Raw genomic sequence first — 144179 nt, 5'->3', positions numbered from 1 at the left:
AGAAGAACAAAAAAACCCCAAAGTCAGTAGAAGGAAAGAAATTATAAAGATCAAAGGAGAAATAAATGAAATAGAAATGAAGAAAACAATAGCAAAGATCAATAGGGCTAAAAGCTGGTTCTTTGCGAAGACAAACAAAATTGATAAATCCTTAGCCAGACTCCAAGACAAAAAGGGACAGGATGCAAATCAATAAAATTAGAAATGAAAAAGGAGAAATCACAACTGACCTCAGAAATACAATGGATTATAAGAGACTACTACAAACAACGATATGCAAAAAAAATGGACAACCACAATCAAATGGACAAATTCTGGGAAAGATACAATTTTCCAAGACTGAACCAGGAAGAATTAGAAAATATAAACAGACGTATCACAAGTAATGAAATTGAAAATGTAATTTAAAATCTTCCAACAGGGCTTCTCTGGTGGCGCAGTGGTTGAGTCTGCCTGCTGATGCAGGGGACACGGGTTTGTGCCCTGGTCCGGGAAGATCCCACATGCTGCAGAGCGGCTAGGCCCATGAGCCATCGCCGCTGAGCCTGTGCGTCCGGAGCCTGTGCTCCACAACGGGAGAGGCCACAACAATGAGAGGCCCGTGTACAGCAAAAAAAAAAAAAAAAAAAAAAAAATCTTCCAACAAACAAAAGCCCAGGACCAGATGTCTTCACAGGAAATTCTATCAAACATTTAGAGAAGAGTTAACACCAATCCTTCTCAAACTCTTCCAAAAAATTGCAGAGGGAGAAACACTCCCAAACTCATTCTATGAGACCACCATCACCCTGATACCAACACCAGAAAAAGTTATCACAAAAAAAGAAAACTATAGACCAATATCACTGATGAACATAGATGCAAAAATCCTGGACAAAATACTAGGAAACAGAATCCAACAACAGATTAAAAGGATCATACAACATGATCAAGTGGGATTAATGGCTGGGATGCGAGGATTCTTCAATATACACAAATCAATCAACATGATACACCATGTTAACAAATTAAGGAATAAAAACCATATGACTACCTCAATAGATGCAAAAGCTTTTGACAGAATTCAACACCGATTTATGATAAAAACTCTCCAGAAAATGGGCATAGAGGGAACCTACCTCTATATAATAAAGGTTATATATGACATGCCCACAGCAAACATCATACTCAATGGTGAAAAACTGAAAGCATTTCCACTAAGATCAGGAACAAGATAAAGATGTCCACCCCACCACTCTTATTCAACATGGCTTTGGAAGTCCTAGCCACAGCAATCAGAGAAGAAAAAGAAATAAAAGGAATACAATTTGAAAAAAAAAGAAGTAAAACTGTCACGGTTTGCAGATGACATGATACTATACATAGAAAATCCTAAAGATGCCACCAGAAAACTATTAGAAGTAATCAATGAATTTGGTAAGGTTGCAGGATACAAAATTAATGCACAGAAATCTCTGGCATTCTTATACACTAACAAAGGAAAATCAGATGGAGAAATTAAAGAAACAATCCCATTTACCATCACAACAAAAAGAATAAAATATCTAGGAATAAACCTACCTAAGGAGGCGAAAGACTTGCACTCAGAAAACTATAAAACACTGATGGAAGAAATCAAAGATGACATAAACACATGGAGAAAAATACCATGTTCTTGGATTGGAAGAATCAATATTGTGAAAATGACTATACTACCCAAAGCAATCTACAGATTCAATGCAATCCCTGTTAAACTACCAATAGCATTCTTCACAGAATTAGAACAAAAAATTTTACAATTCATGTGGAAACACAAACGACCCTGAATAGCCAAAGCAATCTTGAGAAAGAAAAACAGAGCTGGAGGAATCAGTCTCCCTGACTTCAGACTACACTACAAAGCTACAGTAATCAAGACAGTATGGTACTGGCACAAAAACAGAAACATAGATCCATGGTACAGGATAGAAAACCCACAGAAAAACCCATGCACATATAGTCACCTAATTTACAACAAGGGAAGCAAGAACATACAATGGAGAAAAGACAGCCTCTTCAGTAAGTGGTGCTGGGAAAACTGGACAGCTATATGTAAAAGAATGAAATTAGAACACTCCCTAATACCATACACAAAAATAAACTCCAAATGAATTAAAGACCTAAATATAAGGCCAGACAGTATAAAACTCTTAGAGGAAAACATAGGAAAAACACTCTATGACAAAAATCACAGCAAGATCTTTTTTGACCCACCTCCTAGAGTAACGAAAATAAAAACAAAAATAAACCATTGGGACCTAATGAAACTTAAAAGCTTTTGCACAGCAAAGGAAACCATAAACAAGACAAAAAGACAACCCTCAGAATGGGAGAAAATATTTGCAAGTGAAACAAAGGACAAAGGATTAATCTCAAAAATATACAAACAGCTTATGGAGCTCAGTATCAAAAATACAAACAACCCAGTTAAAAAATGGGAGGAAGACCTAAACAGACTTTTCACCAAAGAAGACACACTGTCCTGCTTAAAACCTTCCATGACTTTCAACAGCCGTGACAAAGTCTGAGATCCAGGCCCTCCCCAACCTAAACCCTTAGCACTTCACACTCAAACTTTACACTCTGGCGACACTGCACTTTTAGTCACTCCCTGCTCATGAATTTCTGTCGCTGCCTTCCCTTCTGTCCCCTCTCCCTGACTGCATTAACCAGCCACCACTCCTACCCTCACTAGTTGAACTCACTCATCTTTTAACGACTCAGTTCAAGAAGCACCTCAGGGGGCTTCCCTGGGCTTCCCTGGTGGCGCAGTGGTTGAGAGTCCCCTGCCGATGAAGGGGACGCAGGTTCGTGCCCTGGTCCGGGAGGATCCCACATGCCGCGGAGCAGCTGGGCCCGTGAGCCATGGCCACTGGGCCTGCGTGTCTGGAGCCTGTGCTCCGCGGCGGGAAAGAAGCAACCTAAATGTCCATCAACAGATGAATGGCTAAAGCAGATGTGGCACATATATACAATGGAATATTACTCAGCCATAAAAAGAAATGAAATTGAGTTATTTGTAATGAGGTGGATGGACCTAGAGTCTGTCATACAGAGTGAAGTAAGTCAGAAAGTGAAAAACAAACACCGTACACTAACACATATATGTGGAATCTTAAAAAAAAAAAAAATGGTACTGATGAACCTAGTGGCAGGGCAGGAATAAAGAAGTAGACATAGAGAATGGACTTGAGAACATGGGGTTGGGGGGGAGTGAGGGAAGCTGGGGCGAAGTGAGAGTAGCATCGATATATATACACTACCTAATGTAAAATAGAGAGCTAGTGGGAAGCAGCAGCATAGCACAGGGAGATCAGTTCAGTGCTTTGTGATGACCTAGAGGGGTGGGATAAGGAAGGTGGGAGGGAGGGGATATGGGGATATATGTATGCATATGGCTGATTCACTTTGGTGTACAACAGAAACTAACACAGCATTGTGAAGCAATTATACTCCAATAAAGATGTATTAAAAATAAATAAATAAATGTAAAAATATATAAGCAGTGGTAAGATCTATGAAGGAAAATAAAGCAATGCAGGGGGCAGAGGGTACAATGGGTGCATTCATTAAGCATGTAAGGGCACAATTCACTGAACTAATAATGTAGAGGTTCATATAAATCCATGCCTGACTTCGAGGAATTTGTGCTGCAGGAGGTGGGGACAATGGGGGCAGGGGGAGGAGAACCACACATACAGACTGTTGGCTATACCACCACCTGGTGAGCATGCCAGGCGGGCAATGTACAGGCACTTGGGACAAAAGATGGGGCAGAGATCAGTTCTACTAGGAGGAGAGAAGGTGAAGACTGGTGATAGCAATAAAAGGAAGAAGAACTCACTGACAAAAAAAGCCCCCACTTTGTGCCAGGCAGTTTCAACACATTGTTCTATTAATCATCTCAATATCTTAAAGATGTGGGCATTCTTATCCCTATTTAACATAAAAATCTTGGTCTGTGAAAACCTCGGTACACATAGATTAGTCATTCTATACTAGACACTGTGCTGGGCTCTGGGGACAAAGATAAGATTTCAGGGAGAGTCTCTGTCCCCAAGCAGAAAACATCATTGAAGGAGGAATAGCAAACACTCTACCACCAACAATACAAGGAAGAGTGAGGCGAGGGTTCTGAGAAGACACCATCCAAAGTTGATCACCATGCAGAGCCTGGAGGCATCCATTCTGTGAAGACCAGGGAAAGCTTGATCCCTGGCTGAGAATTTAATATGGAGGAAGCTGACATGCACATCCATTCAGTACATGTTAGTGGTTAAAAGTCTAGTTGACAGGGGTGGGGGAAGTGAGTGATGAATAAGCAGAGCACAGAGGATTTTTAGGGATGTGAAACTATTCTGTATGATACTATCATAGTAGACACACGTCATTATAAATTTGTCCAAACCATAGAATGTATAACACCAAGAATGAGCCCTGATGTAAACTATGGACTTGGGTGATAATGATGTGTCAGTGTAGGTTCATCAGTTGTAACAAATGGACCACTCTGATGGGAGCTGATGATAATTGGGAAAGTATGCATGTGGGGGGGGGTAGGGGTTATATGGGAAATCGCTGTTACCTTCTGCTCAATTATGCTGTGAAACTCAAATTGCTCTAAAAAGTAAAGTTTGGAAAAGAAGTCTAGTTGGCACCCCAACTCTGTCACTTTACAATTGTGTGAACATGAGCAAGTTACTTTAGCTCTTCTTGTCTTAATTTTTCACTCATAAATGGGTATAATAATACATCCTACATACAGATGTTCAGAAGACTAAATGAAAGTAAATGATGTCATATTTAGGTCAAGTGCTCTAGCATATGGTCTGGCTATATTCATGCCCTCAGTAAATTAGAGCCTCTTTTTTTAAGGTCATTCATACAATAGTGAAGAATTGAAAGAGTATAGTCCGAAGACAAGAAAGCTAGCTGGAAAGCTAAAGCCAGGAATCCAGTGGGAAATGGCAGAAGACTAAACAAGACATCAGTTGCTTCCCAAATAGCTCCACAAGGCATGGTGCTGCATGGGAGCTAATAAAGACAGTGTATGTAGACTGAATTCAGTGTCTTTCCCTCAAAACCTGCACTCCCTCTTGCCTATCTTGATAAATGACAAACCCACCCTTCAGTCACCTAAAACGGAAACCTGGAAGTCAACTCTGACTTGGCTCTCTCCTTACCTCCCGGTCACCAAGTCCTGTAGAATCTACCTACTTTGCATCTTCCCTTCCACAGTCTCAGTCAGTGAGAATGAGTCAGTACTCTGTTGGTTTAGTCACCCATCACCTCCCCTGTGGATTAAGGCAGCGGTGGCATAACCAGTCAACCTGATTCTGTAGGCAAGTAGGGTTGGGTTCCCCAAAGAAAGAGAACCTGTCCCAGCTTTCTTGACATACGAGGAGCTGTTTTAGGCCATTTTAGGTCATTTTGGGATCCAAGCCTGGCCACAGGACTTGCACACGCAGAAGAACAGGACTCAATAGTTAATGATTTTAAGGGAACAAACGGATATAGGAACAAAGCAGCTATTGCCAGGCCAGAGAAATAACCATATCAGAGACAATAAAACAGTCACTAAGAATCCCAGTTCTGTTTCAAAGGTAAAGGATAGCCTGACTCATATTCTTGAGCTATTTTACAGGGTCTGAATCCCCTAGAACAATCATCCACCAGACTAACTTGAGCCAGAGAATTGATGATGTTGACCTTTGCTGGCCCTAGTGATTTCAATCAACTAAGACCTGGGCTCTGTCAATCCAGGGTGACTCTTGCCCCAATTCTATGCTAAATTCCTCTTTGCACAAGTCTCTTCATAAATATGCATGCTCCCTTAGCTTAAAACTTCCCCAATTTTGCTGTTGGGAAATATCCCCAGTGTTCTCCATACTCATTGCAAGTAATAAAATCCCTTCTCTTCCTGCTCTTTGGCTTGGTTGTGTCTTTCAGCTTGACACCCCGCAAAAGGCCAACCCCGTTGTCAGGTAACAAATTTCTCTAGGCCTCAGTCCTTCAATTATCACCTCCACACTGAAACCAGAGCAATCCTTCTAAAGCATTAAATCTGATCATTTGTCCACCCACCTTAAAATATTTCAGTTCGTCTCATTGTCTATGATAAAGTCTAAACCGTTTACAGTGCTCCCTGTTATCTGGCCCTTGATCTATCCCCCTCCACACACCACAACTATGGTGAACTACTGATAGGTCCCCAAGCCTGGCAGAGGTATTTCATGCGTCTGTGCATTCACACACACCATTTCCTCCACGTTTTCCAATGGGTAGTTCACGAAATACTAGTCTCCTAAGATGCTCTATGAAACAAGCGATCCTTACTCAAATGAGTTTTAGAAAAACTCCACACTTTTTTCCTCTGGAAAACTCTTTTAGGCTCTAAGATGTCCTATAATCAAAAAATCTATTTAACTTTGTTTAATCCTTGTGATACTGTGATTTACAATAAAAAATATGTATTTGGTCTTTGACCTGTTCCTGGTACAGAGCTCTGAAAAATATTGGAATTTCCTGTGATAAGAGCAATAACAAGTGTCTTTTTAAATGTTAATTGGTGACTTTTGGGAAGCCCTTAGATGACCTAAGTATGAGGGCTGGTTGCCAGGAGAAACAACCACGTGATTAGAGGAATGGAACTTTCAGTCCCACCCCTTCCCCCAGAACATACCCAGAGGGGAGAGAGGCTAGAGGCTGAATCAACAGCCAGTGGCCAATGATTTAATCAATCATGACTGTGTAATGAAGCCTTCATAAAAACTTAAGAGGACAGGATTCAGTGAGCTTCCAAGTTGGTGAACGTGTGGAGGTGCTGGGTAAGTGGTGCTCAAGAGAGCATGGAAGCTCCACACCCTCTCCCCATGCCTTGCCCTATGCATTTACTTCCATCTGACTGTTCTTGAGTTATATCCTTTTATAATAAACTGGTAATCTAGTAAGTAAAATGTCTCTCTGAGTTCTGTGAACCACTCTAGCAAATTAACCAAACCGAGGAGGGAATCCTGGAAACCTCTGATTTATAACCAGTTAGAAGCACAGGTAACAACATGGACTTGCAACTGGCATCTGAAGTGGGGGCAGAGAGAGGGAGACTTATAGGACTGAACCCTTAACCTGTAGGATCTGATGCTATCTTCTGGTGGACAGTGTCAGAATTGAGTTGAAATGCAGAACCCCAAGCAGGTGCCTCAAAAATTGCTTATTAGTGTGGGGAACCCCCCCACACACACAAATTGGAATTGGTACCAGAGCGTATTTAACCCATTATTAAGGTACTTGTTAATAGAACTCTTTTTCCAATTAGAATTCCCAGAGACTTACATACCTCAGAAGAATCATTTTGTGAAACACATCTTAAAAACTCCATCTGAGCCTGATAAATAATTAAAACTTTTACTTCCAGGAAATAATAGTGGATCTTTGGTTGTAATTTTGTTAATTCCACCTATCATCAAATTAAATAGATTTTGCAAAATCCAAGAAAAAGCACATCAGGTTTGAGTGTTGCTAACTCTAATGGTATGTTCTTAAGGTTGATGCACTGATAATTTTTTACATCAGAGAAGCAGTGAAATGCAGAGAACTATCCCTTGCTAAGTATGCACTCAAATCCTCTACTCCAAATTTAGAACTTACTTACTGTGTCATTTGTTTGAAATAATAACTCCATTAACCTCAATAAAACATGCAAATCCAAATCAAATTAGACATTACCTGCTGCTGTTCTGTCCATCAACAATTTTATCTCTCCTTTGAAGAGTGGATAGGGCTATAAGAAGTGAGACTGCTAACATTAGCAAAACAGAGAGAAGCCAAACGCTGAATGTTATAACTGAATTTGAGTCTAAAAAGGATTAAAATATTGAGCCTCTCCAATTCAGCTTAGTTCCCATAGTCAGTATATCTTATTGTGATTAGGACTCAGAAAGAATAAACGGAGAACAAGAAAGACATCTCTCAGTGTGGAACAATGGGGACTGGAATCGGGAAGACTTGGCTTCCAAACCTAGCTTATGCGTCGTGTGAACCTAAATTTCTTAATCTCTCTAAACTCAGTTTCCTCATCTGTAAAATGGCGCTAATAATACAAAGCCTACCATGTTATTTCAAAGTTTAAACAATTAAACACACATTAAACACCTAGAGTAGTACCTGTACCATAATGTAACACAGTAGATGCTTAATAAATATCAATTTTCTTCTTTTCTCTCTAATCTACCTACAACTCCCATTGCTCAGATCTTCATTCTGTTATAGACATCTTTATCCACAAAATACACTTAATTTTGCTGTAGATCATAAACCAGGGGTTAGCAAACTATGCTCCACAGGGTAAATCTGGCAGACCACACTGTTTTTGTAAAGTTTAATTTGGACATAGCCACACCCATTTGTTTACATATTGCCTGTGGCTGCCACAGTGACAGATTTGAGCAGCTGTCACAGAGACCTATATTAGTTGTCTGTTGCTGCTATAACAAATTATCACAAACTTGGTGGCATAAAACATCACATTCATTATCTTACAGTTCTGTAGATTCAAAGTCCCTGACACAGGTCTCACTAGATTAAACTCCAGGTGTCAGTAGGGCTGAATTCCTTCTGGAGCCTCTAGGGGACACTCAATTTCCATGCCTTCTCCAACTTCCAGAGCCTGCCTGCATTCATTGGCTCTGGCCCTGTTTCTCTATCTTTCCTCGGATGGAAAAGTGATGTGTTAAGGAGAAACTGCCCTCCTCCATCCCTGGGGAGTATAACCAGGACAGTCCCCATTCTGGGTTCAAGCTGATTCAGTCACCACCCAGGAGTCTCGAGCTCTAGCCTAGATTCCACTCTGCCTTCTCCAGCAGATGTGAGGCTTACATGGGACAATTGGCCTGGAGGAGAATGTAGCTTCTTTAGTCTACATGAACAATAACCAGCCATAGGTGACAGGGCCCTGAGTGGAAGCCTAAGCCAGGCTGTGGTCATAGTTTGATTCATAACTTTTAAATATTTGGACAGATGGTAGGTGAGCCTCCATTTATATCCTTGCCCTGGACCTTGCCAACGTTAGAGGAACATCTGTTCATCTGTCACCTCCCCCTCACAGCACCCACCTCTGAGTTCCCTTTCTTGGCTGTGCTGCTAGGGATGGATTCTGAACCACCAATGACTACAACTCTGAAACAGGGAGGAAGCAGTGACTGTGAGATCATGATGGTTTTCCAAGGCCAACATTATGCATCTTTGTGGACACATATACCCCTGTAACAAGCATTCTATTATTTAAGAGCAATCCATCTCCTCTTGATGAGGGGACAGAGTAGGGTTGCTACCTTTGCTTTTAGCAAACCTGTAAGAGGAATTATGAATTCACATCAGCTGGAGAGTCAAATACTAAAAGCAAAATCTAATTCAATACAGCCAGACCACAAACATATACTGAAGAAATATGAACAGTTGGATTACTGTGATCAAAAACGTGTTACTTTCTTCCTGAATCCAGAAGTGAGTTTTAAAAGAAGTACCAAAAGATACCCATAACTGAGTATAAAAACAAAGGTTTATACATTTGGGCAGCAGGAAAAAAAAAGAGAACAAAAATCAATATGTTTAAAATAAAAAGCTGCCTTGTACTTTCAGGTATGTCTTCAGCCATCAGTTAATTGTGTGATCAATGCAACAAGATCCAGGCAGCTTAACTGAAGAAAATTAGCCCTTAAGAAGCTGATATCTACAAAAGATTCTATCCTGCTGATAGAAGGTCAACAACCCTTTCAGCTGCAGCTGCCTCGGTGGGTTCAGGAGAGGAATCAGAATGGAACCACATATGAGGGTGTCACAGAAAATTGGCAACCAGAAGATTCCAGAGAGAGATTAAAATGCCTCTGTCTTTGGTCTTAACGATGGTCTGCCAAAAGAGATAGAGCAGTTTAAGGAGAAAATTTGAAAAAATTTTTTCAATGTATTTTCACACTATTAAGATGCATTTAACAGCCCTGGTAGAGGGGTTTTTTAAAGATTATTTTGAATTATACATCTATTTTGCTTTGGTTGTTTCAATTCAGCCAACATCTTTTTGAATACTAACCAGGTGGCTAGTTAAGTTGCCGAACTTTGTGGTTTAAAACATAAATATGTATATTCTACTGTAACTATGGCTACATTTGAAAAATTAGTTGATAAATTACCAAAAAAAAAAAAAACAAATAAATAAATAAGCCCCTGCCTGCAAGGAATCCACAGTCTAACAGGAAGTGAAGCAGACAAGTCCAGGGGTAATTAGAGAGAGAGAAAGAGCAGTTGTACCCCAAAGTAAGGTCATCTAATCTAGTCTGGCTTCTTGCCATATAGATAGAAATTAATACAGGGTTAGCCCAATATTATTTGTGTGGTGGGATAAACTGACCAGCCCTCCTCACTACCACCCATCCACCAGCTTTCATCAGAAGGAGACTTAGAATCAAAAATTTAATCAGATCCAGCCAGTTCAAACTGGCACCATCCTCCCTCCCTTAAGGTAGCAAAAGAATATCTATTAGCAGAGTAAGAAGTCTGAGATTCTTAAAGTCAAGAGATTCTCAACTCAGCAACCAGAGAGTTTATATTTCATAAGATCAAGGACAAAACCCTGCTGACAGGAGAAATATCATTAATATGGGATTGTACTGCATAATCTCTGAGAAAGAATAAGGTTTATATTTACAAGGTCTGCTTACTTCACAGGTGATGTTATAAAGAAAATTATCCAGGTCAAGATTCTCAGTGGTTGAAAGACTAAGCGGGACCCATATTACCCTAATTCAGGAAATCAGATCTCACCTCCTTTCTGGAGCCCTTTTTGGGTTACAAGCACCAGTGTGCATCCAGCTATAATCTGTAGTGTAGCTCAAGTTTGCAAGCTACAGGAAAATACAAATTTGCAAGATCCAAGGAGTTACACCTCATCCTTTGCATGGGATAAGCAGAGTGTTCTGAGTGAGGAGGGTGGGGTCATAAGCCTGAGAAATTTGAAGTTAGCTGCATAAGAAAAGTCTGCCTAAGAGGAGGGTTAGTTCAGGTGTACCCCAAGGAGACATGCTCACCAAGGCTCACACCCAGTAGAAGGGATGATTATGTAATCTGGAATTTCAGTCTCTACTCTCCCTTCACAGTGATACACTTCTGAGATCTGCTTGATTCTTTAATAAGGAATCTTGCATGTGTGCCTTAAAGTCCTGGGTGCTTAGGATGGAGAAAGTAGGTAGACAGGGTGAGTTAGCCTGTGAAGGACATGGGGCCCAATCCTCCCCCACCATCTTGAGAAGTTGGATAGCGGGAGCTTGAGGGGCATTAACCCCTTTGGTTGGAGTAGGGATTGGGATTATTTGGGTCATCACAGCAGCAAAGAGACCTGGGCAGAATGGAAAAAATTCAAGAAGCCCAAGACAGACCACAAATTGTCTGAAGAATGCTGCTTCAAAACTGAAAAAGTGAGTCTTGACTTATCAATGTTACGTTTAGATTTATGCAAAAGTATAAATTTGGCAAATACGAATGAAAGGGCTTTTTTCGCACCCTAGTTACCCAAAGTTACTGGATCCTGGGATACTAACAAGGTAGCCCTAGCCACGAACACCCTGAGTTTGCTCCCGGTAGGTCTGGTCATAATCAGAGCCAAGCTGAGGGTTGGCCAGGTGTCAGGATATATCTGTTGAGCACTTTCAAGACTCGGTCCACTGATTGCCATCTTATGAGGTCTTCCCATTCCATTCCAAGCTAAGATACATGGTATGGTCTCTGTTCCCATAGCAACATATTACATTCTGAATTATTAAATTCTGCACATTACTCTGTGACTATTTCCTGATATGCCCTGGACTCAGGGCTTTGATCTCCTATAGGAAATGATTTTAGTTTGCTCTTCCTGTGTCCCAGACATAACAGTAAATAAAATTTCTAAGGATCTTGAATGGTCTTCAGTAGGTTACAACAGGTAGTAGGAGTCCCTGTTTTGTTCACAGTTCCTTTTCTGACTATAGCGACATTCCACAGGGATGCTATGGTCCCTGTTACAACCCAGGATCCACAGCTAGTCCTGAACAATGTCTTCACAACTAATCCACAACAATGTTAGTCCCTGCTGTCCACCCTCAGCAGGGATATACCTATGGTGGCTGATCCATATCTAGCATCTGGCAGGTCCAATGCCATCTCAGCTCAGAAAGCTTAGACTGTGAGCTCCTTGAGGACAAGGATTTGCTTTTTATCTCTCCATCAAATACTGGGCATTCACTAAACATTTGTTGGCTGAATAGCATCCTTTCTGATGGTCTAGCCTATTTTTAGTTGCATTTATGTATTTCTATGGAACTTAACTACTTAAAAGAGGTAAGTTAACATGCCTGTGGTCATCCAGCCAGTAAGGTGCAGTCCAGGAATACAATTTTATATCTATGTGAGCCAGAGACCATGCTCCCTCTGCTACTTCACATTGCTTCTCACAGAATAATTACATTAACCAGTCTTTCATTCTTGACCACAAAGGAATAAGTAAAAAGTTGGAATAAATAAGGTAGTGAGGAAGAAAATTTTGCTTAGGAGGATTTTCCCTGGTACTTCTCCCATAATAATAACAAGCTTAATACATTTCATAGTGAGCTTACTCTCTTCCAGACACCATGCTAGGTGTTCTACGCTTATCAATCCATTTAATATCCATAGGAGAAAGGCTGAAACGATTCTTCCTATTTTATGGATATGGAAACTGAGGTTCAGAGAGGAAGACTGCCAAAGGCATGAGGCTATCAGAGCTGATGGAACTGTGACTGAATACCACGTTTCTCTGACTCTTTACAATCCTCACAGAAGCCTAAGTACATACTGAATTCGCTTCTCTGGAATAAATATAAAGTTCCAAGTTACTATGAACTACTCTAATGATCAGCGAGAATCAATAATTAAATGCACAGATAATCTTCAATCAAGAGGAATGACAAATACATGTTAAAGAGGTTTAAAAATGCTAGATTCATCCTAACTGATAAAATGCCAACAAACTCACTGGGAACAGTAACAACTGAACAACTTAGAGGTTAAAAGGAGTTGCAGGTCAGAGGGTTACAAAATGAGATTTGCATTCAAAAGCATTGCTCTAGATACTGCATGGAGACGATTTAGAAAGGGGCAAGAATGAGTGCAGGTAGTGCACTGGAAGGTCATTGCCATAATCCTGGCGAAAGCTGACACCATTCTGAACTAGGGCATTAAATTCGGATTGGGTATTTCAGTCTATATATGAGCCCACTCCTGCTCTTTCCTAGGAAATGTCTGATAGAAGACACAATATAACAAACAAATGTTTTCTCTTTCCAATATTTTCTTGGGAAAAAAAACCCCTGAGGAAACAGATCATTCAAGGTTCTGTAGCATCTGGGTGTGTTGGGTAACTCCATTTAGAGAAGCTCCTTAATCATCAACCCATGGCAGCACAGAAGCTCTTAGAAGCAAAACTTGCTGGGGAGGCAATAAAGAGACAACGGAAGACAAGCAGGAGTTATCTGTGGCGCCAATATGCTACACAAGAGAGCTAAATCTAAGGGCCATGAAAAGGACTGCAGACATTGTAACACCAAAGAATGGCAGCCCCTGCCAATAGTCTGTGTGAGAGCAAAGATAATACAACCATACACCTGGGAGCAATTCAGAGTCAATGAGAATGAACCTGGACAAGTGAAAACAAAGTTAAAGAGAAGAAAATATAATGTACTTCTAGTTCTGTTTTTCAATTAATAGCTAAGGAGCAGTAGCCATCAGTACCATTCATCTTATACCAAGCACTTTCCCCATAAAATAATGTGGAAACAGTTAAGATTCCTGTCTTAAGTTTATTTTAAGTTGAATTCAAGAATCTATTAAGAATCCACCATGTCTCTAGGAAACAAAGCAAAGATGAAAAAATGAGTAAAATGTGATTCCAACCCTCCAAGCACTCACAATGAAAAGAGAAAGCAGCGATATAAACTGATAATTATGATAATAGCAGCTATGATTTTTCCAGGCAGTTAACCTGTGTCAGACAGTGGTGCCAGGTGCATCCATGTTTTATTAACTTAATCCTTAAGCAACTCTGAGAAGCAGTTATAATTATTTTCATTTTTATGATTGAGAAAATTCAGACTCAGTGAGGTCATATAGATTGCTCAAGGTCATATACTCAGATGACAACAGAGTCTCACTTATTACAAGGCTCATGTTCTTTCCATTCTGTCACATAGTCTTTCCAAAAGTATAGACCACGGAGTGAAATAGACTACATACAGGAGCAAGGTGTCCAATGTTACCTTGAGGATGTCTGGGACACCAGCTAGATTGGCTAAAAAATTAATTAATTAAAATAAAAATTTTTAAAGAGTGGCATACCAAGTTGGGTCTTATTGAGAACTGTTGCAAAGCAGTCAGAATCTGAAAGAATATGAGACTGAGCCATGATGTGAGGGTTGCCAAGGATAAAACCTAAGGGCCAAATTCTGTCTCTAAGCCTAAAATGCAACCATGGCACTAAGATTGATTAACAAAACAAAATGGGGAAGTATCCACTAGATACCTAAAATGGAGCAGGGAGACATATGCTTAGATTCTTTACTTGTAAAATGGAGATAACACCTCCTAATGGGATTGTTGTGAGACTCAATAATGTGAACACCCATCACAAATGGTAAAGTTCTGTATAAACATTAAAAAATCACTATTATTACAAAGCACTTTGTAGTATACAGAATCCTAAAGTTATCTCCCCCAACATTTCCATTCCCTGGTTACTCAGCCAAACACTAATCTAGGGACTGCTGTGAAGGGATTTTGGAGATGGAATTAGACTTACAAATCAGCTGACTTTAAGAGAGGGACATTAGGGCTTCCCTGGTGGCACAGTGATTAAGAATCCACCTGCCAATGCAAGGGACACGGGTTTGAGCCCTGGTCCGGGAAGATCCCACATGCCACAGAGCAACTAAGCCCCTGCGCCACAACTACTGAGCCTGCACTCTAGAGACCGCAAGCCACAACTACTGAGCCCACACGCCACAACTACTGAAGCCTGCGTGCCTAGAGCCCATGCTCTGCAACAAGAGAAGGCTCTGCAATGAGAAGCCTGTGCGCCGCAATGAAGAGTAGCCCCCATTCGCTGCAACTAGAGAAAGCCCACGCACAGCAATGAAGACCCAACGCAGCCAAAAATGAATTTTAAAACTTTTTTAAAAAAGCAAGAGACATTACCTTGATTATCTAGGTGGACCCAAGGTAATCACATGAGCCCTTAAAAGCAGAAGAGGAATTAGAGAGATGTTATAAAAGAAGAAGGCAGGAGAGATGAAGCAGAAGAGGAGGTCAAAGAGATTCAAAGTGTGAGAGACACTTGATCTACCATTGTCAGCTTTGAAGACGGAGGAGAGAACAAGCCAAGGAGTACAGGCAGCCTCTAGAAGAGTAGAACCCGTGGCCAACAGCCAGCAAGGAAATGGGGATCTCAGTCCTAACTGCATGGAACTGATTCTGCCAACAATCTGAATGAACTTGGAAGCAGATTCATCCCCAGAGCTTCCATAAAGGATTAAAGCCCGGTTAACACCTAGAGCCTTGGGGACACTAAGCAAAGAAGCAGCTGAGCCCCATTGTGCTTGGACTTCTACCTACAGAAACTGAGATAATAAGTTTGTATTATTTTCCGGTGCTATGTTGTGGTAATTTGTTACAGCAGCAAGAGAAAACTAATATACACGTTGATTATTATTTATCCATCTAGCTAATTCGTAATCTAGACAATGTCCTGAAATCATCCTTACCCATATTTTTCCCTAATCAATTCTAACTTCAAGAGTCCCAAAACTGGCCCCCAAAGACATTCAAAAGTTCATCTGCCAATTTGTGCCGACAGGTCTAGACATAAGCAAGTGAATTGTGAGACTGATGATTTACACTGGCAAATACATGGACATTGAATACTAGAATTGCAAAGTTATTTTTATTTTAAAACATTAACAAGAATTAATTATACTTTCAAAGAAATAAATTTCCACCTTAAACAATTTTGATTAATATCTCCAAATATTGCTCAACATTTATGTACAGCTCTTGTGAATATCATGCTGATTCATGACAACCTCTGGGACCACATATTACAAAACAAAAAGAAGCATTTCCTAATGGATGCTGGGCCATACTGGAATACAAATGAATTGCTAGGCAAAAAACCTATTACATATGTTACCTAAGAGGAGAGATGTAACAAGATAGTTACTTTGCCTTTTCTCTTGAAAGTTTCTGCTACTCAACTGTTCCCTGCATTGGAAAGGAGTGTCCATCTCTGACATGAATTGAGGCAAACCCACAAAACTTCAAGTATTCAGATACAGTTGTCTCTTATTTCGAGAACACAGGGCAAGAGATATAAAGAAGTATTTCCCTGGGCCCTGAATGATGGTAATCACAGGAGCTGATGTTTGAGATAATAGGTCACAATATGCTAGTGCTAAACACCAGATTCTACATGAGACAGCTATCCATGTGCTTTTAAATAAGTTTTATTTTGTGTGTTTGTCATCCGCAGGGCCCAATAAAGCACAGGGCCCAGTATAGAGACCTCTCTTGCCCCAGTTTAAGGGTGATAACCTTCCTAAAGATGTTAGTCTGAAACCAAAGATGTGACTTTATTTTACTATCTTCCTGAAGAGCATACAATTGTCAAGGTTAGATAAGCATCTCTGCAATGATACACAAAAGAAATTTAAATCTGTGCTCCTTAAGCCATACATGCATACACATATACACACACACACACACACACACACACACACACACACACACATTTCTATTCATATTCTGAAACCAGTAAGAGGCGCTTTCGTAAAACTGAAGTGCATTCATTGGCTTTTTTAATGTAATCAAAGTTTGCATTATTTTGTGGGGGTCAAGAGGTGGATTCTTTATTGATCAATAAAGGTCAATTGCAATATTACTTCTAGTGCCACCACTTTGTCATTGGAATCAACCAAATTACAAACAGAAGTTGGGAGCACTATGTGTCTAGAAAAAATCTTGAGTTCACAACAGACATAAAACTTGAATAAAAGATCCATTAGAAAAATGTGCCTTCAGATTGATGATAAATGCTTCACTCATCACTTTTATTGCCAGATTCAAATGATTACCAGATGATTTTAGCAATTAATTTGCATTCAGCACACAAGTATTGAGCAGTTAACATGCATCCAGTGCATTTTTCTGATACTTTCTCAATAAAACGAATGTGGGTTTAAATAATCTATGCTCTGTTTTCCTTCCCAAAGGTCATACTCCCCCAAAGACTTACTCTATTTAACTTAATCTTTCTTTTCATCATACATTCCTTCTTCTTCATATTCTTCTCCTCCTCCTTCTTCTTTATTTTTTTTAATTCAAGTATAGTTAATTTACAATGTTGTGTTGGTTTCAAGTATACAGCAAAGTGATTCAGTTCTACATATATATATTATTTTTCAGATTCTTTTCCATAATAGGTTATTACAAGATATTGAGTAAAGTTCCCTGTGTTATACAGAAGGTCCTTGTTGTTTACCTATTTTATATATAATAGTGTGTATATGTTAATTCCATGCTCCTAATTTATTTTTGCCCTACCTTCTTCCTTTTTGAAATGAACGTTTGAGATGGAGGTGTCCATTCAAAATCCCTTTGGCCTGTCCTCCAGCACAGAAGGATGAGATATGAAAAATTATAGCATAGTATTTTATTCATGATATGTCAGAGACTATGTGTACACATATATAAGAAATAGGAATACTCTTTGGATATAGATATTCAAATTCACACTCAAGTTCAAAAAGGAGAAAACACAGCACAATGGAAAGAGCATGAACTTTAGAAACAGCCCTGAGATTGAATTCTAGTTCTTCCACTTGCTAGTTATGTGACATTGAAGAGTTTAATTAAATTCTCTGAAACTTACAGCTTCATTAGTAAGATGTGAATAATTAACACATGTATTTTAAGCTATTTTAAGTATTTAAAGAGACAAAGGTTATCAATCACATAGCACAATGCCTTGCAATACTTTTATTGTGCAATACTTTTAAGTAGCTATGTTGGATACTTAAAAACTGTTGGTTCCTTTATCTAATAGTTATTAAACTGCTATCACATACCAGGCACTCTGCTACACACTTTTATGTGTATATTTCACTGAATGTATGCGTATTTCATGAATATAGCCTGTGTGCAGAGAGTTCCCAAAGCAGCCTGATGTAGGTATCCATTATGGTAGTGGGAAGTTGGTGGGTAAGGGAGGGGGGTCAGCTCAGGGTTCTGCTTGCTGAAACTTGGTATATATTTTAACTCAGCCTTAGGACTGAAATTCATAATCCAATATAGGGGAACAAAAGCCTCCCCTACCTCTCCAAGAGATTCTCAGACAGACAACTGACCTGTCCTGAAATCGGAAGGAGCTAAATGTGGTAAGAGTCAGGGGTATTAGCTAAGTGTAAATGAGATGGGACAATTCCAAGTAAGAGGCCATGTGGTATCACTATCTTACCACCAGTCCTAGGGAGAATTTGTCTCTAGTTTTTGATTGTCTTAGTCTGTCTGTTGTTTTTTTTTTAACCTCTTTATTGGAGTATAATTGCTTTACAATGTTGTGTTAGTTTCCACTGTATAACAAAGTGAATCAGCTATATGTATACATATATCCCTATATCCCCTCCCTCTTGCGTCTCCCTCCCACCCTCCCTATCCCACCCCTCTAAGTGGTCACAAAGCACCGAGCTGATCTCCCTGTGCTATGCAGCTGCTTCCCACTAGCTATCTACTTTACGTTTGGTAGTGCATATATGTCCATGGTATTCTCTCACTTCATCCCAGCTTACCCTTCCACCTCCCCATTTCCTCAAGTTGATTCTCTACCTCTGCATCTTTATTTCTGTCCTGCCCCTAGGTTCATCAGAACCTTTTTTTTTTAGATTCCATATATATATGTTAGCATATGGTATTTGTTTTTCTCTTTCTGACTTACTTCATTCTGTATGTCTTAGTCTGTCTTAGGCTGCTATAACAAACTAGCATTGACTAGGTGGTTTATAAACAACAGAAATTTATTTCTCGGAGTTCTGGTGGCTTAGAAGTCCAAGATCAAGATGCTGGCAGATTCAGTATCTGATGAAAGCCTACTTCCTGGTTCACAGACGGCTGTCTTCTCAATGTAACCTCATGTGGTGGAGTTCTCTAGGGTCTCTTTTATAAGGGCACTAATCCCATTCATGAACCCATGTGGAGCCCTCATGACCTAATCACCTCCCAAAGGCCTCACCTCCTAATACCATCATGTGGGGCACATATGAATTTGGCGGGGGCACAAACATTCAGACCACAGCACTGATATATGGAACTCTTAATAAAAATACAAAAACAGTAAAAACTTAATCAAATAAAAGTTGAAACAGTAGAGGCATTGTAGGAAACAGATCACAGCCTCTCTATTTAGGAAACATAGAAAGGGCCAGCACAGAAAGGATTATTTCCTGGTCTCAGGGAAAGCAATTATTAGAGCAAGAAAGTAGGAGGGATCACCCAGGCCCAGGAGGAATGATGACAGGTTAGCAACTGGAGGAGTGGAGGAAGAGCCCAGGCCTCAGGGACAACGGGAGCCACATCATCTCAGCTACCATTCAAGCCACCCAGGAACAGCAGTGGGAGCCCCAGCCAAGAACAGGAAAAGACCTTACCAGCAAGTGGTCATAAAAGTCCACCCAGTGAGGGCAATTCCCTCCAGGACAATGCCAGGAGAAGGGAAGACCTTCAGCTGAGCTGAAGCTCTGGAAGCTCACTAATAGACTTCACCACACCCCCTTCTCTCCCATTGATTAACTTCACCCAGTTGTTTGGCTGGAGGATGAAGGGACAGCATCAGTTTCAAAAGAATATGTGAATTAGATAATACATACATTACTATAGCAGACAATTCCTATTTAACAAAATAAACATTCATTGGGCAACTACTAAGTACCCAGCTAGGTGGAAAGGATGGAAAAATAGATACATAGACAGTAAACTATGATAATATAAAGAAGTGAAAAAAAATTAGCCTGTGGAGAAGAGGAAATGGGGAATAGTGGGTTTCAGGTTGCAAACTCTGTTGTTATTTACTTCACATGTTTTGGACAAATAAAATATTTACATTTTCATTCAATAATTCCTTAATTTTTTTTATTCTCCTGTGAACTCCATATGCATACTAAATATTGAGACTGCCTGGCCTGTTTCCCCACTTCATATGCAGAACTCTATAAACCAGGCTTATGCCACTGTATTAGACAATGTGGTATGCCACCTAGATGCTTTCTCAGGATTGTAATACCCAAGGTTCTCCAGAGAGACAGAACCAATAGAAAGTACATGTATCTTTGTTATGGGAATTGACTTACACTATTACGGAGGCCAGAAAGTCCCATGATCTGCCATCTGCAAACTGGAGAACAGGAAAGCTTGTAGTATGATTCTGTCCAAGTCCCAAGGCCTGAGAACCAGGAGTACTGATATCTGAGGGAAGGAGAAGATGGATGTCCCAGCTCAAGCAAAGAGAGCAAATTCTCTATTCCTCCACCTTTTCCTTCTACTCAGGCCCTCAACAGATTGGATGATGCCCCCCACATTGGCAAGGGCAGTCTTCTTTACTCAGTCTAGCAATTCAAATGTTAATGTCTTCCAGAAACACTCACAAAAATACCCAGAAATAATGTTTTATCAGCTATTTAGGCATCCATTAGCCCAGTCAAGTTGACACATAAAATTAATCATCTCAAGGACTAAAAAATTTCCCCCAAGTGCCAGAAGTTCTGATGGCAGGCAACTCTCAGCTATCAACCCCATTCAGGAAATGTCTCAGCTAAAGAAACCTCCAAGGCCATGGCCCCATGGCAAGGGCAACTACATTCAATGACTGACCAACATGAGGGTATGAAGACCCAGACACCCTCATACACATGCAGACAATTTAGAAGGGTCATCCCAGTTTCAGAATTCCCATAGGGTCAGCTGAGGCCTTCACTGAGAATGCATTATAGCCCAAATTCTCTTTGTCCAATCATGCTTTTTCCTCTTTACTTCTATAAGTGTTGATCCCAAGGGTATTCTCTAATAAACTTCTTGTATTAATCTCTGCTTCCCATGGAATACAAAATACAATGCCTTTCATGCAATGAATGGGAAGATACTTTTCTGGGGTCTGACCAGTCTAAGGAAAAAGACCTAAAGATATTGATATAAAGGGCTCCCAGTGAAACTGTTCAGCCACATCTCTCAATGGTAAAGCTCATAGTTTACAAAAAACCCACCCATAGTTGAAAAAAAGCCCTACCCATGTGCACACAGCTCATAATTAGTTTTTTGTTTTGTTTTGTTTTGTTTTCATAATTAGTTTTTTACGTCCCACTCTTAAATATGAATGGTCGGGCTTCCCTGGTGGCGCAGTGGTTGAGAAACCGCCTGCCGATGCAGGGGATGCGGGTTCGTGCCCCGGTCCTGGAAGATCCCACATGCCGCGGAGTGGCTAGGCCCGTGAGCCATGGCCGCTAAGCCTGTGCGTCCAGAGCCTGTGCTCCGCAACAGGAGAGGCCACAGCAATGAGGGCCCGCTTACCACAAAAAAAAAATATATATATATATATGAATGGTCAACAATGATCACCAGCTATTTGAGAAAAACATTTAAAATGAAACACAAAGGTCAGAACAGAAATTAACAACTCAATATGGAATCAGATTATGCAGAAAGATATAACCAGAAAAGGAAATATTGGGGTAGAGATAAGAGAAGACATTGCATCCACAAAACAAAAATAAAAGTATATTTAAAATAAAAATGAATATTCAGAGGACATAATGATTGGAAATTTCAAAATAAGATAACAGGAATAAAAAATTCAATGAGGGCTAGAACACAACATTGAGGAACTATCACAAAAAGCAGAATTTCCTTTAATATGAAATTAAAACACTGGTTCCATTTTTTGACGTTAAATACTAGGAGTTCTAGAAAGAAAGAACAAAGAAAATAAAAATAAAGAAATTATCTTAGAAATAAATTGATAATTTTTCCAGAAAAACAGGAGTTTTGTATGTTAAGAGCTCACTAGGTGCCGAGGATAATGGATAAAATAGACCTATACCAAAGCACGCCAACAAGAAAATTCAGAGCTATGTGGATAAAGAGAAGATTCTAAAAGTTCTATACAAGTTTCATACAAGAAGAAACTAAATGGTCTGTACAGCTTTCATACAAAGGAGAATCAGAATGGCATTGGACCTCTCAATGTAAACTAGAACAGAGTAATACTCTCAATATTTAAAGAGAAATTTATTTCCAGCTGAGAATTCTATACCCAACCGAGCTATCAATTAAGTGTGAGAGCAAAGATATTATTTGACATACAATGTTTCAAAATATTCACTGTGATGCACCCTTCTTTACGGACTTTTGGAGGACATGTTAGTTTTAACCAATAAAAGAACAAGATACAGAATCACAGAAATAAGGAAGCCCTCATTAGGGAGAGGAAAAGGGAATGCCCATAATGATGAAGAAAGGAAATACCAGGATGACAACTCACAAGCATAGACTTCAAACAGAAAATTCCGAGGCAAACTTCTTTGAGAGGATAAAGTTAATAAAATATCCAGTATGTTTTAATGTGTAAATACCGAGAAAACTAAACAAATAAAAATCAAGACCTTTATTAACTACACATAAAATAATCATTTGAGCAGGAAAGGAAAAGTTTACCTTATTTCTAAGCTCTGAATAGAATTGACATAGTCATAATAATGTAAACTCTGAATATTTACCTAGCTAAAGCTACACTGTAGTTTGGGAAACTGGGGGATGGTTAGGTCATATGTGTATGATGGGGCCAGGATGAGGATGAGAAGTGAAAAAGAGATAAATTCTTATTTTCTGTAGTGGGAAGTTGATAAATATCAAAAACTAAAAAATTAGAGTAGCAAAATTGGCATCTTATTTAGAAAGCTGGAGGTAAATATCTAAAATCAAACAAAATTGTTAAAAGTGGTTAATTCTCTAAAGTGAGAAAATGGGGGTAGGGTGCAGAGCTGGGACTGTTCTTTTTTTTTTCTTTTTTTTTTAAACAAAAGCATTGTAGAATAAATTAACCCTTTAAATCTTGTGCATATATAACTGGATAAAAGTAAAAGTTATTTGAAAATCTTTTCATGACTCCATTTCTCTAAAATTACAATCTAAATATATGAAAGTTATTTACAAAATCCTTTCTAATCTGGACTCTAATAGACTTTAGTCTCTTTTCTTATCTCTCTCCACACTCACATTCTATGCTCCAACTAAACTATATGACTTGTGTTCTTTTCAGATGAAGAAATAGTTCATATGCCATGAAAGGACCTTTGACTTTATTCTTTAGGTAAAGAATGGGAGTTTCTGAAGGGTTTTAGACAGAGTGGTGTATCAATGTGGAGGCTAGATTAAAAGTAGGGAAGTCTATAAACTTAGAAATCACTTAAAAGGCTGTTGCCATGGCAGTGAAGAGGAGGAAGAGAAAATGAACAATGAGATATACAAAAATCTAAATACTGGTCAGCACTAATTTGCTGTATAACTTGAAGCAACTAATTTAATTCCTCTAATTCTTGGGCTCCTTAGGTGCAAGATACAAATGTAAGATGGTTTTCACGCAAACTTGGTACTTTTTCAGAATCACCATCTCAGGGGATGTCATCATCAAACAAACACCCAACGGTCAGAACTCTGTGACTCATCCTTGACACCTCCCTCTCCTCTCCATCTATACATATCCTATCAATCACCAAGTCCTTTTGATATAACCACTAACATTTCTTGAGTCTAATTCTCTCCATCTCCACCAGTTTGACCCTAGTTCAAGACACTTTAGTCTCACATTTGAACTATAACAACTAGTTTCTTATATCCACTTTTGCCCTCCTCCAATCCATTGTCCACAGTGTATCTGGAGTTGTTTTCAAAAAAGTAAATCTGATCACATAACATGTCAATGCCTTCCTCTTGCTTTCAAGATAAAGATCAAAATCCCAAACATGGACTCCCATTCATGCATAATCTGACTCCTGGGAAGCTCTATGGCTACAATTTTATGCCATTTTTCTTCTCTGCTCTCCAATCACAGTTGTCTTCAAAAGTGGCATGCTTCATCCCACAGGACCTTTGCACATGCTGTTCCCTCTGCTTAGAATGTTTTTCTACTCCCTTTCCCCATTCCCCTTGCTTATTCCCAATCATCCTTCAAATCTCATTCATTACTTCTATAAGAAAGAATTATTTTATCTATTCCAGGCTGGGTTAGTTCTCTCATTATTCACTTTTAGAACACCCTGGAATTTTTTGTTATAGCACTTGCCACCATTGTGAATAATTATTTTTTGTGTGTAATTAGCTATTTAATAACTAGGTCTTAAATCAAAATATAAATCTCCCAAGGACAGAAATCATATATTTTATTTAACACAATAGGTACCCTGCATACCTAGCAAAATAAATATTTGTTATATGAATAAATGAACAAATGAATGAATGAATGAACTGGGAATATGGAATTCTTTCTTCTCTTCATGCAGTTTAGTTATTCTTCATCTCTAACTTGTAGGGAAATGGTTTTTTAGCATCATAACACAACAACACTAGTTTTAAAATGTTGTCAGTATTAGCAAGTAAAAAGTCAGTTTGTCATAGAGACGCTAGACTGAAAAAAAAGGGAAAAAAGGTGAAGATCCACGCCAGGCCAGCCAATTGGTTTCTCTGGCATTGGACAAAGGAGATGAATAGTTTTAGTAATCCCTACCCCTCTCCGTCCCTCCCTCCCCCCCCCACAGCCTGTAGGAAAGGGATTTCCAGGAAACAATGGCATGTCTGAAATTGACCTAAAGAGAAACAATAAGGAAATATTTGGCGCCATTCTCTCGACTGAGGGTAAGTATATAATAAGCTCCAAATAAGATTGGATTCTTTAAGGTAATGGACTATGCCTGATTCTTTTCCAAACTTTGTGTGCATGATGACAGAACTACACATTTTAAAAAATTTGTAAAGTTTACTCAGCCCAGAACTTGAGAATTTTTTAGTCTAGATCCAATTTTAATTTCCAGCCTCCCCCCCCCCACCTAATTCCAGAAACACTAAACAGCTCATTATTTTCCCCAGATGCACCACATACACTCTGGTGCACCACCTAAGCTCAACTCCACTCCCCCTTTGCCTGAACTGCTTATCCCAAAACATTCCTCAAAACCTAGCCTCTAAAATGGTCCCCAATAATCCCTGCTTGTATTCCCCTGTATATTCCCCTCCTCTTGAGTGTAGACTATACTTAGTGACTTGATTCTGATGAATAGAATAAGGCAAAAACTGATGGGTTGTCACTGTCGAGATTAGGTTACAAAAAGACTATGGCTTCCATCTTGCCTTCTCTCTCTCAGTTCTCATCCTGGGAGAAGCCAGCTGCCATGTTGTGCATAGCTCTGTGGAGTAGCCCACATAACAAGGAAATGGTATCTTTTGTCAGCAGGCAATGAGGACTCAAGGCCTGTCAATAGCCATGTGAGTGAGCTTGATAGTAAATCTTCCTTTTTTTGAGCCTTGAGGTGAGACTGCAGCCTTGGCTAAGAACTTGACTGCAGCCTTATGAGAGGCTCTCAGTGAGAGGCACCCAGCTAAGCCAAGCCCAGGTTCCTGACCTGCTGAAATAGCTTTAAAAGTCGTTAACTTTTGGGGTAATTTGTTATAAAACAATAGATGACTAATATAGGGCCTGATGCATGCTTGTTGCAAAATAACTTCTCTTTGGAAATACCTAGATAATTTTCTATTAGTGAGAATCTGTCACACTAAAAGCTTCCCTTCTGCTTCCCCCTCCAGTAACAGCTTCGCTTTTCTCATTCCCTTTATCAACAACACTAACAATGTGTCTGGAGGACTAATGTACTTGAAGCTCTGCAATTTCACCCATTTGCTAGATGTTCACACTGGCTTTGGAGGCAGTTCTCATATGGCAATGAAATCAAGATATCAAGAAAATCCTCTTTAAGCCAATTCTTGTTGGACTCTCAAGTTTCTTAGAACCTTCTGTGTCATCAGCCAATTCATCAAATTTCATCAAGCATCTGCAGAGAAAAATCAGATTCTTGTCTTTTTCTCAAAGACCTTTTGGTTAGGAAGAGAAGCTAAGATATGTTCACACACTTATATTCAAGGCAAGACAGGAAACGAAGATAGTCAACTGGAAATAATGGAAGGAGAAAAGTATTGGGGGTCAAAGAATCTGAATTTAAATCCCAGGCCTAATCCACTGTACTTCAATTAAAAACAATCATCTTTCCAAATAAATTCACATTCTGAGGCACTGGGGGTTAGGACTTCAACCTACGAATTTTGTGGGGACACAGTTCAACCATAACATCCAGGAACCCACCCAGCTGGCAGTCCTCTCAGCCTATTCCCACCTCTGATGGGCCTCTGGCAAGGTCCCCTTTGCTGGTGAGGCAGGTATCCCCCTGGCTTTGCTGCTGGCAGCTGTGGCATGCACACTGCAGTGATGGCCTTTGCCTGATGGGCTGGAGTTGCTGCCAGGGGCAAATGTTCTTCCCCCACTGCCAGAGCCAGCTACATCTTTGTCATCACCACCATGTCTTGCTGACCTGCTGGAGAACCTCCTGCTATTATATTCACCATCCCCGTTTGTTGTCTGCAAAATAGACTCCCAGCCTCCATCTGCGTGCTTCTGTGTCTGTGATGCCTGGGTTATCATTTAATAAATGCTTTTGGAAAATGAAAATCCATCCATCCATCCATCCATCCATCCATCCATCCATCCATCCATCCTAAGTCTGTCACGTATTAGCTGTGTGACCTTGGACAATCATCTGTTCATCTTCCCCTTTAAACTGAGTTATCTTCCTTGCCTATCACAGACACTGAGCTAAGTAATATATACACATTATCTCATTTGATCTTCAAAATTTTGCTATGAGGTATGTATAATAATCTTAGGTTTACATTTAAGGAAATAAGGGCTCAGAGAGATTAAGTTATTTATGCAAAGCCGTATAGCTAATGGGAATGAAGTAGAAATTTAAATCTAAGACTGATTCCAAAGCCAGTGAGTTACAGGTAGAGTAATCAACACATCCTGTTCACCTATAACAGGTTCAGTTATGCCTGTTGTACCAATGTAATTATTAATAGCAGACACTTTTACCTCCACAAAGATTCAGGTTTGGATGATAAATTATGGCACCATCCTAGCTGTAGATATTCAAAGGAAGCTCATTTCAAAGTCAGCTCCTCCTGGACTTTTCTCTGATCCTCCAGGGTAGGGCCTTACATGGAACGTGTGCTCAATCCTGATTAATTGAACTGAATCAAACTGATTTCTCAATGTAACTGAACTTGAAACACTTAGAAAACTTCAGTAGAGCTATGAATTAATAAAATACGTAATACCATCAGAGAGACAAAGGGAAGACTAGACAACTTTCATTCTTTCTACATATATTCATTGAACACCTACATTGAGCTAGGTGCCGTGGAGACGTGAATCCGTGTTTCTTCCCTCAAGGATAATAATCTAGCAGAAGCCTAGGATTCAGTAATACAGGTGATCCATACAATGATAATGTAAATAATTTTACACTTCCCTGTCTTTACCTCTCTCTGTCTAGAATTCTCTCACTCCAACTGCCCACCTACTTGATTGATTCCTAACTAGCTTTTAAAATTAGTTGAAGTATCATCTCCCAGGAGTCTTCCATGACGCTTTCCCCAACCCTCCAGTAGAGTGAGCCATCCCTTCCTTTGTTTCCGGGCATGTTTTATCCTAATCTCTGTTATGTTTATTAGTCTCATACAGCAAGGATTGGCTAACATAGCAGCCTCCCCTACTCACTGGACTTTAAGCTCCTGATAGCAAGGACCCTAACATCTTCCAGAACATAGTATGTGCTCAAGAAATTTCTAGGTTGAACTGAACTAAGTAGAAGGCTAAACATTTATCACTATCATCATCATCCAGTATGGACTGACTTCCACATCCAGGGCAGAACACACTGAAGTGCCCCTTTTTACCCCAAATCTAAAACTACACAGAGTGACTGACCTAGAGCTTTCATCTTATCAGTCAGTTCTGATTAGCTGGAAGTGGCTACTTGAAGTGCTATATTAAGAAAGATTCTGGAGCTAGATCCAGATTCAATAAGGAACAAAGACATAGCTAATTAGCTATGTCTGAGAAAGGAGCAAGAGGAGAAATAATAGCCCCTGTGCCTCTATCAGCAAAACCTGACATCCAGTTACTTCTGTTACAAGAGCACAGAAGTATCCATCTATCTCCACTCACACACACACACACACACACACACACACACACACACAAATATACAGAGAGAGAGAGAGACAAGGAAAGAAGGGAGCTGCTTTTCCAGCATCTGGCTGGTGTGCAGTTAGAACAGTGCCAGGTACTCAATAAATATTGAATGAAGAATATAGTTGAAATTGTACTATTAATTCAATATTTCAGATCCATTATTACTAATATAGAATATGTATCTCCTCTGGAAACTTAAGCAGCATTTCTTTCACACTGAGTCCAAGGGAAAAAAACAGTCTGGGTGCTTCACAAAAAATCTGTGTAGAGGTTTAGGGGATGCTTCTGCGCCTTGGCACATGCTTTTTTTCCCTTGTTTGGAATGTCCTTTCCCTGTTTTCACATAGAAAACTCCTATGCACCCTTTAAGGGCCAGTTCAAATGTCATCCCTGTATGAAACCTTCCCAGATTCTCTCAAGCAGAGTTCATACTAACTTTTCTATGTTCCTATAGCATTCTGTTGACTTGTATACTTCATAAGGAGCCCATGTCTCCAACTCTAGTCAGATAAAATCTTTTTAAATGAACGCAAGTCTTTAAAATGATTCTCCTTTTTCCTTTCAAAAGCACAAAATGCATTAGATGCGTTCCTGAACATGCTTAGGAAAAAAGAAAACCAACTAAAAGCTTTTACAAGATGCCTTTTTATCACTGCATGGCAGAGAATAAAATCAGTTCTTGTTATCCCTTAGACAGACAGCCCTTTTTTGCCTCCTGGGTTCTATAGATTTCAGTTCTCCCTATTGTTATAAACCATGACACAGCATGTGACTCGCAAAGGAAAATTACTTTTTCAAAGAAGGCACCGAAGCTGCCCTTGTGAAAGTGATGCCTCCAGTTTGTGAAGGTCAGTTTACTGAGGGCAAAATCATAAGGCAATCTTCCCAAGCATCTTGAGTACCATCTATCACCTACGTGTTGAGACCATGCATAAAAACCTGGATTTCAACTTATGGACTGGAGAGACAGCATCTGACCAAACCCCCTCAGTGACAAGGCAACAGAAAAGGAAATGGCTGCAGTCTGATTAAAGCCAGCCCATTGAGTGAGTTCTCAGAGTTCTAAAATCCCCCTAAGAAGGCACGACACTGTAGCTGTCCAAAAGAAGAATGAGAATGGCTGACTTACTCAAAAATACTGTATATCTCAATTTCTCAAATGGTTCAATTTCTTCTTCACTATTGTGTTGACATATCCATCTCCCTAAAGTGCATAAGGCACTGTCCTTATGATCAGAATTTTTCTTTGTTTTGGTTTCATCCAGATGGAGCTGCTCAAACCTTAAAAACTTATAGAAGTCCCCTCCCATCATCCCTCTGTTCCTGTGCTATAACCCGAAAAACCTTGGTCACAAAACGTGCAAGACCTTAATGTGGTCCAAAAAGAAGAATGGAGTAAGCCATTCTTATTGTTCAAACGGGCTTGGAAAACTCAGGTCTCATCCAGACTGGCATCAGTAGGAGAAGGGTCCAATTTCATGGGATAGGATACAGGGGCAGGAGCCTACAGTTATTCATGATATTCATTGTCTCTATTTATCTAGTTATGTCTGGGTTGAAGCTGGACTGTAGATTGACCAGTAGAGAATGTGGATCCAAGCCCCAGGTCATAGGTGTTATACAGCATTAGAGATCTAGGGATTTACTTTCTTGAAAGTTCAAGGAAATTCATGGGAAATAACTATCCCTAAAAACGAAATTTTCATTGTATAGTCAGTCATAAAGCCTGATTGTACATACACACACAGGGAATTAAGGAAAACGCCCAATAGACGCGTCTACTTCTGGGCTTCCCTGGTGGCACAGTGGTTGAGAGTCTGCCTGCCGATGCAGGGGACACGGATTCATACCCCGGTCCGGGAAGATCCCACATGCTGTGGAGCGGCTGGGCCCGTGAGCCATGGCCGCTGAGCCTGCGCATCCGGAGCCCGTGCTCCGCAACGGGAGAGGCCACAACATTGAGAGGCCTGCGTACCACAACAACAACAAAAAAAAATGAAATCAGTTTTTGATCTGAAATGACTCCACCATTTATCATGTGATTTTAGGAAACTCAGTTAACTTCATTAAGACTCCCTTTTCCCTATCTCTAAAATGGGGGTCACCACACATTACAAAGTTTTTGTGAGGAATACGTGACATAAAAGATTTAAATGTATTGGAGTCATAACACAAACCCAGTACAAAATCAAGACTCTTGCCAATTATGACTTCTGCCTACTCTAAGGGTTTTGTGACAGGATAAAACAGTCTTCACAGAAAAGAATATTAATGGAGAACCTCTTCTTCACTATCTTGTTATACTGAATAAAAAAATAAAGTGAGATTATCCTCCCCTACAGTTTCATCTGTAGGTCATCTGTTCTTCCTACAGTAGAGCATCAATAACTTGCAGTATATAGGAGCTGACTGAATGAAAAGTTTTATTTAATCGGGAAATCAATGAATAGGAAGAGGTCATCAAGGTCACAGAGACTGTATCATCCTGACCAATCTCGTTCCCTTGCCCTTTCTCTGGGTCTTCCATCATCATATCACAGTTGCCAATTCCTCAGCAGTCTTAATTATGGGCACAGTCATTTGTCTTCAAATATCACAGCTCTGTGAAATCTATGCATCGATAAATACAGCTCAAAAGCTGTTTTCCACACTGCTGGAGAGTTCATTGCTTCTGTGGTTAAAGCAAATGTCATTCTTTACCTTTGAGGGGGACTTTCAAGGTCTCCGAGTGACTGGAGGCTTCCTATAAAGTCAGAACAAAGAACACCTAGTTTTAGGACTTGAAGTTATGCCTCAAAAAAATCTACACTTTCAGATTAGCTCACCGTGGCCAAAAAGTAGCAAGCCAAGCTTCCAGGGTTAAACAGAATCAAATAATCAATTCTGTGCTTTGAAATAAACGTCTTCTTTGTGCCAACCATCTTTCCTTTGCCCACTTCCCCTTTCAGAAAGCATTTACGGGGTATGAGAGACGTGTCATATATTTGGAGGGGAAATAGAGTAAAAATGAGAAATAGCATCTACCCTCAAGATTAGCGGAGGAGGCAAATACACTCAAAAGAATTTAAAGCAAGCATAAGGGCACTATGACAAAAATCTTATCAGTACATAATATCTCAAGACTAATTCAAGTACAAAATGGGCATCAGAGGAAGCACCACAGAAGGTGTGAAACCTGAATTGAATCTCAAAATGAATATGTATCCAGCTGTCAGGAATGGGAATTAAGGAAGAAAAAGCTTGTCATATACATGTAGCAGAATAAATGAAGGGACAGAAATATGTTGAACATATATGACCAATCTAGGGGCTGTAAGTCATTTGGTATGAAGGGCACATGGGGTAGGAATAGAGGCAGAAGGAGAAGGGAGGCAAGAAGGAAACAGATCATAGAGTGTCTTGCATAGTTTAAGAAAGTTTAAGGTCATTGATAAACTGTAAGCATGAAAATTACATACTAAATATATTTTAGAAAAATCATCCTGACTGCCAGCATGGATAATGAATTAGAGAGGGAAGAGGAAGGAAAACCGTTTGGGGGCAGGTGCAATAATTTAGGAAAGAGACCATGAGAACCAAACTGTGGTAGTAGTAGTAAGGATATAGATGAGTGAACAAGCATGAATGAGGATGACAATTCCAAAGACATGGCTGAGAGCTGGCAAAGAATGTTCTTGGTTACCTCTTTCCACAAACAGGTGAGTACAGGCTTGGAAATCAGTAAGATGGGGACTAGTCAGAGCAAAAAGATGGCGAGATAAGAGAGTGGAGAATTTAATTCTGTTAAATGCATCTGATTTTTATTGGACATCCAGATTATATCAGGAACTATGATACATCATGCCTCATCCTGTGCAGAGATGAACAAGACCAGATCTCTGCCTCAAAGCACAGCAAAGACACATGGGCTAAGTGGCTGTATAAGTACTAGGTGACCAGAAGATAAGTACAATTCTCCCACTGCCCTGCTATATTTCACTTGTCTATTGTGTTTATTGTCCATTTCTCCCCACCCTCAACTAGAATGTAAGTGCTATGAGAGCAAAAGTTTTTTTGCCACCTGTAACAGTATTTGGCGGTTCTCAGTAAGTATTTACTGAATTAACAAATCAATTTATCCCAATCAGGACTTAGGTGTTCTCTCAGTTTATAGATTCATATATTTAAATCTGGAGATTCTAAGCTATTGTTTCTTTCAATACTGCCTCTACCCTGTTATCTTCATCTATTACTTCTATTATGTTGGACTCTCTGACTTCCATGTCTCAATTTCCTCATTTTCTATCTCTTTGCTTCTTGTGCTACATTCTGGATAACTTTCTCAGAACTATGTTCAAAATCATTATTTCTCCCCTCACCTTTCAACTGAGTGCTTTATTTTAATGACCTTTTTTTTCATTTCTAGAATTTCACTTTGGTGCTGTTTCAAATCTGCCTGTGATTTTTCAAATTACCTGGCTTGTGCCTTGGTTTCTATTCCTCTTGATTCCCTGTAATCATTTTAAATCTATTTATTTTAACATCTATTTTAGATTGTTTTATTATTTCTCTATCTTGGGTGATATTTAGTTCATCTGTTGATGTTTGTTTCACCTGCTGAATTCTCTCAAGGCAATTTAGTCCATTGTGTGATTTTTAATATGTGACTGTGTGCTCATCTTTAACAGTACTGTGGGAGTCTTGGTGCTCTGGAAATACCCCTGTAGGAGGTGTTAAATCTGCCTCTGTTGGTCTCCACAACCTCTGCTGGTTCTAGACTAGTTTTTAAGTTAACTTTTTGGTTTGATATTCATAGTACCTCGGTACTACTTTGAATCGTATTCCACTGCCATGTGGTGCACATCTGGGGTTCTGATTTCTCATTGGCGTTTTGTTTACCAGGCACAGCCCCAGGTGGATTACAAACTTCCTTGCTGCCTCGCAGAAGAGACAGACCAGGTTTTCCTGGTCCTTATTCCTAGAATAGACAGATCTTCATGGCTCCTCCCTTTAGTCAGATTGTTCATCTATAACATGAGACTGAGATCCAAGGCCTTAAATACCCTCCTGATACCAATATCAGAGAATGCTAGTCCCCAGTCTCCAGACTTTAAATTCTACATATTACAGTAACCACATAGCTTTTTTGGATTTACTGCTCTGATTTTGAGCTCTTTGTTTTGGCATTTCTGTGCATTTTCTGTTCTTGGTTTATTCTTTAGCGATGTATGCAAAAATTCTTTTCTATAATTGTATACATTTTCAGAAATTTGAAGTAGGAAGAGCATCCATTTCACCTCAATCTGCCATATTCATAACTCCATAATCCTGAAACCAACAACTGTAGCTTCAATCTTAGTTATGCAAGTTGCAAAAATTTATATTTACTCTCCTTAATTAAGTCTTTTACTGATATAACCTGGGGTGATGTATTCATTTCTGGATACCAAAGCTTGAGAGGGAAATTGACAATATGATGCACTTCTGGAAAAGATCGAACATGATGAGGAATCCGGAAAATTGGCCATGATAGAAACATTTGACCAATGAAAGTCTGCTTTGTCTGAAGAAGATTCAGGGGCACCAAGCACTGTCACCACATATTTAAAGGGCTGTCATATAGAAGGAAAATTAATCTTTTCTCATGTAGTTCCAGAGGACAGACCCAATATTGTGCTGCAGAGAGCTAGGATTCTGGTGAGCAAACTCTGACACTGATTCATCACATAACAACCTTGGACAAATCACTTTCCCCTTATGGACTCCAGAGTACTCATCTGTAAAATGAGGAGGTTGAATCACATGAGTGCCAGATTCCTTCAGCTGTAACAGACTTGGTTCATTTCTCACCAAAAGTAGTGAGCGGGATTTTTCCAGCAATGAATCAGTGGGCACACTTGACAAATGATCTTGACCTCCTTTGCTTCACCCTCACTCAAGATAATATACTGCTTTTTTTTTGCTCCACCAAGACTACAGACCCCAGGCTAAGTCTCCATAACCCCCCTTCAGGCCAGAAATTGTAGTTTAGGAGCACCTGAAAGGCAGAGTGGGATGAGGAAAAGACTGCGGATTTTGGTGTCATACAGACCTGAGTACCAAGCCAAAGTTTCACCTTATCAGCTCTGTGTCCTTGAGCACCATTTAACTTTTCTGAATAACAATTTCATCTTCCATAAAATGAAATAATATATACCTTAATGGTTTTATGATTATTAAAATTTTTTAAGCCAATATAAATGTTTCTGACACATGGTAGGCATTCAATAAATGTTAGCAAAATCAAAAATCAAAACCAAATGTTCTGTATTGACAAGGGACAGAGTGGTGTCTATGACAACAGGATATATTTTAATCCTTCCAACATGTTATACCATCATGCCCTCACACTGCAAAATATCTTCTATCCCCATCACAATTTGCGTGCATTCCAAATTCTAGTGATTAATTATTTTCATACAAGGTACAGTTATCTGAATTACTCCAACACCTTGGGCATTTCTAGAAAATAATCTTTCCTTGAATTGTTAAACCATGGGTAATCAAATCCCAGTCTCATAAATATTTGATTTAGCAAAAACAATTGCTATGCCTCTTGGTAACCAGTGTTTCTTCCAACTTATCTCTGGCCTCCTTCATTATCTCTTAGCATGGAGGAATTCCAGCTTCTCATATTTCCACTCTCACACCAGAGCTGTACTTTATGAGCTGACATCTACGCATCTATCTCCTGACATCTGAGAGGATCTTAACTTGGTAAACAATACAACTGGATTCATTAAAAGTTTCTGACTCATAGCAACTCCATGAAAACTTCCTCTATTTTCCTGATGAGATTTCTCTCCTGGGCTCCTTTGTCTTGAGGGTCTCACTCTGGTAAAGTTGGTCTTGTCTATGAAAAAAAGGAAATTAAAATCATCTACACTTCCTACATATATAGGAGTGACAATAACTAAATCATGAGGGATGGAATGAAAATGTTTAAGAGAAACCAGTTGAGCTAATATAGTATAGTAATTAACAAATGGGTTTGACCTTGGGTTCTGAAATTGACTGAGTTCAATTTCAAACTTTAACACTCACTAGTTAGATGACTTTCAACAAGTTGAGAAAATATTTAAGCTTCAGTGCCCACATCTGCATAATGGGCATCTTCAAATATGCAGCAGGAGTGGAAAAAGGAAATGCTGAACCCCCTACAGCAGCAGAAAGTACATGAAAGTCTGCCCCTGGAAACATCAAGAACAAGCTGGAAAAAATAAAGGGGTTAAGCTGGAAGTTCCTCAATCATAAGTGGAGAGGATCCAAAGAAATCCGTTTTACTATATTTTTTACCCTTACACTGAAATGACCAGCAGAAAAAAAATCACATTACTATATTAAAACTCAGCCTATAAATTCATAAATAAGATGTGTGATACAGAATTCATGATGTAAGCCAATGAACAGAAGTAGCGATACCAGAAGACCTAAATAGACATTCCTCCAAAGAAGACATATAGATAGCCAAGATGCATATGAAAAGATGCTCATCATCGCTAATTATCAGAGAAATTGAAATCAAAACTACAGTTAGTACCACTTCACACTGGTAAAAATGGCCTTCATTAAAGAGTCTACAAATAAATGCTGGAGAGGGTGTGGAGAAAAGAGAATTCTCCTACACCATTGGTGGGAATGTAAATTAGTGCAGCCACTGTGAAAAACAGTATGGAGGTTCCTCAAAAAATTACAAATAGAGTTGCCATATGATCCAGCAATCCCACACCTGGGCATATATCCAGGCAAAACTATAATTCAAAAAGATACACGCACCCCTATGTTCATAGCAGCACTATTTACAATAGCCAAGACATGGAAACAACCTAAATGCCCATCGACAGATGAATGGATAAAGATGTGGTATATATATACAATGGAACACTACTCAGCCATAAAAAAGAATGAAATAATGCCATTTGCAGCAACATGGATGGACCTAGAGATTATCATACTAAGTGAAGTAAGTCAGAAATAGAAAGACAAATACCATATGATGTCACTTACATGTGGAATCTAAAATAGGACACAAACGAACTTATCTACAAAACAGAAACAGACTCACAGACATAGAGAACAGACTTGTGGTTGCCAAGGGGGAGAGGGGGAGGGGAGGGATGGATTGGGAGTTTGAGATTAGCAAATGCAAACTATTATACATAGAATGGATAAACAACAAGGTCTTGCTGTATAGCATAGGGAACTATATTCAATACCTTGTGATAAACCATAATGGAAAATAATGTATATATATGTATAACTTAATCACTTTGCTGTACAGTAGCAATTAACACAACACTGTAAATCAACTATACTTCAATTTTAAAAAACCCTCCATGATGTATCTCCCACTTACCCCTTCAGTCTCACCTACCTCCACTTTCCTCCTCACCCTCTACACTCCAGCCACACCACAATACTTGCATGTCCTCAAAGAGGTTAAGTGGCTTTCCCAAGTTCACAACCTGGTAACCCTAGTCTGGGTGGCTCCCAAGCCCAACTTCTTATCAATACTACTCACTGTATTTCTGCAGCTTCCATTAAAGCAATCTAAGATTGTATCAGTCAACCGATAGCTTTACATATTTGATAGCTAGCAGGAACCTGAAAATCAGAATGGCTGAAAGTTTCCAGTTACTGGGAGTAAGGTAATTGGGCACCAGGAACCCTCAGTTCTAGTCCTGACTGCCTCTTACTCACTGTGAGATCTTGGGCCTTCCTGCACTGCCTAGCTCTGGGTTCACTGTCCTAGTATCATGAATTACTGAGTTGAAACAAATCCTTGCCAAGGTCCCTTCCAACCATAATGGTCTATGCATCTGAGACTATTATAAAAACAGATCAGAATTTTTCCTTTCATTTTCTCTTCTCATTCCTTTCCTAGAGAATGAGGAAAAGGGGAGGCAGGATAGATAAAACCCCACACTTCTGGCTTGTCCTGGGCAGGATGTCTATGGGCACTGAAAGTCAAGACTGCTGGGGAAAGGCCTGCAGAGTCAGGAAACCAGATCACACCATACCTGAAGTTCATCTCATAAACTTCTTTCCAAATCAGGACAGCTGTCTAATGAAAGCACCTCCTTAGAATGTTCCCACTGTAAGAGTATGTCCCATAGGCACATGGATTATCAGGGCAGGGGGAGACCAAAGAGGTCATCATATCTAAGCTTCTCATTTGACTGGTGAATACTTGAGGCCCAGAGAGAGGGGCATGACTCCATGAAGGACCCATCACGACCTGGTCACTGTGATTAGAGCCCCTGTCGTCTGACACAAGCTGGTGTTCTTTCTACAGCATCACACCATCCCCTTGAGGAACAAGATTGTTACCCAAGATCGTTACTGAACTGGGCATCCAAGACCTGGGTTCGAGTCCTGGTTACTCTACTTTTCAATTATTTGTCCTTCATCAAGTGTTGAAAATGAAAATTATAAGAGAAAGTTATGTGGAAGTGTCCAGTAACCAAACCTAACATATACTGAGGGTTTAATAATAAATGCCTTTTGAATCTCCATCCCTCAAGGAAATGTAGTAAGATTTGGTTGAGGCAATTCATGTGAACATATTATATAACATATAGAGTGGTAGAGCAATGGTAAGAATTGCTATATTTTTCAATAGTAAAACAGAGACCTTTTTAGATAGGATTGCAATGGATTAGAGAAGTTATTACTTTCCAGATCATAGACAAGGTGCAGCACTATTTATGCTCTTAAACTACCAATGCTTACAATTCTGCATCAAACTCTGAGTCTTAGACATAAGCATTCATCTTGACTTGAAGATAAATCCATTCTATCTGAACCAACAGGAAAGGCACAGCACATAGCAAATACACTCAAATGAATAGCTTAAGTGTTGGCTCTTACCTGCTGAATATAGCCAACTGAGCCAGCCAATCTCCAGAAATAATTCAAGATGCCCTTGAAATAAGAAAACACTTCTTTCAATACTCCTATTTTATGGATACCAAAATAAAAGACATTGATGCTACAGTAAAGTCTTACTCCCTTGAAGCTTCTGAAAAATAAAATCTGTGAAGATACCTATTAAGCTCTCATGGGATATGGCAGCTGGGAAGAACTAACCTACAGATGGCTGAGTGCCAAGCATTCTGCTGGACATTTGACTTACACTGTCTCATTTCATTCTCGCTTGAGCCCTGTTATTATCCCCACTTCAGAGAGGTTGTCAAATTTCCCTAGAGTCGAATCCAGGTCTATCTACCGTGTACAATCAACCAACTAGACAACACACAACTTCGCTACCACAGGACATACCTTTCTAATGAGCCAGACCTAAAAGTCAAAGCAGAAATCTAAACCCTCACAACACTCTTTGGGAGTTTAGACCCATCTGGATAATTGGATTTTTTTTCTTTCTCTAAAATAAAAAAAGTAATACCTTGCTATATAAAGAATTTTACAAAGTATTTTTCATAAATGGCATGGCTAAGGTTAAAATCCAAGTTTTCTAACTCAGCATCTAGCCCTCTTCCCATCACAGCCTGTCCCAAGGGAATCTAAACCAGAGTTCAGGATGACAACACAGTCCTCCAAAAAGAGAAGCCTCCCCTTCTTTACTGAGTAAATTATCAGAGAAGAAAACAATTCCAACAGTATCACCTCCAGGATAGGGCCATCATAGAAGCTGGAGCCTTGACAGGATAATTGACAAGCAAGGGATAATGATCTATTGTTTTCTAATTTTCTGTCTATAAAATATATATTAGCCATTTGGTGAAACCATCTCAAGCCATAAACACGAGCAAAAAAAGGAAGCAGATTTACTGACTCATAAAAAAATTTTTAATCCAGTAGAAACACTCTTAGGAATTGTATTACGGAGGGGAAAATCCCTAAAAGAAAAGTTGTATATGCAAAACATTCATTTCAATGACATGTAAACCATGAAACATCGAAAATAATCTACAAATTCAACCATGGGATAATTGTTACATGAACTGTGGTACACCAAGCAGATGGTATTTTATGTAACTATTAACTATAATATTTCTGAACACTAGATAAAGCTAAAAAGTTTAGCATATATTAAATTTAAGAAGAAAAAAATTGCTATGCCATGCAAAAATAACATGAATATAAGCAAAGAGCAGAAGAGAACATTAAAATGACAGCTATTAATTTGTAAGTTGACATGATTACAGATGTTTTTGTTCATTTTTCAATTTCCAATCCATTTATTATAATTTATTTCAAGCAGAGATTAGCATTATTCCAAACTGACTTTCTTTTAGCCAAATAACAGTTAAAGACATTTAGGATCTCTTTGGGGAATCAGTGATTTTTTAATCCACTGGGTGAAAGTTCTTATAATTGACCTTTGTCATTCAGTTCAATGTTGCCCAAATTTACAGATCTTTGTTTCAAGATAATGTAGATAAATGAAGCTCACGTCAGACTATTGACATCATCTCGGGACCTGGGCACATCAGCACTTCGGGTGTTTGATTAACACATAATCCAGGCTCAGGAAAGCTAAGAACTTGGTGTAAGAATTCATCTCTTCTAATTTTCGTGGCAGCAAAGAAGGAACACTGGACTCAGAATTGCGAGACCTGAAGTCTACTGTACCCTGGTTCTATAACACACTAGTTATATGAATCACTTGGCCCCTGGGTGCCTAGTTTGTTCATCTCTGACAGAGCAAGAGTAGGAGTCCCAGCCCCACTCACCTTGCAGGACTATGGCAAGACATAGATTCTCTGATGGGCAAACATGTGCTATGCAAAGCTGTAGGCAGGGGCACCCAAGAGAGAAACAGCTTTCTAAGTGCTTTACAAATAATAAAAACTGCCATTTAATCAATGCTGTCTACATGCCAGGCCCTGTGATCAGAACTTTACACGCATCACTCATTTATTTTAAAAGTACATATCAAGCATCCACTATGTAACAGATACTGGTACAGGCTAGGTACATAGAACACAACAGAGAAGTTAATTCTCTGCCCTCATGGAGCTGACGTTCCTGTGAGGCAAGACAAACAATGAGTAGCAAACATTAAAAAAGTAAATTATGTGGTGTGTTAGAAGATGATGAGAAAAAATAAAAATAGAATTGAGTAAAGGAGGTCCTGAGTAAAGGGATGGGGGAAGAGGATATTTTAAATAGGGTGGTCTGGGGTGGGCATCATTGTGACATTTGAACAAAGACTTGAAGCAGAAGCAATTGGTCGTGCAGTTACCAGAGAGAAGAGCACCTAAGGCAGAGGGTATTCCAGGACAAAGAAACAAAGGTTGCAGCTTGATTGACGTTTGTCAAAAATTAAGGGGGGCAGAACCCTCCTACACTACTGGTGGGAATGTAAACTGGTACAGCCACTATGGAGAACAGTATGAAGGTTCCTTGAAAGACTAAAAATAGAGCTACCATATGATCCAGCAATCCCATTCCTGGGCATATATCCAGAGAAAACCATAATTCGAAAAGATACATGTACCGCAATGTTCACTGCAGCACTATTTACCATAGCCAGGACATGGAAGCAACCTAAACGTCCATCAACAGAGGAATGGATAAAGAAGATGTGGTACATATATACCATGGAATATTACTCAGCCATAAAAAAAGAACGAAATAATGCCATTTGCATCGACATGGATAGACCTAGAGATTGTCATACTGAGTGAAGCAAGTCTGACACAGAAAGACAAATATCATATGATATCACTTATATGTGGAATCTAAAAAAAAAAGGGTACAAATGAACTTATCTACAAAACAGAATTAGAGTTACAGATGTAGAAAACAAACATGGTTTCCAGGGGGTAAGGAGGTAGGGATAAATTGGGAGATTGGGATTGAAATATACACACTGCTATATATAAAATAGATAACTAATAAGGACCTACTGTATAGCACAGGGAACTTTACTCAGTACTCTGTAGTGGCCTGTATGGGAAAAGAATCTAAAAAAGAGTGAATATATGTATACGTGTAACTGATTCACTTTGCTGTACACCTGAAACTAACACAACATTGTAAATCACCCATACTCCAATAAAAATTTTTTTAAATAAATACATTTTTTTAAAAGTTAAAAAAAAAATTAAAGGGGCTTCCAGACTATTAATGCTATGTATGTAAGTTAAACCTCTCTACTTACTATCCCCACCTCAAGGCAATAATCCATTTGCTAAGGGAGATAATAGAATATAAGAAATAAAGTTGGGAAATCTCTGAAACTTGCTATGTACAAACCATTTAGACGTAGGGCAATTAAACATACCACCAAATAAGATAATGCATTCAATTAATATACAGTTTCTATGATAGATCCTTAGTGCCACATATAAAAATAACCTATATATAAAGTAAAATTGCAAATATACATTTCAGAATGGAAAATATGTCCCTCCTGGTAGATGCTAGATTTTTGTTTTATAAACCAAGACTTTAGATTATGCACAGAAGCTAACCTGCCCTGGAAATTAATCCCTAAAGAAAAGTGTATGCTCTTTTATTTAAAAAATATTTACCATAGACCTATAAGTTTAAGGTTCTTCCAAAACGTACATGCCTCTTAATGTCTCAGAATGAGAGTTTAGAAAAAGATGACCAGAAAGATAGCATTGGTGTAGGGCATCGTCTTATTGGAAGGAAGTCAGCAAATATGGTTTTCTCTTACTTAACACCTTTCACACTCTCTGACACATGATTGCACCAAACTGCACCCCCCCCCCGAAAAAAATAAGAGGACTTCCATGGCTGGAGTAGGGTGTGGAGGAGAAAAAGTAATCAGAAATGAAGTCAGAGAGGTAACAGGGAGTCTGATCATATAGGACCTTGTAGAAGACCATGGTAAGTACTTTGGCTTTTATTGGGAGAAAAAGGGGCAGCCATTGGAGGGTTTGATCAGAGAGTAACATGATCTACTTACATTTTAACACAGTCACTCTGGTTAATATACTGAGAATAAACGATGGTGGAACAAGAGCAGAGCCAGAGAAACTAGTTAGGAAGTTTTTACAAAAACAGCAATGGTGGAATGAACCAGGAGAGCAGTAAAGGAGTTAGTGAGAAGTGGCTGGAGTCTGTATTTACTTTGAAAGTGAAGCTAACAATTTGCTGATGGGTTGAATGTAGGATATAAGAGAAAGGAATGAGTCAAGGATGATTGTACAGCTTCTGACCTGAGAAGTTGGAAGGATCAAGTTGCTACCATCTGATATGGGAAAGACTAAGAATGGAATTGTTGGACTTAATAATCCTCATCATAAACCTATGATATAGGTAATGTTATTTGTATTTTACAGATAAAAGAACCGTTTCTTATACAGCTAAGTGACTTATCCACAGTCATACAACTTTTCAGCAGTAGAGCCAGGATATAAGCCCTGGTCCATCTGACCCCTAAGTCTGAGCATTTAAACCATGCATGTTGTTGCTTTCCAAAGTGAAATCCAGGAGCATCTGAGTTTTCCCATAAATGGCCATGTGACCAGAACCCCAAAAATGTGTGGATATATTTTATTGGATAACTGTGGTAAATGGAGAAGTGTTTCTAATACTGGTTATGATGTGAATCAAGTACCCAAAGAGCCTTGACTCACTCTTGTTTATCCTTCTGTCAGTGAGCCTCCACGGTGCCCAGTTTCATGATGTAGCACTCAGGATTGTATATGATTCATGTTCAATTTTAATTACAATAACTAATGGATATTGACGTACTGGCCCAACTAGCAGCAGTTGTTACATGGCTGGGTCCCATTAGGATCACATAGGATGCTTTTTAAAAATACAGATTCCAAGCCCCATCCCTCACCTACAGAAAAAGAATCTCCTGGGATAGATCCAGGAATCTTTATTTTTACAGTTGATTCTTCTGCAGTTGATTCTTCTGCGGTCATACAGGCACCAGTTGGTTAAATTGTGCTTGAGAACTTCTGAGTTAAGCAAGGGCAGTAGAGGACAGGTGAGTGGCGTCTGCTAGCTGCCTAGGTTAGATGTGCTCGCTAAGGTTAAAAAGCATTAGTACTCAAAATATAGTGCTTGAATAGTAGCAGCAGCATCACCTGGGAGATGTTAGAAATGCGGAATCTCAAATCACACTCTAGACCCACTGATTTTGAACCTGCATTTTAACAAGATTCCCAGCTATTCTGTAGACATAGTGCAGCTTGAAACACTCTGGAAAATACTTAGCAACAACCTTAAGTAGGGATCAGGTGGGATGCAGATGGCTCACTGCCATTTGTTGGACGGTTGACATTTATGTACAGCTCATCTGGTACTAGACTTTGCATACATTATCTTACTTACTCCTCACAAAAACCCTACGAGGTGGATATTATAATCCCCAAACTCATCATGATGCTGAAAATAAAACTCCTTATCAAACCCGGCTGCAGGAAGCCTTATGGACACCCCATTCCTAAGCATTGCCATAGAATCAGCTGGAGTCAATAGAGAGAATGCCGTAAGCCTTAAGGGCACGGGATAGAAAAAGGAAAGACAAATCCTGATGACTTGGAGGTTGACTTCCTTCCCCCTTTTGATAACTTACTAGAGCTCTGGTTCAGAAGGTATAGGTTATCTCGCCAAAAAAAAAAAAAAAAAAAAAAACACTGTGAACAGTTCCTGGACTCTTCTGAAGGCTTCTTGATTCTAACAAGACCAGTTACTCCACCATTCCAATTTGCACGAGACTAAGGGCTTTCACAGGATGCAGGACTTTGAGTGCTAAAATCTGGACAGGCAAACCAGGATGGTTGGTCACGCTATTGACCAAGGACCTTCTATCCTAACAGCAATGTAGATGTCTCCTGCCCCCATAGTCTGCAAACATATAGAGCACTTTGGAGGTGGAGATAGGATCCCTCTCTACTAGAATTCTAGCTGTGGAACCCTCTCTGAGCACACCTCCCTGTGGGGTAATGACAGTGTGGGGTGTGGCTCTTCCACAGCTCTGCTTGTAAATTTTTCCCTGATAACATCTCATTTCTATTTGCCCAAAATGGCGTGAGTATGTGCACATCCCTTTGCACATCATTGTTCCTACCAAACGAGCGGGCTTCTAAGATTCTGCCTCTAACTATTGCACAGGCAGCAGGCAAGACACGAAGTCGACAGGTGAGAGCAGTCAAGAAAGAGGCAGAAAGTTGCAGGTCTATCCGAACACAGAGAAAAACCATGTGCTCTACAGGCATGGATCTCAACAACTGAGCACGAATACAGAGCGCAGCTCACAAGCATCTATTGTTCGGGCCACCCGTGGTTTGATTTTTCTCTAATTGACTCTGAAAGTCTAAATGGCCTGGCAAGAGGTCTGCAGGTCATCATGACTCTCAAACCTTCTATTGCCTCACTCTTGGTCACTGCACGCATTCACTGCTCCTTGTAGACACAGAAGTGCACAGCTGGATCCCCTAACCAGTAGCATCAGAGGCACTTCCGAAGAACAAAAGAAGTCTTTAGCTTAGGGTATAGCTAGGAGACGGAGGTTTAGCACAAGGTAAATAAATATAGAAGCCCAGAAGGTGAGGAATAAAGAGTTAAAAGTGCTGCTTGATAGTGTTTGTTCCAGATGTTGTCAGTTCGTGTCAGGATGACTGAAACCTGCTACTCACCTGTCTCCAAGCTTGCAGGTATCCTTCCCCACAACCTGCCCTGCGCACAGCTATTGAGCAACGTTCCTTACGTCACTGCCTTACTCATCTGCACATGGCCCGCTGCCCAGCATATGATAGTGCAAGCGCCCGACGATGATTTATGAACTTAATTAAAGAACTCATCCATTGACTTAAAATTTAATGGCTCCCCCACCACTACTACTGTGATTTTTGGTCTTATTTTTTTTACTCATAGAAATCTTTGGTAAAAGAATTTTCATTTGGAAACCCAAAATGCAAAGAAATAAAGTAGCACCACGCTAGTTAATGTGGTTGGGGAGGCCTGGGAACCTTTCCCCACTGTCCCCCCATCACCCTCATCCTTAGCAATGGTCTTTGACGGGAGGTAGGACACTTCATGAGACATGCTTCGCAAACGACTTGCTTACAGCATGAGAGCTGCATTGGAAGGCCTTTCATAAGCTATATCACATACCTCTTCACTCTCTCACCCCTCTCTAACGCAGACCTTCTCCTCCAGGGTGGTCAGTGTGCTCTGAGCTTGCTCTGTTCATTCTCACCTCTTCCTGTAGTGACTTCCCCAACTGGAAGTCTTTTTGTGCTCCCTTCTGTCTCTCTAAATCCTACCTTATCCTTCAAAGTCCAGCTCAAACCCTTCTCCTTCCCTCATCCCCACCCATTAAGCCCACATTGATTCTTCCCTTTAGGAAAATTACTGTTGTTAGTACCTCTGTCACCATTTTGGAAGATTCAGTACTTAGTCTTATGGGTGTATCATGAATTCAAACCTAATCTATCAGCTCCTGGAGAACAGGAGTCATATCTCACATTTGCACAGTATCCAGCACATGGTAGGTGACCCACACATATAGCCAGACATGTGTGACTGTTAGGTTATGGGTCCTTTTAGATCAAGAGAGAAGAGTCCTATGGTCCAGTCTCTCCCTATTACTGGAGAGTCATGCTACCAGATGGAACCAGGTGTTGGTTTTATAGGTGTGTCTGGTTTGTGGAGCTGAAACACTATGAAAGGCAGGGGATTCGTAGATGAATTTCTGTGAAATTTGGAATAAGTCAGGAACTCTACAGCTAAGTCGCCAAGACCATGTTCTCTGTCCTAAATTTATTTATCCATCTTCTTCCCATCTAAAGGGCTATGAACTGGAACTAGAAGGAATCTGTCCACCAAACAGCTTCAATGACATCTGGTAGAATCATCAGCAATATGATAGTACAGGGTATTACAGCATCATGTGATGCTAAGGCCCTAAGTGTAGGAGATGTTGGTGCTCCGCCCACATTCCCCTCAGATTCCCGTCACTCTTACATTCATTTCAGCACCTCTTTATCTCAGAGAGCTAGCTCAGGCTAACAGAACCCATCCTGTCTGCCCAGAGCACAGGCTGGAAGTGGCTGGCATCGACGACACACACACTCCAGAGAGGAGAGGGTAGGCAGCCTTTAACCAATAGCTACCCCAGCTCCCACTGACTGGGAGAACTGTGAGATGTGTGTTTTCTAACATTTTCCAGAGTTTCTCCATGGAATTAAGCAACAATTGCCACTATGGTAACAGGCTTAACAACTCAGCCTTTAATGGTTGACATCTTTTCTCCCAGTACTTCCCCTCTCACCTTCCTGTTACTTGCACCTTCCAATAAACTAACTGCATACCAATCCTTGTTTCAAGGTCTGATTCTGGGGAACCCAAACCAAAATACCAAAGCCACCAACCCGGAAATAAGAGTCATCAGTGATAGGCCTGGGTCAACATGAATGTCAACATGAGACAATGTGGCCAAATAAACACGTGCCGACCTCCTTCCCTAGAAAAGAAAGCCCATGTTTCCAGACTCCACCTCAGAGACTGCTTATCCCTCTTTCTCCTTCCAGGTAAGGAGAGAAGAGCGTAGCACAGGAGACAGGTGCCTGGCCCTTCCCACAGTGACAGAGACGTTTTGCTCTGACTCTTCTCCTGGCTGGCTTCTACTCATATAAATTAAGTTCTTGGACTTCCCTGGTGGCACTGTGGTTAAGAGTCCGCCTGCCAATGCAGGGGACACAGGTTCAAGCCCTGGTCCAGGAGGATCCCACATGCCATGGAGCAGCTAAGCCCACGAGCCACAACTACTGAAGCCTGCGCTCTAGAGCCCGTGCTCCGCAACAAGAGAAGCCACCGCACTGAGAAGCCCGCACACCGCAACGAAGAGTAGCCCCTGCTCGCCGCAACTAGAGACAGCCCGCATGCAGCAACAAAGACCCAATGCAGTCAAAAATAAATAAATAAATATATTTTTTAAAAAAATTTAAGTTCTCACCTTGCCCCAGACACATGTCCTAGGACGCCTTCTCTGAGCCCTCCCTGCCTCTCCGTCTCCCTCCCAGAGCACCCTCTGCCTGCCCTGTCCTGGCACCAACCGCCTGCTTGTAGCTGCTGCTTGCTTTACTCCACACTCAGCTGTAAGCTCTCGGTGGAGGCAGAGACTGCGTTTCATCTTCATGTTTACCTTTACCCTCAAGATATAACACGGCATCTGGCACAGAGCAAGTGCTCAAAGCATGACTGTTGCATGAGTGAATGAAGGAATGAATGAATGAATGCAACTTTCCAAGTATCTATGCTAATCCTAGTCATTGTTTATGATCTTGGATCATATTCTTTTCAGGTTACCTGAGTGACCGACCTAAACTCGTAGGATGTTTGAGTTACAAAGAATCACAGAGATCCCTTAGGAGGTCATTTTCACAGGTAGAAAAGCTCAGACCCAACACATTACAAGGCCACAATTTAGAAAAATGGGCTTCTCCCACTTTTAGATGAGAGACCTTGAACAAATCTCAGTTTAATTCTCTCATTCAATAAAGCCCCTGGATCTGTTTTCCCAGCCATAAAACTGGAATAATTAAATTTGCCTTACCTACTTCAAAGAACAGTATTCCTTCTTTCAATATGTATTGAGAACGAACTAGGTGCCAGGCCCTCTGCCAGGGACTGAAAATATAACACTCAGGACTCAGACTGTTTCCTCAAGGAGCTGATATCGGTGATGATCCAGTGAGATGAAGATTGCATCCTACAAAGGGAGAAACTAACATTCAGAAAGGTATATCACCTGCCCGAGTTCACACAGCTTGTTAACAGAAGAACCAAATTTCAAACACAACTCAGTTCTAAACAAAACGCTACCTTTCCGTAGCCTAGAGTTTCACTTTCCTCTCTTCCAGCAACCTCCAGTATGAGGTTCATATGCTTCTGCCCTTACTCTGGATTTTAGTGCAGCTTTATATTTCAGCGTACAATATAATTTTGGCAACAGGCTGGGTGGTATGGCCAAAATTAGCTAAATAGTGAAGGAATAAAATGCCAGGCGCTCAACAAGTGCTGGCCACATTGAATCAAATTGAATAGTTTTGATCATTTGGTTTCATGAGACTTGGAAAGTCCAAAGATGTGGACCACATCAAGTGCTCCAGCTGCATTTAATCAGTTCGGTCCCACTCCATTCCATTCCATTCTATAAGCCTTTATTGACTGCCTAGGATGGCAGGACACTCTACCAGGATGGATAATACAAGGATGAACCTGGAAGACCAAAGAATTTAATAGGACTAATTTTAATTGAAAGCAGCTGTTACCACGCTGGTGCTTAGGTGCTGCCTGGTCAGTGTTTAGTGAATGAATGAGAGGATGAGTTCTTACATCCCTATTATATTTGCCTTTCTAAAAGAACAGATGCTCTGAGTCACATAAATCTTTATTTGAATCCTAGCCATGCTACTTACTATTTATTGGCTGTAACCTGGAGCAAGTGTGTAGCCCCTCTGTGTCTCAGTTTCCTCACCTTTTTTTTTTTTTTTTTTTTTTAACAAATAGTCTCTTGAACATTTACAGGAACCAAAGTTTTGAGAAAGTAAGAGAGGGTTTGGTGCTGGCTGCACTACTAAATGACAGTTTTTAAAGCTCCTGTCTGTACCCTTCTTCCTACGTTTTTGGGATTTGGTCCTTGGAACATGTCCTGGGACAGAATCCTGGCTGCAAAGCTGACCTGCCTAGTGACCTTGGGCAAGTGACTTCATCTCTCCAAAGCTTAGTTTCTTTTATTTATAAAATGGGGACAATAATAGCTGCTTAAGTCACAGGATCATTGTGAGGACTAACTAAGACAACGTGGGGAAATCTCCCCTCTCCGTGCCTGGCATAGAGTAGCCATTCAAAAAATAATGGTGGGCTTCCCTGATGGCGCCATGGTTGAGAGTCCACCTGCCAATGCAGGGGACACGGGTTCATGCCCCGGTCCGGGAAGATCCCACATGCCGCAGCGCGGCTGGGCCCGTGAGCCATGGCCGCTGAGCCTGCGCGTCAGGAGCCTGTGCTCCGCAACGGGAGAGACCACGGCAGTAAGAGGCTCGCGTACCGCAAAAAAAAAAAAAAAAAAAAAAAAAGGTTCCCTTTCCTTATGCTGCTTCCTCCTTGCTGCCTCCACCCTAGCACACCAGGGTCTCGTGGTTTATCATCTACTTCCTGCCTTTGCAGCAGGACCTTCCAATCCACAGTTAGTAACTGCTCCTGCCTGCACCACAGCAAAAGCAGTGGCAGAAAGATCTCCACCCCACCTGAAATCTATTACCTGTTACAACTGGGGATGCAACCACCCAACAGTACTGGAGCCCCATCCTAATTGCCAAGGAGAAAGACCATATACCAGATCCAGGTTATGAAAGAAAGAGGGATAACCCAGTGCCTTCTTTAACCCAAAAGAGAGCCAACACTGCTGTGCCCCACCTGGTAGTTCAGAATAAACATAACAGGAAATTCCACCTGCTGGGGGATGCTGATTCTGTACCCAGGTCCCCAGAGGTGCCTGCGGGCTCTAGGCTAATGCTGCTGGAAAGCTGACTCCATTGCTGAGCTCACAGTGCCACCTTGTGGGAATTCTGTGCCACCACAGCTACTTTTAATCCCAAGGTCAAAGCCATCAGGATCTGAAGCCCAGGGGTTCCACCAGGGACAATTTTTATAGCTTTGTACATGATGGTCTATGGAGGGAAAGAGTTACATTACCCCTCTTCTTAATTAATCAAGAACATGCTTATGGACATATATACACTACCAAATGTAAAATAGATAGCTAGTGTGAAGCAGCCACACAGCACAGGGAGATCAGCTCGCTGCTTTGTGACCACCTAGAGGGGTGGGATAGGGAGGGTGGGAGGGAGACGCATGGGGGAGGGGATATGGGGATATATGTATACGTATAGCTGATTCACTTTGTTACACAGCAGAAATGAACACAACATTGTAAAGCAATTATACTCCAATAAAGATGTTAAAAAAAAAAGTACATGCTTAGCTACCAATCAGATCTTCCCCACTGGGGAACTGCAGTGTGGGAAGTACAGGAAAAAAGATTTTTGTGTGGACCTGAGATGAAATCCTCCAGTTCAAACTAAGTGACCTGCGCGTGGCCTAGGGCAAGGCACCGCTTTGCTTTCACATCTTCAGAATGGAGATAATTCTGCTGCTCTCTCTAGCAAGGCTGGAGAAGAATTAAATCAATTACTATAGGCAGAACCCCTGAAACTCAGTAAATGTCTCTTCACTTCCCCCCAACCAGCATAAACTAATGTGAGCTCATTGTGTAGACAGACATTTTACCCAAAGCAAGGGTAAAAATCAGTCCGTGGGCCCCAATTTTCATAAAGCTTTTCAAGTGTTTAAATAACATCTTCCCATCACCATCTTCATAACCCTCTGTCCCCTCAAAGATCCTGGAGACTCAAGTTAGAACCACTTATTAAGATCCTTTTATTTCCTTCTGCCTCACTATGACAGGCCACACAGGAATTTATGTAAGGGACAGCTTAAGCTTTCAGAGTTTCAAACATAATCATTTCATGAAGAAAAAGGTTACAATAAAAGTGATGCAGGCACAGCCCTGGAAGTGGACCCCAGGCACTGGGTGCTAGGTGAGCGGGTCCCGACAACGGGTTGAAAAAGACCCAGGGAGGAGGAGGGCCTGATATCACGATGGAATTGTGGCATCAACTCACAGCGTTAAGATTAGATGGGAATTTAAATATCATCTCTCCCAACCCTTCATTCTACACAGGAGTAAAGCCCTTAGGATGGGGCTTTGTAAAGATCACAAAGAAGTTAGTGACACAGCTGGGTACAAAATCCAAATCTCCTAAGTAGAGAGAGAGAGAACCTTTGATATATGAAAGAGCGGGGATTTCAAACCAGCAAGGAAAAGAAGGATTAGCCAGTAAATAGCATTGGGATAACCGGCTGGCCATTTTAGAAAAGCAAAAAAAAAAAGCTAGATTCCTATATCACTTCCTACATTAAAAATTCCAGAGAAATTTTTTCAAATGTAAAAAATTAAAGAAATAAAATCATAGCAGTAACAGAAAAGAATGGGTTAATCATTTTATGATCTTGGAGTGGAAGCCCTAAAGAAGAGAGTGATAAATTTGACGACATAAAATGTTTATACTTCTGTACAAGAAAACAAAGTTAAAAGAACACAAAAACTTAGGAGAACATTGGCCATTCATTTGCTAGACAAAGGGCCAATTTCCTTACTATAAAATTTTACAAATCAGATTGAGATTTTACAAATCAATAAGGAAACACACAACCCAATAGAAGTGCTAATGTCCAATAAGTAGACTTTAATATGCTCAATTACACTCATAATTAAGAAAATACAAATTAAATCAACTTTGGGATACCACTGCATATCCCTATCAGTTTGGCAAAATACGTAAAGTTTAATAATCCTCACTATTGTCAAAGGTGAAGAGAAATAGGCACATGTCATCCACTGTGGGAGTATAAATCAGTCCAAGTGTTTAGAAGAACAGTTTGGGAAAGTCTACTCCCTCAACTCAAGGTGCAAATACCAGCATCTTTTTCGTTTTTATACACATATGCTCTCATGTGAGGGTCCAGAACCTCCTTCCTGACAGCCTGCCCCAATTTTCTACAAGTTTCAGTCAGAGGGAGAGGATGGCTGTCAGCCCTGCTCACAATTTCCTGCTAAAAGAGTACTGAAAATTAGACGTACCTGCTCCCATGGTTGCTTCTCATTCACCACAGCTCCAAGTCACTGATGAAGGCTAGTTCTGGAAAATTCCTCAGACAGTTCTTCCCCACTGCTCGCCTTGCCCTTGTGGTCCCTGCCTCGGTCACTGGGATTCTTCGAGAGTGGGAGATGCCTGCCTCCATGTCAGCTCAGGGAAGAGGGCTCCTGGTCACACCAGGGCCCTCGAAGCCAAAGCCCTTAGATTTTCCTTATACGGCTCTTCTGCTTCCACAGGGCTGGACGATGCCCCCTTGTGAAGAGGGGGAGGGCCAGGGTCTGTCCATCCTGGGCTGCGTGTGGCGGAGCTTCTGGCACCAGTGGAAACATGTCCCACAGGATTTGGGGCTGAAGGAGGCAGTGTACGGAGTGTGGTGGCAGATCTGGCCCCTACTGGAGTATGTGGTGTTGGACCCTCTTCTAGATACCAGTGATTCTGTGAAAATCTGTGAGCTCCAGTGTTACAGCCAGACCAGAGGGCTCCACCCAGGGCCAGGATCCCAGCTGTTCTCTGAGCTCTCATAGCCACGTCCCCAGAGAGCAAGGGAGCCGCAGGAGGGCTGGATCCTGCACACTCTTACTCTTCCCCATCACTAGGCTGGAGCTAGGGCCACCAAGGTCCACCCCAAAAGCTCCCCTGACTCTGAACCTCAGGGAGAAGATGAGCACAGGATAAAAAGGAAAGCGGAACAGAACCCCCCCTGCCTCCCAGACAGGCTGCCTACATCCTGGCCTAACTCCTCCCCACGGCTTCCCCCCCACTCCCCCCACCCCCTACCCCCCGCTCCATTAGACCTTTCATCCATGGTAGGGACCCAGCCTGGGCCACAACTGCAGATTTCAGATCTGTCCCTCGAGATGTGCTTCAGGGTGAGAGCAACTGGAAGCTGCCTTCACTGAAAAGAGAGCAGTGCATCTAAGACAGGGCTCTCCCTTAAACCAGAAATGTGATTTGTAGCAATTTGCCTTAAAGATACGCTGGAACGACTGCACAAAGATAGCCATGGTAGCATTGTGAGTAAGAGTGGAAAACTGGAAACAACCAGTAAATAAATACGAGAGTGGTTAAATAAATTCTAGTATATCCATACCACACAGTGCCACGCAGCATTCAAAGGAAGGAGGTGGATTTATGTTTACCGATGTGGAAAGATGCGCAAGATACTTTAGTGAGAAAAAGCATACTGGAAAGCAGTATTATAAGATCCTCCTATATTACTTTTTAAGAGATTCTCTATAAAAATAAACACTACAGGCCAGGCAGTCTGAGTGCAGAGCTTTACATATATGAACTCCATTAACCCTTGTAACAACCCCGTGGGGTAGGTGTCCATTTTACACAGAGGAAAACTGAGGCACAGGCAAGTTATATAACTAGGGTAAACACATAAAGCTGCAGGGATGGAGAGTTATTATGGGAACCCAGGCAGGCTGGCTCCGGAGTTCAGCATCTTAGCACCACACTGCGTTTTTCTGGGAAGGTGGGTCTGCCTGCCCTTGTCCGGAAAGAAACCCAAGAAAACTCTTAGCGTCAGTTACCTTCAAGAATCAGGAGTGGGAGGGCTTCCCTGGTGGCGCAGTGGTTGAGAGTCCGCCTGCCGATGCAGGGAACATGGGTTCGTGCCCCGGATGCGGGAAGATCCCATATGCAGCGGAGCGGCTGGGCCCGTGAGCCATGGCCGCTGAGCCTGCGCGTCCGGAGCCTGTGCTCCACAACGGGAGAGGTCACAACAGTGAGAGGCCCGCGTACCGCAAAAAAAAAAAAAAAAAAAAAAAAGTAAGAAGAAGCACCTCAGCCCAGGAGCTTTCCCCAAGCCCCTCACTTCCACTCCTCCCCAGCAAGACCGAGTTTGGTGCCCTTCCTCCGGCTCCCATTAACCCTGCGTGTACCTCCTCCTAGGGCTTCACACCTCGATTTTTAAGTGCCCAGCATGCACACCTGTCTCCTGTGTGTCCATTTTGCTTCCCAGGCAACTAGCACAGGACCCTGCATAGTAGAGATGCTCAGGAACTAACAGACAACATTCAAAATAATAGCAAGCCCTGCCATATGCCAAGGCACTCATCTTAATCCTTTACATGTATGGCTCTCAATGAATCCTCACAGCCCTGTCACAGAGGAACTATAATTATAGTTCTATCCGAGAGCTTTTTTTTTTTTTTTGCGGAACGCGGGCCTCTCACTGCTGTGGCCTCACCTATTGCGGAGCCCAGGCTCCGGACGCGCAGGCTCAGCGGCCATAGCTCACGGGCCCAGCCGCTTACGTGGCATGTGGGATCTTCCCGGACCGGGGCACGAACCCGCGTTCCCTGCATCGGCAGGCGGACTCTCAACCACTGCGACACCGGGGAAGCCCTATCCAAGAGCTTTTTAAAGGCACAATGTAATTATGTCATTTGCCTAAATTCATACAGCTGGAAAGTAGTAGGGGTCAGACGTAGATCCAGGCATCTGACCCCAGAACCAAGGGCTTAATCCTTGTGCTACAGCTGCCTCTTGAACAGAGAAGTAACCTAGCTCCAGGCTTAGTTCTACGACACCCCTCCCCCAACCACTCCCTTAACTCTGACTTAGGAAGGTAGCACCCATGAAACTTATATTTGGGGCCACACACCAATGCCATTTCATTGTTTCATCAAAACTCACATAGAGGAAGCCAGATATTGTTCATTTGTGTTACCCCAGTGATCAGCCAGAGCCGAGAACCCAGGAGCAGGCACTAAGGTGAGTGTTTTCTGAAGGAAGGAAGGAAAGACGGAAGAGAGACGGCTCCGCTATCTCCCCGTCTCCTCCGTACCTGTCAATGGGCGCGCGCGCGCGCGCGCACACACACACACACACACACCCTTAGATCTCACCTCTTCTGAGTATTTTAGCTGTCAGGGGGAAAACAACTTTAAAACAGCATCTCAGCCTCTTTCCTTTGGTTTTTCTTTGTAAAGAGAATGGGATAGTCCTTCGGTATTCCTAGCTGCATCAAAGCTCCTCAAACTGACGCTGCAGCACCACCTTGCGTTCAAAGGCCATTACGCCACCCCAGCTGAACCAGGTAAACAGGGTGAAAGTCTCCTTTTCCCTTCTGATTCATGTTAATGATCACACACACGCTGTCACAGACACCTGCCCCTTATAAAATACCATCGTGTGGTGGGCACAGCGAGCTCTGATTACATTCCCCTCATTAAAGAACTTGCCACCCAGCTTCTGGCAGTGTTCAGCTGTAGACAGCCTCCAGGTGTCAGCCCCAGGAATTGCGTCTGCTGCAGACAATTGCCTGGCCCAAGGTCATGCCCTCCCCAGGGTGACCCACATACAGTGACCAACTGATGCAGTGGGGTAAGGATCTGGCCATCTCTGCCCAGCACAGAATCTGCCTCTGCAACACTGTGCCTCCGAAATGCAGAAGTATTCCTGTTTACCCATCTATTCAAGCATTTATCGAGCCTGCATGTATGAAGGAATGAATTAGAAGATCTAACTCTATTGCTGTAATCTGGAGCCCAAACTAAATGTAGCTCCTGGTTCTCTCAGCTAATTAGTAGGCAGGTGAGACTACATATAAAGTAGGTGAATCCATTAATAGCCCCAAAAGCCTCTTTGAGAGCCTGGAGTAACCAAAAGGAATAGAACATCAGGTCCACATAGCCTTATATTTTACCGGTCATGTGACCTACCACTCATGGGGAAAAGGGCTGTACATTTCCCACACAGATTCAAAGAGTGCATTTTGAAGATATTTATTTAACTTAGAGTGGGCAGCATTTCATAACCCCCTCCTGGCTTTAGTCCCTTTCCATAATCACAGCAACTAAGAGTGTTCTCAGAGAAGTATCAGCTGCCACCAATACCCTGACCCCTAATTCAGAGACGCAGGTCCTGGGAGTTCCCCACCCATCTTCTAAATGGGAGTTCCTCACACCCTGAATCATGCATTTCAACATTAGGGCACAAAAGCATCTTTATTCATGGCCAGCCTTGTGAATACTGATACTGTATAGACTCTCCATACCACCTAAAGGGAGGAGAAAGCCAGGCGTTCTAAGGGCATGCATGTTGTCACTAGTAGCTCTGAATAGCTAACAAAATGCAGAAGTATAAGAGCTCTAACGCTACTGAGTGGACACCCGTTGTTCTGTTTAAATAGACACCCGCCCACTTTACACATTTGGGGCTTCTTCTTCTGGGAAATATTCTCCCCCTGCTCTAACCTCATGGTTCACAGGAGTTGTTGTGTCTGGACATGATTACATCACCTTCATCAGCACCGCCATTGGGGAGCAACCGCACCTTTGCCAGCCGCTTCAGGAGAACTATAGCAGAGTGCCTTCTAGTAAGAAGTAAACATAAGCAGCAGGGGCTGGTTTTGTTACACTCTAAACAAGTCATTTACCTCTCTGGGCCTTCTTCATTTGAACCAAGAGATAAAATTGTAGCCATCTGATGGCCTGCGATGTGTTAGGTGCTGTGCTTGGGCTTTACTTACACTGCTGACCTTACTTCTCTCCACTACTCAGCCAGGCAGCTATTATTTATTCCCATTTTACAGATGAGGAATTGGAGGCCAAGAGAGGTTAGGTAACTTGCCCAAGGTCACACAGCTGGGAACTATCAGAGCTCATATTTGAACCTCAGTTTATGTAACAACAAAACCCAGCCTCCTGATAGCTTACGATATAACTTCCAGATGAAGAATCAGGAGTGATGAGGAGGGCATAGTGACAGATGCTGTTGGGAGTTAACTCAAGGACAAATCCCCTGGATTTTGTTAGCAGAAAGTCACAGGTGGTTTCAGACAGAAGAAACTATTTAGGTGTGGATGGGGAGATTCAGGGATGGCGTGGGCAGGGTCCTTTAAGAAAGAGATGGTGTAGGCGGAGGGTAGACATAGCAGGTAACAAGAACATCTTCAGTGAGTTGTACACTTGAAGGAAAGAGGGCAGTACAGGGCAGCCCACATATAGGTGGTGGATTCAAAAGAATATTTTTTTAGAAGTGAAGAGAACTGAGAGTATTTGAGAGTAGGTGGGAAGCAGCACTTGGAAAGAGAGCTTGAGAAACAATTTAGAGCAAAGGGCTATTTTGAGAAGTGACAGTGCTGAGAGAGCATGAACTTTAGGGTCCCAGAGGAAAGAGTGCAAGATTCAGAATCAGATTGCTCAGTTTGACTCCATTTTGGGAATGCCACATAGGATGTGATTTTTCTGTGATCAAAATGTGTGGTTCTGATTAAATTCCTTCACCTCCCTATGTGTCAATTTTGCTTCTATAAAATGGGCATAAGAATAATATCTTAAAGGGTTATTGTGAAGAATATAAGAGTAAATACAAATAAATACTTTAAAACAGTGTGGAAAAAAAAAAACCCAGCCTCCTTACTCACCCCTCCCCCATTGCTATCTCTTAATAGCACCACACAAGTTCTTGAAAGAGTGAATGTGAAAGCCCTGCTTTCACAGGAGAGTGCCTGCACATCATAGGCACTCAATAAATGCTACAGGGAATGAAGCTGAAGTAGAATAGTAGCTGTTCACTGAAAACTTGCACAGTGGATGGTACAGCACAGCTCACCACCATCACGTGTTTGAATCTGTCAGTCAAGATAGTTAACCTACCGTGAATTTGGAAGAGGCAGTGCGTGCTCCCTCACCAAAGATTCTGTCCAGAATGCCGTGTCAGGTGCTACCTAGACCCCAGCAACCTTGAGAGTTGCTCCCTGTCACTCCCGCACTTTGATTCCTTGAATACCAGCTTCCTTTGCCTCAGGTGCCAGGTTTATAGGCCTCTGTGTCTTTTCATCATATCCCTCCACCTCTGTGATTGATGCTTTTAGAACGAACGGTCCTCCTCTCAGCCACTAATTGCCTGAGTGTCAGGAATCTCTTCTGTGGTCTTGGGAAAGCCAGTGAGTCGTCACTCACCCCCCACCCCAACCTCCTTCTAAGGCAAACCCGAAGCAGTTTCCCAAACAATAGTATTTTATTGACAGGTTTCTGCAACCCAAGATGGTGAAGCATCTCTTAACTGACCTAAGAAATAAGAATAGGGAAGAGAATAGTATTAATGGTCCACAGTCAGCATATGTGACATCTGATGAGGATCATTTTTTAGCACCTCCCTCCTCCATAAAATAACTTCATTTTTAGTAATAATTATGAAAGAAAACAAATAATCAGGATGATCAGACAAGGAATGCAAGCAGTGAAAAAAATTTTGTACCATATATATGTATGTATATTCATGACAGTAAAAAATTTTTAACTGACATAAATATTAAAGTAGAAAAGGAGGATAATATAATGACTTCACTTTCTTTTTAAAGAAGAGGGAGGTAAATGCATGAAGAAAAGTTCCCAGTAAAGTGAACCCCACGATATTCCAAGAATGATTTGCACAGAGAAGGAAAGAAATGAAGTAACTCAAGTTCTTTTTATTCATTTTACAATCACTGTGCTATCTGTTTTTTATTTTTAGTCTACTTGCTTAAGTGCAGAAATATGTAGGACCACAGGGAACTCTGCCCAAAACGGGCTGGAACAATTTCACATCATTATGAATTACTTTCCAAACTCACACCTGTAACTGAGTCCACATGTGTTAGGAGCTGACTGAATAACTGGAAAGTCTCTGAATTAACTTCCATGTAAATTACAATTTTAGATAAAAGATAAATAACAAAAGTATACTAGATGGAGCATAAATATACGTGTGCATACAGCAAAGGAAACCATCAGCAAAATGAAGACAACTAACAGACTGGGAGAAAATATTTGCAAACAGTGCAACCGAGAGGGGTTAATATCAAAAATATACAAATAGTTCATACAACTCAATATCAAAAAAAAAACCCAATCAAAAAATGGGCAGAAGACTTAAATAGATATTTTTCCAAGGAAGACATACAGATGGCTAACAGGCACATGAAAAGATGCTCAACTTCTCTAATTATTAGAGAAATGCAAATCAAAATCACCATGAGGCATCACCTCACACCTCTCAGAATGGCCATCATCTAAAAGTATACAAATAATAAATTCTAGAGAGGGTGTAGAGGTAAGAGGTCCCTCCTACACTATTGGTGGGAATGTAAATTGGTGCAGCTATTATGGAGAACAGTAGGGAGATTCCTTAAAAAACTAAAAATAGAGCTACCATAGTATCCTATAATCCCACTCCTGGGCATATATCCAGAAAAGAAGAAAACTCTAATTCGAAAAAGACACATGCGCCCCAATGTTCACAGCAGCACAATTTACAATAGCCAAGACATGGAAACAACCCAAGTGCCCATCAACAGATGATTGGTTTAAGAAGATGTAGTACATATATACAATGGAATATTACTCAGCCATTAAAAAAAAGAATGAAATATGGTCATTTGCAGCAACATGGGTGGACCTAGAGATTATCCTATTAAGTGAAATAAGGCAAGCAGAGAAAGACAAATACTGCCTGTTATCACTTATATGTGGAATCTAAAAAATAATACAAATGAATCTATATACAAAACAGAAACAGGCTCACAGACATAGAAAACAAATTTATGGTTACCATAGGGGAAAGGGAGGTGGGGTGGGAGTAAATTAGGAGTATGGGATTAACAGATACAAACTACTATACATAAAATAGATAAGCAACAAGGATTCCCTATACAGCACAGGGAACTATCTTCAATATCTTGTAATAACCTATAGTGGAAAACAATCTTTAAAAAAGTGTATATATACATAACTGAATCACTGTGCTATATGTCTGAAACTAACACAATATTGCAAATCAACTATACTTCACTAAAAATATGTGTGTGTGTGTGTGCATATTGAAATTATTCAACCTCCACAGTATCCACAGCAAAGGTTTTTTTTTTTTTCTTTTCTTCCAGGAACCAGTATTTTGTAAGTGACATTGTTTAGAATTGTTAGTTTATGATGACAATAAAAAGCAAACCCATTTCCAGACAGCTCTGTTACTGTTTATAAATCCTCTCCTTATTGCTTACACATGCAGCAGGTACCCAACAGCCCACCTTTGGTACCACTGTCGATGGACACTGTTTTTAGATTCCTGCTTTGTGCCACCAGTGGTGCTACAAACTTTAAATATATTAGCTCATTTAATCCTCACAACACTCATTAAAGGAGTTAATATATTCAGGATGTTGCCAAGCACACAGTGAGACCTCGAAAAATCTTTGTTCTCATCTTCATCATCATCATCATCAATCCCACTTAATCATTTGAAATTGAGTCACAGAGAGGCTAAGTAACTTACCCAATGTGACTCAGCTAATAAGTGCAGAACAGAATTTGAATTTCAATCTACCTGACTCCAAAAGTGAGTCCTGGCGGCAACGCCATTTGGCTAAACATTTGCAGGCTAGGTAGCAGGAGAAGCTGCCTACCTGGGAGTGATTCAATAGATCCCCAAAACTTCAGTTTGCTGCTCAGTCCCTCTCACACTAGCTTTTTGTGATATCTGAAATTCAGCCATTCACCCCTCTTTTCAGTTTTAAGTAACATTCTTAGCATTTATTAGAGTGTGATGTTAAATAAGTCTGTGATCATTAGATAAATGTGTGTCCCCCATAGGCTGACAGCTGAAGAGGGCAGGGTGGGACCACATCTGCTTTGCTTCCAGAGTGTCCCCAGCACCTAGCTTAGGTCCTAAGATATCATAGGCACCAAAAATGCCTGTGTGGTATCCAAACATTGGCATTTAAGTCTCCAATACTGATATATCCCTCATTCAAAAGATCCAAGAGCCTCAATGAACTTCAATTCAGCATTTACAGTGTCAGGTACTGTAAAAGGAGATGAAGGAAGAAAATATTAAGCAAAATTGCTGCTCTTAAAAAACTTGCATTCTAGCAAGAGACAGGAATATAACCTACAGGGCTGGATATAATTTGCTTTCAGTCATTTTCATGTGCCAGGTACCACAACCTAATTTCTTTCCTACACATGGTTCTGGAAGCTGTTTTTGTTTCGGTTTGGTTTGGTTTGATTTTTTATTAAAGTATAGTTGATGTACAATATTATGTAAGTTACATGTGTACAGTATAGTGATTCACAATGTTTAAAGGTTATATTCCATTTATAGCTATTATAAAATATTGGCTATATTCCCTATGTTGTACAATATATCCTTGTAGCTTATTTTATACATAGTAGTTTGTACCTCTTAATCTCCCTAGGCTGCCCTGCCTTTCCTCTCCCCACTGGTAAGCACTAGGCTGGTCTCTGTATCTGTGAGTCTGTTTCTTTTTTTGTTATATTCATTAGTTTGTTGCATTTTTTGGATTCCACATATAAGTGACATAAAGTCTGTTTTCTTTTCTTGCCAGTCCCCATGCTTCTCTCTCTCTTTCAATATGAGGGAAGCTACCTCGAGATCATCTGAAAGAAAAGGCTGAGTGTGAAAATAACACCCTTAATTTGGCATTTGCCTAATGTTCCTTTATTTAATGAAGAAACTTTCATGCAACAAATAATTCAAAATTTCTCAGCCATATATTCTTCCGTTGCATAGAACAGACCCCCTTTTATGGACCCCTGAACTGTTAAAAGAACAAGAAATAAACTTCTATAAGTCAGAAAGAGAAAGAGAAGTACCATACGATATCACTTATATGTGGAATTTAAATTATGACACAAATGAACTTATCTACAAAACAGAAACAGACTCACAGACATAGAGAACAGGCTTGTGGTTGCCAAGGAGGAAGGAGGGGAGGGGAGGGAAGGATTGGGAGTTTGGGATTAGCAGATTCAAACTGTTATATATAGAATGGATAGACAACAAGGTCCTGCTGTATAGCACAGGGAACTATATTCAATGTCTTGTGATAAACCATAATGGAAAAGAATATAATAAAGAATGTATATACATGTATAACTGAATCATTTTGGTGTACCACAGAAATTAACATTGTGAATCAACTATACTTCAGTAAAAAAGGAAATAACTTTTATTACGTTGAACCATCACATGCATGGAGCTTTTTGTTACCAGAACCTAACCTACACATACGAAGTTTAAAACTGACTATAGTATAAAGCAGAATGCAGTAAATGCTAAGTAAGTAGGGATATACGTCATACACTTAGCAGAGGTGAAGAAATGATGATATTTTCTGATCAATATTTATTGTCCAGTGCATCAGATTTTATCCTCACAATAACATCACTGAGTATATTTTATCTCCTTTGTATAGCTTGGGAGACTGAGATTAGAAAAATTAAGGAATTTGCACAACTTCACAAAGCTAACTATTTGTAGAAGTAAGATACAAATTTAAGTGTCACCTCAAAACCCTCAGTCTTTCCAAGACACCATGTTACCCCTTGTTCTGGAGGTCAAGGATGACTTGAAAGGGGGTTGGTATATGAACTGGGCCTGAAACAATGAAAGAAGTGTACAAACCAAGTATCAGAGGGATCTAATTGATAACACACTTTTATGCAAATTAAGCTTTGCCTGAGTGACCAAGAGTTATTTTGTGGTGCTTACAAAATTGGAAACAAAACTTGTTTAATACATAAAGCTACTTTCTGGAGAGATAATCAGTATTCTCAAGCTGAGCATGCATTTGTCCTCTTCTAGGTGGACAAGTTGCTGGGGTGATGGACCATCCACCATCTGTCTGGGTAAATAATAACTGCCAAAAACCAGGGGCTGAAGCTCTTAGCAGAGTAAGGACACTCTAAGAGCAGCAGTCGGCTTGAGCCTCCTCCTAGAGAACATACCAATTAAGGGGACTAATTAGGCTTCTGTTAGATTCCAGTGGGATCCATTAAAAGAAACTCCTGTAAAATATTTTATCCCGGAACATGTATTTGGATAATCCAGAAAAGTAACCTAATTAAGAGATTAAAAGCTCATTGAAGTAGATTCCAGAACAGAATTGTTTCTGTCAAAACAACATGGGGGAGAGAGGATCTTCAAGATGGCAGAGGAGTAAGACACGGAGATCACCTTCCTCCCCACAAATACATCAAAAGTACATCTTCATGTGGAACAACTTCCACTGAACACTGGCAGAAGACCTCAGACTTCCGAAAAGGCAAGAAAATTCCCACGTACCTGGCTGTGTGGCTGACAGGGTCTTGGTGCTGTGGCCAGGTGTCAGTCCTGAGCCTCTGAGGTGGGAGAACAGAATTCAGGACATTGGACCATCAGAGACCTCCCGGCCCCAAGTAATATCAATCAGCAAGAGTTTTCCCAGAGATCTCTATCTCAACGCTAAGACCCAGCTCCTCTTCACAACCAGCAACCTGGTCTCCAGGGCTGGATACCCCACACCAAACAGCTACCAAGACAAGAACACAACACAACCCATTAGCAGAGCGGCTGCCTAAAATCATAATAAGTTCACAGACACCCCAAAACACACCACCAGACGTGGTCCTGCCCATCAAAAAGATAAGATCCAGCCTCATCCACCAGAACACAGGCACCAGTCCCCTCCACCAGGAAGCCTACACAACCCACGGAACCAACGTGACCACTGGAGGAAGACACAAAAAACAATGGGAACTATGAACCTGCAGCCTGTGAAATGGAGACCCCAAACACAGTAAGTTAAGCAAAATGAGAAGACAGAGAAATATGCAGCAGATGAAGGAGCAAAGTAAAAGCCCACCAGACCAGGGCTTCCCTGGTGGCGCAGTGGTTGGGGGTCCACCTGCCGATGCAGGGGGCACGGGTTCGTGCCCCGGTCTGGATGGATCCCACGTGCCGCGGAGCGGCTGGGCCCATGGGCCATGGCCGCTGGGCCTGTGCGTCCAGAGCCTGTGCTCCACGGTGGGAGAGGCCGCAGCAGTGGGAGGCCCATGTACCGCAAAAAAAAAAAAACAAAAAAAAACCCCCACCAGACCAAACAAATGAAGAGGAAATAGGCAGTCTACCTGAACAAGTATTCAGAGTAATGACAGGAAAGATGATCCAAAATCGTGGAAATAGAATGGAGAAAATACAAGAAATGTTTAACAAGGACCTAGAAGAACTAAAGAGCAAACAAACACTGATGAGCAACACGATAAATGAAATTTAAAATTCTCCAGAAGGAATCAATATCACAATAACTAAGGCAGAAGACAGATAAGTGACCTGGAAGATAAAATAGTGGAAATAACTACCACAGAGAAGAATAAAGAAAAAAGAATGAAAAGAATTGAGGACAGTCTTAGAGACCTCTGGGACAACATTAAGTGCACCAATATTAAAATTATAGGGGTCCAGAAGAAGAAGAGAAAAAGAAAGAGACTGAGAAAATATTTGAAGAGATTATAGTTGAAAACTTCCCTAATATAGGAAAGGAATTAGTCAATCAAGTCCACGAAGAGCAGAGAGTCCCATACAGGATAAATCCAAGAAGAAATACGCCAAGACACATATTAATCAAACTATTAAAAATTAAATAAAAGAAAAAATATCAAAAGCAGCAAAGGAAAAGCAACAAATGACATACAAGGACATCCCCATAAGGTTGACAGTTGACTTCTCAGCAGAAACTCTGCAAACCAGAAGGGTGTGGCAGTACATATTTAAAGTGATGAAAGGGAAAACCTACAACCAAGATTACTCTACCCATCAAGGGTTTCATTCAGATTTGAAGGAGAAATTAAAACCTTTACAGACAAGCAAAAGCTAAGAGATTTCAGCACCAAAAAACCAGCTTTACAACAAATGCTAAAAGAACTTCTCTAGTCAGGAAACACAAGAGAAGAAAAGCCCTACAAAAACAAACCCAAAACAATTAAGAAAATGGTAATAGGAACATACATATTGATAATTACCTTAAATGTAAATGGATTAAATGCTCCAACCAAAACACACAGACTGGCTGAATGGATAAAAAAACAAGACCTGTATATATGCTGTCTACAAGAAACTCACTTCAGACCTAGGGACACATACAGACTGAAAGTGAGAAGATGGAAAAAAGTATTCTCATATTACACAAAATAGACTTTGAAATAAAGACTATTACAAGAGACAAAGGAGGACACCACATAATGATCAAGGGATGAATCCAAGAAGAAGATATAGCAATTGTAAATGTCTATGCACCCAACATAGGAGCACCTCAATACATAAGGCAAACACTAACAGCCATAAAAGGGGAAATCGACAGTAACACAATCATAGTAGGGGACTTTAACACCCCACTTTCACCAATGGACAGATCATCCAAAATGAAAATAAATAAGGAAACACAAGCTTTAAATGACACATTAAACAAGATGGACTTAATTGATATTTATAGGACAGTCCATCCAAAAACAACAGAACACACACTCTTCTCAAGTGCTCATGGAACATTCTCCAGGATAGATCATATCTTGGGTCACAAATCAAGCCCTGGTAAATGTAAGAAAATTGAAATAATATCAAGTATCTTTTCCAACCACAATGCTATGAGACTAGATATCAATTACAGGAAAAAAACTGTAAAAAATACAAACACATGGAGGCTAAACAATGCACTATTAAATAAGCAAGAGATCACTGAAGAAATCAAAGAGGAAATCAAAAAATACCTAGAAACAAATGAAGTATGTTGTCCAGCAAAGGACCTGACTTCACTAAGCAATGTCACACGGTTGGGCAGCCAGCAGCAGAGAGTAAAGACAAGCTTCAACTTTGTGCCAGGCGATGTCTAGGAAGAAGCTTGGTGGGTGAGAAGCAGAAAGGCTGATATAGAACAAAGTCACAGACACTGCTCCAGATCCAGAGACAGCCATTGGAATCCACACATGCAATATGGCATGGCAGGTAAGGACACAGTTCACAAACTGCAAGTGCATCAGAGTCCACTGGAGGGCTTGTTAAAACACAGATTGCTGGGCCCCACCCTCAATTTTTCCAATTCATTAGATCTTGGGTGAGCTCTCAATTTTACATTTTTAACAAGTTCCCTGGTGATGCTGCTGCTGCTGGTTGGGATCACACTTTGAGAACCACAATCCTAAATAATTATATTAGTGTTGCACTGGAAAAGCTACCCACTGAGTAGGCACTGTCCTCATGGGGTGGGGGCTTCTCTGAATCATGAGTCAGGAAAAGTAAGAGAGCCAGGGAGTCTCCTTTGCAGTATGCTATCTCTCCCTTCCCATGTATTCTCTCTCCCTACCATATTTATCCTAAAAGGTGTTTGCTGCATTAGTTTGAAATAGACAACTGTTTCTATACCATCAAAAATAAACGATGGAATGGGACTCCCCTGGTGGCACAGTGGTTAAGAATCCACCTGCCAATGCAGGGGACATGGGTTCAATCCCTGGTCCAGGAAGATCCCACATGCCGCAGAGCAACTAAACCCATGCACAACTGCTAAGCCTGCACTCTAGAGCCCACGAGCCACAACTACTGAGCCCACACACCACAACTACTGAATCCCGCGTGCCTAGAGCCTGTGCTCTGCAACAAGAGAAGCCACCAAAATGAGAAGCCCATGCACCGCAACAAAGAGTAGCCCCCACTTGCCACAACTAGAGAAGCCTGTACACAGCAATGAAAACCCAACACGGCCAAAAATTAAAAAAAAAAAAAAATTTAACATCAGTTGACTGTTAAATAAATAAACATGGAAGAGTGAAATAAATACAAAATACTTTTTTGTTAACAGGGAGGAGGAAAGAAAATTGTATCCATAACTTCTGGGATTTCTGACTCTAGATATCATGATAAAAAAACAGGAAAAGAAAGGGCAAGGGAGCCCAAATAGCACACAGGTGAAACAGACTGAAGCCAGCCTAATTTGGTTTACCCAAGCGTGGCACAGGCAAAAAACACATACATACTTGCTTACTCCTAGGAATACAGTAGGAGAAGCAGACTGAAACTGCTCATCTCTGGCCAGTTCCCATGACCTTCCCAGAGTGCAGCTTTTACCCTTGCCAAGCGCCTGCCCCAACCCCTGTAGCTCCACTCAGCTCCCACTACAGCAAAGGCTGTCATTGCTGAGGAACATACGCACTTCGGAGGTATGGAGCTGGCTCAGACCCCGCACTGCATCTGAATAGGGTGAAGGTGGTCATTGCTGGTGCTCATGATGGCAACAGATCAGGAGTCTGGAGCTCTGACTGACATGCTAGTATCATCCCAGTAAGCTCCTTTACCACACAGGGGCCCCACTCAGGTCCCTCATGCCCCAGTACGGCTCCCTTCTGAGGCAAAGTTACCACTGCCAAGAGGGGGAAGAACACACACTTAGAGATAACAAAACCAGCTTGGATCTGACCCTTAGAGCTTCTGCTCCAACCATTGGGAACTGACCCCATTCCCAATAGGGCAGCAACAGCCACTGAGCATAGGAGAAGCCCTGGCTTACACCTGTATATGTCTCTAGCCCCTCCATCTCCAGCCACACCTCCCACCAAGGTGATAGCTGCCAGCCCACACTAGGGGAAGACATGACCCATGTTCGCTTCAAATCCAGCTCTCTAACCCAAGCCACTGGGCACACACAGACTGTAAAGAGATGCTTCCACACAAGACACCCTTTCAAGACTGGGAGAGGTAACTGTTTCACCTAATTTCATAGAGAAAAAGGAAGTTAAAAAAAATGAGAAAACAGAGGAATCTGTTTCAAATAAAAGAACAAGAAAAAAAGACCTGAAAAAACAACTAATGAAACAGAGATATATAATTTACCAGAAAAAGATTTCAGAGAATTAGTAATAAAAATGCTAACTGAACTTGGGAAAAGAATAGATGAGCATAGTGAGAATTTTAACAAGAAAATAGAAAATAGAAAACAGAACCACTCAGAGCTGAAAAATACAATAAATGAAATGAAAAACACACTCAAAAGAATTAATAGCAGATTAGATGATACAGAAGAACACGTAAATGAACTAGAAGACAGAATAATGGAGATCACCCAATCAGAAAAGAAAAACAAATTTTTAAAAATGAAGACACTTTAAGGGACCTCTGGAACAACATCATGCATACCAACATTCACATTATAGGAGGTCACAGAAGGAGAAGAGAAAGAAAAAGCGCTCAAAAATGTGTTCAGTGAGGGCTTCCCTGGTGGTGCAGTGGTTGAGAGTCTGCCTGCCGATGCAGGGGACACGGGTTCGTGTCCCAGTCCGGGAGGATCCCACATGCCGCGGAGCGGCTGGGCCCATGAGCCACGGCCGCTGAGCATGCGTGTCCGGAGCCTGTGCTCCACAACGGGAGAGGCCGCAACAGTGAGAGGCCCGTGTACCGCAAAAAAAAAAAAAAAAAAAAATGTATTCAGTGAAGTTATGGAAGAAAACTTCCCAAACCTGAAGAAGGAAACAGATAACCCGATACAGGAAGTACAAACAGTCACAAACAAGATAAATCCAGAGACACACACCAAGACATATCATAATTAAAATGGCAAAAGTCAAAGGTAAAGAGAGAATTCTAAAGGCAGCAAGAGAAAAACAAAGAGTCAAATACAAGGGAACCCCCATAAGGTTATGAGCTGATTTTTGCTGCAGAAATTTTGCAGGTCAGAAGAAAGTGGCATTATATATTTAAAGTAGTGAAAGTGAAAAACCTACAACCTAGGATACTTTACCCAGCAAGATTATCATTCAGAATTGAAGGAGAGATAACTTCTCAGACAAGCAAAAATTGAAAGAGTTCATCAACACTGAACATACCCTAAAAGAAATGTTAAAGGGTCCTCTCTATGTAGAAAAGAAAAGGCTATGACAGGAAGCAAGAATCTATAGGACAGGAAAAGTTCCACAAATAAAGGAAAATATATAGTGAAGGCTGTGGATCAATGACTTAAATAAGCTAGTACAAAGATTAAAAGACAAAAAAATACAAAATCAGCGATAACTTCAATGAACAGTGAAAGAATAAACATGAAGATGTAAAATATGACATCAAAAACACAAAACATGGGAGAGTGGATTAAAAAAAATGTAGATCTTTTAGAATGTGTTTGAACTTAAATGACTATCAGTTTAAAACAAGTAGATATAGTTATAGATCAACATACCTGATACCCATGATAACCACAAATCAAAAAACCTACAATAGATAAACAAAAGCTAGAGAGAAAGGAACTTAAGCATTCCATTAAAGAAAATCTTCAAACCTCAAGGGAAGAAACTAAATGAAAAAGAAAAGAATAGAGAATAATTGCAAAAACAACCAGAATTCAAGTAACAAAATGGCAATAAGTACACATCTATCAATAATCACTATAAATATCAAGGGACTAAATGCTGCAATCAAAAGACATAGCATGGCTGACTGGTGGGGGAGAGGGAACAAGACCCATCTATTGATATATGCCACTTACAAAAGACTGACTTCAGATCTAAAGACAAAGACTGAAAGTGAGGGCATAGAAAAGGATATTTCATGCAAAGGAAATTGGCAGAAAGCTGGGGTAGCAATATTCATACCTAGGCAAAAGTAGACTTTAAAACAAAGTCGATAACAAAAAACAAAGAAGGGCATTATATAAAGATAAAAATATCAATATAAGAGGATATAGCACTTGTTAACATATATTCACCTAGTATAGGAGCACCTAATTATATAAAGCAAATATTAACAAACATAAAGGGAGAAATTGACATTAATACAATTATAGCAGGAGACTTTAACACCCCACTTACATCAATGGAAAGATCATCCAGGCAGAAAATCAATAAGGAAACAGTGGCCTTAATTGACATATTAGACCAATTGGTCTTTATAGATATCTACAGGACATTACATTCAAAAACAGCAGAATACACATTCTTTTCAAGTGCACATGGAATGTTCTCCAGGATGGCTCACATGCTAGTCACAAAACAAGTCTCAACAAATTTAATAGGATAGAAATTACATCAATTTTATGACCAAAAGGGTGTTAAACTAGAAATCAATTACAGGAAGAAAAATGGGAAAAACACAAACACATGGAGACTAAACAATATGCTACTAAAAACCAATGGGTCAATGAAGAAATCAGAGAGGAAATCAGAAAATACCTTGAGACAAATGAAGACAAAAATACAACTTTCCAAAATCTATAGGATGCAGCAAAAGCAGTCCTAAGAGGGAAGTTTATAGAGATACAAGCCTACCTTAAGAAACAAGAAGCAATTCAAAACAACCTAACCTACCATCTAAAGGAATTGGTGGAGGGAGCCCAAAATCAGCAGAAGGAGGGAAATAATAAAGATCAGAGAGGAAATAAATGAAATAGAGACCAAAAAAAAACAGAAAAAAATCAATGAAATCGAGACCTAGTTTTTTTGAAAAGATAAGCAAAACTGATAAGCCTATAGCCAGACTCATTAAGAAAAAAAGAGAGAGGACCCAAAATAAACAAAATAAGAAGCGAAAGAGGAAAATTAAAACCAATAACACCAAGATAAAAAAAAATCATAAAAGAACACTATGAACAGTTATATTCCAAGAGAGTGGATGACCTAGAAGAAATGGATAAATTTCTAGAAACATACACTCTTCCAAGACTTTATCAGGAAGAAATAGACAATCTGAATAGACCAATCACTAGAAGTGAAACTGAATTAGTAATCAAAAAACTCCCAGCAGACAAAAGCCCAGGACCAGATGGTTTCACAGGGGAATTCTTCCAATTATATAAAGAAAAGTTAATACCTATCCTTCTCAAAGTATTCCAAAAAACTGAAGAGGAGAAAACACTTCCAAATTTATTCTTCAAGGCCACAATTACCCTGATACCAAAACCAGACACAGACACTACAAAAAAAGAAAATTACAAGCCAATATCTTTGTTGAATATAGATGCAAAAATCCTCAACAAGATATTAGCAAACCAAATTTAACAACATATAAAAAAGATAATACACCATGATCAAGTGGGATTTATTCCAGGGAGGCAAGGATGGTTGAATTTCCACAAATCAATCAATATGATACACCACATTAATAAAACAAAGGATTAAAATCACATGATCTTCTCAATAAATGCAGAAAAAGCATCTGAAAAAATTCAACATTGCTCCATGATTTAAAAAACTCTCATCAAAGTGAGTATGGAGGGAACATATCTCAACATAATAAAGGCAACTCATGACAAACCCATAGCTAACATTATGCTCAATGTGAAAAGCTGAAAGAGTTTCCTCTGAAATCAGAAAAAAGAAAAATATGTCCACTCTTGCCACTTTTATTTAACATAGTATTTAACATAAAAAGTTCTAGCCACAGCAATCAGACAATAAAAAGAAATAAAAGGCATCCAAATTGGAAAGGAAGAAGTAAAACTGTCACTATTTGCAGATGACATAATACTATATACTACAGGAAACCTTAAAGCCGCCACTAAAACACTATTAGAACTAATAAATGAGTTCAGTAAAGTTGCAGAATACAAGATTAATATACAGAAATTTGTTGCTTTTCTACACACTAATAATGAACTATCAGAAAGAGAAAGCAAGAAAACAATACTGTTTAAACTTCATCAAAAAGAATAAAATACCTAGGAATAAACTTAACCAAGGAGGTGAGAGACCTATACTCTGAAAACTATAAAACACAGTAAATAAATTGAAGATGATATGAAGAAATGAAAGATATCCTGTGTTCATGGATTGGAAGAATTAATATGGTAAAAATGGCAATACTGCCCAAAGCAACCTACATATTTAATGAAATCCTTATCAAAATACCTATGACATTTTTCACAGAACTAGAACAAATAATCCTAAAATTTATATGGAAACACAAAAGACCCCAAATAGCCATAAAAATCCTGAGAAAGAACAGAGCTGGAGGAATCACACTGCCTGAATTCAGATTATACTACAAATCTACGGTCATCAAAACAGTATGGTACTGGCACAAAAACAGACACATAAATCAACTGAACAGAGTAGAGAGCCCAGAAATAAATCCACACACTTATGGTCAATTAATCTAGAACAAAGGAGGCATAAATATACAATGAAGAAAAGACAGTCTCTTCAATAAGTGGTTTGGGAAAACTGGACAGCTGTATGTAAAAGAATGAAATTAGAACATTTTCTCACACCATATACAAAAAATAAACTCAAAATGAATTAAAACCCAAATGTAAGACGAGAAACCATAAAACTCCTAGAAGAAAACATAGAACACTCTTTCACATAAATTGTAGCAATATTTTTTTTGGATCTGTCTCCTAAGGTAAAGGAAACAAAAGCAAAAATAAACAAAAGGGACCCAATTAAACTTAAAATCTTTTCCACAGCAAAGGAAACCACCAACAAAACAAAAAGACAGCCTACTGAGTGGGAGAAAATATTCATAAATGATATGATTGATAAGGGGTTAATATCCAAAATATATAAGCAGCTCATATAATTCAACATCAAAAAAAAAAAAACAATTAAAATATGGGCAGAAGACCTGAATAGACATTTTTCCAAAGAAGATATACAGATGGGCAACAGGTCAACATGAAAAGATGCTCAACATCGCTAATCATCAGGGAAATGCAAATCAAAATCACAATGAGATATCACCTCACACCTGTCAGAATGGCTCTCATTAAAAGACCACAAATAACAAATGTTGGTGAGGATGTGGAGAAAAGGAAACCCTTGTACCCTGTTGGTGGGAATGTAAATTGGTGCAGTCACTATGGAGAACAGTATGGTGGTTTCTCAAAAACTAAAAATAGAACTACCATAAGATCCAATAATTCCACGCTGGGTATATATCTGAAGAAAACAAAAACACTAATTCAAAAAGATACATGCACCCCTACTTTCATAGCAGTATTGTTTACAATAGCCAGGATATGGAAGCAACCTAAGTGTCCATCAACAAATGAATGAATCAAGAAGATGTGATATATATATACAATGGAATGTTACTCAGTCATAAAAAGGAATTAAATTTTGCTATTTGCAACAGCATGGTTGGACCTGGAGGGTATTATGCTAAGTGAAATATGTCAGACACAGAAAGACAAATACTGTGTGTATAAATGTATACGTGGCATGTAAAAAGTAAACAAACTGGTGAATATAACAAAAAAGAAACAGACTCACAGATATAGAGAATAAACTAGTGGTTACCAGTGGGGAGAGGGGCAAGATAGGGGTAGGGGATTAAGAGGTACAAACTACCACGTATAAAATAAATAAGCTACAAGGATATATTATACCACACAGGGAATATAGCCAATATTTTATAATAACTTTAAATGGAGTATAATCTATAAAAATATTGAATCACTATGTTGCACACCTGAAACTAATATAATATTGTAAATCAACTATACTTCAACTTTTAAAAATGAAGGATCAGCTTTTGAACATAAGGAATCTGAGCCCAGGCCTGGTGCTCTATCCAAATCAGGCAGATATAATTACCAGACTTCATCCTCAGCACCTGTGGAACAATACAGTCTTAATCTGAGTCCACAGTAGCAAAATTCCTTCCTCTCCCTATGGGTTTCCTCAGGCCTAAGATCTAACATCCTCTCTGTGTATAAGGAGAACACAAGAGTAACAGCATCTCAACAAACTATGTTTTCCCAGCTCCATCAGTCAGAGTCTCCACAGTAAACAGATGATATGCTCAAAGGAAGAAAATGAAGAGAGTTTTACAAAGGTCCTACCTAAAGATATGTGGGTGAAAGTAAGGGAACTGGTGATGAATGAAGAGCCAGGCACTAGTTGCAGCAGGAAAGCTTCACCACCCCAGGCATGAAAGAGCCCGGGGAAGAAAAAGAGTGGTAGCAGAACCTGGACCGAGCTGGAGCCCTGGAGTAGGACCACCAAGCAGGAAAGGCAGCCTGTGGTAGGCAAAATTTCTAGGAGTGGCCCCAAGATCTTACACTCTCACCTCCAGAACCTCTAAATGTGATGAGCTATACCTCCTGAGATTGTGTCATATCATGTGGCACCAATGGCCTTAACTAAGGGAGATTACCTAGGTGAGCTGAATCTAATCACACAAGCATTTAAAAGCAGAGAGTTTTCTCTACCTGGTAAGAGAAGAAGGTAGGAGGAGAAGCCAGAAAGACTCAAACTTTGAGCACTTGACCTACCATTGCTGGCTTGAAGGTGGAGGGGTCATGTGGGAAGGATGCAGACAGTCTCCAGGAGGAGTGGGCAGTTGGGCAGACAGACAGCCAGGAAACGGGACCTCAGTCCTGCAGTGGCGGGAGCTAGATTCTGCCAGCCTGAATGAGCTTGGAAGCAGACATCCCCACCTCCATCTCGAGGCTCCAGATAAAAACCCAACCCAGCTGACACCTTGATTTCAGGCTTATGAGACCCTGAAGAGAGAACCCAGCTGAGTCCACCTGAGCTTCTGACTTCCAGAACTGTGCCCTGATAAATGGGTGTTGTTTTAAGCCCTGAAATGTGCTGATTTGTTACAGCAGTGATAGAAAACTAAGATACAGCCAAAGAGGAGCACAGCTTCTGCCAGAATCAAAGACCCAGACCCTTGTGGCGGAGGCAGGGAAATAAGTACCCCAACCTCTGTTTTCTCCTCCAGGGCCTCCCATTGGCCAGGCCATTGAGATCACCCCTGATGTCAGTCTCCCAGAGCCTCACTCAGGGAAGGTACCAACAGGTTCCAGGCCCAAGGGTGAATTTGGGTTTTGTAGAGAACAAAGCTTATACAACTTTAGGACCCTCGCAAGAAAAAGAATACAAACTTATAAAAAAGGGGGGAAAAAATGATGTGATATATACACAGTGGAATACTACTCAGCCATAAAAAGAAATTTTCCCATTTGCAATAACATAGATGGACCTGGAGGGTATTATGCTAAGTGAAATAAGTCAGACAGAGAAAGACAAATACAGTATAAAATTACTTATATGTGGAAACCATAAAATACAACAAACTAGTGAATATAACATAAAAGAAAAACGGATTCACAGATATAAAGACACACTAGTGGTTACTAGTGTGGAGAGGGAAGGGGGAAAGGACAGATAGGGGTAGGGCATTAAGAGGTACAAACTACTACGTATAAAATAAGGTACAAGGGTATATTGTACAGCACAAGGAATATAGCCAATATTTTATAATAACTTTAAATAGAATGTAATCTATAAAAATTTTGAATCACTATGTTGTATACCTGAAACTAATATATTGTAAATCAGCTATGCTTCAAGGAAAAATAAGTATTAAAAAAAAGACAAACTTATGAGATTAATCACCATGCAAATATTTATTTCAAATTTTTAAAAATCACAACAGATGACAGATTTATAAAAGTTATCAAATGCCACAAACACCACAAATTCTAAAAAGTAAATTAATATTTTTCTGAACCGCTCTCAAAATGCTTTTGTCCTACATTTTGGCAGTGGTTTTCTTTAATTGCCCCTTCATATGGCAGTGATATTGTAATCTTATTTTCTATGGAGAAAATAGACAATTTAGTCTTTCCTCTGGCATTGTGATTCATTTATTTTCTCTTGATTTTAGGAAAGTTACTTTCACCCTCACAACTTGTTACTTATAATGTCATGTGAAATTTTAGAATTGCTGTCAAAATTTGGGGAAATCTCTATTAATTTTCTTTCATGTGTGAACTTTAAGATTTCAAGATATTTCAAGAATTTTTGTGCAGTGATTAGTCTTAAACCATCCTTGAATTGTTATACTTGTTAACCAGTTTGCTGTTAATATTCTTGCTGTACTGGTGTATTTTGAGCTGTATGTTATTTTTTCAACGTTAGAATTATTAAGAAATTTAAATCTTTTCTGATGTGTTCATATAATTTACTACTCTTCAGTAAATGGATTACCAAATAATCCAAGAGCCTAATAGTTACGTCTATTTGAAATTTCTCTCTTCTAGTGAATTACTGTTTGGGGCATCATCTGAAAAAAACATTTTGTTTCAACTCACTTCTTGTAGTCAGAATAATTTTTTATTATTTTCCTCATCTTATTTATTACTTTCATATTTGATATTCTGTCATTTTTATCTGTATCTTCTCTCAGTTCTTTGAAAATAACTAACTTTAAATTTGTTAAAATACGGTCATAGGGCTTCCCTGGTGGCACAGTGGTTGAGAGTCCGCCTGCCAATGCAAGGGACACGGGTTCGTGCCCCGGTCCAGGAAGATCCCACATGCCGCGGAGCAGCTGCGCCCGTGAGCTGTGGCCGCTGAGCCTGCGCATCCGGAGCCTGTTGCCCCGCAACGGGAGAGGCCACAACAGTGAGAGGCCCGAGTATCGGGAAAAAAAAAAAAAAAAATACGGTCATATCAGAAGTCTGTAATTTCTGTAATTCAACTTTATTGAAATGTTCCAAAACATCTTTCAGAAAAGCAGTTTAAATGCATATTAAAGTTTTATCAATTAACTATTCCAGTCAAAAAAGAGGAGAAATGTAAAATGTTTAGAACTGTATATGCTTTTTAAAAACTACCAAGTATATTTCTGACAAGAGAGAAATTCAATTTTGACAAAGCATCAATGAGAACTGAATACTCTATAGTTTTATATACCTAATGGATTAGAAGAAATTTCCACAGACTGCCTTGTGACTCCACAGAAATCAAACCTTGTTTCTCCTCTACTGCTCATATTTTTCCTGGACCAGGCACTTTAGAACAGATTCTATTATAGTGCAACCTCTAACCGTGCACCTTCTTTTAACAACTGCACAGTGAGTGTATGAGCATTCCTGGAAACCATTCCTATGCTGAACAACTAGCAATAACTTAATTCTCCACGGAAGAGAGAGAAAACCATATAAATATATCCACTAAACTCAGACTACACGTATCCTACTCAACTTCCCATTAAATTCAAAAAATTCCGGGACTTCCCGGGTGGTGCAGTAGTTAAGAATCCACCTGCCAATGCAGGGGACACGGGTTCGATCCCTGGTCTGGGAAGATCCCACATGCCACGGAGCAACTAAGCCCATGCACCCCAACTACTAAGCCTGCGCTCTAGAGCCCACAAGCCACAACTACTGAGCCCGTACGCCACAACTACTGAGGCCCGCGCACCTAGAGCCCGTGTTCTGCAGCAAGAGAAACCGCCACAATGAGAAGCCCACGCACCGTGATGAAGAGTAGCCCCTGCTCGCCACAACTAGAGAAAACCCACACGCAGCAATGAGGACCCAACGCAGCCAAAAATAAAATATATATATATATAAATAAATTTTTTAATAAATAAAAATTATGAGAAAAATTCCCATGGCCTCTCCAATAGAATACAATACAAAGGAAATTGTGATGGAGGGAAGCTGAAAAGGTAGGAGACAGTCATCCTAACCAGCTGCATGCAGTTAAGGATATCTTACTTCTACAAATTGCACAAAACATAACCATATGAATATATTGCCAGGGACACACACAAACACACACACTCACACATGCAGATACACACGCCCTGGGCCTTGGAAGGGTCCTGTGCAAGTGAAGAACCCTAAAGATACAGTTTCATTGGCTTCATGGTAAACCATGGTAAACCTGTCTCTAATTCCCATTGTTGATCTGATTAGCATAACCAGCAGGCACACCTGTATTGGTTAACTTCACTCTAACTTCTGTAACAAACAAATGCAAAGATGACTTACAGCTGAAGCACAATACAGGTTTATTTCTTACTCATATAAAGTCCAAAAGAAGTTTTCTTCATTGACTGGCAGCTGTCCTCTAAATAATGACTTGGAGATCTAGATTCCTTTCATCTTGTGGCTCCACCTTCAGCACATGAATTCCAAGACAGCCATGCCCATTTGCATCAAACCACAAAGGAGAAAAAGCATGGAGGATCACACAAGGGAAGTTTTAGGGGGCCAACCTACAAGTGAAGCACATCACTTTCACTCACATTCCATCACCTAAAACTCAGTCACATGCACGCGTCTAACTACAGATTGGGAGCTGAGAGTGGAAACCGTGCTTTGTAGCAGTTCAGGTCTGCAGGAATTCCCAGCTTTCATTCAGCATCACTCGGCAATCCGGTTTACAAGCAGAGAAGAGGCACAGTTACATCAATCTCCGTTCGGTGGTTGCCAGGGTAGGCACAAATTTAAGAGAGGAAGAAAACAAATGCATCCCTATTACCTCTATGCCAATGAAGCTACTGACGAAAGACAGTCCTTTGCATGTGTCATCACTAGGTGGCTCCTTAGGCCTTTGGATTCCCCAAGTTTTTACCTCAGATGGTTTTCAGCGGTGCAGGATAAAAGGATTTTCCAGTACCTGAACAGAGATGTAAATGGCCCTATTCTTCCTGGCCTCACCCAAAGAATGGGTCTGGGCCTGCCTGCACCTCAGAAAGATTAGCAACTGAGAGAAAAGAGAAGGCAGTGCAGTTACGAATGGCACTGGGAATGTCCACCAGAGGCAGAGACGCTGAGCCCACCAGGCCTGGTTAGAACCCCAGCTCTGCCCCGGATGCTCAGTGGGACATCGCCCCACACTAACTTCATTTCATCCTCGTGAAGTGGAGACTCTAACACTACAGCCATTTAAGACAGGTTTCCAGGGCTTCCCTGGTGGTGCAGTGGTTGAGAGTCCGCCTGCTGATGCAGGGGACGCGGGTTTGTGCCCCAGTCTGGGAAGATCCCACATGCCGTGGAGCGGCCAGGCCCGTGAGCCATGGCCGCTGGGCCTGCGCATCCGGAGCCTGTGCTCTGCAACGGGAGAGACCACAACAGGGAGGGGCCCACGTACCGCAAGAAAAAACAAACAAAACAAAACAAAACAAAAAGACAGGTTTCCGGCTTTTCCAAGTGCTTTCACAAACACCCTCTATTTTGTCCCCATGACATCCCACTGAGACAGACATTAGGTATTGTTGGTCCCACTTTGCAGGTGGGGAAACCGAGGGACTAAAATGAAAATTAACTTGCCTGAGGTCACAAGGCAAGTTAGAGGCAGATGCAGACTTTGTGATTTTTTCCATTGTTCTGTGCTCTGCATTTTACAAAACACTGCCAATTCTTTGATTCCCTCCCTCCTCACTATGGCATAATGAAGTAAACAGGACAGGTAGTGTCTTCACTATATTCATCTCACAGAGGAAAATACTGAGATTCAGGGAAGTTTAGGAACCTGTCCATTTTGACAGGGCTAAGACTATAATCCACATTTCCAGATTTCCTCTTAAAACAGCCTTTTTAAACTTAACACCAAACACTTTAATTGGCCCAAAGGCCAATTTTATCCACTTGCTGCCACATAGAGTATAAATATTTAAATTCTTTTTAAATGTTTAGAAAAGAACTATTTCCTCTCTCCCAACAAACATGACCCTATAACTTTGTCCAGTGTCAAGATTAGCCCTAACTTGTACACGCTCCAGTTGTACATTTTGTCAACTATGTGAATAAAGAAAATAGAAAAACAAAAAAGATATTGACAGAGGCTGAGGACCAAGCAGGTAATAGAAGAAGCAGCCAGTCCTCAGCACCCTATGAGAAGCATGTGGCACAGAACAGTGGTCTTCAAAGTGGGCTCCAAGCCTGGCCCAGCCGAACCAGTCACTTCAGGGAGTGTTGGTGGAGCTGGGGCTGTTTTTCAAGCCCTTGCCTCACCACAGGTGATTCTGAAGATCAGCCAGGACTGAGGACCATTCTGCTCACCATGATTTGCTCTTACGTTGGAAACTTTTCCCTTAGCCGAAAGGAAATGACAAGTCTCATGCAGAAGAAATGATATCAAACTGACCTAGAAGTCAGCTACAAGCATTAGCTTAGAGTTGGGAACCATTAAAGAGCCAACAGGACTTTGATCTTCCTCAGACTCCAGGTGAAATGGAAATAAATTCACAGCTAAGGAGGGGATCGTCTTCTCTGACCCCATGATTTTCAGATTCCGCTAATATTTACTAAACGCCTTGAACGCTGCAGACACTGTGGCAGACTGGCTGTTTACGTTTCAGTTCATCTCACAACCATCATGTGGAGACACCAGTGTCCTCGTTTTATAGATGATACTCAAAAATGGTCAAGTGACTTGACTTACCCAGTGCTTGTAAATAGCAGAGTTGGTTGCATCCTGGTAAGAAACAAGGATACCGACCGTTGCCTGGGAGTCTGCTGTGTTCCTGACCCTTTGCCAATAGCCATATACATGATTTCTTATGGTCAGACCTGCCCTGAACAGCAGGGAATGTTTTTATTCGCACTCTGCAGATGAGAAAACCAACACTCAGAAAGGTTCTGTAACTACCAATGGCATCACTAGGAAAAAGCCGGAACAGAATTCAGCACAGGTCCGCCTGGGTCTGTGCCCAGTGCAGGTCCAGGCGCAACTGGCGTAGCTGTGATTGTTTCCCAAGTCTCCACTGTGTTCCAGCTTGCTCTTGGCCGTTGGTGTGCAGTGGCACATAGGAGCTAAGGTAAGCTCCCCACCCCTACCTCCGCTCAGAGAGAGGACAGTAATTAAGGTCAGACTGCAGGCTCCCTGTTTCCTCATGCAACCGGGGAGGGGGGTAAGAGCGGCTGCTCTGGCAGCCACCCATGACCCAGGCCTTTGCCAAGGTGATTCAGATTCCGCCCGAGTGCTGGGTTACTGTTCAAACGTGTCCGGGGCTCTCTGGGCACTTTGGTCCGCCTGCCACGCAATGAAATCCTGTTGTCATGGGCAGAATTGATTGAGAGATCGGATTCTGAGCAGCACTCCGCACCGAGGACTCGGGTGTCCTGCACCTCCCCGGGCACAAAGCTGACCGCCCGCCATCGAGCCCTCGGAGGGAGGCCCGGCCGGGAGAAGGACCAGTGCGCAGAGCGTGGGCAGGATGCACCACTCCCGCCCGCCGCCGCTGCGAGTCCTTTGTGCCGGTTTCGTTTTGTCTTCTGGGGTAAAGGCTCCCTCCGCCGCCATCGCTTCTTTAGGAACCAGCTCATGTGAAGGGGCCCGTTAGTCACGGATTCCGAGTCATTGTGGAGGGATCGGGCGTTTTCAGTGCCAGAGCTTCCAGTGACCTTTTAAATCCTGAGATGAAAATCTCGGGGCATCCAGAGCCCTTCCTCACGGGATGCAGGGAAGAGAAACGACCGCAAAGTCTGAGGCACTTTTCCTGCTCTCTACTGAGGCCTCTCTGGTCAATAGTAGTTACAATAAGAGTGACAGGTTTGTAGGGGTAAGACAGCAATAAAGACACAGACCTACTAGAGAATGGACTTGAGGATACGGGGAGGGGGAAGGGTAAGCTGTGACAAAGGGAGAGAGTGGCATGGACATATATACACTACCAAACGTAAAATAGATAGCTAGTGGGAAGCAGCCTCATAGCACAGGGAGATCAGCTCGGTGCTTTGTGACCACCTAGAGGGGTGGGATAGGAAGGGTGGGAGGGAGGGAGACGCAAGAGGGAAGAGATATGGGAACATATGTATATGTATAACTGATTCACTTTGTTATAAAGCAGAAACTAACACACCATTGTAAAACAATTATACTCCAATAAAGATGTAAAAAAAAAAAGAGTGACAGGTTGAAAAGGGTCTTTATGTAGTGCCTGGGTCTCTATATACATCATCTAATGCAGCCACAACCCTATGTGATATCATTATTGCCATTTGTCAGAAGAGAAAGCTGAAGCTCTGGTTTACTATTCTGCCCAAGGGCACACAGCTAAGAGAGCAATGCAGGAATTAACATTCAGTTCTGTCTGACTGCCTGGCTCCAAAGATGCCCCTCAACATTCAGACCACCTAAGAAATGTAGCCAGGACCCACCCACAGTGGCCCCTACCAGAAGGTAGGAGTTGCCAGCTAGGTTAGAATAGGCTGGGGAACTTCCCTGGTGGTGCAGTGGTTAAGAATCTGCCTGCCAATGCAGGGGACATGGGTTCGAGCCCTGCTACGGGAAAATGCCACTGAGCAACTAAGCCTGTGCGCCACAACTACTGAGCCTGCGTTCTAGAGCCCGCAAGCCACAACTACTGAGCCCGCATGCCACAGCTACTGAAGCCCACGTGCCTAGAGCCCATGCTCTGCAACAAGAGAAGCCACCGCAATGAGAAGCCCACACACCGCAATGAAGAGTAGGTCCCGCTCGCCACACTTAGAGAAAGCCCATGCACAGCAACGAAGACCCAACGCAGCCAAAAATAAATAACTAAAAAAAAAAAAAAAAGAATAGGCTGGAACAGGAAATCAACTGTGAACCCTGAGGAAGCCTCCCTTAAAAGTAAGGGGCCCCATTGCCTTAGTCAGCTCGGGCGGCTATAACAGTTACCATAGAATGGGTGGCTTAAACCATAGACATTTATTTCTCCTAGTTCCATAGGTGGAAAGTTTGAGATCAGGGTGCCAGCATGGTGGAGTTCTTGGTAAGGCCCCTGCTTCTTTCTGTGTCCTCACAGTAGAGGACGAGGAAGAGAGTGAGCTAGCTTTCTTGCCTCTTCTTTTAAGGGTACTAATTCCATTCATAAAAGCGCCATCCTCGGGCTTCCCCGGTGGCACAGTGGTTGAGAGTCCGCCTGCCGATGCAGGGGACGCGGGTTCGCGCCCCGGTCCGGGAAGATCCCACATGCCGCGGAGCGGCTGGGCCCGTGAGCCATGGCCGCTGAGCCTGTGCGTCCGGAGCCTGTGCTCCGCAACGGGAGAGGCTACACAGTGAGAGGCCCGCGTACCGCAAAAAAAAAAAAAAAAAAAAAAAAAGCGTCATCCTCATGACCTAATTAACTCCCAAAGTCCCCAACTCCAAATACCACAACATTGGAGATTAAGGTTTCAACATACGGATTTGGGGGTGGGGGGGGGACACACACATTCAATCCACAACACCCATAGTTCAGGGAAAGGGTTTAAAAGGAAAAGCTGATGACCCAAGTAGATCCTAGAAAGAGAGAAGGGGAGTGTTGGTGGTACTGGTCCCTGAGGTAGCGGTTCCAGACTAGTCCTGACCTGGTGCTCCTGGGAGGAGATTGTCTTCCCACAGTGCACATGGGACTTTTGCAGCAAATGGGTTCAGCTGCACCAACAGGTCTGTTCTTCTGGGTAAGACCAATTTTCAGTGGTGACACCCAGGGTCAGAGCTACCTATTTAGCGTCTTTGTATAAATTTAAAAAGAAGAAGGCATCCCCTTCCTTGGGTGCCAGTTTAGTGGCCCAAGAGTAAGCACGGGCTGGATTTTAGTTTCCACTCATCTCCTTGGATGTGTAAGCTCCGCAGTGTATATGATCTGTACAACTCTGTGAAACCGAGCTGCGTGACAAGCAATGACAGTAGCAGATTTATAGACCCCAGTTCTAGACTCACTTGAATGGCAAAGCCAGTCTGAATCCCCTTTTTGGACTATATGTCTATTGGACCATGTAAGCCTCCAGGTTCTGGCATGCTCTGGGGTGAGGGGAAGACTCTAGCAGAGAGATACTAAGAATTCATGCAAATAAGGCAGTAGGTGGTTGAGCAATTAATTAAACATAAAGAAACCTAGCTGTAAGTTGTCCCCAAATTGTGGTTTTGTTCATGCAAGTTAGACCAATCCTGCTCCAAGTCCCTGCTTACCCCATGCTGTTACTGTGTTCTTGTCTTCTGTGAAGGTAGATACTAGGGATTCTCCTGGTCAGGCGTGAACTGATTGATGGAAAAAATTGCACTTAATCATAATGTATGATCCCTTTAATGTACCGTTGAATTTGAGTTGCTAATATTTTGTTGAGGATTTTGCTTCAATATTCCTCAGGGATATGGCCTTTAATTTTCTTTTCTTAGAGTGTTGTTATCTGGCTTTGGTATGTCAATGGAAAAATTGTTGCCTGCCATATCAGATAAAAAAGGATGCTGCAGCCATAAAGCTGCTATAGCCACCCAGACCACCCAGACGGTGAGCTCTGAGGGAACTCAGGATGGAGACAAATAGGCTGCCCATAGCCAGGCCCTCACTCCCAACTACGCACCCTGAGGGGATTCAGGGTGAGAAAACATGGGATACTCGCCCCCGGAGAGCTGACATGCATATCAAAGGAATGATTTCAGTGAGCCCAGACTCTTGCATTTTCCCACACATAGAAAAGAACTAACTTCCTTAACTTGAGATGTCTGGTTTTCTTCAGTTAACAGTAATCTTTTGGTGTTCCAACTACCTGGCCTTTGTCGCAAAAACTCCCACATATCCCGACTCCTCCCTTACCTCTTTGGAAGCATCTCTCCTCTGAGATGCTGTGTCCCGGGCTGAAGTCCTCGGTTTTGCCTGCTGAATAAAACATAACTCTCAACTTTTAGGTTGTGCATTGTTTTTCAGTCCAGGGGTATCAGGGAGATGCTAGCCTCATAAAATGCAGCTGGCTTGACTGTATGAATCAGACAGGGCCACAGGCTGTGTCCCATAGTTTGGTAGGGCCACAGGCTGTCATCCACAGTTGGACAGGCCGCTGGCTGTGCTCTGCTGTGGGCCCGGCTCCCTGCTCGGGTTGGGCCACCAGCTATGCTCAATAATCACCCTGGGCCTTAGGCTCTGAGACTGGGCAGGATTAGTGCCCAGCCTCTCTGGTTGGGTGAGGCCACAGTCTGTGCTCTGATGCTATGTAGGGCTGCGGGCTTGGCTCCCTGCCCAAACAGGGCAGTAAACTGGGCTCGGAGGCTGCTCAGGGTTCTCTCCCCATGCCCTCTTGTCAGGCAGGGCTGGAGGCTATGCTCAGCAACCAGGCCAGACTGAGGGCTTGGCACCCTGTCCAGGTGGGGCCATAGAATGAGATCTACAGCTGGAAAGCCCATTGGCTGTGGACCCAAACTGGACAAAACTGCCCAAAGAGCTCCCTGGCCAGACAGGGGCACTACCTCAGCTCTGTGGATAGGCATGGCCACCAGCTGGGCTCTCTGCTCAGGTGCCACCACCAGCAGGAACACAGTCGGCCAAGAGCCACATGCTGCTTTACTATGATCCTCATCCCCTCCTCCGTCTCTAGCTGATCCCTGCTGGTCTAACCCTACTGATTCCCCCAGGGATTCCTGTAAGGCAAGACTGAACTGGGTCTCCTGGGAAGCATCCTGGAATGCTGGGGAAGCTGGATGTCCACCTTGAGCTCTCTTTTTCCCACAGGAGAAGTTGTAGGCCCTGGGGGACCTTCTAGGTACAGAGCCAGGCCAGCCTGGGGGAGGAGCAATGCAGTCAAAGGGAAGTCCTGCTCTTACCCTTCTAATGCAGTTTTTCCTGGTTTCTGTGATCCAAGGGTATGCTTCAACCCCACTCCTGGGTTCTGGAATCTTCAGAGGTGTTTTGTTGTACACAGTTGCTAGTTGGTCTTTCTGTGAAGGAGACAAACTGGGACCACCTATTCCGTCATCTCGCTGACGTCCCTCCTCCTGACTGATATTTCTTTACTACTATTTTTGACCTTGAAAAAAAGTTATTTTTACACTGCTGCCAAACAAATAGAATCATGACTTATATAGTTAATTTCACATGTGTTTAGGAATTCTACTAACTTCTGACTTTAACAAAAACTTCTCCTTTTGGGAAATGAAAAGTGGGGGGCTTTCGTGGGGTGAATATTACAAAGAAACTGGAACAGGGCTAGAGATACTGATTAGGATCAGGGTCTAGGAAAGCAGCTTAGTCACAAGGTCCCAGAGGCAAGTGGGACTTGGACGTGGAAATGTGTTGAGGGGAAGTGAGGATGAGAGGGGCAGGTGAGACATTCAGAGCTGTTAGAATCCACAAACAGCAGTTCCATGAGAGGCAGCATTTTAGTTCCAAGCCACCTTCGAAGGCATCTTGAAGTAGTGGCTGGAGCCGGCAGAGAATTTGGTAGCAAAGGAAGGACAGAGTCTGGCCAATAGCAAGGAGGGCCGGCAGTTCGTTCACTTGATAAGGGTTTGAGTCCCTGTATGTCAGACACAGACAGTCCCTGGAAGTACAACAATGAACAGGACACACACAATGCCTGCGTCCACAAGCCTCAAGTCTAGTGAAAACAAAGGGCCAGGCCCCCGCTAAGTGAACCGGGTGTCCCAGTAGAGCTCCAGACACGGCCGAACATGAGTAGGAGACAGGGCAAAAGCAGTGCCATACTGATCAAGCACACACCAGGAAGACAGGGGAAAGGCTGCACCAACTTGAGCACACAGATGCTTGTCCAGTAGACCCACTTCTTGGTGAGGAGCAGACCCCCTTGCACTGTCAGGGTAGGTTCTTCCTGGCCCAGAGGCTGAGCATTTGCAGCCAAGTGACACTGGATGTGATGAGGTTCAACAAGAGCCTCAGAGTGCGTAACAAGTCAGCAGTCTCTGCCAGATGCACCCCATTCTGACCAAGCCTGGGCATGAACTGAGCTGCCCAGTCTGTTCCCTAGCATTCTTTTTTTTTTTTTTTTTTTTTCAGTACGCGGGCTTCTCACTGTTGTGGCCTCTCCTGTTGCGGAGCACAGGCTCTGGACATGCAGGCTCAGCGGCCATGGCTCACGGGCCCAGCCGCTCCACGGCATGTGGGATCTTCCCGGACCGGGGCACGAACCCGTGTCCCCTGCATCGGCAGGAGGACTCTCAACCACTGCGCCACCAGGGAAGCCCTCCCTAGCATTCTTGGCTGCTGACAGTCCATCCCTCAAATTGTGGACAGCTTCTAGAGGTTGTGTTACATCTGTTCAGAGTCCTTTTCCTAGTATTTCCTAAAATGAAATGAAGTGAAATGAAATAAAATATGGCATAGTTACATAAGTCTTGTTTAAGCATGCAAAAAAAAAAAAAACAATGCTGTGTGGCCCAATAAGTAGGATTTAATTTTGTTTGTCATAGTGTTCATTACTTTATTAGTTTCCTAGGACTGCTATAACAAGGTGCCATTAATTGGCTTAAAACAATAGAAATGTATTGTCTCACGGTTCTGGAGCCTAGCAGTCTGAAATCAAGGTGTAGGGTCTCTATGAAGGTGCTAGAGAGAGGTGCTTCCTTGCCTGTTCTAGATTCTGGTGTTTGTGGGCAATCCTTGGCGCTCCTTAGCTTGTAGATGCATCACTTCAGTCACATGGCTGTCTTCTCCCTTCGTATCTTCACATTGTCTTCTCTCTTTGCGTCTGTCTCTGTGTCCAAATTTCTCCTTTTTATAAGGACACCAGTCATATTGGAGTAGCTCCCACCCTAGTGACCTCATTTCAACTTGACAACCTCTGATTAGGTAAGACCCTATTTCCAAATAAGGTCACATTCTGAGGGCCGGGGAGTTAGGACTTCAACATGTCTTTTTGAGGGAACACAATCCAACTCATAACATTTATTCTAGGTAATAAGTGGATCTTGAGTCCATTGCCAGGAATCTAGCCACATATTCTCCCTCCTTTCTCTCTCTCTCTCTCTCTCTCTCTCTTTCTCTCTCCTCTCCATCCCTGCCATCACATTCTATGAAAAAATAAATATGGTGTTTCTCAACCTGGAATATGTCTCTAGTAACATCACATTTTTTAAGCAAAAAAAAAACAAAACCTGCCTATACTATTTATTTAGGAATTAAACTATCGAGTACTTTGTGACATCCCTCAGATTATTTTCCTGTATTGCTTCTTCACTCTCATATTGGCACTAAACATCTCTTGTACCTATAGTCTGAACTGTCCAACTCAATTTTAGATTCATTGAGAACAGGGCTTCTAGTTATTGTTAATCTCACAGAGGAAAATTCTGGTCACAGTCTATGGGTGGAACAAATGATTGAAAGCATGTCACAATATCCCCTATGCCTGCCACCAAACACACTGCTCCAGGCAAAATAACTCTGTCTGGGACAGTCCTGTGCAAGCTGGGATGTTTGGTCACCTTAGGACTCAAAATAGTTAAGGTTTAAATAGCAGGTGAGATGGAGGCAAAAAAGTGTGGATTGTTTTTCTGAAAGACTCAACTCTAAAGAGAAGAAGATAGAGTAATATCTAGAGAAGGAAACAGGGTCAAGAGAATTTTTCACCTCTTTATTCCCCCTTTCTTATTTTTTAAACCATGCTGAAGGCCTATTTCTATAATGAAAGGAAAGAGTGAGGATGAGGCTGGAGATATAGGAGGCTAAGGATAACTGATGGAGCAGCATCTTGTCCTCATGAAGTAGAAGAGGCAGGATGCTAACTCCCGAGGGTAGGAGAAGGTCCCACCTGCCTGAGAGAAAATCCCATGTGTGAAAGTGGGAATGGGAAATGGAGGGGGATTACAACAGATGCTTTCCATCTTGTCAGGACGCGGAGTGAGGAGAGGGGTGGGGTTGAGGCTTGAACGGAGATGAGCAAAGGCTTGGAGATGTAAGAAAACAGTAAAACACATTCCAAGAACACAGGAATGCCCAGCTGAGATGGGGAATCCTGAATACCCAGCATATAACGTAATTATTATCACCAGCTAGGCTAAGATCCCCAGCCTGTCCAAAGTCATACAACTACAAGCATATCATAACATATTTCCAGTCTTGAAAAATATCTACCATTGCATTTAAAAAGACTTGTCTGTGGGCAAGTACGTGGCTAGACAGGAGAAAAAAAATACTTTTTAACAGGTTTCAGGAGAAAATGAAACATGAGAGGAAGCAAAAAATATACTCAGCCTTTGGCAGGACTATTATTAATGGGCACTCCTTACTGTACTGTGGTAGGTGGCACAGTCAGGCATACATGAGCTCAGACTGGAAAGCAACATGGGGAGAAGAGGAATCAGAGATGGGACAATTTGGAGGCTACATAGGGGCCAAGCACACATTCTTGGCATCCTGGATGGTTTGGAACCTTGACATAATGCCAAGACTTGGCTGCCTGGTACTAAGAACTATCTTTCTCTGGTGGTGGGCATTTATACATACCCTATGCCAAATCCTCATGATAACCCTTTGGGATAGTTATCCAATTTTGCCAAGGGGAAGACTTCCTTTCAATACAGTTAGCTAGTCCATAGCTGGTAAATTAGCAGAGATGAGATGTAGCTAAGCTGATTGATTTAGCCCCTCCCTTTGCCCTTCTTACTTTTCACCTACAACAGTGAGGATAATAACAATACCCAAGCACAAACCTTTGTAAGTATTAAATGAGGTCATGTACGTGAAAGTGTCAGGCACCCCACAGATGCTGCTTATATATTTGTCTAGCATAGTAGTTTTCAACTGGTAGCAATTTTGCCCCCCAGGGGATTTGTGGTAATGGAGATATTTTTGATTGTCACAAGTAGGGGAGTACTATCGGCATCTAGTGGGTAGAGGCCAGGGATGCTGCTAGACATCCTACTATGCACAGGGCAGTCCCCACAGCAAAGAATTAACCTGCCCAAAATGTCAATGGTGGTGATGTTGAATCCCTGCTAGTAGCGTAATGCAGGGGACTGGAAACCGTACACACTAACAAAGCACGGCAGAAGCAAAGTAACAGACAGGTCTCGGTGACAGGACACTTACAGATCTGGATCTTGGACCCACTACTTGCTTTTGACAAGTTATTTTAACCTGTCTGAGCCTCACTTTTCAAATGAGGATCATAACAGCATAAAGTCATTTCAATAAATTAAATAATTGCTGAATAATATTCTGCTAGCACAGTGGAATTAATCATTTGTCACCACCTCGCAATTTAATAGACACCAAGTTTCTAAACTTGCAAACGTTCTTTTCATAGTTAACAGGACTCTCTGCTGTATTTCTTGTGGTGCTTTCTTAAGACAGGTTTTATTCAGAAGAAAGTGACTTAGGGATAGTATTGAAAGCTGTCTGCCATGGCTCAGTATCTTGTTTTTTTTCCCAAATTCTTTTCTGAAAAGATCGCAGTACTTTTGATTTGGGCAAACACTGATCTAGACTTTAAAATCTTTTGCATAACGCTGGGTTTCAACTTTCTCACATGTGGATACTCTTACAATCTATCTTGGCTGCCTGAACAGAGGCAGCTCTCTCTCCACCGCAACATAACCAGTAGGCAACATCTCGTATTGTCTGGGTGTTGGTCTCTCCTGACATTTTCACCGGCAAGGCTGCAGCACTGAAGGGCTCACTTTTTTCTTTCCAGCGGCTCACTTCCCACCCGGTCTTTCCTCCTCTGCCCTTCAATGATCCTGATATGCCATGAGTGCTGCCACTTCATGGCTGGTTAAAACATTTCTGATTTTTCCCCAATCTCCCTCTGATGAATGGATCAGACTCCAGGGGACAGTCTGGGAGAGTCTCCTTGGGAAACTTCACACCTTCACTATGCCCTTTAATGGAGAGAATGTGGGTATAAGGGTGTGAGGAAGCACAGGGAGGCAGAAACCAACGGGGGGGGGGGGGGGGGCAGAGTGGAACAGAATGACAGAGGGTAGAGAGAGTGTACAGCTTGTAAGGGAAAGTGCAATCACCAAGCAAATAGATGGACCAACAAAGAGCATGGGACTTACAGTCCTAATGGCTTCCATGTGTAGAAAACATTTATATAGGTATATAAAGTATATATACCTGCAGACCCAATCAAGCACTGGCCTGGGGGTGGGGTGCTCAAGGCATGTTATGTATTTTCCCTCTGAGCTACCCAACAAGCTGTGAAGAAGTGAAAAGTGGAGGAAATATCGTCGTCCCCACCCTCTCAGATAAAGAAACTTAGATGCAAAGATGTTATAACTTGCCCAGTCTCCCCCTCCCAAAGTGGTTGAAGAATGGGAAAAGGAGAGAAATGGACCCCAGGTTTGCTAAATTTAAGCCTCCTACATCAGAAATTTGCAAGAAAAGCCCACAGGAAAAAATAGAGCAACGAGAGGCCAGAGAAAGAAAAGTGAACAAGGGCACTGATAAGAGTGGGAAAGTTAAAGAGATGGAAGAAAGAAGGGAGCCTGAAGAAACCTAGGAGGAAAAGTGACAGAGACCCGGGACCAGCACAGGGGAGGTCGGCAGTGCCCACTGGCCTCACGTCCTCAATAACACTCTCACCTAACAAGGCAGAGACCACACAGGAAACCGTCCTCTAAGAAAACACCCAAATCAATAACAACATACCTCTGCTCCATTCTTTTCAATACAGACTTTAATTCATAACGCACTCTAAGGGCAGGGGAAGGGAGGGACCAGGGCACTGTTTGGAGGGGGCAAGCACACTAAATACATTGACCTTTTGATGAAAAGTTGGAGAAGGGACAGGTGGCTACAGAAACCACCTCCTGCCCCTTCCGACATCCCCACCCCATTCCCCAAATCCCGTCTTGATTTCTTGGCTTGTCTGATCCGGTAAGAACCTTCCAACGGCTTTTTTTTTTTTTTTTTAAAACACGAAGCTGTGATTAAAACAACCCCCAACTTCTCTTCATCTCTTTTTCTTAAGTTTCTTTTATTAACTGAATTTTTAAAATCCCGTTTCAACTCCACGTGCATTTGCCCATCGTTCTCTAGGCTTAGGAGAGACCCAGAGGCGGCCGCCTCCACAGCAGTCTCCACTGGGGGAGAAGGGTACCGCGCAATCAGTCCCGGTGCGCCCCCTCCTCCCCGGGCGCCCCTTCCCAAATCCCGTCCGGTCTCCAAAGGCTGGCGTACGCAGTGCGGCTGTAGCCCGCGCTGTAGTCGTAGGACACCTGCGGGGGCGGGGGCGGCGGGGGCACAGCGCAGTCTGAGAAGAAGGGGGTGAAAGAGGCCAAAAGGCCGGGCCCGTCGTCCCCGCCCGGAGAGTCCGCGGCGGCTGGGTACAGGGGACGCAAGGGCTCGTTCAAGGTCAAGCCACCGCGGGGGGCAGCCAGGGGTGACTTCTTGGTCGTGGGGCCGCCCGGGGCGCTCCAGGGCTCGGGGTACAGTAGGCTCCCCCCCATCGCGGGTGGCGGCTCAAAGAGGCCGGGCTCCAGCTCCGGGGGTCCCCTTAGGACGGCGGCTCCGGTGAGGAGCACATCGAGAGGCTCCGCGGCGAGCAAGACGCCCGCCTCGGTGCCGGCGCCGTAGTCGGGCCCCAGCATCTCGAAGAACTCCGCGGCCTCGGCGCCCTTCTCCAGGTCGCCCAAGCTCACGCCGGGCCCCGACGGGCCGCACCCGCCGCCGCCCGCCCGGGACGGCTCGGTGAAGAAGGACGGGGGCAGGTTGCGGGCCCGCAGCGGGACCTTCCTGGCGCCGGGGACGGCCGGAACCCCTGCAGGGCCGGCCGCGTCCCCTCCCACGCCCCCAGCGCCCGCTCCCACGAGCCCGGCCGCGGGCGCCGCCTCCGCAACCCCGGCAGGATCTGCTGCCCCAGGGACGTGGCTCAGCGAGTCGAAGAGCGCGGCCAGGCTCTGGCTTTGGAGGCTGGCGGCCGCCGCGGCCTGCGACGCCTCCCGCCGGGGGGCCGCCTTGCCGTGGGCCTGGACCGGGACCGTCTGGGCGCTGGTTGCGGCGAGCGGCCGCTTGGCGGGCGTGTCGGCGGCGCCCGGGGAGGGCGGGCCCGGGGGCGCGGCGCCCATGAGGCCGCTGCAGCGCTTGATCTGCTTCTGCAGGTACTTGCGGTGGTTCACCTTCCGCTTCGACTTGCCGGGCTTGTCCAACGCCAGCTTGATGTTGCTGGACGCCGAGTCAATGAAGCTGAGCAGGTCGCGGGTGGCCTCGCGCACGTCCCCGCCCTCGGCGCCCGCCAGCAGCGCGCCCGCCGGTGTCCCGGTCTCCTCGTCCTCGAAACAGCAACCCTTGTCCAGGGCTCCGAAGGCGCTTCCCAGCCCGTCAGGGGAGCCCCCGAAGCCGAAGGGGACGAAAGGGTGCGTGCTGAGGAGCGCCGCCTGGACTGCCATCGCCGCGGCTCCCGGGCGGCCCGCAGCGCCGCCCGTGCGCCCCCGGCCGCTTCCCGCCCGCCGCCCAGGCCCGGCTCCCGCCCTGGCGCTGTGCGCGCGGCACAGCTTCCTCGCTTGGGGCCGGGCTCGCTGCTCGGCCTCCCGGGGGAGCTCATTAGGTCTTGTAAGCGAGGGGCGGAGGGAGGGAGCGCGCGGCGACCGCCCCGGTGGCGAAGGGGAGGGGCTTACTTAGCTGGGCTAAGCCGGGGGTGGGGGTGAGGGGGTCGCTTTTCTAGTTTTCTGGGCTTTCTCAAGCTCATCGCCTTAACCCCTTAGTTTCCCTTCGCCCCGCGCGTTTCTCTTGGCTAGCTCCAACCGCAAGACGTGAGGATGGGATGGCGCGTCCTCAAACTCCAGCTCCGGTACAACCACGCCCTGGCGCTGGGCACTCTCCATGAGGCTGAGAAGGCAAGAGTCCAGACCCGTGGGTTTCAGTCCCAGCTCTGGTAACAATAGTAACCATCAGCTACGGGGAGCTTGCTTATGCCAGGCACTGTCCATGCATTTCCTCATTTAACCTTTGAACAATAGTCCTATAAAGTACGTATCAGTATTATTATCACCATCTAACAAATGAGTAAACTGAGCCTTAGAGAGTTTCAGTGAGTTGGCCAAAGCTATATCCAGTCCAGGCTGACTCCAAAGCCATTCCTAAGCCCTTGACAAAACTTATGTTCTCTCTCGGCTTCCTCACCTATCAGATAGGAGAAGGAAACTAGTGTCTCTTCAAGCTCTAGCCCTGGTCCTAAGATTCTAACTCGAGTTCCTGCAGGACTCTCAGCTCTGATGCTCTTTCTTCTACCTGTTAATTGTTTATAGCAAACTGAGGCCAGCACTTGACCCATCTTTTATTAGCAGTAGACAGCAGGAGGCAAGGAAGTCACTCCCACTAAGCTAGCTGGTGCTTTAGAGAAACAGCCCTGTGTGTGTATAAAACTCTCAGCCTCTTAGGACAAAATATGGACTGGAACCTCTCCCTTAACTGTCATGCCATTTAAGTTGCCCTTTTGGGACTTCTGTTGCATTTCAAGAATCACCTTGAAGTTCATTTAGACCCACTTTCACCTGGGCAAGTTTCTTGGGATAGAGGAAATGAGTAATTTGGCAGAGCATGAAAGATGATTCAGAAAAGACGGGTTCTGGTCTTAGCCTCACCACTCAATAGCTCTGTGACAGGTTGAAATCCTTGCTCTGATGGGTACATAGCTTCGGGCAAACCAGCTGACCTCTCTCTGCCTTAGCTTACTCATGTTAAATGCAGGTAAGGTTGCCCACCTCACAGGGCACTTGTGATCTTTAAAGGAAACATCCTGTGGAAAATCCTTATCTATTGACTGTTCTATAGCCTGTGATGAGTATTTGCCCTTATTTCTCTAAAACACAAAAAGGTGACTATGTTTCCTTACATGAACATCTAATATGTGATATGTGATAGAACACCTCAGTCAGAGGGTGTTCATGAGGATTAAGTGAGGTAACATGCATGAAGATACTGTGTGTGTGATAAAGTGTTCTCTAAATAAGTTATTATAGTTTAGGTGCAGAGTCTACCCGGGGCACCATCTCTTTTTTTCTTTCTTTCTTTCTTTCTTTTTTTTCTTTTTTTTTTGGGTGCCGTGTGCAGTGGAAGCCAGAGTCTTAACCACTGGACTGCCAGGGAAGTCCCTAGACCATCTCTTTCAAAACTCTTTTCTTTAAGCCTCATTTTTCAGGATGTAGCAAAACCATTTTTGAGCACCCTGAAGGTACAGCCTTACCAAAAGGAAAGGGCCAGATGAACACTTTTCATTTGGGAGATGAAGTACTTTTCCCAAGCCAACATGCTGAAACAAACTTTTTTTTAACTCAAGTTGGCTCAATTATAATGTACCTTTCGTTTGAGTAACACACAAGATTTTGTCCTCCATGATTCGACTGTTTTTTTTATTGTTGGTGACCTTGCACTCAGAAAATTGTGTGGGCTTGTCACTGAGTTGTGTTTCTCCCCCCTCGGATGTGGATGTCAGCACTTCCCTTTGCCTTTCGGCAGGACCATTCCATTGACCTCTGCGTCTGGCAGCCAAGAGCACTAACTCTTTTTTTTTTTACTTTCTTTCAACTGAGCAGCTCTTACAAATCCCGAGATTGCAGAGGACAATATATTTAATTGAAATCTTTAGTCTGAAAAATCTCTCGTAATCCCCACAGAGTTAGCTAAGCCCTCACATAATCACATTCAAAATAAATAGAATATGAAAATATTAATATGTAAAAGTCTGTTTCCAGATCATTGGAGTTCTGAGCATCAAAATTGATTTGGCATTAGATGAGGACAGGTTCAAATTCTGGCCTGCCACTTGCTAGGTGAGTGCCCTTGGACAAGTCAATCTGTCTTCCTAAAGCTCAGTTTCCTCATCTGAAAAATGGAAGTGGTCCTAACTGTTCTCAGAGTCTTTGTGAGAATGAGGCATCCTAAGAGGCAAATAATACCCCTGAATCTTGCTTGTTTTATGTGCTCAATGGAGATCATCTCAGCTCCTCAGGGTTGTTGTGAGATGCTATATATGAAAGTTCCTGGCACAAAAAAGCAGCTCAACAAATGCCCATGTTTTTGATTCTTTAGGCTCCACCTACTTCTTACCAACATATCACCCTATAAAATCAGCATCATTTGTTCTTTCTCCCAACAAAGTGAGTGACTATTTCCAAATGAAAGAGAGCAGCTATACTTGCAGGTTATAGAACAGAAAAAAGCAGTGTAATATCATAGAGAGAGTGCTAAAATTAGAACCAGAGATGAGACTGGAGTCCAATATACCTTCTCATTATCCAGCTGACTATAAAATTTCACTTAACCTCCTGTACCTCAATATTCCCATCTATAAAATGGGAATAATCATGTGAATCAATTTGATGAGGCTATTGTGAAAATCAGTGAGATAATGGAAATGGAAGTTCTTTGTCAACCATAAAGCTCTGTATACAAATATAAGACATTCATGGATTAGAATTTCTATAGCCTGATTCACAACATTGATCCTTATGCATAAAATATCCATCCAATCACTTAATCATTCAACAGAAAGATACTGACACCAACAATGTGCTCAGCACTGTGCTGGTACTGTGGATACAGAGATAAGAAGCCATGATTTCTACCCTTTCTGGTGGACAGACAGACATGCAAAGAAGCCATTGTAATATAATGTGATACTTCTTAATAGAAGTAAATTAAAGGTACAATAATTGATGGGATAAAAGACCTTCAAGTTGACCAGAGGAGTTGGGGAAGCCTGCATAAACAGGTACCATTTGAGCTAAGAATTAAATGATACATTTGAGTGTGCCAAGCAAACAAGTAGTATCTCTGGGAACAGCCGGGCAGGAACATGGTCATATGAAAGCAATGGTGTCTATGGAAAACTATAGATAAGAAGGCAACAAAGAGCAACTTCTACTTGAAATAGCTCTATAACTGAGACCAAAATAAATCCTTAGTGCTTCCAATGTGCAGCTAAATGGCACATGTGGACCCCACCTCAAGGTCTCAGTTGCTTTTCCCCTTTTCTTTGGGGAAGAGCTCTATTTCGGATGGAATGAGCTTCAGCAAAGTAAGAGGCCAGCTCCTGCCAGCCCATCAGGCCCCTCCTCCTGTACCCTGAGCAAGCACGCTCACTTGAGTGGTTTTGACATCAATCCATTTCACTTCCTATGGGGCCAAGGGACCTGGCTCCAGCCTGCACTCGGGCCTCTCTGCAGAGCTCCAAACTAGAGCTCTTTTGCCCCACTGATACTTAATGCTGAGCAAGTGGGATTAGTCTCCTTGGGAACCAAGCCCCCCAGGGACTCAAGGGCTGAACTTGCCCCAAACCGTTTGGGAGAATTGAGGTTTCATATTGTTCTTTTACACTTGGATTTCAGGACATTACTTAGACAAAGGCCCACCTGAGAGCTGCCTCCTTTCTTGTGGGTAAATATAGCAGCAGGATCAAAAGCTGACTTACTTATTTTGTTTTCCTCTTTGTAACTTTAATCATATTCCCTGCAGGACAATCTTAGTGCTCAGGGCTGTCAGGAATGCACATTCATAAAGGGAGAAATAATTATGCATCTTTTTTTACTCTCTTTCTCTCTTCCCATACCAACTGCTTGTCATTCACTATTTTTCAAACCTCAAATAAAACAAATTAATTCCTCAGTATCACCACACAATTTATAAAGTATCAATTTCATCACAAAATAATGTTGCCTTTCAAATTGTACACTCCCTAAAATGTATCTCTTGTTTTCTTTCTCATCCTTTCCTCCATCCTTCTAGTCCATGTGACATTGACAATGGCTAGTCTGGAGGATCCAAGATGGCGTCATTCACATGACTGCACCTGTGCTTACACATGCTGGCCTATCCACCAGTAGCTGGTGTAAGAGTACTCAGACTTCTTACATGGAGGCTCAGGAATCCCAGAGACAGTGTTACAATAGGCCCCATGTGGCATCTGTCAGGCTTCTTATGATCTAGCTCCAGAATTCCCAGAACATCATTTTTACTACATTCTATTGGTCAAACAAATCACTAAGGCCAGTTCAAGAGGAGAGAAATTAGAATCCAGCCCTCAATGGAAGAAATTGCAAATAATTTGTTTGGTATGTCTCTTAAGTCTCTTTTCATCTATATCACCCCCCACCTTTTGTTTTCTTTGCAATTGGTTTACTGAAGAAACAGGTCATTACCTTGTCATTTTCTCCCACATTCTGGATTTGGTTGATTGCATCCATCTCCCTGGTATCACTTAATATGTTTCTCTGGCCCCTGTGTTTCCTGAAAATGAGGAGTAGATATAGGGGCTTGGTCAGATTCATGTTTTTTTTTTATGCTATAGTGCTCACACACACACACACACACACACACACACACACACACACACACACTATAAAATATATGCTATAATATTTATAATGGTTTCAAAATAACAATGCCAATATTCTTATTAATAATATAATTACTACAAAGAATCTTATTTTTTCTCCTTTTTCCATTATTTTGTCCTCAAAACATATCCCACTAGTGATGAACAGTCCAATTACTATGTTTTAAATTCACTTTTAAAAATACTATCTGTGTGGTTATACCAAATTCAATACACAGTTAGGTTTATTTGTATTACTTTGCTTTATATAAAATTGCTTTATAAATCTTTAATTTGTTTTATATTTTTTTTAAATTTACATGATTTTGGGCTTCCCTGGTGGCGCAGTGGTTGAGAGTCCGCCTGCCGATGCAGGGGACACGGGTTCGTGCCCCGGCCCGGGAGGATCCCACATGCCGTGGAGCGGCTGGACCCGTGAGCCATGGCCACTGAGCCTGCGCGTCCGGAGCCTGCGCTCCGCAACAGGAGAGACCACAACATTGAGAGGCCCGCGTACCGCAAAAAAAAAAAAAAAAAAAAAAATTCACATGATTTCAAAGTCAAAACTATATCACAAGACATATTCAAAGAGAGTTAGCTTCTATTGTGGTCCCCTCCACCCAATTTTCTCCCCCCTTCCTAGAGATAATCTTTGTTGTTGTTTTGTTTTGTTTGGGTTCAGCCTCATTCTTTGTTAGATAATCATATTTTTATTATACATTTTCTTCTTCCTTGTTTTTTTTACTTAACAGCAATACATCTTCATTCATTTTTTTTACAGTTGTGTAGTATTCCACTGAGTGGGTCTACCATAGTTTACTAAACCAGTTCTGTTATGATTAAATTACTTGGGTTTTTCTAGACCTTTTATATTACAAATAGCACTGTGATGAATAGCTTCAATGTAAAACCAAGATCTACTAACTACTGGTCTGGTGCTCCTTTCATAATATTGATGTAGTTGTGAAAATAAGGCATACACTAATTTACATTTCATTCCTTCTTTCATTTATTTAACAAACATTTATTGAACTCAGACTATGCGTCAGAAAGTGGTATGATTTTGGAGGAACATAAAGATGCATAACACAGAGTCCTACCTTCAGGGAATTCATGATTTGGTAGACAGTGCAGACACATATTCAGCAGAATGCAAAGCCATGTAAAATAAGGTGTAAACAAATCACTGTGAGTTCAATAGAAAGAGAAATCCACTCGGATAAAGGAAATTGGCAAGGAGACATGGATAATGTGATATTTGAATACAGCAGGAAGAGCAGAATTTCCCAAAGTACATAAAGACAAATAAACACTCGATATAGACTGCATGGAAATTTAGTTCTAATGCTTGTCCTTAGCTAAGATCTTTTCATTTTTACAAGGAGAATGTTTTAATTTACTATTTATTTATATACATTATATATTAGTTAAAATACTGATTTTTCAAATGAGTGTGGATGGCATTTTCAGTGAGTAATGAGGATTTCTGTGTTCCTGGATATGCATAGGAAAATAGTAGGAGACAACACTAACTAGGCTGGGATTATCAAATGTCAAGCCAAGAGACAATGTAAACTCTGTAGTATGTCTCTTTCTTTCCATATCTCTTGAGATATTGTTGGGCTTGGTTTATGCCAAAGGAAAATAAGACCTGGAGAGAAAAGATCTGGATTTAAGGTTTGGATCTACTTTTTAACTGTGTCTTGTTTATTAATTTATTCTTTTCTACTTTATTTCAGAAAGAAATATAGACCAATTATGAGAGTACATAAAATGCGATGAGATAACACAAATTAAACTGCAAACTAGTGCCCAAATTTTGGTTCCTAATACCATTCCCCAATAAGGGGAAGTAGACCTCCTTGAGAAATGGCTGATTCTAGGACTGGAGGTAGGGAATATAAAAGATGAGCCTGGAACATTTCATAGTACCAGAAAAGTAAAGAAGTGCTCAAAACACTATGTCAAAGAGACACAGGAGCCAACTAAAAGAGCTCCCAATGACCAAAATTGGAACAATTTAAGCAACAAAATAAATAATGTAATATTGGATTATGAAACAAAGAATAAAATAAATATCCATTAGTCCATACTGACATAAACAAATGATTGAATAAATAAATAAATAAATGAGGGTAATAGATAAATCTCCCATAAAGAGGAATTCCAAATAATTTATATGAATACTCTGCTCTCAAGGAGGTGAAGCATAACTTCTCACTCTTTAAGTGTAAGTTGTGCATAGCGACCTTCTTCCAAAAATAACAGCATGGAAAGAAGGGGAAAAAAGTGATTTTATAGTAAAGAAACCTGGCAAACACCACTTCAGCCAGGTGATCAAGGTTAACAACGGTGATGTCATATTGATAATATATACCCTTGATGGGATGAGAATGGCACTTTACTAATGTGGTTTTCCCCAAAACCTATTGTTGCCATCTAATCATGAGAAAAACAAATCAGCCAAATCCCAATTGAGGGGAAATGTCTGACCCGTACCCCTCAACACTGCCAAGGACACCAAAAACAAGGGAAGTCTGAGAAACTGGCACAGACAAGAGGACCCTAAGACACAGAACTGTAATGTAGTCACCTAGATGAGATCCCAAAGCAGACAAAAAGATATTAGGTAAACTAAGGATATCTAAAGTATAGACTTCGGTTAATGATGATGTACCAGTGTTGGTTCATTTGTTGCAGCAAATGTACCATAGTAATGTAAGATGCTTACAATAGGTAGGGAAACTGGGTACAGGACATATAGGAACTCTCTGTGCTGTTTCTGCAATTTTTCTGTGAATTTAAAACTATTCTAAAATAAAAGACTTATTTAAAAAAGAAAAAAGGTAGGAGGATTTCATGAAGAAATAAAAAGGTAAAGTATTAAGTGGGCCCTGGGACCTAGAATGAGATTAAACCTTATAAATATATATTATATCCTTGTGAAATAATTGCATATTCGGCACTCATCTTCCTAAGAGCCAATGGAAAAAATGAAATCCGGTCAGTTACCATAATTAACACTACCCAAAACATAAAAGGAAACCAATCGCTTAGGATAAATAGAAGGATCCTTGGTTCTAGAGCCAATCAGGTATTTCTCTCAAGGGTCCTCATGAGGAGGAAAATGTAAAATGGAGTGAACCATCTTCAGAGACAACAGCTGTGGCTGATCCTTATAATAACGGCTCTAACGGATCACTGATCCCTGGGCCCAAGCCCCTTTGCAGTATGACATTGCCCCTCCTCCCATCATGAGCTAGAAGTCTGTTTCTCCACACCTCTGAATCTATGCTGGAGACAGTGCACAAATTCCAAACCTTTGCAAACATGCAACATAAGAGGCTTTGCAGCTTCCACTTTCACACTCTCGCAACACTAAGATCCCATGCTATGAACGATCCCAAGAGAATCAAGGTGCACCAGATGAGAGCTAGCACCACTGCCAGACATGCCTGTGAGACTGTTCTGCACCCTCCAAACCCAGTCAAATCATCATATAACTGAAGCCACATGAGTGGTTCCAAGAAAGACCTGCAAAAGAACCACTCAGGTTGCGCTTCCCTGGTGGAGCAGTGGTTAAGAATCTGCCTGCCAAGGCAGGGGACACAAGTTCAAGCCCTGGTACAGGAAGATCCCACGTGCCGCCAAGCAACTAAGCCCGTGCACCACAACTACTGAGCCTGCGCTCTAAAGCCTGCGAGCCACAGCTACTGAAACCCGTGCGCTTAGAGCCCATGCTCCACAAGAGAAGCCACTGCCATGAGAAGCCCACGCACCACAAGGAAGAGTAGCCCCCCGCTCGCCGCAACTAGAGAAAGCCCGCGTGCAGCAACGAAGACCCAACACAGCCAAAAATAAATAAATAAATTTATTTAAAAAAAAAGAACCACTCAGGCTGCCAACCAATACCATCATGTAAAATCATAAATTTTGGTTTTAAGGCAATACATTTTGGGATGATTTGTTATGCAAAAAGTTTGATGAGCTATTTTTTAAATAATAAACTTCACTATAGAAGAAGAGCACCACACTCCAATAAATCTGCTAAAAGCAACTGAACAGAAAGCCTTCATTCTAACTGAACACCTTGGAAATATCTCTTAAGCAAGATAATCCCTGCCCTGCCCACTTCAACTGAGATAATGAATGTGAAAGCATTTTGCAATTGGAAAGCATCCTACCAATAGCCATTTGTCCAATTTTTTAAAAAAATGTTATGGGCTTTCCAGAATATTGCTAAACCAGGGCAGCAAGCAGTACATGCATAAAAACAACAAAGGAAAACAACAACAACAACCACAAAGGATTCTCCTTACCCTGGACAATCATTAAGTCAGTGTTTTCTAAACTGTGCCCTCCTCCCCCCTGCTTGTCACCAGTGATCACTCAGGTGATCCCCTGATGGCTTGGTGTTTTCAAAAGAAAAAAAGCTGAAACAATTTTGTGTACATATATTTTATAAATTTTAAATTAAAAATTATGTAAGTGAGACAATGTAAACACCTAATACAGTGCTTGACATGTACTCTATGTAACATGGTAAATGGTGACTATTATTACTAATGTCAGGGTTTTTTAATATTATTATCATTATTGGTATAATAAAATAGAACATTTTTTGTGGTCATAATAAATAAATTATTAATAAATAAATAAGGGAGTCAATAGCACAAGAAAAAAAATTATGGCTTTTAAAGAAAATTTTAAAAAAATTTCTTTATAATCATAACCTAATGGTTACACATGTATATCAAAGACTGCATACATTTGTTCCAGCTAAACTACATGATCAGTCAGTTAATAGATATGGTTTTTACCTCAAGTGTATGTAATTTACACATTAGAGTTTTTGTTGGTTACATTTCCATTTTCTTTATTATTAATATATTGCATCTATATCTCAAATTTATGAAAGCAGATCAATGGCTTCAAAGCAATTTTGTAGTACTAAATTAGTGAGAAAAATAGTAAAAAACATTATAAATATATATAGTAAACAAGACAAATGAAAATATAAAATATACATGCTGGCATAGACACATCTGTAAGTATAATAATTTGTAGAAGCACTGCAAAAAAAGAAATTTGGAAACTGATTTGAGCGACAGAACTCAGGAAAGCCTCAGTACTTGAGAAAGTAAGCATGAGGAGAGGGAAAATAGGAGAATTGGTTGAAAGCCTGTATAAGAAGCAATTAGAATTCAAGATCCCCTCCCCCATCCCATATAGCCCCTTGGTTGAAAACAAGAATTTTATTTTCTACGGGATTGAACCAGAATGGTTCTAGCGTAGGGGATTCCATGTACAATGTAGAGTGAGCAATGACACACCATACTGAAAACAAAGGGATTAAATGAAATTCTACATTATAAATAATGAATAATGACCCTCAGCCTCATTTTCCAGTCAGTTTCTAGAATGTTTGCAGCAGGTCACATACTCCCCAGTCAGGAAATTGGAGTAGTCTTCTCTGAAGGGTTACTAGCAGAAGAGAAAAGACTGGATGGATTTTCAATAAGATTTTTATAATAGCTATCCAATCTTAAATATAAATTCACATCCAGCATTCATCAAATATTTTGGCAATGCCTCCAACATGGATAATAGAGAGCCCCCCAAAAAAATTAGGGGGAATAATCCCACAGGAAACTAACAATGCAAAGAGCAAAAGTTCCATATAAATTATAATTCAGAGATAAAATAAGATTAATGATTAAAGAGATAAGAGAAAATATTGCAACCATGAAACAAGAATTAGATGCTACAAAAAAAAGGAAGGGAGTAAATCAAAAATAAGAAAGCACTCTTAGAAATTTGTGGTAATATATTTTTAAAAGTCAAAAAAGGGATTGGAAGATAAAGTTAAGGAAATCTCCTAGGATGAATAAAAAGTCCAAGAAACGTTCAAAATTAAGCCTAGAGGAATTTCAGGGGGAAAAAATAGATAAAATGGAGTAAAAAATATTATCAAAGAAATAAAACATGTAAATATTGTAGGACTGAAGGATATGTATTTCCAGATTAAAAGAATTCACTAAATGCCTAGTAAACAACGATAAGATCCACACCAAAGCACATTATTATACATTTTCAGAATATTAAAGGACTCTAAAGAGAGATAAATGTGATGTACAAAAAATAAAAATAAGATAATAACACCAGACCTCTGATTAACAACACCAGAACTTGAAAAAAAATGGAGCAATGCCCTTAAAAATCTGAGAAGGAATTATTTCCTAGTTAGAACACTATACCGAATCCAATGATTCATCAAGCATGAGAACAGGATAACATTTTCAGACATACAATATCTTATGAAATTGTCTTTCAAGAAACTTTTCTCAAGGAACCACTAAATAATGTGCTCCATGAAAAACACAGAAGAAAATGGTATCCAGAAAACAGGGGATGATGCATCACAGGATAGAGTCAAAGAGAATTACCTGGATAGTGACAGAGAGAAGTATTACCACAGCCATATAGCAGGCTGGGTGGTGACGATCAGTTAAATTAGAACAGGAAAATGGAGAATTCCTGGAGAAGGAGGGGATGTTGCAAAGAAAAATCAGTGGAAGTGATCAATTTTCTTATGTATTTGACAATGATGATGGGAGATGACAGATACTCTTGCTACATTTTTTTAATTTATTTATTTAATTTATTTATTTTTGGCTGTGTTGGGTCTCTGTTGCTGTGTGCGGGCTTTCTCTAGTTGCGGTGAGCTGGGGCTACTCTTCCTTGCGGTGTGCGGGCTTCTCATGGCGGTGACTTCTCTTGTTGCAAAGCACGGTCTCTAGGCGCACGGGCTTCAGTAGTTGTGGCTCACGGGCTCTAAAGCACAAGCTCAGTAGTTGTGGTGCACGGGCTTAGTTGCTCTGTGGCATGTGGGATCGTCTCGGACCAGGGCTCGAACCCATGTCCCCTGCATTGGCAGGTGGATTCTTAAACACTGCACCACCAGGGAAGTCCCACTCTTGCTGCTTTGAATATCCTAACCTTATTCTTATTCTTACCTGACAGAGTGCACCTCTCTCTGTGGAGGCTGAAAATGACAGACAGTTGCATCTCCCCTTTAACTACAGCAGGGACATGAGAGCCAATCTCAGCCAATGAGACATTAAGAGAAATCTACTCTTGGAATTCTAGGAAAGTTCCTCCTCACGTACATATTTTAAAAAGAGATAAAAGGAGAAAAAAGAAAGAGAGAGGAAGGAATGCCCTCCTTCCTGCCTTTGTTATATATGTGATACTTGGAGCTGCAGCAGCCATCTTACAACCATGAGGATTCAAGCCTCAAAATAAAAAAATCAACATGCTAAGGTTGGCAGAGCAGAAATATGAAAAGCACCTGAATCCTCAATGATATCATAATGTCACTGAGTTAACCAACCCCAGAACTCCCTAACTCCAGACTTCTTTAAGAGTAAGATAATAAACCTATTTTTTTAGGCTACTTTTAGTTGGGTATGGTGTTACTTTGCAATCAAAAGCATTCTAAATTCTATAAGAAGGTGTTCTCCTTCTGTTAATGTGTTTAGGGAAACATAAAGTGAAATATACATAGAAAACTAAATCCCCCCAAAAATAAGGCAATTATTAACTTCAGGCAAAACAAAAAGCTGTACAAGAAATTTTAGTAAAATGTAGAGGAACTGTGAACAATATTCACATAATAATAGAATAATCATTGAAAATTTAACCAAACTGTGTTATCACTGTACTGAGATGACTGGGAAAGGGAAGAGGGGGAGTACCACACGGGTGGAAAAGATGTAAGTGTTCTATAAGTAATAGAGTTTTCAGGGCAAGCAGTTTTTTGAGGGGTAACACTTATGAAAGGTAAGAGGGAAAGAAAGTGGAATTGGACAAGGAAAGCTTACAGACTGCAATGCAGATCTGAGATCTGTAAAAGGAAAGGAAAGAGGAAGCTGAATCCCGCTGGGAGGGCCTCAGACAGTTCCATGGACCTGACAAAATTCTCTGCAAGCCCGGAGGGGATGTTTGGAGTAAAGATGACTCAGTAAAGGAGTAATACACCAGTCAGAAATGGCTAGGCCTGTGCATCACCACTTTGCCCAGTCATCGGATGGAGTCACCTCCAGAAGAGCGTGGTGGCCTCAGCTTAGAAGAGCAAGAAGCCTGAACACGTTAACACCTGAAGGCTGTCAGCTCAGTGTACTTGCAGCAGCTGGGCAATGAATACTTTCTTGAAGAGGAACCTGAGCAGTGCATCTCCATGCCTGCCACATGAGATTATTTTGAAACGTGTAGGTAAAAATAGAAAGAAAAAAAAAGTTGTAAAATATTTAAAGTAAGAGTCAGAAATAGGGATAATGGGGGAGAAAATTCTAATACTTTTCTTTCTAAACGATGCACATATTTATTTTAATAACAAATTGAAATTTTAAACTTAAAAAGTCATTCTATAGGAGCTTTTCCACAATTACTCTATTCCAAGTAGAAACAATTACACTATGATAACACTTAACAATTACACTATGATACTAATAAGGGCATTTGTAGCAATGTCAAGAGTATTTCTCAAGTGCCTTATCTTAGCAACATATTCAGTATCCTGAATAGCCAGGACTAATCATGTTAGAGCTGAAATATCAAGACTGCTTTATGTTGAGGATAAGGTAACAGGATTTTTAGGAATAAAACTGTGGAGAAAGCAACTTGATTATCTAAGGATTGATTTTTTTTTTCTTTTTAGGTGATGGTTTTCTTCACTTATCCAAGAAAGTAATTAAGGCACATTATTGAAAAATATTTCAAAATTATATCAACATAATGCAATGGAGCATAAAAAAGTACTTTCTAGAGCCATATGCAGCCAGTAGTGGAGTTGGAAGTCCATTCATCTCCACCTCCCAAATTAAAATGTTCAAGCATGTTATGCTTATTAAAAGTAACATCTCACGGGATGTTAAGTTAGAAATCTCTTTATAATTTCTTGGTCTTTATAATCGGACTGGTGTTCACAGAAACCAGATAGATAGATAAAGAATGAGATCTTTATCTATCTATCTAAAGAATGAGATCCTAATGTGAGCAAATCCTGACATTGGTTCAGCTGCACATTGGTACCACCATGAGCCCAAACTCTTTTATCTGCTCTGTCTTCCTTAATGTGTTTGTTTTCATCCTTATGTGGTGTGCCTCATGGTTACAAAACGGTTGATCCACTTCCAGCCATCACACCCCTATTCCAAAGGGGCAAAGGGACTTTTCCTCAGGGCCTTTATGATTTTATACAGAAAGGGAATCCCTCCCCAGAAAAACATCTCATTACCCCAAACCAGATTACATGCTTACCCTTATACGACTCAGTGACCATGGGAAGAAAATTACGATTTGTTTAGGACAATCATAATTTACCCATGGATCATGTAGGCATCTACACTTACTGAGATGGAGGGCTCTTTGCCCAACACCTAAACAGATCACTGTTCTGCTAGCAGAAAAAGGAGGAAACATGGTTTTGGGTGTAGAATGGACAAGATGTCTCATTTGATCCAAATATCCAGAACTGTCTAAGAAAACCACCAAACATTTGCTGTCATTCCCAACAACCTACGATTGTGTGTGTAACCGAGAAGGACCCTAAGAGACCTTCCCAAAATAGACCCCACCCATGTCCTCCACCTGCCTTTTGTCTGTAGAAAAACTTTAGTCAAAGAATAAATTTGGGCTTCCCTGGTGGCGCAGTGGTTGAGAGTCCGCCTGCCGATGCAGGGGATACGGGTTCGTGCCGCGGTCCGGGAAGATCCCACATGCCGCGGAGCGCCTGGGTCCGTGAGCCATGGCCGCTGAGCCTGCGCGTCCGGAGCCTGTGCTCCGCAACAGGAGAGGCCACAACAGTGAGAGGCCCGCGTACCGCAAAAAAAAAAAAAAAAAAAAAGAATAAATTTAATCAGAGAAGTGAGAAAATGCAGAAAGAAAGGAAAACAGTCAAGCATGACAAAATAATAATACTTTAGCCATTAAACAAAGACAAGGACCTTTAGTTCCTCCTCAAGGGCTAAAGATAATATTCTGAGCCACATCCTTTGAGCTGTTTCGCAGATACTGAAAGCCGCACCAGGTGGGAGAAGTTAACTGTATGCTGCCCACAAGCACATAGACCCCAGACGGGTTGGAACCAGGAGGTTGATGATGCTGACTCCACATTACCTAACCACCAGCCAATCAGAATGTCCAACTGTTGAGCTGATGTCGCCCTGCTCCTTGAACACTATAAGATTCCTCACTACACCCTCCAGGGTGGGATACATAGTCTTGAAGGTATTAGCCTTCTGTGGCCCCCTTTGCCTGGCAAAACAATAAAAGCTACTCTTTTCTACTTCACCCAAAGCTCTGTCTCCACACTTTTATTCACGGGTGAACAGAGGCTGAGTTTCAGCAACAGAAGTAAGAACTTCTAATTGGTATAAACAGGGAAAAAGAAATATTGTCTAGTTGTAAAATCTGACCTATAGCTGAAGCAACCTGTTACTGATCTAGACAGAGTCATCTTGCTGAAAAACTGCATATGATTTCACTCCTCTGACTGATACAAAATATTTTTATTTTTAAAGCTGTGTTCTCATGCTATAGTCCATAATTAATTTTTTATTTCATTTGTCTAAAATTAGTGATCTGTATTAATGGGAGTGAGGTTTCTTTCTGAGGTGATAAAATGTTCTGGAATTAGATAGTGGTGATGGTTACACAACTTTGTGAATATACTAAAAACCACTGAACCTCACATTTTAAAGGGGTGAATTTTTATGGTATGTGAATTATATCTCAAAAACAAAAAATTAGTGGCATGCATGTGTGCTGAGTTCGCACTGAGAACTTCTCCGATATCAAAAGTTTGAGAAGGAGCCCCCCCAAAGTGATCTAGAGATGGGCACTAGCTCTCTGAAGCAATGGGGTCAGCAGTGAGGTAGTACACCTGCATTGCCTGATTTTCCAGCCAGTTTCACAGACTGTGAAGAGACCCTGATTCATGCAGGCTGTTAAAGCTATTCTGCATAACGCTGAACAACCGGATCCCTTACCCAACCAATGAAGGTATCAATTTGCTCTCCGAAAATCCTCTCTTCTCAGAGCACAGCACTGTTCTGCCCCTAGGACTGCCAAGAAAATTTATGCACTATCTCACTCTCAAGGACCCCAATGTCCAGTCTGTAACTGTGGGATGTATAAGGGGTCATGGTCACACAGAGGTCAGAGGTGAGGGAAGGCTTCACACAGGCTTGAAGTCTGGGATGGAAACTGCCATGGGGGGAAGAGCAAAGAACATTTCAGGTGAGGACACAGCCAGGTCAGAATACACAGAGGTAGGAGACAGAATGTATTAGCAGAACTGTGAAATGTGTACATGGAATATGGTTTGCATGGGTGGAATTGGCCGGGGATGAGGCCATGGTCAGAGGAGAGAGACCTGAATGCCATCCTAAAAAGTTTGGGCATTATTACATAAGCAATGGGGGACTGATGAAGGACTCTAGGCACCAAGAATGGTCAGTTCTTTATTTTAGAAAAATTATTTTATACATATATAGCATAGTATATATGTTTTTATATATAATTATTTACATATAGTGTATATATTTTAATTATATATAGAGAGAGAGAGAGACTGAGACAGAGTATTCTGTTGAATATGGAGTATATATATATATATATATATATATATATGCAATGGAATACTATTAAGTGATAAAATGGTATATAGTTCACAACACAGAATATAGCCAATATTTTGTAATAACCATAAATGGAGTATAAACTTTAAAAATTCTGAATCACTATATTATATATCTGTAAGTTTTATAATATTGTACAGCACCTACACTTCAATAAAATAAATTTTTTAACTGTCTTATAGTTTTTTAGTGAAGTATAGTTAATTTACATTGTATTAGTTTCAAGTGTACAGCAAAGTGATTCAGTTATACATATATATATTCTTTTTCAGATTCTTTTCCATTATAGGTTATTATAAGATACTGAGTGTAGTTTCCTATGCTATACAGTAGGTCTTTTTTGTTTATATATATATATATATATATTTGTTTTGTTTTGGTTTGGTTTTTTTGTTTATATATTTTATATAAAGTAGTATGTATATGTTAATTCCAAACTCCTAATTTATCTCCCCCTATCCTCCACTATCCCCTTTGGTAACCATAAGTTTGTTTTCTATGTCTGTGAGTTTATTTCTGTTTTGTAAATAAGTTCATTTTTATCATTATTTTACATTCCACGTATAAGCGATAATCATATGATATTTGTATTTGTCTGACTTACTTCACTTAGTACAATAATCTCTAGGTCCATCCACGTTGCTACAAATGGCATTATTTCATTCTTTTTTATAGCTGAGTAATATTCCATTTTGCATATATATACATATATATATATATATATATATATATATATATATATATATATATACACCACATCTTTATCCACTCATCTGTTGATGGACATTTAGGTTGTTTCCATGTCTCAGCTATTGTAAATAGTGCTGCTATGAATAAATAAAATTTTTTAACTAAAAAAATAAAAAATTACAAGCTACTGATGCAACAAGATGGATGAATCTCAAAAACATTATGTTGGACCCAATAAGCCAGCTGTAAAGGTGTGCATATGGTATGATTCCACTTATATGAAATTGTAAACAGAAAAACTAATTTATGGTGCTGGAAATCAGAACAGTGGCTGCCTGTGGGGGAAGGGATTGCCTGAAGGGGGGCACAAGGGATCTTTCTGTGGTGACAGAAACGTATATCTTCATTGAGGTGTTGTTTACATGGATGTGTGTGTCTGTCAAAACTCATGGAACTGTACACTTAAGATGTGTCAAGTCTGTGTCTGTAAATTATATATAAAAAAACAAAAAGAAATCTCACTTAGGTGTGAGAATGAAGGATGGATTGGCAGAGAGCAAGGCTGAAGAAGATGGACCTGCTTTTCCATCGCCTTCTCTGTCATTACAGTTCATTCAGCGCCTGCTCAGTCACCCAGCCAGTCTGCAGCAGGCCCATACAGAGGAGTACAGGATGGAGCTGAAGGGCTTGATTTCCAAAGAGCAATTGTGCCCCCTCCTTTCCCTGGAAATGAGGAAAATCACAACAGACCCCCAGGCGGAATCTTCTTTTGTTCGGATTTCATTCAAATACCTGATATCTTACTCCTCTTGAATCAATGTAGACCAGTTCTATCAGAGCAGAGCAGAAGGCTGCTCTGAGCCCAAGAAAATGTTTACACCAAAATGTGACAAGTGCAGGCACCAGGGAGACCCAGGGCCTCAGGGAGGCTGGGTAACTTGAGCAGCCCCCAGTCCAATATCCGGTGTGCCAGACAGAAATGCTTAAAGACCTAGATCCTATTATATGAGGTTGAATTCATTCAATTAGACAGCTTAAGCAGCTCCGATCAGCCGCAGGAACACTTCTCTGAGGAGTGCTAAAACAATGGCCCGGGGGGCAGCTGAAGTTTGCTTTCTCTTGTGTGAGGCCAGCTGGAGTTGCCAAGCACATGGCCACGCTGGGGAGGGCCAATAGCACATAATTGCATTAAACCTGCCTGTTCTTTCCAGAAAGCACTTCCTGACCGCATGGAGTAGGAAATGAGTTAAGGGGGAGCTTTGGAGTCTTAGGACACCACACCTATCTTTCAATCCCCCTCCCCCAACCCTTCAAGATCACTTTTATAGAAAGAGAATCTAAATTTAGACTGCCCTGCCTAGGGCTAGTTTTGCTATATTATGTTTGGTCGTTCCTCATTACTACGAAAGTGGCTTTTGTTGGCCATAGCATTTGGGGCAGCAGAAAATAGATTAGAATAGATTTCTATAAGGTAGAACTGGGGTGTCACTAATTCCATTGCACTTTCTGAAGATCCTAGTCTGCCTGCAAAATCCACATTCAATGTTAACCTCTCTCTCAAAAAGCCCTTCCACGTCTCTGTTACCAACTCAGGCTGTCGTATCTCCCTCCCTCATGCTTCCCTGATACTTTACCTTTATCTCTTCTATGGGACTTCTTTATTCATCTGTCCATCCACTCATCAAGCATTTATTGAGCTCTCACCTTACACTGGAATCAGTCCTGGGCACGTTCACATAATATTCATTTAATCCTCACAGTAACCCTTTCAGCTAGTTAATATCGTCCCCCTTTCACTGAGGACGCCTAAACTCACAGAGCTTAGGCAGCTTGCTGAAGATCTAACAGCTGGTGCTGACAGTGTTTAGCATCAAATCTAAATTTCCTATCCCCAAACTCAGACTTCCATGAATCACCTATTTGTGTACTTGTCTGTCTCTGTCACTTGATAAATATCTAATGGGACCTACTATGTGCTAGGCACCATCCTAAGCACCAGGGATACATACATAAGTCCTGGTCCTGAGAAGACAGACATGTTCCCAAGGATCTCTTTGAGTCTGACAGTCATGTCATTTATTTATTCAATAGGCAGACATTTGAAGAGCATCTGCTGTATCCTAGAGACACCATGCTCTGGGCCTGGAGAAATGGCACAGACATGCTGCTGTCCTCAGGAGGCACAAGCAGATCATCACTGGAGCACACAAGAGGGTGTGATTTGCTGTGTATGGCAAGTTTGGAGAAGGTTTCATAGAGAAGCCATTGAGTTGGACCATACAGTTTAGGGAGAGTTTTGATAGACTTTTTTTTTTTTTTCAAAAACAGGGTAAGGCATCCTAGAGAGAAGTCTTCATGAGCCAGGGCATGGAGGTAGAAAACTGCAGGGTGGCGTCAGGGTAGTTTAAACAGTACTATGTGGCTGGAATGCGGGGTGTGAGGCAGGGATTAGAGGGACAAAAAATTGGAAAGGGTGCCTCGAAAGTTGTGTAAAGGAGCTTAGATTTGATCTCAGGAAAATGGAGAGAACCATTGGAGATTTCTGAGCAGAGGAGCTTATTTATCTTTGTGTTCCATGGCGTGTGGCAAACTGCCTTGTTCCTGGTAGCAGTTTCTAGCATTTGTCACTTTCCTGGCACCAGAGAAGACTCTGGCCCCCAACATGATGTCATGCTCTGTTTACACAGGAAAAATAATGCCGATGCTCTTGCGTATAGCAGTTTTCTCGCCAGCCCCTCTGCCAAGTCATCCCAGGTCTGAGAGCAGTCGTTCTCTTTTATCCCAGGCCAAATCGCTGCCTCCGTGTTGTTGTCACTGCTACTGACCCTGTTTTTTCTCCTTGGAGAACGGAATTCGGTCCAGTGGAAGTAGTACTAGCCAGGGAGGCTTAAGGAACTGGGGTCCTGATCCCTGCTCTACAAGTACCTAGAGTGTAGCCTTTGCCTGCTGCCCTTCTGTGAAATGGATAGATGATTTCCACATTCCCCTCCAGACTTGAGTCTCTCATTTTAAATGTAGGGTCAACACATGTTCACCCAGGCCAGACAGTGGTTATATCTGCAAAATTCTGCTTTAACATTGGCAGAATAATTTTCTGTTTGCAGCCTGTTTTATCTTCTCTGTACTTTGTCTCACACCTCCACACTCCACCTCCTCCTTGCCCATTCTAGGAAGGTTTCCAGGGGTGTTTGCACCTATGCCTCAAGAGAGATTTGTGTTGCTAAGCTAGAAGCAGAAGTTGCTAAAGAAAACTCTGTCTGCCAGTCTTCTTTGAAACCCTCAATGCACTGAGGACACGAGGCCACTTGTCCCAAATGGAGCCCAGAGAGAGAAAGGAATACTTTTCAGAAGAGAGAGTCAAGAATAGCAAAATTGAGAAGAATCTCTTTCTTAGGATAACCATAAAACCAACCTTGTGGAGGAAGATGTTTGTGAGAATAAAAGGTAACATTTATTAATTATTAACCTGGAATGGGAATTCCCTAGCTGTCTAATGGTTAGGACTCAGTGACTTCACTCCAGTGGGCCCGGGGTTCATTCCCTGCTTGAGGAACTAAGATCCCATAAGCTGTGTGGTGTGGCCAGAAAAAAAAAAACAAAAAATTACCCTGGAAACATAAGCATAAACCAGGATGTGTGTCGTAGTCAACCTACACCACCATTAAGTCCAAAAAGAAACACAGCATCACACCCGTATTGTCCTACAGACATCACTAATCAATCCCACACTCTTTCCACTGAGCTCAGATGAGCCTAGAACCCTTCTGAACAAGTACTCCCGAGACTGGTAATCCATCAGTGTTGGCCCTTGAGTTGAAATCTCTTTATTACAGTTAATCTTGTAGTAGAAGCCAGACATAGTGGATACCGTGATGCTCTGCCCAGATCCTCTCTGGGGGGCTGAGGAACCCATCCCTCAGCTGCTGAATCTACTGTCTGCTGATGGCTGACAGATGGACCCCTCACCAAGCATTGCCCACAGCTGAAGGACACTGCCTTGCCCCAGGTCACGTCCTCTCCCAAGTGCACTGGAGACCAGTGACTGGTTGATGGAAGGATACAAAGGCCAGACCCCACCCCCCCCACCCCACTTTCTTCAATTTGACTCCAGTCTGAAAGGCAATCCCAGCTCCAGAACTTTCTGTAAGATCAGCTGAGAGTGATGGCTTCCTTCTCCTTCCACTCAGTCTTGACTTCCTCACTTCCCTACAGATGTATCTCCCAGGAGTCCTCCTCAATCAACCTCTACCCACAACTCTCCATCTCAGGATCTGTTTGCAGGGATCCCACTCCAAGAAACCAAACTACCTCTGTGCCATTAGTAAGAAGTAAACCCAAGGTTAACTTCCTAATTTGTACCTCAGTAACATAGGTCAATTAGCATATATTTCTTATTCTCACATTTAATTGACCTTAATTTAAAACCTGTCCCAGAAAATACAATGCCCCTTCACTCTTTGCAATCAGAAGAGTGCAAGTTCTCTCCTTCTCTAGTCTTCAGTGGAGGAAACAGGATCGTTATGTGGTTCCACAGCAGTAAAGTGGAACAAACATTTTTAGGGAGATAGGAGACCTGGGTTTTAGTTCTGACTTTCCCACTGTCATGCAAGCAAATCATTTCCTTTCTCTAGGTGGGTCCAAATCTACTTGTCTATAAAATATAGGGATTTTCAGAAAAATTATCCACTTGGAAATAAGGCAGAAAGGTGGGTCCCACATTCTTTCAATGTTTTACGGGAACAAAGACCACTCAGAGATTGTCTGGAGGTATGAATCTCATTTCTCTCACAATTTGCTATTGATTGAATGTCCCTGATTTAGTGAAATCACTTATTACCTGGTAGGGTTTTGTCTCATGGATATGCAAATAATTTCTGCCCATGGAACAGATAACCACAATGATTTATAACCCAGTTTTTTATGTAACCCAGTAAATTTATCCTAATATTACATAATATATAACTGACTTTTCTAATGTTCTTTGAACCAATCATAACATCTTAGTGGTTCCCTCGCTAATTCATGAGTTCAATAGAATCTCTTACCTGTGGTTCATTTTATATTTGTAGTGATTTTATCTTTTAAAAAATTAAGTGTCAACAGGCTTAATCTAAGCCATGGTACTGGAAGAAAACCAATCCACACACCCACCTTGAGAACTCAGGGATCATATGACGTCAATGTAACACAAAGCGTCAAGGACTCCTTTCTGCAGAAATCCTCTGGACCATATTACCCTTCAGAGAGTAGTCGGCAATACCAGGGTCTCCTGAGCCATCATCCCTTGATCACTGCGTGGCTGGGGTGGAGGCTGAGGAAAGAGCAGCACAGCCAAGGCTTAGTGACAGGGACTTCCCCAGGGTTTCCCAAGGTCTGAAGTTTATGAAAGTTATACATGGTCAGAGCTGGGATTCAAACCCAGGCCTGTCTAGCACAAAAAGCAGGCCTGTAACCACACTCCTCATACCTTCATGCCTTGACTCAACAGCCTGTATCCCCAATGTATATCACATATGCCTAGCACATAGGAGGTGCTCAACATATACCCCATGCAATTAAAAATTTTTACATACTCCTAGTGGCTAGAGCTTGGATATTTTCAAAGGACGAAATCTATTGGTAAGCCTCACTTCAGAGCACTGGAAAAGACGAACACCTGGGAGCCAGACCGGCCTATGGTCTAGCCCATCATTGCCATTTCATGGCCACTTAGCAGTGTAACCTTGAACCAGAAATGAAAGCATATGAGCCTCAGTTTCCTCCCCTGTCACAGGCAAGTAATGCTCATAGGCTTGTTATGAGGATTAAAGTAGAAAAAGGAATGTGAGCACACTTAGCACAGGACCTAGCAAAGGTGCCCCCACCCCCAGTCGTCTTTTGGTCTTTCCATCCACTCTCAGAAGACCCTGGAAGGCTATGAGACCTTGGCTGTGCTGCTGATTCTACCAGCCCCCGCTCCAGCCACACAGTGATCAAGGGATGGGAAAATGCTCTGTTCAAACAGGTGTCACTGTTCTCAACCTACAGTCTCATTTCCTGATCGTGTCTTAATCTGCTCGTCGGTGGTGAAAGTTGATTTCTTGCACATTCTTATATCAGTGGGAATTTCTGCCCTTGGCTGACAGGCATTATGGGCTGGCTTTGACATACAGCCCTACAGGGCCTGAACAGCCCCTATTCTTTCCCAGTCCTGAAAGGGAGCTTTGTGCCAAGGATTCATTAAACTGCACTGCACAGCCCCTTCATAAATGGGGCTCAATAATGAACAGTCGATTTAACTGGAAAAGCTGCTGGAGCTGTTAAATTAAAGGGAAATAAAGTGCACTTTAGACTCAGTCTGCCAGAAGAAATGGTGACCTAAAAGGAAAATCTTCATTTTTATTGAATTGAAGTTTTTAAAAAAGTGTAAAATGTCCAGGAAACTTCCTTGTGACAGGCAATGAGACATAAAAGTGGAGAATGCACGCTTAAGATAGTGATGCTTTTTATTCACTAGCATCGCCCCAAAGTGAGTCTTGGGTTCTCGAAGGAGACAAAGGATTGACCTAATTTTGGGAAGGAAATATGAAGGGACTCTGAAATATGCCACAAGAAATGTTTTTTTGTTGTTTGTTTTTTAATTTTTTTAAATTATTTTAAGACCAGGATTTCTCTTTCATTCTTGGGACATTTGAGGGACCAAGGGCCATTCTTTTCAGTTTTTCTGCTCTCTTTCAGGAATAAGGAATCTCTCCAGGAGGAGATCCAATTGTTTCTCCTCGCACTACAGCTCAGAGTTATATTTGATTTGAGTATTGTGCTCTGACATCTAACTCAGCAGCCTCTCTCTTAGGTTTGAGATTTCAGCAGTATGCATAAGTGCACCAAAGAACTTTCTCTTCAACTTCTTCTTCTGAGTTATATCACTTCTAAGCATGGTGAGATAGAACTTCTACTAACATATGCTGGAATGTTATGGTTTCCAATAACTCTCATGTGCAAGAAGTAAAAGCCACTGTGTTTTGGCAGATAACATAACTATATGGTGGTCTTAGCTTTTCTCTGCTAAACTGCTGTGAGCTGGGAATTATTCTTTTCAAGATCCCCTTATCCTTCATGTTTTCAAATCTTTATACAGAATCGGCTCCTGGGTACATTAGAGGCTTCCCTAGTCAAGGCCTGGTTTTCATCTTTAAGCATCGTTTTACCATAAAAACGACAAAAGTCACTCATCACAGGGAATTTAAAGAGAAATCTGAAAGGCAATGTGAAATAAATAAAGGCCCACTTCCACCCTCATTGTTCAGGGTCACTGGAATCCAAACACAGATTTTCAGTTGCAAAGCTGTATAGAAAAGGCAGAACTTCCTTTCTAAGAAGTTTTATGCTCCCTTTCTGGAACCCACTTTATTTTTCATTTTGAATTCTAAGCCATCAATTTAATTTTTTTAGGATTCTGCTTTGGGCAATTCAAAGCCGCCTTGAAAATATCCTGAAGTTGAAAAAAATAAATCTCTATATGTGCTCATTTTTAATAGTAACTATGGAGACCCACTAAATAGTATTGTTTTATTCTTCGTCCATCTACCACCAATGAGTCACGGTTGACCAATGTAAAGCATGGGCTCTCTACACCATGAAATTCTGGGTTCATAAAAAACTGCTGCCTGTGACAACTTCTGGGGAACTTTGCTCAGTGTGAGCCCCGATGGTTATTAGGGTCTACACCTGCATCAGAGCAAACAAAGTTTCATTCACTTTCCATAAAAGATTGCCAGAGTCCAAAATGGCTGTGCCATCCTGTGTGAGCCTGATTACATTTTGACATTTAGCAGTGCGGTAAATGTTCATTAGAAAATACATATTAGAAGGGTCCAACTTTTACACATGGCACGAGTCACTCAAATGCACTTTTCCAGTCATGACTTGTCCTACATAAACAATCATCAACCTACTCAAAAGACATTTAGCCTTAAAATATGGGAGATAAGAGAACCTTCTGGATCTGACCACAGATAGACCACAGGTTAAGGAAAATGTTAATATGTTACAATTTGTCTAAAGGAAAATGACCAGGAGAGTGATGCTGATCAAAATTAAAGCACAGGAGAAAGTACGCTTCTATAGGATTCAGAACATCCTTGAATTCTTCTATTTATTTTAAGAAATAAAATTTTATGTGCCTTTTTTCCTACCCGCGTGTAATCTTTCTGAGGAAAGAAAAAGATATCCCCAGTGCCTGATGGAAAGTATGACAGATAGAGGTTTAAGAAATATTTGACTAGAGAGTAAAAAAAAAAAAAAAGGAGAAGAAAGAAAAGGGAAGAGAAAAAAGGGAATGTGAGACAATGAAAGGAAAATGTTAGCCCAGGGAATCTTAGAAATGACACAATAGCTTTCTTCACATATTTAAAGTATATCATTTAGAAAACAGATTAAAATTTATTCTTTTAGAAACCAAATAATTTAACTGGGAGCTATGTATAAAAAGTTAAAATATTTCTGGGTCCTGGATGAAAGGACCCTAGAAGTTGCTACCTCATCCAAAAAAGTAAAAAGCTGAAAAAAAAAAACTGAAAAAATCAACAACTCTTTCTAGCTCCATAAGAGAATTGAGGTCACAGGGCAAAACACTACCCTCCAAACTGGAGAGACAGACAGACGAATACAGAGAAACACAACTTACTAGAACAGAAGCATCTACGGGAACCAGTGTTGAGGTAAGATGACCAGAACTGTAACTGACAAATTGCTGGAGGCTCAGTGTGAAAAAGTCCGAGAGATAAAAACTCCAGGGGGACACTGTCATCTTGGAATCTCCACAATTTTGTAAATTTTACTTGTTGGAGTTCTACCCATTCTCACAGTGAATAGCACAGAAAAATCCTGTTGTGCTTTCAGCAGGGGGAGGGGAGAAGAAGCCACCTTGAAATATGCCAGACCATTCTGTTCTGAACAAGGTCAGTTCTCAGAAGAAACTATTTAACCAGAGCCCAACCTACCTGGGGAAAGGAAAAAACCTGAGAAGGACTTACAGAGCTTACAGTCTAGAGGCATAGGCTCACTAAAAGACTGAGCCCTAATCGTAGGTCTATAGAATGCTTCCCCTCCTCTCACCACCACATTACTAAAGTCCTATGTACAGCAGTTCCGTTTACCCAGTACAACATGTCCAACTATCAAGAAAAATTATGAGGCATACTTAAAGGCAAAAAACACAGTTTGAAGAGACAGAGTAAGCCTCAGAACCAGACTCATATATGGCCAGACTCATATAACTCTGATATTGGAGTTATCAGACCAGGAATTTAAAACAACTATGATCATATGCCAAGGGCTGTAATGGATAAAGTAGACAGCATGCAAGAACAGATGGACAATGTAAGCGAGAGATGGGACTTGTAAAGAAAAAAATAAAAAGAAATGCTAGAGATCCAAAACACTATAACAGAAATGAAGAATGCCTTTGATGGGCTTATTAGTAGACTGGACATGGCCTAGAAAAGAATCTCTAAGCTTGAGAATATCTCAGGAGAAACAACCAAAACTAAGAAACAAAGGAAAAAAACAGAACAGAATATCCAAAAACTGTGGAACAATTATAAACGGTGTAAAATTAGTAATGAAAATAGCAGAAGCAGAAGAGAAAAAGGAACAGAAAAAATATTTGAAACAATAATTTCTGAGAATTTCTCCCAAATTAATGTTAGACACCATATAAAAGATTCAGAAAGACCAGAGAAGAGCAAGCAGGATAAATGCCAAAAAAAAAAAAAAAAGAAACAGAAACAAACAAACAAACAAAAGCTACACATAGGGATATAATTTTCAAACTACAGAAAATCAAAGATAAGGAAAAAATCCTGAAAGATGCCAGAGAGAAAAAAAAAACACCTCACCTATAGAGGAGCAAAGATAAAAATTACATCCAACTTCTCCTCAGAAATCATGAAAGCAAGAAGAGAGTAGAGGGAAATATTTAAAGTGTTGAGAGCAAAAAAACTCACCAACCTAAAATTCTGTACCCTGTAAAATTATCCTTCAAAAGTGAAGGAGAAATAAATACAAACATTTAAAAAATATCTTTATTGGAGTATAATTGCTTTACAATGTTGTGTTAGTTTCTGATGTATAACAGAGTGTATCAGCTATACATGTACATACATCCCCATATCTCCTCCCTCTTTCATCTCCCTCCCACCTCCCCTATCCCACCCCTCTAGGTTGTCACAAAGCATCAAGCTGATCTCCCTGTACTATGCAGCTTCCCATTAGCCATCCATTTTACATTTGGTAGTGCATATATGTAAATGCTACTCTCTCACTTTGCCCCAGCTTCCCCTTCCCCCTCTATGTCCTCAAGTCCATTCTCTATGTCTTCGTCTTTATTCCTGCCCTGCCACTAAGTTCATCAGTACGATTTTTTTTATATTCCATATCTGTGTGTTAGCATATGGTATTTGTATTTCTCTTTCTGACTTACTTCACTCGTATGACAGTGTCTAGATCCATCCACCTCATTACAAATAACTTAATTTCATTCCTTTTTATGGCTGAGTAATATCCCATTGTATATATGTGCCACATCTTCTTTATTCATTCATCTGTCGATGGACACTTAGGTTGATTCCATGTCCTGGCTATTGTAAATAGTGCTACAATGAACATTGTGGTACCTGTCTCTTTTTGAATTATGGTTTTCTCAGGGTATATGCCCAGAAATGGGATTGCTGAGTCATATGGTAGTTCTATTTTTAGTTTTTTAAGGAACCTCCATACTGTTCTCCATATGGCTGTATCAATTTACATCCCCACCAACAGTGCAGGAGGGTTCCCTTTTCTCCACACCCTCTTCAGCATTTATTGTTTGTAGATTTTTTGATAATGGCCCTTCTGACTGGTGTGAGATGATACCTCATTGTGGTTTTGACTTGCATTTCTCTAATGATTACTGATGTTGAGCATCTTTTCATGTGACAAACAAACATTGAAGGAATTTGTTGCCGGTAGACCTGCCTTGCAAGAAATATTTTAAAAAAGTAATTTAGGGCTTCCCTGGTGGCGCAGTGGTTGGGGGTCCGCCTGCCGATGCAGGGGGTGTGGGTTCATGCCCTGGTCTGGGAGGATCCCACATGCCGCGGAGCGGCTGGGCCCATGAGCCATGGCCGCTGGGCCTGCGTATCCAGAGCATGTGCTCCACTACGGGAGAGGCCACAGTGGTGAGAGGCCCATGTACCACAAAAAAAAAAAAAAAGTAATTAGAAAGAAAGAAAATAATATAGGCCAGAAACTCAGATCTACAAAAAGAAAGAAAAAGCATTGAGGAAGGAATAAGTGAAGCTAAAATAAAACTTTAATTTTTCTTATTCTTAATTGATCTAACAGATGTTTGTTCAAAATACTAATAGCAATAATGTATTTGATTATATATGCTTATGTACACGTACATATGTATGTGTATATCTATATGCTTATATATGCTTATGTATAAATGAAATGAATGACAGCAATGACATAAGGGATAGGAAGAATTAGAATTATTTTGTTATTATGAGGCACTTGCACTACCTGTGAAGCAATATAGTGTTATTTGAAGATAGACTTGGATTAGTTGTTAATGTATGTTGCAAACTCAAGGGCAACCACTAAAAAAAGTAAAAAAAGAAGTATAACTGCTGTGCTAAGAAAGGAGAGAAAATGGAATCATATAAAGTGCTCAGTTAAGACAACAAAAGGCAGAAAAAGAGTGGAAAACAAACAAAAAAGAGCAGGGACAAAGGGCAACAAACAATAAACTGTAATAAAAATGGCAGATATTAATCCAACTATCAATAATTACTTTGAACATCAGTGGTCTAAAAGCATCAACTTAAAGACACAGATTGCCAAAAATTATGACCACATGTTATCCACAAAAAAAGCCCACTTCATTATTTTTTCTGGTGGATTTCTTTTTTTCTTTAGCTGCACCGCGCAGCTTGTGGGATCTTTAGTTTCCCAACCAGTGATTGGATACCAGGCCCAGCAAGCAAAGGGCCAAGTCCTAACCACTGGACCACCAGAAAATTCCCCAAAAGCCCACTTTAAATTAAAGCACATATAGATTAAAGGTAAATGGAGAAAAATATACCATGCTAACGCTAATCAAAAAAAGTAGAAGTGGAAGTAGCTATATTAATTTTACACAGGTAAGATACCAGGGATAAATAGGGACACTACATAATGCTAAAGGGGTTAATTCTCTAAGAGAATTACTCAGAGAACCTTCTCAGAAGAATCTGATAAGTTCTGTCTGGAACCCAGTACTGAATCAAAATAAGGAGGAACAGTTGTGCATAACAGGTCATTTTTCTACATTCACAACATACAACCTTGAAAGTGGGTTTTTTCCTTCCTGAACTGTGTGTCCCCACCCACCACCCACCACTGAATTATCTTCCTTTTATTATAAAGGATAGTTCAGCTTTCTCTAACTCCTACCTCCGAATTTGCCTCTCCAAATCCATCAAGGCCTCAGCTGAACTAAGGGCCTTCCATCCAGTAACCATACTCCTTAAAAGGAGGTTAAAATAGAAGTAGTATGAAAATAATGTGTATCTGCCATTACAATTCCTCATACATTCCAAAGAGAAAGTCAGAGAAATTGACATGTAGGAAGGGAATAAGACTTGTCTAAGACAATTTATCAATCCAAGCCAGGTGTAGCTGAACTTCAAACTCTCACCAAACTCAAGTTCTCTGTCTCCTAGGCCAGAGCTACTTTCACCAGAACGTTGTACCCCATGTGGTAGTTTTTCAATTATTCTCTCCATTCTTTGTCTGGATAACTCTTGCTTGTTCTTCTATGCTTGGATGAAATATTAATTCCTTAGAGAGATTTTCTTTTATTGCCCCTCTAGCTAGATTAGATTCCAGCATTATTCTCTGTCATAGTACCTGTTTTTACAACACTGGTACCAAAATAATGCAATTGTATATTTCCTTGTGCATTTATATTGACTGTCAGTGTCACTCAGTACAGAGTAAGTTTCATGATGATGGGAGGCATGATTTTTTTAAATCATTCTCAACCCCCTATGCATTATAGTAAATGAAACAAAGAAAATATTCAATAAACATTTGTGATAAAGAGTTCAATAAAGAGAAAGACAAAGGTTTTGGATGGCTTGTCCATGTAGACACTAATGTCACTAGGATAATGAAAGACATTGGCCTGGAGAGTGGCATGGAAGCCAGGGTCTGACACCATCAATGAATGAGGAGAATGACCATGAGACCAGGCAGCAGGAGATAAAGTGCTATGAAACAGAACTCGAAAGAGAGAGCTTTTATATGATCAAACTTTAAATTGTGATCAAAATTTGTCATCTCCATTCATCCTCTGATTTGAATCAACCTCTCACTGTTCCCAATCCCTCCAACCCAAACTTCTCCTCAGGGCCTTCTAGAAAGCTATTCCATTGAAAACAACTCTCGTGATATCTTTCAACCCTTCCCTCAAATTCCATCTACCATCTTGCCTTAATGAAAACCTAAATTTACCCTAAGCATCCTACTTTGCCTTGCATTTCATTCAATTCCCAGGGCCAGTTCCAGCCTTTTCTCCTCTTCCAATCATGTAAATACTTCCTATAATTTAAGGTTTTGTCACAAGCCAGTCACTTCTCTCCATTTACTGAAGACTGAGTTGTAGTTTGCCTCTCCACTCTAATACCTGCCATTGCCTTCGTTTACTTTTAATGTTCAAGTACATCTAACACACTAGCATCTCAGTTCTATGCATGCCACATTTCCATTGTTAAATATTTATCCATGCACTTAACCAACAAATATTTATTGGGCAACTTTTGTAGGCCAGCACAACGCTAAACACTGAGAATACCATAACTGCTAAGATATAGTCTTTATATTTACGAGACTTGCACTCTGGTAAGTGGAGAAGGCTGTGCAACAGAAAAAGTCCTTGAGGGCTAGACCATATCTGACTTGTTCAACACAGTATCACTAGCACCTATCACTGTATGTGGCACCTAGGAGGAATTTAATACGTATTCCTCAAATGAATGAAACTGACAGATATAAAATGCAATGTATGCAGTAAGCACAGGATGCTATGAGAACAGAAAGGAGAGACAGATAATAGAAAGATGGGGAGAAAGACTCAAAGTATAATTTTCAAAATGTTAAAAATATAATTCTCATTAAAATACTTAAAAATTGGGTGCCATAATTTTAATTAACTCACAAGTAAGGGAAAGAGTAGGATAACAAAATCAGTTCAAAATCAGTGAAAAAAATAGAATCCTAAAATAAGACGGCTAAGTTAATGTTCTACAGGGCAATAAAACCATAACAAAGTTTTATCAGATGATTCTTAGACAAATTTATTGGATAATGTTTTTTAGTATGACACTGAAAAGGCATAGAATTACCTTTTGCTGTATTTCCATGTTTTAGACACTTTCTCAACAAAGGCTTCTTTGAGATAATATTGCACCTGATACCTGAAGACTGAGCAGAAGTTGGCCAGTAGGAATGGCAAAGGGAAAGGTGACAAGTGTTCCATGGAATAGGGAAAGTACAGAGACCTGCTTCGCTTCAATCACCCACAACCCTTGTCAGACCCTGGGCTTGATCCAAATGTGAAAATGTTTCAGTTCTGAAATATGAAACCCTAATATCTCACTTTTTGATGACAACTTCCAATTTTTCCAACTTTTTAGTTTACCTCTTCTTTTTTTTTTTTTTTTTTTACATAGGCTTTTCCACCTCATAGAGGCCTCTGGTTCCTTGATTCTTCCATGCTATCCCAGGCTACCAGCCTCAGCCCCATCTAAACTCCATGGCTTGACTCTACCCTACTCTTTTTCGATATTCTCAATTCTGTTACAGCCTGTTATACTGCTATTTTTCCATTGAAGAAATGAATTTACTTGCTTAACTCTATTGGCGGAATAAGTAAGCTAATATTTAAATGGAGGTTTGAATTATTTATGCTTAAATAATTAACTGTAATTTGAAAGGGAAATGGAGGTAGAGTCTTATGTTTTTCTAGACAAAAATGCCATCTGCTTCAAAAGCCCTGTTAGTCTAAATTGAGAAAATAAGCTTTTCTTAAAGTTATTTCTGGGAATTTCCAGTGGGTGAGATGTATACAGAGACACAAGTCTCCATAGATCTTTTACTACCTACTGCATGGGTCAGTCTATGAACAATATTTTCATAGTCATAAAAGGACTGAAAATTAATTTCACTAAGAAATTATACATAAAGTCCAAAAATAATATCTATAACTGCAAAAAAACTACAGCTAACATCATATACTTAGCAATAAAGGACTGGGCGTTTTCCCCTCTAAGATGAGGAAAAAGGGAATAATATCCACTCTCACCTCTTCTATTCAGTATTGCACTGGAGAGTCCAGATAAAGTAATTAGGCAAGAAAACAAAATAAAAAGCATCCAGATTGGAAAGCCAGAAATATATCTATTTGCTAACGACATGATCCTATATATAGAAAATCCTAAGGAATCCACATAAAAACTATTAGAGCTAATAAACAAGTTCAGCAAGTTTGCATGATACAAAATCAACATAAAATATCAGTTGTATTTCTATACACTAGAAATGAACAATTCAAAAGTAAAATCAAGAGAACAATTCTGTTTACAATAGCATCAAAAAGAATAGAATACTTAGGAATAAATTTGACAAAAGTACAAAACCTATGCTCTGAAAACTACAAAGCATTGTTGAAAGAAATTTAAGAAGGTCTAAATAAATGGAAGATATGCTATGTTCACAGATCAGAAGACAGTATTGTTAAGATGGCAATACTAACTAACTCATTCTACAGATGCAATACCTTCACTATCAAAATTTCAGCTGACACCAAAGGGAGCTAAAAACAGGGAGGCAGTCCCTTCTCCTCTCTTCTCTCTTTCCAATTTCCCACCAGTGCCTCTCACTGGCACAACCTAACTGAGGGAAACCAGCTAGCAAGGAAATCTAGGAAAAGTAGTTTGCAGAGTCCCACCCCAGCATCACAGTACAGAATATAGAATAGTGCACTTAGATCTAGGAGACAATAGGTAAGTAAAAAGAATGCACAATATACCCCTTTACTCAGCATCCGATCAAAGCTCTCTATGCATATTTAAATTTTCATACAACAGAAGTAACAGCCTCAGGCTGCCTCCTAACAAGATGCAACTAACATTTATACAAAGGATGACATTCTCACCCAAAAAGGGGAGACAGAGTCCCAACAGCCACCATATCCATCTCTGGATGAAGTTAACTTCTGTTTTAGTTCAGTCAAAATTGCACGTGAATATTTTGTGGCCTAAATAGTAAATTGTAAAGTTAATCCCAACAAACAATTCCATAAAAAATAAGAGAAAAGGAGGGAGGCAAAATAGTTAACATATACTAAAATACACATAAAATCAAAAAGTGAAATAATATCTGCTATAATTCTCATTTCTATAAATGATCACAATGCTCTAGTTGAAGTTTACACTTTTTTTATTCCACTAACTTTCCATGTTCCTCTTTCCTTCATCCATTACCTCAGTTGATTAAGGTTCATAATCTTGTGGAACGACCCAAATCTTCATTCTTAAAGGGTCTGAAGCTTTAGCAGTCTTACCTTTATTGGGTCACTATAGTACACCTGGAGAATCCCCTAGTTTCCAGACATTGTTCTCTTTTCCCCACTGTGTAGCAGCAGCCCAATTTTCCCTTGGAAATTAGAATCAATCACCTCAGCCCCGGCAGTCACACCCTTCTTTGTATGTTAGATCAATAACATGAGGAGCCCAAAATAGCCAGGTGACAGTCTCAACTTCCAATTCAATGGAACCATTGCATGTTTCCTGATGAAAGCATACTTTCTTTGAGTATTAATACTTTTAAAATCAGCAGTAGTCAAATACATAAATATGTGAAGAAAAAATTCTGAAATTTTTGGGGTGATGAAAGGAGCAACTCCCACTTTAACTCCTTGATTTCCAGGCCTGTGTATTCTAGCTATGAGATGAACAGCATCATATATTGGCCACTAGATTAGCATATACTGCAAATTGTAGGATAGCATCCGACCTCTAAAAGTGTTGTTTCCCAGCTGATATTCTACTGTCCTATAACGCCAGCTTCCTCTGGATAATGAGATATGTGATTGCACAATAAAAACAATGATTCCCGTGAGCTAGAGCCCTTAGCCTCACTCTTTTGCTGTAAATCATTATTTCCTTGGACAAAACGACGAAATGTGAGGTGCTATGGTGGAGAATAAGGCATTCTGTAAGTCCATAAATGATGGAGCTGGCAGAAGCATTTGGGAAGGAAAGCAAATCTATACCCAGAATGACTATTCTAGTGAGAAAATTTGTTTAAAAAAAAAAAGAAGAAAAGAAAATGTGTTCCCTCAGTGATGGAAGGGAAATTTTAATCAACCCCCTGGGTACAGTGTGAAGTAAGGGGCTCAGCATTCATGTTTGCTGTTGGTAAGTTGGGCTTTCAGCTGTAGTGATAGGTAGGTCAGCCTTACAGACGGGGAGGCCCATGTTGTTAAACCCATGCACAATTTTGTGCAAGCAGAGTGGCTGGGAAAAAAAGAGACTGACTTCTACAAAATTGCTCTTAAATGTGCTCCTAAAGCACACTTCTGGCTGGAGCCAGTAAAACATGTGGAACCACATGTAGACCAGGCTAGAATTTTTTTAATGGTAACAGAGAATTCCCCATGAAGCCATGGGTATGGGTCATTGAGAGCACACCACTAGTACACAGTGAAGCTAGCATTTAAATCTGGTCCTGATTGACACCTAAATCTATCCTCTTTCTACTATACCTCCATTGCTTTACAGCAAATTAATGACAACTACGTGAATCTTTCTCCCAAATTGCTTTGTTACAAACTGAGGTTTTTATTAGGTCTAGCTCTTTGATAAGCCCTAAACTGAGGAAAGATTTATGAAATCATATACATCTGTGCTTATGAACATCAGAACCAATTTCACTACAGAGTGTGGGCTTCCAAAAATTTCTCTGGAACAAGCTGTATCCTGATGAACCCCCGATGAAGCTCTTTTTTTTTTTTTCCAGTACGCAGGCCTCTCACTGTTGCAGCCTCTTCCGTTGCAGAGCACAGGCTCCGGACGCGTAGGCTCAGCGGCCATGGCTCACGGGCCCAGCCGCTCCGCGGCATGTGGGATCTTCCCGGACCGGGGCACGAACCCGTGTCCCCTGCATCGGCAGGCGGACTCTCAACCACTGCGCCACCAGGGAAGCCCCAGATGAAGCTCTTCTATATCATGCGGGGAAGATTTGAAGGGTCAGTTTGGGAAGTGGATGACTTATCTGAACATTTGGGTCTTGTAAGCCCCTTTAAACTAGGCTCACTCACTTACTGACTTGAGACTTTTTTCCAAAGCCCCTATGTGTGATAACTCCCCCAAGTTGTGTCCCAGTAAGAAATTAAGCCTTGTTAATGGGAAAGGACTATCACCCACTTCTATTTTGATGCAAATTGTCCCGGCAGAATAAAAAAGGGGACAGTGAAAGTGATGACACTGATCTAATTATCTGCAAGCCAATATCACCAAGTTTTTGAAAGGAACACACAGAATGGCCTGACACAGACACACAAAACAGCCAGGAAACAATCAGGACCTTAGCAACAAGGCAAAAACTGGCTCCTCTCTGCATAAAGAGCTGTTTTATGAGCATTTCTTGTTACTTTGCATTAAGTCCCACAACCTCCCCCAAAGAAGGTTGCAGTCCATTTTTAATTGATGCCCCATTGCCCTATAATCATTGACATGCACCGTTTCACCAACTTCTGCTTTCCAGGCCTATTGTCCACAGACCAATTTCAAGCCCTGGTTTTATAGAAAATGTAACACATAAGAATAAGACTTCAGTGGATACAGAGCCCCAGCATCCAAACAGTGTGGTACTTCACAAACTGTTTCTCATATTATCCTATTAGTCACAAAGTGAAGCCAATGTTAAAATCTCCATGTTTAAATTGAGGAAAAAGAAATCCAAAGAGATGAAGCCACTTGACCAAATGTTCAAAGCCAGCAAGTAGAAAGAAGGAGGCCCAAGTCTAAGATTCTTCATACGACACCACACTGCAGCTGTGTTATTAAGATATTGGCAAAAAGAGGAAATGAGAGGTATACCCTAAAAATGACCTTCAATGAAATTTAGCAAATGGTTCCCTGCTTTGCACTTTAGTTTCCTGAATCCAGCCTACTTTACCTGGGTTCCAAGGCCCTACAAACCTTTGCTAAGAGGCTTCTTCTCTCAGCCCTGGCCCTGCCTGAGTCCAGATCCATCCACTGCTCCAAGACCTAACATTAGGGTTCCACACGCTCTAGCACAGGCAGTGTAGGATAGGCAATGATCATAGACTTTGGAGTCAGGCAAACAGACCTGGGTTTGAATCCCATTCTATGAGCTGGGCAAGTTATTTCAGCTCTATAAAATTCTATTTTCTTACTTGCCTATGGAGAACAATACTATGTATCTTGTGAGGAATCAGCACATGATGATTGTTCAACTAAGGGTAGGTTAGTTGAACAAAAACAAGGGTAGGTATCCAAGGTCATACTCTCATTTATATTTAATCAAAATTCTTCCTACGGTTATTGAAGGATAACTGCATTCAAATTAAGTGGTGATAAATTGCCTTACTACCTAAAAATAGCTAATGCTATTTAAGGAGTGAATAAATAATTAAATGAATGACTATATAATTGAATGAATACATAATTGAATGAATCAATCAAGCCATTGGATATACCTGGTATAATTGAATCAATTTAATTAAACAAATACATATTAAATACTATTATGTCCCAGGTAGTGTGCTAAGTTCAAAATATATAACGGTGAATAAGATAGACAGGATCTTTGCTCTCATAGATCTTAACAGTCTAACAATTACTCTCTCCTTTGGTTTTTGTTATGAAATCTATTAAGACATTGAACAAAACTATTGGAACGATTTGCTTTGGAAGATACCCCCTCCACTGGCCTATGAGCACCATGAATATAAAAGCTGGGTCTTGATCACCTGTCTCAGGTCCTGGTAACATTTAACAACTTTATGTACTAGCTCAGTTTCCCATTCCTGACAGATTTTGCCATCTCCTCTGGACTTTCCTTAATTGTGCACATTCCTGTTGCTGTTCCCTGACAAAAATATTCAGACAGGAGGCTGCCCTAGGATTTATTCCTCAAGATAGGGTGGGAATGGGGGGCTTTGGCAGGGAAACACTTTTAGGCCCAGATATATATATATATATATATATATATATATATATATATATATATATCTAAAAATAAAATGATGACCTTGTGATGGAAAATGAGTCCAAAATAGTATGTCAACTAAAGAGAGCCAAGGGATCAATGAGAGACAAACTGGGCACCAGGGAGCAAGGAACTGGGTTGGAGGAAGCTCGTGATAACGCCCAAATTACCTCTGGAGACCGGAAGCCAATCCTGCTGCTCCTTTTGTATCCTCCCACCATGAATTTGAGTAAGTAGCCCAGGATAGTTAAAGAAAGAGAACAACGTGGACACTGTTAATCTGTGGCACTTCAAACCTACCCCAGGGACCAAAGAAAATTTGGACCAAGCCTGAGAAAACTTGAGTGACCACCCTTTTCCTGACAGGAAAATTAGCTCTACCTTCAGAGACTTGGGGCTTGACTTAAAAAATGAATTCAATCAGCTGTCAGACACCTGTACAAACAGGATGCACCAGGGCTCCTTCACCTTCTTTCTAGTGTCACAGATCGGGGGAGGACCGATAACAAGGGCTAACAATGATTTGTACTTACTTATGCAATGGGTGGAGAACAGGAAGCCTGAATGCAACTGCCTCACCCCTGTCAGGGCTTGTAGCTGGAGATCGTGAACATCTGAGAGCGTGTAGTTTTCAACTGTTTCACAGAGGAACACTTCGGAGTACATTGTGCCCCGTAGGTCATTTCATAAAGCTCCTATGGGTAGAGTGAGGCTATGAGGTCTGGAAGGCCACCTGCTCAGCCCCCTCCTTATCCCATGCAGTTGGTAGGGGTGAGAGGAAGGGAGAGAGAGCTGGGGAAAGGATAAGGATGCTGTGGTTCCTAAAGAGAAACTCACAACGCAGCAGAGCACTGGGGATTTCATATTCTTTCAGGGTTTTATATGCCAAAACAATGGTGAATGAGAATGGTCAGGAATGAATAATAACTGGCTGCCAAGAGCCTTGTTAACCATGGTGATTATCTCCCAGCCAAAGTCAACAGGCAGCAGACTGATAAGAGACACATCAGTTCTTCTATTCACAATTCATTTAGAGCTTTTTTTTTTTTTTTTTTTAATGTGGAAGCCAATCTAGGCTTCCAATCTAGGTCTCTAGTCAGCAAGAAAGCATTTTCCCTTATCCCTCACCCTCTCTGATGCTTCAGAACCAGGGAGGAAAAGGCACCAAACCAGCTGGTCAGAAAGGTCTGCATACAGGCAGGAGCTTCCTTCAAAGGATCCGGAAGCAGAGCCCTGTGTAACTGTATCTGCCTGTGGCCAAGCATCTTCGGAAGCCCCCTCTCCCGCCTCACCCCAGCTTTGGGCAGCGGCTTCTCTGCTGCAGTGGTTACCAACCCTCAGACTACAGAAAGGGAAATAAATGGTTGCCATTTATCACCTGTCAGATATTCAGCCACCATTAGTCCTGAACAGCAAAGCCAGACACAAAACGGCAACTACTAGTCTCTTGCGTGTATCTTGATGTCTTGGGGGTAAATGCTCAGGCTTTTGGCTTTCTCCTCCTACTTGTAATCCACCCCAGGAATGGTATTTGGATCTGTGAGGAGGGGGTTACACAGGTCCGGGGCAGCTGGGGAGGAAGTCCCTCATATCTCTTTAGGAAGTTCCTTATGCATCACCCTCATGTCTGGTCCCTAGACTGGTACACACAGAGGTGTTGTTGATGCCATCAGATCTTTGGGGATATCATATCAGTGTCTGCTGCTATTAAAGTTCAAACTATTAGTCATTTGCCCATGGTTGCAAAATTTCTATTGCTATCTGCCCTATTGTTTAGTCCACCAAGCTTCTCAGCACATCTCAGCCCCATCACCAACCCAAGCAGAAACTTTTAAATTCCTTGTGTTCTTTACAAGCCAAGGGAACCAGCAGTGCTATCTTACACCATCTATCGAGACCAATTCTCAGGTACTGTTACACTGTACAGTTCCTGATTCTGGTCAGGTTTAGTACTAACCCAAATGCACAACTTCTCCTAGAGACTTGAATCATCCCTAGGCCCTGCACCCAGGCCACTAGTTCCAACGCTTACCGTTCCCTCATACCTATCTGAAGACTTCTGTGGTACACGTGCACATTCATACACATAAATGTGACATACACACACCTCAAGCTTGTACCCTACAGGAGGGTGGGCATGATGAGGACTCCAGTGTCTATCTTACTCTACCTCTTCCATGGTCTCTCTTCTTCCAACATTAACAATGCTAAGACAGGTGGAATTTCTTCAGTCTCATGAGTCAGAGCCTTTCCCTGTGTACTCTGACTGTTCCCTGGACTATGATTTATAGGAGCTATTTAAATTATGTTATAAATTATTAATTTGTTGCAAAATCAATTTAGTGGGTCAAGACGAGCATTTTTATAAATGAAATAAAATAGAATTGAACAGAATAGAAAATATTAGAGGGCATCCCCTGAAGTAAGAGTAATACTATTTTCTGAAATTTTTTTGAAGTATAATTATTTACAATATTATATTGGTTTCAGGTGTATAACACAGTGATTCAATATTTTCATACATTATGAAAAACTACAATTAATCTGTTTACCATCTGTCACCATACAAAGTACTGATTATACATATTCCCTATGTTGTACATTAAATTTCCATGACATGTTTATTTTATAACTGGAAGTTTGTACTTCTTAATCCCCTTCACCTATTTCGCCCATCCCCATACCTTCTCCCTTCTGGCAACCACCAGTTTGTTCTTTGTATCTATGAGCCTGTTTCTGTTCTGTTCTGTTTGTTCATTTGTTTTGTTTTTTAGATTCCACATATAAGTGAAATCATACAGTGTTTGCCTGATTTATTTCACTTCGTATAATACCCTCTAGGTCCATGCGTGTTGCCGCAAGACAAGATTTCGTTCTTCCTGAGTAATATTCCATTGTATATATACACCACATCTTCTTTATTCATTTATCTATTGATTGACACTTAGGTTGCTTTCATATATTGGCTACTGTAAATAATGCTGTAATGAACATAGGGGTGCATATATTTTTTTGGATTTGTGTCTTCATTCTCTTCAGATATATACCCAGGAGTGGAACTGCTGAATCATATGGTAGTTCTAGTTTTAAGTTTTTGAGGAACCTCCATACTGTTTTCCATAGTGGCTACACCAATTTACATTTCCACCAACAGTGCACAAGTGTTCCCTTTCCTCCATATCCTTGCTGATGCTTGTTATTTCTTGTTTGTTGATAGTAGCCATTCTGATAGGTGTGAGGTGATATCTCATTGAGGTTTTGATTTGCATTTCCTTGATGATTAGTGATGCTGAGCATCTTTTCAGATGCCTGTTAATCATCTGTATGTCTTCTTTGGGAAAATGTCTATTCAGGTCCTCTGCTCATTTTTTAATTGTACTGTTTGTTTTTATTTCCTGAAATTTTTGTTTCAATTTTACATGAATATAGGCATGTGTGTGTATGTTGGATGATGATTTTAAAAATTCATTTCCTACAATGGGTTGTGGTCAAAAAGTCTGAAAACCACACTAAAATTAAATGTTCACGTTAGGAAATCTAAGCTTCACCTTTGATATATAAAGGTAGCTCAAGACCTTTAGAAGTCAATCTTTTCTTTCAAAAATGCCTGATTCTCAAAAATATTCTCCTCCTAAGCATTCATGAATGAATTCAGGTCTGAAACTGAAAGCTGAATAATAGACAATTTGTTCTAGGTGGTATCTGCCGTCCCAGTGCTTTTGCCCTGGGTCCCGGAATACGCGAGACCTTGTGTGCACCCTCCAAGAGTGGAGTCTCTGTTTCCCCAGCCCTGTGGGGTTCTTGCAATCAAGCCCCACTGGCCTTCAAAGCCAAATGCTCTGGGGGCTCTACCTCCCGATGCCGGAGCCCTAGGCTGGGGAGCCTTACGTGGGACTCAGAGCTCTCACTTCTGTGGGAGAACAACTGCAATACAATTTTTCTCCAGTTTGTGGGTCGCCCACCCAGTGGTATGGGACTGGATTATAGAATGAGTGTGTCCCTCCTACAGTTTCACTGTGGAGGGACAGTGAAACTGTCCTTTATGTCCTAAACCTCTTTATGTCTTTGGGTGTAGAATACCTTTTTTTGGTAGGTTCCAGTCTTTTTCATCGATGGTTGTTTAGCAGTTAGTTGTGATTTTGGTGTGCTTGTGAGAGGAGATGAGCCCAAGGTCCTTCTACTCTGCTATCTTGTCTCTCTGCCCTCCCAATGAAAGAGTCATTGAGTCATTGAGCAAGGAGCTACAAGGTAACAAGATTTATATTAAAATTCATCTGAATGTCCAAAAAGTATATTTTTAGAGAGGCATGTATACCACTAGCAGAGCTGGCCCAAGGAACATATTAAGATTCAATGAACTGTTACTCCCTAGTGTTTTGCCAGACATCTCAAAATCAAAGATATCCTGCCTCAGTTATATCCTATCACAAATGTTCTATTTTAATCTAGTGATTCTCTTCAGCCAAACTGAGTTATTCATTATTCCTAGAGTCAAATTTAGGGGCAGGCCAACCAGGCCACTTTCCAAGACCCCAATTTATCTGGAGAGCTAAAGCAGGTCTATATTACATAATATCAACACAGATGGTTTTAAAAAGTGACAGCAACCCAGTTTCACCAGAAAAATCCACCAACAAAGTCAGAAGAAAGCCTCAGAGGGACTTCCCTGGCAGTCCAGTGGTTGCAACTTCACCTTCCAGTTCAGGGGGTGCAGGTTTGATCCCTGGTCAGGGAGATAGGATCCCACATGCCTCACGACCAAAAAACCAAAACATAAAACAAGCAATATTGTAACAAATTCAACAAAGACTTTAAAAATCGTCCGCATCAAAAAGAAAAAAAGAAAAAGAAAGCCTCAGAGTACCTTGTGCTTTATAAATGAGAAGAGTGTTTTGGAGGCTGGGTTGAAACAGACAAGACCGCCTCTCTCCGAATTCTGTGCTTCTGATGGGACCCTGACCTCCCCCTCCTTCCCCTGTCTAACACTCACAGCCTCACACTATCTGCCTTGAGACCTTCAAGCTTAATCTCATATACACTTTATACCTGTTTAAGTCAGACACCCTGTAGTCAGGGCATCCTCATCCTCTGGGCTCTCATCCCTCACTTGGCTCTCTATATCCAAACTTCTGATGCCTTTGACTTCAGGAAATACCTGAGGAGACCCTTCCTCTGTATCCCTCTGGAAGTCAGAGCAGTCATCAGCAAATCCTATATACCCTCAATCTTGTACTGTCCCTTTGCCTTCTTATTCTAACAGAAATCTGACTCTCTTGGCAGGGCACTGCTTACCCATCAATGCTCTCAAGTGGTTTTTGTCTTATCTCCAAACCCCTTGTACCACAGACCCAGGCTAAGTAAATGTTCTCCTTTCCCATCCTAGTGTCTCTTGACCATGCTTACCCTTTCCTCCTAAAACTCCCAACTTTGAATAATGTTGCCAGACCATACTACCCTCTACCCTCTCATTGTTGCTGTCACCTCCTGACCTTTAAGTCATGCTCTTTCATTTCCTGGAGACTGTATCTCACTTTTATTCTCAGTTATAATTCAATAATTTCACTGAGACATAATTTCAATAATCATATAGCTGTTCCTCCCCATGTCCTGGCTTTTGTGTTCCTTGACCTCATCTCCTCCAGTGATATTGTCTTACACCCCAACGTAATCACTCATCCCCATAGTCATATCCTACACCTTATTATTACAAAGAGTTGCAACTTCTACCTCATCTCAGTTCCAAGCATGCCAATTCTGATCACCACCACCTCTTATCTTTCCAGTTTGGGTATTCCAATTCCAACAAGTCTTTGACCCCACAAAGACCTACAATCTATAGATCCTACTCTTTTTCACTATTCCCCACTATAGCACCTTGCTGTGGCTTCCCTCCCATCTCTATCCAGCTTAGCGTCTATAATTCAACATAATAATTTCTCCCTTACATGCTCCTTCGGCTCTCTTTTCCTTTCTCGCTTCATTGTACTCTTCTTGAAAAATTCCAACCTCAGCAAGATCCACCTCTTCACTTCTCCTAGCCGGCACCTAAGCAGCTGAACCTGGCTGGAAATAAACACACAACTATGCTGACTGGTCTGAATTAAGTTCATGACTCCTAAGCTTGAGCAGACCCTCAGAGCTCAGGAATTGTCTCCCTGATCCATTCACTCTCCCACTTTCTCAGATAAGTATTTCATATGTTTTCCTCTCTATAACCTCCACCCCTCTTCCATCATTGCTGCCTTTCACATAGAACTTCAGAAGCTGCATCACCACATTTGCCCTCACACATGTGTCTGTGCCCACGTTCTCCACCTTCCCTCTCATTACTGTGAATGGACAGTCTCCTCCTACCAAAGGCCAACCTGTCTACTCCTATAGTGATTCTTTCTCCTCTCCCTATAATCAAGGGCATCACTCCAGTCATTCTCTTCTCTCTTTTATGTCATTGATTACTATCTTTCTATAAAATCATCCCCATCTACATAAACAGCACCTGAAATTCTTCCATTTATTAAAAAATATTAATTTATTTATTTGCTGTAAAGCAAAATTCTTGAAAGGTTTGTCTCGTGTTCATTTTCTCCAGTTCCTCTCTTTGTGTTTTCTAGGGAATCCATCTCAAACAAGAATTCACTCCTACCATTTCATAGCTACTACTCTTATCAAGGTCTTTAGTAATCAACACTACCAAATCCAATGACTAATTCTTAATCATAGTTTACTTCGACAATCAGGAACATTTGATATATTTGGTTCCTCCCTCATTCAAACATCGTGTTTACTAGGAATCCAAGAAACTGAAAACCTCCTCATCTCACTGACTGCTCCTTCTCAGTGTCCTTTTCTGGTTCTTCCTTATCTTCCTGACCTCTAAACATTGGCATACCCTAGGGCTTAGCCCTTAGATCTGTTCTCTTTCCTTCATGTACTCATATCCTTGTGATCTCATCCAGTCTCATGATTTTAAGTACAACTGCCTGGCTGACAACTCTTAAATTTATAAATTCAGTCCAGACTTCTCACCTGACTTTCACACTTAAATATCCAACTGTTTAATCAAATAACTCTATTTAGAAGTCTAATAGACATCTGAAATTAACAGGTCTGAAGCCAAACTCTTGATCTTCCCTTAAAACCTCTACTTCCAAAATTTTCTCTATCTCAATTAATGAAAACTCCAAACTTCTGGCTTCTCACATCAAAAACTTTGGAGTCAACATTGACACCTTTAATACCAGACATCGAATCCATCACCAAGTTCTGCTGTCTGTGTTTTCCAAATATCTACAATCCAACCTCTTCTCCACACCTACATTTTTAGCTCTTTGGTCCAAGACAACAAACCTGGTTTATTGCGATAAAACTACTAACCAGAGTCCTTATTTCCTCCCTTGCCTTGCCCTGTAAATCTATTCTCCAAACTTTTTAAAATGTGTAAGATTGTGTCACTTCTCTGCTCAAAACTTTTCAGCAGTTCCCATTGCATTCAGAGTAAGAGCCAAGGAGTTCCATGAGGAATAAACTAGTCTCTATTTCCTCTGAGTCCTGTATGTACCTGTAATAACACTTATCACACTGAATACTAATGAGCTTGTTTACCAGTCTGCCATTGCCTACTCTGTTAATTCCTTGAGGACATGGAATGTGGACACTTTTTTTACTTTCTTATTTCAGTATTCAGTATGCCTAGTACATAGAAGGAGACCAACACATAGCCATTGAATTCTAATTGCACATGACCACAGTCAGTCCTCCTAAATACCCAATTTTTCTTGAAGAAAAGGCCCAGGTACATTCCCAGATAGACTATAAGCTCCATGACGAGACAGACTGCATCTCCCTCTTTCACAGTTCTGTCCTCAGTACCTAGTGTGATGCCTACTACACAGTGGGTGCCAGGTAAATGGCTATTGAGTGAATAAGTGAATAAGTAATACAATAAATGTCCCACAGCTCAGGCTGACTACCCCTCCCCACAACTGTCATCTCCAGAACAGCTCCCTGTACTTTTCTGAAAGAAGGCTTCGAGCTCTTAGCTTCTTTCAGAAGTGCCGTGTTGGCAGAGAGAAACTGCTAGCCTCGTTTCCCTGGCTCAGCTGGCCAGGCTCCGAGCTGCATGGCTGGCCCTGGATTGGGGGAGAAAGGGAAGGGCAACTATAGATCACTGTTTCAGTGAAGTGAGCAACACTTGCTTCCGCAGGGAAAATATCTTCTTTATTCACCTTCACCTCGATGCCGAAGTGCTCCCGACCAGCCAGCTTTGTCCCAGACACTTTCTCCTCCATCTCAGGAAGCCAGGAGCCAGGGCTCACTCTCTCTCTTCTGGTGTGTGGTCTGAGTTTCAATTCTGTCTGGCAGACAGTATGGAGGACTCCAGGTCAGCAGGGTCATCAGAATGCTAAGAGGAAATCTGATTGATGAGCAAGTGTCAGCAGGAATGAATGGGAGCCTTAATTAATGACTTCTGCCCTGTTTCAAAGAAAGGTTCCCTTACACCCAGTTCTCTCTTTTCTCTGAAAAAAAATTGGGGTGGGGTAAGGAACTGAGCAGGAAAAAGAGGAAAAAGCACCCCTATAATCCAAAGTTTTCAAAACGACATAAAGGAGACTTCAAAGACAGACATGGTCAGTTTTTTATGTGCGAGACTGGTTCAGTGATTCTCTCCTCTCTTTGTTTCCATGGACAGCTAGGCTCCATTCCAAAGCTAAAAAAGAAAAGGCCGCATTGTTCTGAGGGGAGCTCGCTTTTACAAGAAATTTCCTCCTCACCACTGGGGCAAATTAACTGCCTCGGCCCTGGGTGCTCCTGGAGCATTTCTTCCCAAGCTGGCCCAGCAGGCCAGCCTCCCAGCCCTGCCCGCTCAGACCAGAAGAGGAGCGTAATCCATCTACTCGACTCAACACACTTAAAAAACTGACCTGCCTAGTGGAAGATCACAAGTCAGAGTGATAAGGGTGGTAACAGAGGATTGATCAGGATTTATGTACAACAAAGAGGTAACATTAGGGTACAGAAGGGTACCTAGAACAGGTGGTATCTAAACAGGTTTACATTCAGGAACTTTAGCTTGCCACTCAGCAATGGACATCTGCCACATGCCTGGTCACTGAGTTGGATGAAACAACAGAATACAAAGAGGACATTTCCAAACCGCAGCTCAGCAAGTCACTTAAACTCTCTGTTCTGGGAGATCAGCCCGGTGCTTTGTGACCACCTAGAGGGGTGGGATAGGGAGGGTGGGAGGGAGACGCATGGGGGAGGGGATATGGGGATATATGTATAGGTATGACCGATTCACTTTGTTATAAAGCAGAAACTAACACAACACTGTAAAGCAATTATGCTCCAATAAAGATGTTAAATAAATAAATAAACTCTCTGTTCTTATAATTCTCACCTCTAACCTGGACTCATGATATCTATTTCCAGGGGTTGCTGAGGAAACAATAAAATGAGATAACATAGGTACAATTCTTAAATAGTACTTGGCACATAGAAGTTCATCAATAAATGATAGTTTAGAAAGGGGGAGGGGAGTTAATCCCTGTTTGAAGGATTTCCCAGCGTAGTGAGAACAATAAACATGAAAAACAAGTAATTACATTGTATCTTAGTTCTAGTTAACAAATTACCATAGACTGGGTGTCTTATAAACAACAGAAATTTATTTCTCACAGTTCTGGAGGCTGGAAGTCTAAGATTAGGGTGCCAGCAAGGTCAGGTTCTGTGAGAGTCCTCTTCTGTGTTGTAGACTGCTGCCTTCTCACTGTGTTCCCATTCATGAGGGATCCACACTCGTGACCTAATTACTTCCCAAAGGCCCCATCTCCTATCTCATTGAGGCTGAGGATTTCAACATATAAATTTGGTGGGGGACACATTCAGTCCACTGCACATTGTGATATTATGAACGCTACAAGAGGTGTGTACAAAATATAAGTGAATATATATACAGATGGCCAACAGGCACATAAAAAGATGCTCAACATCACTAATTATTAGAGAAATGCAAATCAAAACTATAATGAGGTATTACCTCATACCAGTCAGAATGGCCCTCATTAAAAAGTCTACAAGTAACAAATGTGGGAGAGAGTGTGGAGAAAAAGGAACCCTCCTACACCATTGGTGGGAATGTAAGTTGTTGGTGGGAATGTAAGTTGGTGTGGTCACTATGGAACACAGTATGGAGCTTCCTTAAACAACAAAAAATAGAGTTACCATATGATCCAGCAATCCCACTCCTGGGCATATATCCAAGCAAAATTCTAATCCAAAAAAATACATGCACCCCTATGTTCATAGCAGCACTATTCACAATAGTCAAGACACGGAAACAACCTAATGTCCAGTGAAAGATGAATGTATAAAGAAGATGTGGTACATATATAGAATGGAATGCTACTCAGCTATAAAAAAGGACAAAATCATGCCATTTGCAGCAATATGGATGGAACAAGGGATCATCATACTAAGTGAAGCAAGTCAGAAATAGAAAGACAAATACCATATGATATCACTTATATGTGGAATCTAAAATATGACACAAATGAACTTATCTACAAAACAGAAACAGACTTACAGACATAGAGAACAGACTTGTGGTTGCCAAAGCGGGTGGGGGTGGGGAGTGATGGAGTGGGAGGCTGGAGTTAGCAGATGTAAGCTTTTATATATATAATGGATAAATGACAGGATCCTACTTTATAATACAGGGAACTATATTCAATAATATACTGTGATAAACCATAATGGAAAAGAATTTTTTAAGCCTTTTTTTTTTAAACTTATTTATTTTATTTATTTTTGGCTGTGCACGGGCTTTCTCTAGTTGCAGTGAGCAGGGGCTACTCTCCATTGCAACGCACAGGCTTCTCATTGCGGTGGCTTCTCTTGTTGTGGAGCACGGGCTCTAGGTGCACGGGCTTCAGTAGGCTCGCAGGCTCTAGAGCACAGGCTTGGTAGTTGTGGTGCATGGGCTTAGTTGCTCTGCAGTGTGTGGGATCTTCCCAGACCAGGGCTCAAACCCATGTCCCCTGCATTGGCAGATGGCTTCTTAACCACTGTACCACCAGGGAAGCCCGAAAAGAAGATTTTTTTTAATGTATATATATGTATAACTGAATCACTTTGCTGCACAACAGAAATTAACACAACATTGTAAATCAACTATACTTCAATTTAAAAAAATAAGTATAAAGCATAGTATACAGTATAGTAACCCTCAAGGGGAAGTTTCAGCACAGATTTAACAAACTGGCCAAATTTAATCTGAGTGTTAAAAATCAGGTAACACTTCACCAAATTAAGGAAGCTGGGAGGACAATTTGAGGAGCGGGCCCAGTGAAATCAGATCAAGCTGCTACTATGAGCTTTATGAGTGGAGATGAACAGATGAGACAGGTATTGGGATAACAGAAGAACCAACTTGGCAATGGGTTGGATGTGGGGTTCAGGCCAGAGAAAGAAGTCAAAGATGGCTGAGATTGGGCTTGATGGCGGGAAGCTGTTGATGCACCAAATTAGTCTCAAAAGGAACAAGGCACAGTCAGGACAAAAATGAAAAAGCAAATTGAATGGATCCAAAACCCAAACCAATGGGGTACTTTATATTCTCTTATGCTTCTGGAAGTGATGAGCTAGAGGGAGGACACTTGGCTAACTTTCGCTTAGCAGCCTCAAATGATAATATACCCCATTCTACAATTCCATTACACTTATGAATTACTGATTCAGCACTGCTCCCTTCTGTGGCAACCATCCCAGTGAGGAGAGAAGGGAAAACACACAATTAAAGGAAACAGAGCCAGCTTGGGCCAGACCCTCAGGGCTTCTGCTCCAGCAGTTGGGATTAGATCATACCGCCAGTGGAGTGGTGATAGCCAGAGCAGAGGGGATGTCTCACCTTACAAAGGGCTCCAGCTCTAGCACTTCCATCTCTAGCCCCACCCCCTACCAAGGTGATAGCTGCCAGCACAACTTGAGGAAAGACGTGACTTGGGTCCACATCAAATCCAGCTCTCTCACCAAAGGCATTGGGCACATGCAGTCTGTATATGAATGCTCCCACGTAAGAACACCACTTCAAGACCACAATAGGTAATTGTTTCACCTAAATTCATAGAAGCAGAGAAAGTTAGGCAAAATGAAAAGGCAGAGTAACTGCTGCTTTCAATTGAAAGAGCAAGAGGAGACCTTCAAGATGGTGGAGGAGTAAGACATGGAGATCACCTTCCTCCCCACAAATACATCAAAAATACATCTACATGTGGAACAACTCCTACAGAACACCTACTTAATGCTGGCAGAAGACCTCAGACTTCCCAAAAGGCAAGAATATCCCCAAGTGGTAGGGCAAAAGAAAAAAAGGAAAAACAGAGACAAAAGAATAGGGACAGGACCCGCACCAGTGGGAGGGAGCTATGAAGGAGGAAAGGTTTCCATACACTAGGAAGCCCCTTCACTGGCAGAGACGGGGGTTGGCAGGGAGAATCTTCAGAGCCATGGAGGAGAACTCAACAACAGGGGTACAGAGCGCAAAGCCGAGAGATTCCCGCATAGAGGATCGGTGCCAACCAGCACTCACCAGTCTGAGAGGCTTGTTTGCTCACCCTCCAGGACAGGTGGTGGCTGGGAGCTGAGGCTCTAGCTTAGGAGGTCAGATCCCAGGTAGAGGACTGGGGTTGGCTGCGTGAACACAGCTTGAAGGGGGCTAGTGCTCCACAGCTAGCCAGGAGGGAGTCCAGGTAAAAGTCTGGAACTGCCTAAGAGGCAAGAGACCATTGTTTCGGGGTACGCGAGGAGAGGGGATTAAGAGCACCGCCTAAACGAGCTCCAGAGACGTGCGGGAGCTGCTGTTATCAGCACGGACACCAGAGACCGTCATGAAATGTTAAGGCTGCTACTGCAGCCACCAAGAAGCCTGTGTGCAAGCACAGGTCACTATCCACATCTCTCTCCCGGGAGCCTCTGTAGCCCACCACTGCCAGGGTCCTGTGATCCAGGGACAACACACAGCGCGCCTCAGGTTATTGCAATTTCACGCTGGCCTCTGCAGCCACAGGCCCAACCCACATTCCATATCCCTCCCTTCCCCCAGCTTGAGTGAGCCAGAGCCCCCTAATCAGCTGCTACTTTAACCCCCTCCTGTCTGGGCAGGGAACAGACGCCCTCAGGCGACCTACACACAGAGGAGGGGCCAAATCCAAAGCTGAACCTCAGAAGCTGTGCAAACAAAGAAGAGAAAGGAAGTTTTCTCCCAGCAGACTCAGGAGCAGCGGATTAAATCTCCACAATCAACTTGATGTACCCTGCATCTCTGGAATACCTGAATAGACAATGAATTATCCCAAAATTGAGGTGGTGGAATTTGGAAGCAACTGTAGACTTGGATTTTATTTTCTGCATCTAATTTGTTCTGGTTTTATGTTTATCTTACTTTAGTATTTAGAGCTTATTATCATTGGCAGATTTGTTTATTGATTGGGTTGCTCTCTTCCTTTATATATATATATATATATATATATATATATATTTCTTTCCTTTTTCTTTTGTGACTGTGTATGTGTATGCTTCTTTGTGTGACATTGTCTGTATAGCTTTGCTTTTACCATTTGTCCTAGGGTTCTGTCTGTATTTTTTTTGTATTTTAGTATAGTTTTTAGCACTTCTTATCATTGGTGGATTTTTGTTTTTAGGTGAGGTTGCCCTCTTCTTTCTTTCTTTTTATTACTTTTTTATTTATTTTTTTTAAATAACATTAATTTATTATTTTTTCTTTCTTTCTTTCTTTTCCTTCTTCCTTTCTC

General features: G+C 41.3%; 1 protein-coding gene across 3 annotated transcripts; it reads right to left on the bottom strand.

Moving 5' to 3' along the window:
• Nucleotides 1-91026: 91026 nt before the first annotated feature.
• Nucleotides 91027-143881, bottom strand: FAM181B (family with sequence similarity 181 member B). 3 transcript variants are annotated; one of them, XM_073808360.1, is made up of 4 exons: nucleotides 138594-143881; nucleotides 130902-131063; nucleotides 97497-97584; nucleotides 91027-93186 (listed from the first exon to the last, which is right to left on the bottom strand). In XM_073808360.1, the coding sequence occupies exon 4, from the start codon at nucleotides 92745-92747 to the stop codon at nucleotides 91467-91469; it is 1281 nt and encodes a 426-aa protein (XP_073664461.1). In that variant the 5' UTR covers nucleotides 92748-93186; nucleotides 97497-97584; nucleotides 130902-131063; nucleotides 138594-143881; the 3' UTR covers nucleotides 91027-91466. The 3 variants fall into 3 exon arrangements, with proteins under 3 accessions (XP_073664461.1, XP_073664462.1, XP_019804223.1); XM_073808361.1 differs by lacking the exon at nucleotides 138594-143881 and having other exon boundaries at nucleotides 130902-132682; XM_019948664.3 differs by lacking the exons at nucleotides 130902-131063; nucleotides 138594-143881 and adding an exon at nucleotides 115216-115369.
• Between the last annotated feature and the right edge of the window lie 298 nt (nucleotides 143882-144179).

This window comes from Tursiops truncatus, chromosome 8 (assembly GCF_011762595.2).
Source record: "Tursiops truncatus isolate mTurTru1 chromosome 8, mTurTru1.mat.Y, whole genome shotgun sequence".
In the NCBI taxonomy this organism is placed as follows: Eukaryota; Metazoa; Chordata; class Mammalia; order Artiodactyla; family Delphinidae; genus Tursiops; species Tursiops truncatus.
Note: the sequence above shows the minus strand (reverse complement) of the source record. Positions and strands in the feature narration are given on the sequence as shown.

Coding starts and splice junctions, on each gene's coding strand:
- FAM181B (XM_073808360.1), bottom strand. CDS start 92,747: ATGGCAGTCCAGGCGGCGCTCCTCAGCACGCACCCTTTCGTCCCCTTC.